This window comes from Crotalus tigris, unplaced genomic scaffold (assembly GCF_016545835.1).
Source record: "Crotalus tigris isolate CLP2741 ecotype Arizona unplaced genomic scaffold, ASM1654583v1 scf7180000019068.10715455, whole genome shotgun sequence".
NCBI lineage: Eukaryota > Metazoa > Chordata > Lepidosauria > Squamata > Viperidae > Crotalus > Crotalus tigris.
In genome coordinates, this window is record NW_024097358.1 from 3,793,301 (window position 1) to 3,936,879 (window position 143,579).

General features: G+C 41.5%; 4 protein-coding genes across 17 annotated transcripts; 2 read left to right on the forward strand and 2 right to left on the reverse strand.

Annotated features, from left to right (window-relative positions):
- The first annotated feature begins 1,597 nt into the window (after positions 1-1,597).
- On the forward strand, positions 1,598-38,832 carry LOC120315266 (cilia- and flagella-associated protein 161-like). 10 transcript variants are annotated; one of them, XM_039359329.1, is made up of 12 exons: positions 1,603-2,021; positions 2,164-3,134; positions 3,455-4,596; positions 29,705-29,777; positions 32,378-32,391; positions 33,261-33,381; positions 34,007-34,096; positions 34,263-34,501; positions 35,716-35,800; positions 36,399-36,557; positions 38,143-38,216; positions 38,409-38,832. In XM_039359329.1, the coding sequence occupies exons 3-12, from the start codon at positions 3,890-3,892 to the stop codon at positions 38,605-38,607; spliced, it is 1,761 nt and encodes a 586-aa protein (XP_039215263.1). In that variant the 5' UTR covers positions 1,603-2,021; positions 2,164-3,134; positions 3,455-3,889; the 3' UTR covers positions 38,608-38,832. The 10 variants fall into 10 exon arrangements, with proteins under 10 accessions (XP_039215262.1, XP_039215260.1, XP_039215261.1 ...); XM_039359328.1 differs by lacking the exons at positions 29,705-29,777; positions 32,378-32,391 and adding an exon at positions 15,355-15,476 and having other exon boundaries at positions 1,598-2,051; positions 33,257-33,381; XM_039359326.1 differs by lacking the exons at positions 29,705-29,777; positions 32,378-32,391 and adding an exon at positions 15,355-15,476 and having other exon boundaries at positions 1,598-2,021; positions 33,257-33,381.
- On the forward strand, positions 38,613-86,184 carry IL16 (interleukin 16). 5 transcript variants are annotated; one of them, XM_039359321.1, is made up of 23 exons: positions 38,613-38,741; positions 41,851-42,182; positions 42,447-42,586; positions 58,236-58,608; positions 59,356-59,492; positions 62,457-62,589; positions 64,969-65,077; positions 66,692-66,831; positions 68,141-68,251; positions 69,106-69,220; positions 69,471-69,544; positions 69,811-70,027; positions 70,945-71,062; positions 72,971-73,103; positions 74,056-74,143; positions 75,007-75,476; positions 77,024-77,162; positions 77,826-78,939; positions 81,543-81,726; positions 82,903-83,004; positions 83,627-83,876; positions 84,749-84,874; positions 85,398-86,184. In XM_039359321.1, the coding sequence occupies exons 4-23, from the start codon at positions 58,306-58,308 to the stop codon at positions 85,592-85,594; spliced, it is 4,260 nt and encodes a 1,419-aa protein (XP_039215255.1). In that variant the 5' UTR covers positions 38,613-38,741; positions 41,851-42,182; positions 42,447-42,586; positions 58,236-58,305; the 3' UTR covers positions 85,595-86,184. The 5 variants fall into 5 exon arrangements, with proteins under 5 accessions (XP_039215255.1, XP_039215254.1, XP_039215258.1 ...); XM_039359320.1 differs by lacking the exon at positions 42,447-42,586; XM_039359324.1 differs by lacking the exon at positions 42,447-42,586 and having other exon boundaries at positions 69,814-70,027.
- Positions 86,185-86,429: 245 nt separating this feature from the next.
- STARD5 (StAR related lipid transfer domain containing 5) lies at positions 86,430-94,687 on the reverse strand. The gene is made up of 6 exons (XM_039359337.1): positions 94,517-94,687; positions 91,438-91,487; positions 90,100-90,232; positions 89,579-89,696; positions 89,221-89,314; positions 86,430-87,438 (listed from the first exon to the last, which is right to left on the reverse strand). The coding sequence occupies exons 1-6, from the start codon at positions 94,604-94,606 to the stop codon at positions 87,291-87,293; spliced, it is 633 nt and encodes a 210-aa protein (XP_039215271.1). The 5' UTR covers positions 94,607-94,687; the 3' UTR covers positions 86,430-87,290.
- Positions 94,688-96,455: 1,768 nt separating this feature from the next.
- TMC3 (transmembrane channel like 3) lies at positions 96,456-111,461 on the reverse strand. Its single transcript, XM_039359325.1, is given in 23 exon segments — positions 96,456-97,383; positions 97,884-98,193; positions 98,665-98,740; positions 98,742-98,801; positions 99,024-99,102; positions 99,496-99,621; positions 100,251-100,361; positions 101,509-101,637; positions 102,001-102,068; positions 102,798-102,926; positions 103,220-103,468; positions 104,272-104,350; positions 104,733-104,842; positions 105,505-105,652; positions 105,805-105,848; positions 106,059-106,206; positions 107,217-107,359; positions 107,478-107,576; positions 107,851-107,957; positions 108,543-108,624; positions 109,504-109,579; positions 110,510-110,684; positions 111,256-111,461. Coding segments are annotated over 23 exon segments (3,492 nt in total). The 5' UTR covers positions 111,338-111,461; the 3' UTR covers positions 96,456-96,521.
- Positions 111,462-143,579: the final 32,118 nt, after the last annotated feature.

The following is a 143,579-nucleotide window of genomic DNA, read 5'->3' on the forward strand; positions in this document are numbered from 1 at the left end:
CTGAATTCTGTTTAACTAGAAGAGATGGGAGTGATATTTAGATCTTGTCTTTATTTTGCTTTCTAGAACTACTCTAGAAACTAGAAGCTACTCTGTGAAAAAGAAAAAGATGAACTTCAGTTGTAGGTATGTTCTGTGAAATGTTTTGCTGTTACATTAATGAATTTATAAAAATATGTCTAAAGTTTTTCATGGCCTGTTTCTGTCAGGCTGTAACCAGCTGCCCTATTTTCCATAGTAATCTCTCTCAATAGTGCAAATTCAAATAATGCCACCATTTCATGCGGTTTGTTATCAACTCTAATTAAGATCTACTTTTATCTACAAAAATGTGGGTAGGTTTCTGAAACCCCCAAAGCCAGAGAATCTCTTAGAGTCTGTAGGCAAAGCCTATTTATTCATTTTGGTGTACAATTCTGATCAGATTTTTAAGAAGAAAAGAAATCATGAGTTTTCTATAATCTGGGATGGGTGGATATAGGTACCAAAAATCATAGCGTGGTTCATTTTGGATGGAGGTGAACCTACCCACCTTTGTGAATTAGTACGCTATGGGGTACCTGAGCCACATAATTTGCAAACCAAAGGTGGGTAGGTTCAGATTACAGTTTATTTACAAAACAAAGATGATCCATGGCTTGTACAATATATGAACAGGAAAAGCAATGGATTTATTTCCACCAGACAAGATTCAGTCATCTGTTAGGGGTGCTTTGATTTTCATTCAGAAAGACTATAGGATTGAATTCAGCGGCTTAACTGTACAATCTTCTGTTTACACAACTTGCTCATGCTTGAAGTAAACACCAGCAAATATAAAACAGTACGGTAGGCTGACACAAGCTAAATCAAAAGGAATGCCCACCATGGCTTGCTGAGACGTGCCAGTCTAGATTGTGAGGAAGGAGAAGAGAGCAAGATTGTCACTGCAGTTAACACAACTTCCTGGGTGTTTGCATGCACAAAAACAATCCATAAATGAAGCCTATACCCTAGGCCAGTGATGGCGAACCTTTTAGAGACCGAGTGCCCAAACTGCAACCCAAAACCCACTTACGCATTGTCGGGTGCCAAGTGGGTGTGGCCCATTGGGTGGGCGTGGCTGCAGTGGTAACGGCAGACTGGGTGGGACTAAGAAGTTCAATCAATTCCAACTTTGCAAGATCTTTTTTTTCCCGTGAGAAGTTGAAATTGATTAACTTTTTTTTTTTTTTTGCACACGGCGGCGGAGGCCTAAAGCGAAAAGATTTTATAAAACCCAGCTGAAGGCCTAGGACTGGGGCGACAGCACGCGTGCCCACAGAGAAGGCTCTGAATGCCACCTTTGGCACCCGTGCCATAGGTTCGCCACCACTGCCCTAGGCAGAATTTGCTCCATACATTGCAGACCAACAAACTACTTGCAGCCAGTCCTTTTATCTTCTGTGTTGCCTCTGAATCCAGCCAATCAGTTGTCAGAAATGCTTTTCCCAAACCAGCTGCAGGATGAAAACCAGCCTGCAGCCTCTCCCGGACCTTGATGCGGTCGCGGAGGTGTTACACACGGGGCACTCATTTTACGACCTATTGTTTTAACGGTTTTAATGCACACTTTCCCCCCTTCTTTTAAACATCGGGAACGGATCCAATAATGAAAGAGAGCTCAGGTCTTTTTTCTTTTTTTTTAAATTGTGCTGTTTCCTAATTGGCCGACAGGAACAAAACCGCGACCCAATCAGCTTGCAAGACCAATGGGCTGACCTCATTAGTTTGCATTGTTATTATTTCTTTCCTCCCTGCGCCCCCCCCCTTATTTTTCCAGCTTGAAGGGGAGGGGGGGAAAATCAAAACAAAACAGCTGGCTTGGGGGAAAACTCCGTTAGCATCGTAGACGTCGCCAAGGTTGCCAGCGTCTCCGTAGATGGCCAGGTCTGCACAGCTAATGGAGTTGGGGATTATTATGACTAATAATGGATGGCCTCGATTTGAAAGCCGCCTCCCAAGAAAGAAAAACGAAACGAAGCGCAGGCCCTCCCAGCCACGTGCGTTATCCTACTTTAAAGTCCTCCAGGGTAGAACTCCCGTTTTAAAGATAGCTGGGGCGGCGGAGGGGGGGGGGTGGAATTGACCTTCCGTTCAGGTTAATGTAGTCATAACTTTTTTCTTTCTTTTTTTTTTTTAAAGGGAAGGACTTCGCCCTGAATGAATGCACAATTTAGATCAAGCTGGACAGGCGCCCGAAGACGACTGTGTGTCAAGGGCGGGTAGTAGCAGAAGCCCAAGGCGAGCTTTGCGCAGACCCGAACCCAACCCGGGAGCGCAGCAGCCGACGCGAAGCTGGAGCCCGGCGGCGCTGCTACCGCCGCCCCGCCTTTCCTCTCCTTTCTTCCACCGGGGAGGAGTTTTCCGTAAGCAGCGGGCGTGGGCATTTAAAAGGAAGGGCGGCGACAAGCCGCACAAAAGATTGCTATAGGCTTAAGGCGAGGTTGCAGCGGAGGCAACGGGAGGGAAAAGGGCGGCGGTGGAAGGAGGGGAGGGAGGGAGGCAAGCAAGCAAGCAGGCGCGTCGGCTAAGGCGCACGGCCGCCCGCCCTTCCCAGCCATGCAGCAGCCAAGCCATCCCGGCCGGGCGGTGGAAGCCACCGCAGAGGCGGGCGCCGCTTAGCAGGCATCCCTCCCCCACTTTTTTTTTTTTTAAAAAAAAGTTGGGAAGTCAGGAGGCGCCCCCCCCCAAAACCCCCCAGCTCCTCCCCGCAGATAGGAAGTGTTGCTTTCCGGCCTCGGAGTCCTCCACCCTTCTGGAAGTCGGGGGAAGAAAAGCTAGCCATGGCCGGAGGAGGGGGCCGAAGCCGGCGAGGATCCCGTCCCCCGGGACTCTCCGAGCAACCCTCCACCTGACCGGGGGACGCGAGGCCGAACTTCTCCGCCCGCCGAGCGGATGCGCCAACGCCTTGAAGGCCGCCGGAGATGCGTCTTCCCGGAAACGGGGGAGCCAAGTGGGTGGCGTGATCGGGGCAAAAGAGGAGAGAAACGGCCCAGAGGATTCCGGGCCGGCGAAGGAAGGAAAGAAGGAAGGGGGCCGCCGAGCAAGAGACGCTGCCTCGCCCGCCCCGCCGGTCCTTCCCCCGGACGCCCGTGTCCTCCTTTGCTCCGGAGGTAAGCGCGTAAAAACGCTTCTTTGACGAGCCCAGCCGGCTCTCCCCTCCCCTCCCTCGCTCTCCGCCCGCTGCCGTTGCTGCTGCTGCTGCTGCTCAAGCTGAGCCGGGCCACACCCTCGCCTGCTCTTCCTGATAGCGGGGAGAGGAAGACCTGTGCCCGCCCGCTTTCCGCCCGCGGAGGGCTTTGACTGCCCCGCGGAGCCAGCTTCCCTTGGAAAGGCGTGAATTCTGTCGGGGGGTCGCCGCCTGGCTGAGACCTGGCCGAATGAAGCCACCCAGCCAGCCGGGAAGTTTTAACGTTGCTCTTTGTATTGGTAGGTCTGCGTCGCAGCGGCGGCTGGATTTTTTCCTGGCCTCTCTCCGAAAGAAAAGTCAGCCAGAGCCGCGAAGATGCCCTCAAAGAACCGAGGGTTTGAGGGTCCCATGAGCCAGTGGCGACCACCGCAGCGTTTTTCATCCCCAGGCTGGGTGTTGTGACCTGTGTCTGGAGTGGCAGCCCTTTCTGGAGAAGGTGGAGGGACACTGGCCGCTGCTGCCCTGCTTGCTTCCGACTTGGTGGTGGGTCCGCCAGCCCCTTTCTCTCCCTCTGGTGCTCCGAGACTCTGGTTTATTTTGTGCAGATTAATGGAATGATGGTGCGGAAAGGGCAGAGCGATCCTGCCGGGCTCAGCGGGGACTCCTCGGGAGGCAGCTGGAAGCGGAGTGGTGGCAGTAGTGGGGTCCCCAGAGGCATGCGTGTGCCCCTCCGGCACCATGGCTAGCGGCAGCTCTGGCAAGTCCACTACTGAGACATCCACCCCCAGCGGCAGCTCTTTGCCAAGGAAGAAGCTCGTGGCCACCTGTGACCTCTGCAAGATCAAGATGCAGCTGGTAGCGGATCTGCTCCTGCTCTCCAGTGACAGCCGGCCCGTCCATACAGAGAGCTTGTCTGTCTTCGGAGAATCCTTTGAAAAGTGCAGGGACACCATCATCGCCAGGACCAAAGGCCTCTCCATTTTGACCCATGACGTCCAGAGCCAACTCAATATGGGCCGTTTCACCGAAGTGGGGGACATCCTGGGGGAGATGGGGGATTTGGTGGTCTCTTTGACAGAGTGCTCGGCCCACGCTGCTTACCTGGCGGCGGTGGAGATGCCAGGGGCTCAGCCGGCTTCACCCGGCTTGGTGGATCGCTACAAGGTGACCCGATGTAAGCACGAGGTGGAGCATGGGTGTGGGATCTTGAAGGCCACCCCTCTCGCTGACCTAAGCCCTCAGCTCCTTTTGGAGGTCTCCCAGAACATGTCCAAGAACTTGAAGTTCCTGACCGACGCCTGCGTCCTGGCCAGCGAGAAGTCCAAGGATAGATTTGCCAAGGAGCAGTTCAAACTTAGCGTCAAATGCATGAGCACCAGCGCCTCTGCTCTCCTGGCCTGCGTCCGGGAGGTCAAGACGTCCCCCAGCGAGCTGACACGCAACCGGTGCGTCTTGTTTAGTGGACCTTTGGTGCAGTCTGTGTGTGCATTGGTGGGCTTTGCCACAGAGCCTCAGTTTTTGGGCAGAGCGGCCACCATCAACCCAGAGGGCAAATCTGTCCAGACGGCCATTTTGGGCGGTGCAATGAGTGTCGTCTCGGCTTGCGTGCTCCTTACTCAATGCCTCAGGGATATAGCCCAACACAACGACAGTAGCGCCAAGATGACTGAATATAGGGAAAGGTTGAGGAACTCGGCGTGTGCGGTCTCCGACGGCTGCAACCTGTTATCTCAGGCCCTAAGGGAACGCTCCTCACCCCGGACCTTACCGCCAGCAAATGCAAATTCTGTGAATTAATCTATTCAGTTTTAGATTGCATGGCCGCCTCTCAACAGAGAATCCCTTTTCTGCCCCAGATTTTTCTTTTCGTATACCAAAGAATTTGTGTAGCGCAGTCCTTTAATTCTTCTTATTATTGCTAAAATAATAGTGTGAGGAGGCAGTGAAACCATGCTTTTTTAGCTTACATGTCATAATCAGCATGGATGTCTGTTATCTGGGGAGGGAACGGGACGCACATCCCCTCCCCTCCAAATCTGTAAATCATCCAAGCAGCCTTACATTTAAGCATGGAACTGTAGGTGGCTTGCAGTGGCCTGAGGCAGGTAGAATTCTGTTCAGGCAAGCGAGCAACTGCATTTCCTTTTGCTTGGTCCAAAATCAAGGTCAGTTCTTGGAGGACAAGGCTCTCCTCTTTTGCAGGCCTTGTGCAAAATGATTTAAATTCTCTGTTCTTCTATTGCTGGCTGCCAGCAGGCTCCTAGGACCTTGCCCAGGCTCGTAACTTTGCAATTATTCCTAAGGCTGCCTCCAAGCTGATTGTGCTTCATTGCTTCTTTCTTTTATTGAAGCCTGTGACCAAGCAGGGCTTACAGCGGTCCTAGGAAAGGTGTGCTGATGGGGGGGTCCAAGCTTTAATCGTGCTGGATGCGATTTTTAAAATGTTAGGAGATGGGAGGGTGGTTCTACCAAAATCTCCTAGATTTTATTTTGTTTAGTTGAGCAGGAAGAAGAAAAATGAAAAAAAAAAGTTACCTCAGTTTTCATACACTCTGGAAGAAAGAAAACTTTTAAGAATGAGTGTAGCTACGACTTTTGTTTTGATTTGTATGGGTTACTTTTGAATCGAGTGATGGGTTAGAAGTGCATTTGCAGGGAAAGCAATGAGGCTGGGTGTCATTTTCCAATGGGGGAGCTACTGTGAGTGTGTTAAAATAGGGATTGGGTAAATTACACTATAACATGAGTGATTTTGGTTTTTAATTATTAATTTTTTTCAGTGTTTTTTTTTTTTAAAATCTTGCATGTACTGGAGTATTTATTTCATCTATTAAAATGTTGTTTCTCAGCCTTCTGTGAATCTCTCAACATTTAAAGAATATCCTCTGTTGTATAAGTGTGACTTCCTCCCCCAAAAGTGGATGATTCGGAAGGAGGTTTAATTTTACTATGAGCTTCTGTAGATTTGAATTCTCTTGACTTTTTAAAAATGACACATTCTTTTGCTTTCTCCTCTCCTTCGCTTGCGTTCACCTGCATTTTTCTTTGCCAAAGTTGGAACTTGAGAAGTTGAATGGTTATTTTCTTTTTCCAGAGTATTCCCAAATGAGCTGTACTGTATCTGATCCAAATGTTCCAAAAAAGCATCCATTAGGACCTTAGATATATTCATTCAGAAACAAGTCTTCATGTTTTCACTTAGGAGCTTCTCCTTGTAACATGTTGAGTTTCTCAGCCTTAACATACAGATTTCTAGATGTGGACATCTCGGGAAGTAAGCCCTGCTCTATGAGGTTTGCTTTGGAGTAGACAAATTGTGTGGCAAGCCTATAGTCCTAGGTGTGTAGGGTCATAACCCAGTGACCATATTACAGGTAATCCTCGACTTACGATTACAATTGAGCCCAACGTTTGTGTTGCTGAGACATTTGTTAAGTGAGTTTTGCTCCCTTTTAAAACCTTGCCACTGTTGTTAAGTGAATCGCTGCAGTTGTTAATAACACAGTTGTTAATGAATCTGGTTTCCCCATTGACTTTGCTCATCAAAAGGTTACAAAAGTGACCCCAGGACGCTGCAACTGTGATAAGAATATGCCAGTTGCCAAGCCTCTGAATGCAATGGTCGTGTGAAAAATGATCAAAAGTCACTTTTTTTCAGTGCTGTTGTAACCTTGAATAGTGACTAAACGAACTGTTGTAAGTCGAGAGTTACCCGTAGAGAGTATTTCGTATGATGTTAATAAAGGAAAATTTGTAATAGTAATATTCCTGTTCAGGGATGCAGCTTACCTTAGCAAATCTTCAAGGTGTCAGGGTGCTAAGATAGGAAAGGATTTGTGCTACCTCTGATGTCCTCAGAGGTAGTGCAGGCAATAATATGTAATGAATAATAATGAACCATACCTACCTAAGCCTTTTTGGACCAGGGATTGCTTCCATCCTTTCAAGTGATAATTTGGAGCGCATGGAGTGATTCCCTTAGTTCAAGAAACGCATCTTGTTTTCTTTAAAGCATGGATATCAGCATTTGTCATGCTTTTGCAAAACCACTTCACCTTTGATATCTGTTGTAGTGGATGATGGCTTGCTTTTAGCTGGCATGTTTCTTCCTGAAAAGAACCCTTTGCAATCGGAGCAAAAGAATTCTCATTAGCAAAGGAAAGGAGTTCCTTTCTTGGCATCTTTAATAAAATGATCAACCAGTAGGATGCACTCATGGGGGTCCCCAAGTTCTTTCATGTTTTTTACAATTTGTTTTAACTCCGTTTATTAGACTTGCTTCACTTATAAATGACAAACAAACAAAAAAATAACAACCAGACAATAAAGGCTAACGTGGATTGGCTGCTATTAATTTGCAGTTAACTTTTATTAGAAAGACTTAATACATTAAAGAAGTAGTAAAAGAGGATTTCTACTGCCAGTGCTTATTTATGTCCTTTGTGGCTAGAGAGCGTTTGTAATCCAGCCATGCCTCTTTGTCTGCAAGAAACTCGGTCGGTACATTAATCCCTAAGTTTATCTGAAGTCAAATTTACTTCTGAATAGATACAGGATTGTGCCATGAAATGAGCCACAACCACTGTAGTCATTGCATTGGTGATCTTATTTGGAATAAACAGAAAGATTGTGCATTCATGTACACACATATGCCTGCCTGTATGATCTGATTATTGATGTATGCATAAGATTTTGAAACATGACTAGGAGATAAAATATTTCCCTTGAAATCCTTTATCACAAAATGGAAGCACTCACTAATGTACAGGACGGGTCCCCGACTTTATGATCACAACTGGGACTAGAACTTGCTAAGCAAAGTGGGTGTTAAAAGTGAGTCCCGTCCAGTTTTATAAGCGGATCACTGCACCTGCTAAGTGAATCCTGTGGTCATTAAGCAAATCAGCTTAAAGTCAATTCCCACATTGACTTTACACCAAATGGCAGGGACCCTGGGATGCTGCAACCGTCGTAAATGCATCCTGGGTTGCCATGCAGCTGAATTTTGATCACATGTCGGCTTGCAAGTGTAAAGGCCAGTTGTAAGTCACTTTTTTCATCACCATTGTAACTTTGAACAGTCACTGAATGAATGATTCAAAGTCAAGAACAATGTGTATAATATCTTTTTATCATCCTGTTTCTCAGGAACTCGAGGCAACCTTCCCTAATTTTATTCTCCTAATAAGAATCGTCTGGCTGAAAGTTACTGAAGAATTTCCATAATATATGCAGGCTGCTGCCTGGGTCTTCCCAATATTACTCCCAACATCCTAATCTCTGTGCTACTCCGGCTGTCTATGGAAAGTAGATTAACGGCTGGATTCATGCATCGTGTTAAGCCATCGTGTAATTTATTTCCTTTCGACATAATGTGATTTGTAGTCATTATGATTTGCAAACCATTATTTATAAAGTCGCGGTTTATCCAAAATCATGACTAAATCAACAATGGCTTAGCAGGGTGTATGAACTTGTCACTAATATATATCAGACTTAATTTCCAGAGAATACTTTAATGCAGGGGTGTCCAACCTTGGCAAAGTTAGGATTTGTGGATTAAAACTCCCAGAATTCCCCAGCCAGCATGATTGGCTTGGGAATTCTGGGAGCTGCTCCACAGATCTTAAAGTTGCCAAGGTTGGACACCCCTGTTTTATTGGGAGTGGACTTAATCATTGCTTAAAACTGCAGGGGTTCTCAACCTTGGCAACTTTAAGACTTGTCTACTTCAACTCGCAGAATACCTCAGCCAGCTTTGCTGGCTGAGGAATTCTGGGAGTTGAAGTCCACAAGTTTTAAAGTTGCCAAGGTTGAGAACCCCTGGAAGACGAAGATCAGTAACTGGCAAAGCCTATTCCTGAACTTCACCTCTCTCCTTGCTCTACCAGTAGAAGATCTACCCAAAGGGCTTTTGCAAATAAAACTGACCAGCCTACCTTTAGAAATATCCTCAACGGCATTAGGCTGGATGTTTGTATCTAATTATTTTTTTCCCTTTCTCAAATTGTTTTAAAAAGTCATGGTTGAACTGGGATCAAGTCAGATTTAGGATTTTCAGCTGCTTCCTAATCATGGCCGTGATCTCAAGCATAAGCAATAATAATAATAATAATAGTTGGAAGGGACCTTGGAGGTCTTCTAGTCCAACCCCCTGCTCAGGCAGGAAACCCTATACCATTTCAGACAAGTGGTTGTCCAGTCTCTTCTTAAAAACCTCCAGTGAAGGAGTTCCCACAACTTCTGGAGGCAAGTTCTACTGGTTAATTGTTCTCACATCCAGGAAATTTCTCATGAGTTCTAGGTTGCTTCTCTTCTTGATTAGTTTCCATCCGTTGCTTCTTCTCCTGCTTTCAGGTGCTTTGGACAATAGCTTGACTCTCTCATCTCACATATATACTTATATACAGTTTAATATTACATGCAGTATTTGCATGATGAAATGTAGATCTGTGATGTCACTTCCACCTGACCCATGGATACCTAACCACATTGATGTTCAATGAATGCTCCTTGTAGTCCTCCAATTTTTTGAGTTTCGTAGACGCTGTTCAGGGGTGGAGCAGGCAGATATCCTTTCTGCACTGCTTCTGCCTCTTATTTCTATTCTATCCCTAATAGAACAATCCATGATGCATTCAAGAGATGCAGTTAATGCAGCTGGAATAAGCTGGAGCAAGAACAGAGACGCAGACATTAGGGGTGAGTGGGGAGGTCCCAAATCCCAGCTATTCCATCTGCCATTTATGTCTATCATTTCTTGGCTCACTGTAGCCCTTGATTCTCCAAAACTGATAATTAAAAAAATACCTGGACAAATCTGTTTTCTTTCTGCTAGATGGGGAAAAATAGAGGTGTTGGTGGATAGGACGAACTGTGGTGGCGCTGTGGTTAGAATGCAGTATTGCAGGCTGACTCTGCCCACCGCCTGGAGTTCAATCCTGACAGGGCTCAAGGTTGACTTGGCCTTCCAACCTTCTGAGGTTGATAAAATGAAGATCCAGGTTGTTGGGGGCAATAGACTGACTCTGTAAACCTCTTAGAGAGGGCTGTAAAGAACTATAGAGTGGTAAATAAGTCTTAAGTGCTGTTGCATTCATTTTGTTCTTGGACCCCTTCCTGAGTATAAGAGGTGAACCCAAATATCATGTGAAGTCATAACATGGTTCATTTAGATTAAATAACCTATATGAATAGAAGTCATGTTTTATTAACTCAGGTTTATTGTGCTGTCATCACCCAACCAGAATGGATTACTGGGGAAGATGGCAGTGACAAATCATTGGTTCTCCCTGATAACTTAGTGATTGGTTGTTCCACTACAACAGAGTGGGAATTGCGAATAAAAAAAATATCGACCATTTGGGCAACAGTGGTCTCAATCTATAACAGTTTCTTTATCATTATACCTATTATATACTCTGGATTAGGCCCAGTGTTTTTGCTTTGGCTTCTTTTCTAACTCTTCCAAACACTCCTAACTTCAGCTGTGATTAAAAAAAAAAAAAATCTCAACAGTAGTTGTAGTTGTCTCTATACTTACGTTTCTTTAAGTGTTTGGAGTTGGAGAAAAGCAACTTGCGTTGGAATATATTGGTTCATCATAAAATATTGATCTGCAGAGGCTTTTTAAAAATATTAGGTGTTCCTGTTTTAAATGTATGTGGGCCAATGGGGAGTCCCCCTGTATCTGGGGAAAAAATAGCATAGGTTATTTGATCTGGAAAGCCTGATTGTTTGCAAAGTTAAGTGAGCTAATGCTTATTAAAACCGAGGGATTTGGATACGCAAAATAGCACATTCCTAGATACTCACTCAGAAGAAATTCCCATTGCAGATGGAACTTAAATAGTCTGAGGTCTTGGGATTAATTTGAAATGAAAAGGGGATAAATCAAGACATGGATATAGTCCATGCTCGTTTGTGCTAAACTGTAATGTTCTTTGTTTAGTTTGGATTAGTGCGTTGCACGAATCCAACCTCCTGTGGTTTAGTCAATCAACTATGGTAAAATAAGAGGCGGTTTAGCATGTTGTGTGAACACAGCCTTCTCTTTAGTAAATTTCTTTGCAATTGTAGCATGCTTTTTTTATGGGGGGGAGTTAAATCCAATTGTATGCGATGATGGTATATATCAGGTGGCAGAATTGTCCATAAATGTGTGTGTGGAAACGTTGCATGGATGCGTAAAAATTGCACTTTTCACTAGTATACTGTAATTCAGTAAGCATTTCTGCTTGTTTCAGCTAGTTCCCTGTTGGTATTCCATTTGATCATGTTCTGCACAGATTAGTATGGGATTGTTCAGGGTTTTCCACCATCCATGAAAATATCTATGATTGCATTTTGCAGCTGGGTTATATTTTTATTCTGCAACCTCATGATTTGGAGAGACAGAATATTTGTTTATTCTTGCCTTGGTTACTTCAAATGGAAGTGAAAGTTACTATTCCCCCCCCCCTTAGGAAAATTGGGGAAATTTACAGACTTAGAAAATGTGCAGTTTCAATTTCTATTTGGAAAGAAATGCAGCATTCTAGATAACTCTCCTCTCATTTTCTTTAAAGTGCTAGTCGGATAAATGTTTCTGTGTTTTTCCCCTCATTCAGTTTGATGAAAGACAATTTGTTTTTGAACTTTTATTTACAAGGAAATTAATTCTTGTGGGTGGAGTTTGGTATGCTTGTGCTTGTAAGGTTGTGAGATGGCAGTGGAGAGTACACAAAAGCCCAATCTGAACAGGAAAGAATAAATGTAGCTCAAGGCTGAACTATGGAGCCCGTGGTGCTCTCTGTTGGGTAATGTTTCATTACCCAACTAGATAACACCATCAGTGCTAGAAGGGAGTGGGCTTTGCATCCTGTTGATATGCACTAGCCTGCCCTGTCAGTGCTGGTAAGGGTGTTTTCGCCTTGGTACTTTCTTGATTAGGCTGTTGCTTATTGCTTGATTGTTTGTCTGAGTTGGTACTTCCTTGATTAGGATATTGTTATAGGTTCAAACCTTGCAGCTGTTAAGTGAACCACATGGTCATTAAGCAAATCCTGCATTGAGTTTGCTTGTCAAAAACTGGCTTGGAAAGTCCCAGGACACTGCAGCCATCGTAAACGCATGCTGATTGCCAAACACCTGGGTTTTGATCATGTGGCCGTGGGGGATGCTATGATGCTCTTAAGGGCAAGTAAGTCACTTTATTCAGTGCTGTTATAACTTTGAAAGGCCACTAAACAAATGGTTGTACGTCAAGGACTACCTGTAATATTCTTGGTACTTTCTACTGAGTTTTTCAATCTGCTTCATGGACTTCCTAGGGCTCAATAGGAGCTTGGTGATGTCCCATAACAAGGGGAAAAAAGTTCACTTGAAGGCAGCCCATTTTTTAATCACTAAAATTTTAACTCTTGGTCAGAAATTTCTTCTTCTTAACAGGTTGTGGAGCCTGAAAAAGTTTGACAATCTCTTCTTTGTACCAACATTTTTTTTAAAAAAGATATTTCTTTCCTCAAGGGTCTTCCAGCGTAATATTTGAGAAAGGAACACAACACAGGGTACTCTGTATTTAAGTCTGCCCTTGGTGATGGAAGCTCACTGGATGACACTTCTTCCTATCTTTTGTCTCTGTCTACTTCACAAGATTGTTGTACACAGGAAGTTGGTGGAGGGAATGCTCAATATGACTGTATTTCAGAAACATGGGTCAGGAACGATTGGTTTTAAATGGAAATAGGATGCTGGTGGAAAACAGCATGGAATGCTTTCCTAAAATAGCGTTAAGTGAAGCTGACTGCCACAAGAGACTCAATTGTCTCATTTTACTGATATCCCACTATTCTATTTTTAGCAGTGCAGAGCAGAAATCTTCATTTTTCTGCCAGTTCTCATTCGATGAAAGGGACTTTGCTTCCAAAATCTCCATCAAAACAGAATTTTGTCTTATGTCTTTCAGTAGTGGCCAAAATTGTGGAAACCTGTTGGGAAAAGTGTATTTTTGAGGTTTGATGGCTAATAACACCACTTTTTTGGGGAGTAGTGCCATAAAATTATATATCAATGGAAAGATAATTTAATCAAGAATGTAACACAACAACGTTTGTTCAATTATCTTCTACTGTATTCTATGAAAAGTTATAGCCAAATAACCAGAAAAAGGAAGCACAACTTGCTTAGGTTGATATCAGGTAGCTTTCCTTCATCTGATTGTAGCCAATGAGCATGAGTGTTTAGAGGTGTCATCTTGTTTTGGCAATGAGCCAATCAGATCACAGTAGGACTCAATGATTGATGTCATGTATTGAAGCTGAGAGGAGGCCATTTGTCAGTGTGTTATGTGATGGCTATCAAGTTGGTTGGGGTTTTTTGTGTTCTTTCATTTAGTGATCTTGTAAAACGTAATAAAATTAAATTAATGGTGCAAAGAGTTGACTGGTTGCCCAGAAAGTGATGTAAAATAGTATTCTTAAGTGAACAAGGCTACAGTTATAAAGAAATTAGAAGAAAAATGGGTGGAAACTTAACCAAAGGTGGCATTTCTACTGTACACTTTTCCCAAAAGATTTCCCCAATTTTGGCCACTACTGTAGGAGCAGGATTCCTGCATTTCCCTTGGTTTGGAGGTGATCAGAGAAGGGAGGGCTTGAGTGAATGACTGTGCCACCTGTTTTGAACATAGAAACATAGAACATCATTGGGCTGGAAGGGACCTCAGAGGTCTTCTAGTCCAACCTCCTGCTCAAGGCAGGAGACCTTATACCATCCTGGTCAAATGGTTGTCCAGTCTCATTTTTACAATCATCTTGGCACCCCGCACTTTGATTCAGAAGAATCAGGAGGAACCCCTGGATAAAGGGTTTTGACTGCATCTCCCAACCTAGCGAGCATCTAGGATTCTATGCCACAGAAAAAGGTGTCCCAGCAAAGCTCCTCAACATAACTCCAACAAACTGCATCATTTCAAAAACGACACAAAGACAAATATTTTAAAAGTTCTCAAAAAGCCCGAGGAGGAGGGGAAAAAAAATAATAAGAGGGGTGGGGAGAAGCCATTTCTAAGCATTTCCAAAGATGAATGGATGCTGATTGGGTTTGACTTTAAATAGACTGACTAATCTGGATAGTTTCATCCCAAAGTGAAAAGTGAAGTATGTATTTTAAAATGAGTGTTCCAAAAATGATCCTTTTTTTTCATTCATAGCATCATCCCTGCAAGCTTGCCTCTTCCTTCTATCCCCACGCAAAAATTTTTTTACAAAGGTTTCATTTCTGCCCCGGCTATCATAATATGTAGCTTGTTCCTTGGCTCTTTAAAATGATGATGATGATGATGATGATGATGATCTGGGTAGTGGATGTGCCTGGAGACAGCAGAATAGAAGAGAAAGAACTGGAGAAGATAACAAAATACAAAGACCTACAAATAGAAATAGAACGACTGTGGCAAAGGCAAGCAAGGGTGGTACCAATAGTAATAGGCGTCTTGGGTGCAATCCCAAAACAACTGGAGCACCACTTGGACACCATTGGCATTGACAAATTCGCCATCAGTCAATTGCAAAAGGTGGCCTTACTAGGAACAGCTTCCATCCTGCGACGAGATCTGTAATACCATCAATTCAAACATCCACATCTGCCTATCCCAGGTCCTTGCAAAAATGCCAAATCCAGTCTGAACATCTGGCTGACTATGCGATGATGATGATGATGATTAATAATAATAATAATAATGATAATAATAATAACAAAAACAAAAACAACAAAAACAACAATGACAATGAAATGAAGCAGTCTCCAAAAATTCAGCATTTTGCCCAGAACTCAAAGAAATCCTTTCCTAGAAGTGTTTTTGCACCCTGTTGAGCCCCACCCTTCCTTTTCCCACTGACTTCCTGCTGAAGTCAGGGTTTGAAGCCTTTTCTCTGTCTTCCTCTCCTTTCTGATGTCTCTGTGTTTGCCCTGATGACGTGTGAGTCACGTTTTGTGTTTTTGTGACACAAAATGCCTGACTTTGATCCTTCTTAATTAAAGAAATTCTTAGGATAAAGTCTATGGACTTAAATCTTTATTCCCCCCCCCCCTCTATTGGCCTCATAAGGTGGAGGTGTTGTTTTATTCAGCTACTGTTAAAATTCTGGCAAATGTTGTTTGGGGATAAGCTGTACTTTAGAGTGCTCTGATCAGATTTATTTTATTTTATTTTTTTCACCCAGGCTGTGGTATGGAAAAGCTTTTGAAGTCCATTTTCCGTGCACTCTGATGTGGCGTGTTCAGCAAGAGAGCAAGTCCATCTGTTGTTTTAAGTCTAGAACTGCTGTCTTCTCTCCCTTAAAACGTTTGTATTTGGGCATTTTGCTGAAGCTAGATAACTGTTTGCTGCTGCCCTTGATTTAAGAACAGGAAGACCTACTTAAAAGAAATGAGTCAAGAGCTTGCAAGGGAATGCAGTCCATGTGTGCAGATAGGGAGAAACGAAGCAGCCAGTTTACAATTAGATACATTTAGAATATTTTTCACTGGTGTAAAGTTCTTGGTCATTGGGCTTTTCTTTTGGTCTGAATTGCTTCAAACTCCCTTTAAAGCTCCCTTTTTACAACCCCGTAATCCCTTAATTTTAAATTGGCTTAGTGGTGAAGATGCTTGCCTCCCACTCGGAAAGTTGATATCTACTGTGAACTCTGGAAGGGTCGGCCAGTAAATGCTCAGCTCCATTCAGTCACCTTGACTCTATCCCAAATTAAGGGACTACAAGGTCATAAAAAAGGGGGTTGAATTGCTTCACGTAAATGCTCTGTGATTTCATTGCCAATTTCCTTTCGGGGTTACAGTTTTGTACCAAATTTATTTGTAATCCTTTGGTCCGAAATAACAACACAGCAGAAACTGTGAAAATAATTGGAAGCCCTTATAGTCATATTTCTTTCTTCCCCCTCACCCAACCCATCAGATGCAATTTTTTTTAAAGTACTTCATGTTAAAGATAGAGAACTGTCTGATATAATTTCTTAGTCATATTTGAAATACTGGGCAGAACAGTCGCTAGGCACAAGTGTTGCGTTCGGAAATAAATCCTGTAGCATTACAAAATACGCCGTTCACTAGCAACAGTGGAAACAATCCAACTGCTTAAAGCAGGGAGAACAGTTTCCAATTCTCGACAGTTGGATATATTATTCCTTGAGAAAATAACTTTAACGGGATAACAACTTGAAGTGTTAAGATTAACTCGCATGCACTAAGCCATAATGTCGTTGGCTTTAGTTCTGTGAATATGATCTCGGTGGCTTCCAATTCATTCTTTACAACATACTAATACCAAGCAAGGAAGAATTGTTCAACAAACGGTGGTTCAGCAGGCCATGCTGAGCATTATATGTTTCAAAATAAACTAAAAATCTGGCCGTTTTCTTGAGCTAGTGGAATGTACAGTGCTAAAATAGGAAACTGATGAAGAACAAATCAGATTGCATCTGAGTATCCTGGTTGATTTTGGCTGATCTTGAAAAGCTAAGAGGATCAGACCTGATTAGCATTTGGATGAAATAACATGGCATAAAGGACATCTCAAGATGGTGGGCTGGTCGGCAAATTAAAACATAATGAGTTTACAACACAACTCTTTTTTGCATTGTTGTAAGGAAAACAATGTGGACACACTATGAAAAGATCTGTGAATTGATATGGACTCAAATGAAACATCACTTTTCCGTTTTCTCTTGTTCTGTCATGTTCATGTCGCTTTCCACAGAACAGCAGTTACCCCTTCACCAGAGAAATTTCCTACAGTCAGAACAATTCACCAGTGGAACAACCTGCCTCCAGAAGCGGTGAATGCTCCAACACTGGACGTTTTTAAGAAGAGACTGGACAGCCATTTGTCTGTTATACAGTTCCCTGAACTTGGTTGCTGAAGCAACATGTGAGGGTGGGGATATTGAATAGATTGAACCATCAGCCTGGACTTAGCATATTGTACCAACCCAGCCCCTCGGCCTTTAACTGACATGGACAGGAGAACATAATTTGAGTCTCCATGTCCTGGGTCAAACTACTCTAAGGCATTGCGTTCCCTGCAAACATACTGGAGAATAATCCCTGTTCAATGCAAACTTATTTCATATCTATGTATTTATATTTATGAGCCCAGTTATAAAGACCATCACAGAAGAGCCTAGCTTTACAAAGTGTACGTTACCAGTGGGTTTCCACATCTAATCTCAGGGCCAGTGATAATCTATCTATGAAGTCCTGTCTTTAGAATGGTAAACTGCCAGACTTCTTGAGTCTCTCCTATATGTCTAATAAATAAAATTTAACTCATCCACTATAGAAATAACATAGGAGGTTGCAAGATAAAAGTTTCATCTTGTGGGAAAGCCCCTTCCCATTTTTTTAGTGTCACTTTAAGATTCATGCCTGGAATCAGGTGCAAAGGGATTTAAACTGCAGACATGCCATTGTACATCCCCCTTCTTGCATGAATCCCAACTAATTCTTTGAATATTAAAAAAAAAAAATCAATCCCACTTCCCCAAATAAAACCTCTTTTTGTTTTAGCAACAAGTTTTAAGAAGAGAGGGAGGGAGGGAAAGAGAGAGAGACTCTGGCTGAAATTGCATATCTGCTAAGCTTTTCTTTGTTTTTTTTTTATGTTTAATCTCTGGAGGCCAGGTTAAGATATCTTATAAACCATAGTTAAAGCACAGTAGCTGGGTTTGTGCATGGTCAAAAAAAAATCATCCACATCATGGCTTAGCCTGATTTGTAAACATGATATTTTGGTTGCTGTTGCTATCTGAGGAGGAACCCCCAACTTCAAAGGCCACCAGAGGAACAATTGTCTATTTGGGAATTAGGAGTAGCTCTGCAGCCTTAAAATAATGAGTAACAGCTGGGCTTGGGTGGGGTTGAGGGAGCTTCCTGAATAAAAGCCCCTCCCTGAGCAGAGACAGATGCTCGGAGTAACTCATCAACAGCCTTCTTCGGAGTGTCCCAGCTTTGCCATTGTTCTCCTAGACCCTTTGCTGGTTGAGTCTTTGAATTTGCTACTTGAGCAGCTCAAATTCTGCTTTTTGACTGTGTCTCTTCTAATGTTATTGTGAGTAAACTGAGATAATTCAACCTTGGAATATGTGCTTAATCTTTACCTTGAGAGGTTTGTTTTGTTTTGTTTTTTTGCTGGAAGCATAATTTGAGATAGTGGAGCAGGGGGGTGAAAGGAAGTGCCCTTGGAGTTCCTATCATTTACTCAAGATAAACAGTAATGACAGGTTGTGACATGTAATGACAAGGCCCTCCCAATCTGTGGCAAAATTTTGACTGCTATGAAGTTAAGAGTGCAAATGGTAGAATCGTGGCTCCATAGAGCTGGCATTCTTCCACAGACTTGCAAAAGGGTTACATCAGTTTGTTTTTTTTCAAACTTGGCAACTTTAAGATGGGGTGGATTTTTAACTCCCAGAATTCCCCTGCCAGCATTTGCGCTCGTTTGAATAACGTTCTTAGCTTCTCTTGTGGGACCACTCTTTATGTCCATAGATCCAGAATCCATGGCAGCACTACTACACAACATACCCAACACAGAGATCAAAATGCCCAGAATCATGGACTTAACTAATCAGTCTCAGGACTCTTAGCAGAGGCCATAATGTAAGGGAACACTAGGCCCATAACTCTTACCGTTCCCATACATACAACCAAAACTATGGATCCGGTGCTGTATGGAGGTGACATCTTTGCCATTAAAAAAAGAGGAACAACTAGAGAAGATGCACGAAAGAATGCTCTTCAAAGGAATAAAATTCACAAGGGGAGAAAGCAACACGCCTACCCTCTTCCTGAATACATTCCCTATGTTGAAGAACTATAGTCCCTTCTGTGAGTCTCCATTATTAAAATAGCAATATTTAATGTCTCCCACACATTGCATTTGCATGCACATAGTCCTTTTCTTCAGTCTGGGTCTCACAGAGCTCATGTGCCCTATTCAATATCAGTCTGGCTGCAGTTGCATGGAGTTTGCAGGCCGTTTAATAGCTCTCTTGCATCCTCAAGCAGGCTCCCAGTCTGCATTTTTCCCGCCTCCCTATATTGGTCCTCAGTTACGCTGGAGAACCCGGTTACTTAGCAAAAGCTATTGGTTTCCTGTTGTTAACAGGATATGTTTCCTCTACAGCAGCAATTTAAAAAACAGCCTGAGAAATTATTTCAGCCTAGACTTCATCCATTTCCTGTAAAAGGAGAAAAAAAAGGCCGGCTGAGCTGTCTTTCCATCTTTTCACTTGGAAAGAGCTTTCCAAGTGAAAGCTATTTCACTGGCAGGTGGGATGAGCTGTGTTTTGAAAAAAGCTCTCTCTCTTTTTTTTTTTTTTTTTTGAAGAGCAAAAGCTCTGTCAACAGGTGTACAACTTGGGAATGAGGCTCCCAAGTGACTTTTTAATCCATGATTTCTAATTAAGCCACCAAACTTAGCGACCCTGTTTGGTGTAGTGGTTAAGGCATCAGGATAGAGACAGGAAACTGGGAGTTCTAGTTCTGTTTTAGCCACGAAGCCAGCTGAGTGACATTGGGTCAGTTAGAGTTAGGGTCTAACTAGGCCTAGGAAGAAGGAGGCAATAGCAAAAACAACAACAACAACAACAACCCTTTGCCAAGAAACTACACGGATAGTCCAGGAAGTCACCAGAAGTCAAAAACTACCGTATATCAAAGGCAGCAAACAGACAGACTTGATACCAACCTAGTGTGATGGATGAGTGCAATTGTCATGGTTTGTTCATGGTTATGGCTTCAGGATGTGAATGCCTTTCCATGGATGCCTGAGCATGTAAATGCAAAGCTGCCATGTCAGATCTACACTGTAGTAAGGAAATCTTTGGGCTCAGACAAAAAATAGCCTTAAGAACAAAAACTGCCCTCTGCTACATCCCACATCTGAAAAACATGAAGAGGACTCTTACAAGAGGCTATTTATGCCCACCCACATGCTCTCATGGTTTATCTTTTGCTTTCTTATTAAACCCTTTTGGGGATGGTTTTCCATAATATGCCTGGATAAATCAGGTTGGACTAGTTTGTCCTTTGCTGTCCTTTGCAAATGCAGCCAAACTGGATTTTGGGATTGCAGCTTACAAACATGTACCTCAGTGTCTAACAGTGTTACCTGTTCAACAGTGTTTCTCAAACTTGCAACTTTAGGACGTGGACTTCAAGTCCCAGAATGGTGACTGGGGAATTCTGGGAATTGAAGTCCACGTTGTCAAGTTGCCAAGCTTTGGGGGAACCCCCCCTCCACCCACACATTAGACTGTAGGTTAACCTTAGATCTGATTTTTTCTGACTTAAAAAGATTCCTTTAGCGTGATCAGGGAATGAGTGAGACCATTTCAGCCCTAATGGCCGATTTAGGCTGGAATAGATCTTCTACAGATCTTGGTAGAGTTTCTCAGCAAGAATGCTCCTAGAAGTAGAGCAGAGTTGCCCAAAATAGAAAGAGGTCAGTACTTAATTGAAAGAAAAGAAAGAAAGAAAAAATCCCATGATAGGTTAGGGCTAGCAATAATTGATGCCATAAAGAGACTACAGTATTTGTGTTCCTCTTAAGCTCCTAAGAGCCAATTAAATGTAATGAGTTTAAACTAATTCTCTTGGGCTATTCATGGAAGGCTCTGTGTGTATATATATATGTGTGTTCACATTTTAATGCTTGTTTTGCTTTCTAATTCTGGTCTTTGCAGGACTTTGTAGTGATTGAATTATAGAGTTGAAAGAGGCTTTTGTGGCCGACAAGGCGCTCAAGCTCTCTGCACTGGGCAAAATCCATAATAAATTAAATAAATTACATCTCCCTGAAGACGTGGGGCAAAAGAAAGGACACCATTGGGTCCGCCATCAAATTCCTCTCCCCATTACGGGATATTTTCCAGTTTTCAACCTGTGCTTCTTTTCTTATAACTGGAGACCATGATTCTGTGTCCTGTGTTTTCTTTTTTTTTCTTTTTCTCTTTGAAAAGGGTAGTTTCAGAAACCCGCCAAGTCGGTTTTAAAGGACAACAGAAAATTCTGTCTGGGGGCAGGATGGGATGCTTGAGTGCTTCCAGACAAGCTTTTTTGATCAGTGTTCTTGAAACTTGGCAACTTGAAAATGCATGGACTTCAACTCCCAGAATTCCTCAGCCACGTTGGCTAGGAAATTCTGAGAGCTGAAGTCTGCGGATCTTCACATTGCCAAGTCTGAAAAGCACTAATTTAGATGAATTGCCGTGCTTTACTTATGGATGTTTCCCTTACATGCAAGGGGGGCGGGATTATTTGAAGTACAGCAGACATATTTTCACTAGTTCTAATCTGGTGCTGGTTCAACCAGCTGTTGATACTCCATGTAGATGTTTAAAGCAGGTAATTTCATACAGAGCTCAGGGCAAATCTCAAATTCTAGACACAGTATCCCAGTAACCAGGGTGTGTGTGTGTGCGTGAGTCAAGAGTCAGGCTGCATCTTTTCCATCTCACAAATTTTATTTAAAAGTACAAGTTTTGGTGAGCTGCAGTTCTCTTCATCAGATGCCTAGAATGGCTAGGCTGATGTAGGATTTAAACTGGGGTGGGAAAAAAGGAACTTATAATAATAATAAAGTTGGAAGGGACCTTGGAGGTCATCTAGTCCAACCCCCTGTTCAGGCAGGAAACCCTTTACCATTTCAGACAAATGGCTGTCCAGTCTTTTCTTAAAAACTTCCAGTGTTGGAGCATTCACCGCTTCTGGAGGCAGGCTGTTCCACTGGTTAATTGTTCTAACTGTCAGGAAATTTCTCCTTAGTTCTAGGTTGCTTCTCTCTTTGATCAGTTTCTACCCGTTGCTTCTTGTCTTCTTCTCTTGAGGAGAAGAGAGGTTGGTTGTGCAGATTGCTAATGCCTTATCCATCAACAATGGTGACGTGTTAAAACCCGTCATGTTTGTTCAGACTCTCTGAGATAGCCTGACACTTTTGATGCAAGTGAGTTCTAGAATGACTCGCTCAGTGGTGCAGTTGAAGGTCTGCTTTTTTCCAAACGGTCATTTCAAGGTCTGCTACGGAATGTCCCAGGAGGCTGAAATTATCTAGTATTACTTTGTCCTTGTTCTGAATCAAGATATCAAATTTATCTCCGTTAATTCTTTTGCACAAAGTTTGGGCTGCTTGTTCTACCTAGAGTCCAGAGGGAGATTGCTGGTAGATGACGGCACATTTCATGTTATAATATTATTATTATTATTATTATTATTATTATTATTATTATTATTATTATTATTATTAATAATAATAATAATAATAATAATAAAGTTGGAAGAGACTTTGGAGGTCATCTAGTCCAACCCCCTGCTCAGACAGGAAACCCTACACCATTTCAGACAAATGGCCATCCAGTCTCTTCTTAAAAACCTCCAGTGTTGGAGCATTCACAGCCTTTGGAGGCAGGATGTTCCACCGATTAATTGTTCTGTCAGAAAATTTCTCCTTAGTTCTAGGTTGTTTGTCTCCTTGATTAGTTTCCATCTGTTGCTTCTTGTCCTGCCTTTAGTTGCTTTGGGGAATAGCTTCACTTCCTCTGCTGTGGGGCAGCCCCTGAGATATTGGAACACAGCTATCCTGTCCCCCCTCGTCCTTCTCTTCATTAAACTAGACATACCCAATTCCAGCAACTGTTCCTTATATGCTTTAGCCTCCAGTCCCCTAATCATCTTTGTTGCTCTTCTCTGTACTCTTTCTAGAGTCTCAACATCTTTTTTACATCGTGGTGACTAAAACTGGATGCAGTATCCCAAGTGTGGCCTTACCAAGGCATTGTAAAGTGGTATTAACACTTCACTTGATCTTACAGGAAAGGAGGGTGTCTCTTAAGGGTCAAACATCTGGATGTTGTGCCTGAGATAAGATTAGAACTCACAATTTTCCAGTTTCTAACCTGGTGCCTTAACCATTAGAGCAGGGGTGTTCAAACCTGGCCCTTTTATAACTTCAACTTCCAGAATTCCTCAGCCAGTTGAAGTCCACAAGTCATAAAAGCCAGCGTGCCTGGCTGAGGAATTCTGGGAGTTGAAGTCCACAAGTCATAAAAGGGCCAAGTTTGAAGACCCTTTGTTTTAAAGCTTGTCTGTTTTTTTGTTTGCCACTTGTCTCAAATGGTATTGATATAGGGCAGTGATTCTCAACCTTTCTAATGCCGTGACCCCATAATACAGTTCCCCATGTTGTGGTGACCCCCAAGTGGGTGTGGCCACCAATAAGAGAGAGTAGGACAGCTAGGGAAAAGGGAAAAAATGGCGGACAGCATGGTTTGGCGACCCCCGTGAAATGGTCGTTTGACCCCAAATGGGGTCCCGACCCACAGGTTGAGAACCACTGATATAGGGTCTGGAAGACCACCAAGGTCCCTTCCAACTCTGTTATTCTGTTTATGGAGAAAAGTCCTATCAGATTACCTCTGACTTTGTGAGAAAGACACTCCCTCTTTTTGCATATTAAGCAATTAATAAATTAAAAACCCGTACACCACACTAGATAATACATCGTGCTATGCAAAGTGCAATGAGTAGGTGCACCTATGCTAAGCCAAAATAAAATTGCATTATACTTGAATATTTTGGGTGAAGTCCAACTGGATTTCATTTTTTCCTTGAAAATATTTTGCTTCTCATCCTAGAAGCTTCTTTTCTGAAGAAAGACGCCTTTAGGACAAGCCTGACCTGGATGATTGAAAATCTCCATAGACATATTGGATGAAGCAGATGTTGCATTCTTTGGTCCACTGTAAGTTCTAACGGCAGCTGTTGATGACTGTGAAATATGAATATGTTTGTGTTCCCTATTAATATATTGGCAAGATTAGTTTTAAGTTCTTAAAAACTCAAATCACCTTTTATTCTCTCTCTGCGTACCATATATATATATGAGCGGAGAGCTTTATTCATCAAATCCTGCCAAAGAGAACTCTAGGAACTGTAAACAACAGCTTGAGTGTTTCATTCATAAATACTAAAATAGCTTTTGATTTCATAACTATTGTTTGATGATTCCAGTTTGATCAAGATAATGTTTAGGCAGTTGAATAGGCTGAAAAACAAAGAGTGTAAAATGACATTATTTTTCCTGCCCCAAATGCATGTGTTCTGCAGAATTCATTCACAATTCTTTAAGGATAAAATAAAAAACTTGGCCAACAGAAAGAGACTTCCTTAAATTCTATATTTCATAATAGTAGATGAGTTTCCTTCATGTAAATCACACAGCGGGTCAGATGGGTTTTTAACAAAACAGGCTGTGGAATGACTAAGAATGTTTTTTTCCCACCCTTCCCTTCTGCTAAAATTTGGACAAAAAGCTTTATCTTGGACCCACCCAACTAGTTGTTGCCAAGTTCAAACATTTAAAAGGTGGGTAATTTCTATATTTTCCTCTTACCCTTTCGCCCTGATTTTAATGACAGCATGTTCACGTGACATTACTGCTCTGGCAGATTGTTGCATGAAAAAGCTTTCTATAAATATCTCCACTATTAAATGAAAAACCGAGTGCGGGGGTGGAGGAAGAGAGAACACAGTTGTGTTGCAACCCAAACGAGAGCTCTGAGTCGAGTGTGCTGTGTGTCACCAGATCGTTCTCGAAACCTGCCTGGTTAGAAAGCCATCCGTGGTACTAGGCTTTCCCGTTTCTTTCAACAATGTTCAAATCAGAAACATGTGCCATCATGGCAAGGGAGTTTATGTCTCATTCCCCCCCCCTCCAAAAGGCAGGGGAGACGTTAGTCTATAGAAGCTGAGAGGCGGATAAAAATGGAAGTTTGAAAGAGTATGAAATCATGATCAATGTCTGATGTCAAGAGCAAAGAATCGGGATTAGGTGTCAAGTTCCAACTAAGCTGATTTATTGCTCGTGCCTATACACAAGAATCTAGTCAACTAATGGTCAGCATTAAATTGTCACTAGATAAGAATCAATGGAATTCAAGAGGAGCTGTACTTGAACTCTTTGTGATCATGTAATGACTCCAGGCTGATTCCTCTCTTGACTCTATGCCCAGGCTCTGCCTGCCCTCCTCCTGCATCAATGTCAGAAACAGCGATATTCCAAAACCAGACTAATAATAATAATGTCACTGACATTATTTGTTATTAAATTTATTTGCTGCCTATCTTGCCGTTAAAGCCATTTTTAAGCAAAGGGGCTTCAGAAAGGAAGCTCCATGTGAAGATAGCTGAATTATAATTAGCCTGCAAACCTTCATAACTCAGGCTGTACTGGAATTCCCAATATGATGAAAAGCCTTAACGTGTTGAACACGTTATTTTGGCTCATTTGTGGCTAACACTAAGCTATAATTGTTCATTGTGCCAATCTAAAAGTGAATGACTTTCATTAAATTTACAGTGTACTACAGATTGTTTTATCATGGTTTTCTCAATCACCTGGATATGTTTTGAAATATGGTTGCATCAACTGAATAAGTTATGAGTCGTGTTTTGCCAACTAATGGTTAAGTTGCTAGACAAGAGCCAAGAAATTTATCCACCCTCAAAAGCTTACAGAATGACTTTGGGCCAGCCATTTTCAACCCAAGTCCACCTTATAGAATTGTTGTCACTGACCGGAGTCATCTTTTAGGGGAAATGGGCACCACGAAAATTAAATAAAATAATTAAAAATGGGGGCATGAAGCACCATATAGTCTACCTGGAGCAGTTCTGCACAAAAGGTGGAATATATATCTTTAAAAAATCAAATACATTTATGCTGTATTTTGTGCACTTTCTGCACAAAAGGTGGAATATACATCTAAAAAAAATCAAATGTGTGCTGTATTTTAGGGAATGTCATCCGTTTCCCTGCTAGTTTATCTGAGAGCGGGCTGTGTGCTTTTCATTTTGTACGGTGGGCGGAGAATGTGATTTTGATGGAGGTTTAGATTATATTGGGAATGATGTTTAAAAAAAAAAACAGCTCTCCTTTCATTCATATTTAATGCATGCATTAAATCCCTGACATGGATGAGAACTTGCCAATGATCCATCCTCTTTGATGGCAGATTTAAATAAATAAAACTGCCAACAACAGTGGAGTGGAAAGCATTTGCCCCAAGCCGACAGCCGGGATGACATCATAGGGCGAGAATGTACACAGTGCTGCAAAATTATCCTGCTGGTTTGTATTAGCATCACTACTCAGCCAGTTCTCTGAAGCTGGAATTAGGAGTGACCAGTTTGGAGGAGAAAGGACAGTGCTAAGTATTGAAGGGAGCAGGAGAAAAACCCAGTCCTTCCACAGTCAACATTCAGACAAGCAGAAATTACTACCAGGCAAAGGGCATGCTCAGATAAGTTAAGATGGTAACTACAATGTGCGATAAAATTACCACTCATTTTTAGGCGTGGGGCATGGGAAGCAGAGAGGCTGCAGGATTTGGGGAGGGAGTAATAAAGTGAAATTCAGGGGTGTTACACACATCTCTTGTGACAATGTGAATTTAGGTGGAATTGCCTTATAGCATCTGTAACTAACTGGTCATTAAGCCATTCCGTCTGTAGGAGGAGGAATGAATTGAAATGTAAACTAGCTGAAATAAGTCTAACATCCAACAATATATCTGCTGCTCTCCTGCAGCAGGTTTCCCCAAATTGGTGTCCTCCGGGGATGCTTTGACCTACAACTCCAAGAATTTCAATACATCTGGAAGGCACCAGATGTATTGAAAACAACCATCTGCGCTGGAGGTCGCAAAATCAGGCTGATTTCAAAACAAAGTAAAGAATTTGCTTCCTATATTCTGCTATCCATTGCAGTGGATTTGGTCTTGCTAAGGCTCCAGAAGATGTCCAAAGTCTCATTATAAAATCAATGCCTGCAACCTTCACATAGTTAATACAAATCAGGGAAACGGACGCATTTCTTTATGGAAAAATCCGTTTCAATTTCTAGTTTTCAATATTCAGCTTCAAGGCACCCCATTTATTGCTTTCCTCATTTCTTCTGTTTCTAATCTGTCAACTTCAATCTGTTGCACTTCCCATTTTTATTTTTTTTTAAGACTCTTTGTACCAAAGTGCGTATTTTTATATACAGTAGATTTCCTCAAAGCATTATATTTTGGTCCGTAATTTTGCTGAAATATACGGCCTTTTTACACTATCTTCCCTGATATGGAAATAATATTCATAGGTGATTTTTGTGGAGATATGTATTTTTTTTTAATTGTTTCAAACCAAAGGGTGGTGTTTTTTTTTTCAAGCTGGCAACTGAATGCAACATTCAGAGAGATAAATTTTGAAAGGCGGTTTCTGCTTATTAGTCTGATAATGTAAAATGAAGATGAAAGAATGTTAAATTCATTTTAAATGAAAAAAATGAATTTTCAGATGAAAATGAATTTTCCCATCTCTACTCTTAATGATATTACCATTAATAAGAGCACTGGTGGAAATTATGCAGAAAGAGTAAAATGGCCAACACTAAACTATATTGGATTTAAAAATAACTCCAAAGAACACACATTAACAATTAATCCCCCGAACCCACTAAGATCTGAAATTATGTAGTTCTAATCCATCCTAATCTGCGGAGATCTTTGCCACGGATATGCAATCATTCTAAATTTTTTAAAAGTACCAGTAACGAATAAAAAGGACGCAATTTTTCCCTCCTCTCTTTCAAACATCCTCTTTCCCCACCCAGCAAAACATTTAACCACTACAAATCACGTGGAACTTTGAATATAATTGCAAGCTCTTCATCATAATTGCTTCCACATGCTCACTGATACACTGACTTGAGAGGGAAGAAAGGAAAGGGAAGGGAAGGGAAAGGAAAGGAAAGGAAAGGAAAGGAGGAAAGGAAAGGAAAGGAAAGGAAAGGACCTCTGATGAAGAAATGTAGGGCTGATTCCTTCTAGTTTCTAATATTAGAAGCAGACAACAATGGCCAAATTAAAGCAAGCTTTCTTAGTTGGTCCCCAGGTGGGCTAAAAAGCACACGAAAAGCCCTGGTGCAGCCGGTCGAACAAATTACAACATTAAAACGAAGGGTCGCAAAGTGGTTTTACCGGACCCCAAATGTAGGTTTTGACTGAGATGAATACAAGTAGTTCTCAGCTTATAATCGTTTGTTTAGTGACCATTCAAAGCGACAGCAGCACTGTAAAAAAAGTGGCTTAGGACCATTTTCACACAACCGTTGCCGCGTCCCCATAGACAGGTGATCAATATTCAGTGCTTGGCAACTGGCATGTATTTATGACGGTTTGCAGCGTCCTGGGATCATGTGATCCCCTTTGGCGACCTTCTGACAAGCAAAGTCAACGGAGAAGCCAAGATTCACTTTACAACCGTGTTACTAACTTAACAACTGCAGTGATTCACTTAACAACCGTGGCAAGAAAAGTTGTAAAATGGGGCAACACTCACTTAACAACAATAATAATAAAGTTGGAAGGGACCTTGGAGGTCATCTAGTCTAACCCCCTGCTCAGGCAGGAAACCCTATATCATTTCAAACAAATGGCTGTCCAGTCTCTTCTTAAAAACTTCCAGTGTTGGAGCATTCATCGCTTCTGGAGGCAAGCTGTTCCACTGGTTAATTGTTCTGACTGTCAGGAAGTTTCTCCTTGGTTCCAGGTTGCTTCTCTCCTTGATTAGTTTCCATCCGTTGCTTCTTGTCCTACCTTCAGGCGCTTGGAGAATAGCTTGACTCCCTCTTCTTTGTGGCAGCCCCTGAGATATTGGAACACTGCTATCATGTCCCCCCTCGTCCTTCTCTTCATTAAACTAGACATACCCAATTCCAGCAACCGTTCCTCATATGTTTTAGCCCCCAGTCCCCTAATCATCTTTGTTGCTCTTCTCTGTACTCTTTCTAGAGTCTCAACATCTTTTTTACATCATGGTGACTATCTTGTTTGGCAACAGAAATTTTGGCCTCAGTTGTGCTCATAAGTTGAGGACTATCTGTATTGGTTTAAGGCTGTAATAAATTGACTGACCTACTAAGCTTTGATTAACTATAAAATAAGCACAAGCTGTATTTTTTTTTCTAATAATGGCCGAGAATGGCCCTGCTGGAAAGGCTAATATTAAGAAGGTAACTTGGACAGGACTTAGATTCCTTAATAACAAAAATCTCTCACATTCCAATCAAGATTGAGGCTCATAATGCCTGCTTTGTTGTTTGCCCGTTTATCCTCTTGTCCAACCCCCCCCCCAAATTCTCCATTCCTTTTAATCCATGGCTTAACAAATGCTGAACATCTGCAGGTGTCCCAAAAGAATGGAGCATTCGCTACAATCCTTGTGTCCCATATTTCTCGCAAGGGCACTTTTCCCAGGAATTATATCACTGGGTGGGAACTCAGAAAAGACGCCAAGTTAGACGATTTAAAAAGAAAAAGGAAACGCCGAACTCTGGATCAGCTCTCCCTCTCCAGGGCTGTCCTGCAACTGAGAGATACACGCACACCAAAAACCTAAAATGGAGTGACGATTTATACAGGGCATCTACCCAAAATGTGATGATTGAAAACCTGGTCTTGCTATTCACAGAGGGGTCAATGGATCTCTGTTGGGAGACAACCAGTTCGGAAAGCAAAGGACATCTTGGGACCACGTTGGCCAGGTAGGAATCACAACCCACAATCATCATTACAGCAGCAACAACAAAAACCAGAACTTGAGTCTACACACACACACACACACACACACACACACACGTTTTCTCTCCTATAAATTTCCTGCCATGGTCCATTACCCAGTCATTTTTGCAGAGTTTTGAGTCTAAGGATAAGTAAACAATGTGGCCCTACAAAACAGCTAGCTGTTTGTTGTCATGTTCCAATAGTCAAAATCTCTGGTCTAAAGCAATCGCCTTATTTTACCTAATTTCAGAGTCGCCCTGCCTTTATTAATGATAACCTTCTTTGTGTGTACTTTCAAACTGGACCTGACTTCTGGAAGAGTCCCTGCAGTTTTGTTCCTAACTTTTGGGAGGTGGTGAGCCCCTGCCCCCTCTTTCCTAGGGCTGAGAGGGAAGGGTTGGCTCACAGCCACCCAGCTAGATTTGTACCTTAAAGTGGGACTAGAACTCCTGGTCGCCTAGTTGCTAATCCAGTGCTTTTCACCCCTACATCAAACTGGCTGTAAATGTTTGCATTCTTCTGCTCTCTTTATGAACATAGAAGGGAGGAGAAACTGAAAAAAAAAAGTAATTATGGGTAAAATTAGTGGTAAAAGGAGTCAAGGACAGTCCTCAGTGTCCACGGTACTTTTGTGAAGTTTTTCTTCCCAGCTGTGAAGAGAAGAATGACTTGCATATAGGAAGGAGGCTCAGCCTGGGTGTGTCCTTCCCAACAGCTATGAATAGGTGGAAAACTTAAAAAATAAAAATCCCCTTGATGGGGGACTTCCTGCCAAAAAGGAAATGAGTGGCCGAAATGGGTGTTCAAAGATGCACTTAACTGACATGCTTCTCCCAAATGGCAAAACAACCTCTCTCTCTCTCTCTCTCTCTCATCTGATCATGCTGATTAAAAATAGAATTGATCCAATTCCAACTCTGGATAAAGGCAAATTCAAAGTCCATTTCATGATTTAGGATTTGGAAAACAGGCTTTCAATCTTTTCTATGAGAAAGCAAAATAAATAAAATGGGTCACTAGCCATTGATGTATAGATGATGATTAATATGACATACGGGAAGCGATTTATTTATTTAAAACAATTGCCTCCTTTTCTCTACCTTTCTGTAATATGTTTGTATCATACAGTTATGTTTGTAGTTCGCTCAGCTGTGTCTCAAATTAATTCCTTTTTGGGGCCTCGTGTGATACACCGACTCATAAACTAACCACAGTGGCCGAGTTTACACAGTTCTTTAGACTAAAATACAGTTATGCATTTAATGTGTCTTGATATCCAGCTAAAGCGGCTTAATAGAATGTCCTGATAATCACAGGAAAGCATTCTGAAAGTAGCAGCAATTAGAAATCTCTTTTGTTTATTATTAAAACAACTGTAGAAGATTTGATACTTAGCACTTTTGCAAAAGAAAAAAATGTTTCACTAAGCTTTGCTTGAATTGCAGAAGAAATGGGATAACAATTACCCAGAAATTAAATTCTGTATAGCTAATATGCGATGTCCGGGACAACCCAATTCTATTTGAAAACAAGCCCCTTTGATTTTAATAAGACCTATTCCCAGAGACAGAGAGAAAGATCTTCAAGATAAACATGTATAAAATTGCAAACTTGTTTCAGCTTCCCTTTAAAGATGGCTTGTATACATCTTCTGTACAGATATTCAGAGATTAACCAGCCAACCTAATTAAAACTGTTTTTTAAAAAAACAAGTTTGAATTCAAAAACAGCCTGCTTATGATGCTAGACATTTTAACCAGATTATTATAAATGGGGCAATCTCTACACTCTCTACAAGTTGGTTCCAAACTCTTAATTGGGAATTCTAAATAAACTTGAGCAACAACACATGTTTATCCACTCTCTTTATGTAAGTATCCAGCAGGAGAGTTTTGTAATCCAGGGATCAGATTTAAAATAAATCTAGTCACCTTGTGTATTGTCTCACATATTCCAGAAGATGGAGCTGCTGTATAGTCCTTAATAATCCTGCTGCTGCAAAGCTGAGAACTTTTAAATAGGTTGTCCTATTAAATATAAAAATGATGTTTTAGTACTGCGTATGATCTGCAGTGTGTCAGATATCCTAAAAATATGCAATGCCAGTGATGTACATTGTATATGTCTCTAATAAGTGACCAAAATAAATAGGAATTTGTAGTATATTAGTCTTTACCAACAGCACACTAAATGTTTATTTGGCAACGACTTCTCACTCTTTAGAATGCCACACGACCCTTTGTTCTGTTTTTATACTTAGAAGTTGTTTGTTTTAAAGTTGGATATAGTAAAAGCAAGCTTGTTTGAAACAGAGTTCTTGATGAGAATATCAAGCTATTTGTGATTTGAATTATGAGAATTCATATATTCATTGCCCCTTTGTTATGTTATGACAGTGTAAATACTGTGAAATCACAATCTTTGTTTTCCAACTTGGATGTCCCCACTTTCCTTCCTCACAACTGGTATTCTATTTATGTAAAATTTCCATACGTAGCATTTTGTCTATTTTGGTGTGAACCCCAACAACTTGGTAAATATGGAATGTTTCTTTTTTATTGCATCTCTCAAAATGTGGAAGTCCTCCACAGAAAGGTCAGGATGAATTTATTCTTGTTTGTTTGGCAGGTGAAAACATTTGTGGTCAAGTTAAGACTTTGAGTTTTAAACTGTTATGGTTGAGTTGAATGGATGTTGTTTTTTTAAGCCAATACATTATCAACCATACCTTTGTTCTGAATTTAATTGTGTGTTTCTTACATCATAACAATAACAATTATTAATTTGGGGTATTATTATTAATTCAGGGTAGAGTCGATAGCTTTGACTCCACCCCAATTAAGGGATTACAGGATTATAAAAAGGGAGGTTTTTTTCCCCTTACATATCAATAGATACCTTAAATACTATAAAAAGGAAAAACAAACCATTTGAGAAACAAGCACTTGGCTTATCCCTTTCTTCCCCAGCTTTAACTACCACTTTCACTTCCTTGATTTTCTTCTTGTGCACGTTATCTTGTTTATTTATCATTTATTTATTTTTTTTAAAAAAAACATTGCCTCCATCGAAAACAGGATATCATTCCCTGTAAAGCTGTGAGAAAGAACGGTTCACTTATTTTTAATCTGGAATATCCATATGTGTGTTTGTCTCTCAAAGAAGCTTGTCAAGTTGTACTTTCTCATGCTTTCTCTTTTTGCTTTACAAAAAGAGTCTTTGCTTTACAAAAAGAGTCTCCTTTGTGGCTGTCTCCAGTCCCGCTGTGGAATTAAAAGGATGCAGATAACGTCTCACACCTTCCCTCATCCGTTCTAGTCAGATCGATTCTGATTGGCTAATAACCCTGTCCCACTAGACCAATCCTGGCCAATCCTGGTCCCCATAGCAACCTGTAAACCCAACATTGATCAGTTATTTTGCTGATTGCAGACTTGTTGAAAGTGTCGTTTTCTTTAAGCCAGCTTGGATGCCTTCACTTCTAGTCCTCTCCAGATGATCAATGTTCGGACAAGTAAAAGTGGCCGGGTATACAGTCCTGGTGTGCTTCTTGGAAACTGGTTTGAAGACGTGTGCCTAGAAGAGGTAAATAAAAACTCTCCACCCTTTACATTGTTCCATTCGTGTTTTGCTGTTTGTGCAAATCTCAAAAGCAACTTTGTTGAGCACAATATGAAAGGGAGATGTGATAGCAATAACTCTAGATTTTGCTGACAATCTAGTTGACTGTTATAGCAGCAGTCTTTCTTTCTTTCTTTACAACTGGATACTTGCCTTGTTTTGTTAAACCCAAATTCCATCTCATTCTGTGTTATTTTGTGAGTTATTTGGCATATTCCAGAAATAGGGATTTAATCCTGCATGCTAAATGTGCGTTCTCTCTCTCTCTCTTTTTAAAATGTATTTCTATGGATCTGTTGCATTGGTTCAACAAATTATTTTATACAAGAATTTATAACAACTATATTCCTCAAGCATCCTCACTGTGCATGTCTACAAAATATTGTTGTCTTCACACATTTACTCTGTCATCATAAGTGGGAAAACCTCTTCATAGTTCTTTTATGCCTTTGTTTTCATTCTTTATATGGGATTTAGCCATTTGGCTGAATTTCCTAAGGTGGCAGACATTATGCACCTGATCATGTTGCAGTAATATACAGGATACATATTAAATTCTAACTTAAGCTTTTTTTTCTTTTAAAAATAGGAATCGTTGAAAGATTTTTTATATAAAAGAGAAAATGGAGAACTAATAATCCAGAAATCCCGAAGACTGAAAGATGCTCTTTACAAGAAGGTATTACATCACAAAACATTTTGAGGGTTCTCCTAATTCTCCAGAACACTTGCATTTTGTTCCCTACTCGTTTGCTCCAGCCACCAAACTCAATGGCCGTGCATTGTGGAAAAGGCAAAGGGGAACTGTGCACACTTACCATCTTCCTCTCTCTTCTCACAAACAGGAGCAGCTTTCCATTTCAAAAGATGGATTTATTCATTTTGGAGACACAGTTCTATTCATGAACCTAGATGTCACTAGACTTCCGGAGGAAAAAGCTTTTATTATGGGTGGAAATTTGTCCCTGGCTGTGAATCCGGATATATCGACTCTGTATACGGGCGATAATTTGTCAGCTCCATGTGACTTGAGTGCAATCAGTCATGTGAACCCCGTGGGGCGGAATGCATTTCGGATTTTAAGGTGGGACACTCTCGCAAAAAGATTTAGCAGTAAGATGGGCGAAGGACCAAGTCTAGTGAATATTGAGAGGGAAAGGGATGGAACAATGGATATCATTGTGGGAGGAGCCATGTTGATGATGTCACACCGAGTGCAGCTGGTAGGATGTACAGGGCCAAAAGGGAGAGTTAAATAAAACCAAAAATGAATGGGGACACTTATTCTCTCTCTACACACACAGACACACATATCTTTTCCAAAGACCTCTTTATCCATGGTCCCTGCTGAACTTTGACCTAACGTGTTTGCAGTTGGCTTGAGAACCACATGGAATTAGTCTGAAGGTCACATATGGCCTTAAAACAATAAGTCAGAGATGGGCAACGTGATTCTCCAAGACCTGCAAGAATAGTTTCCTCGTCTGGTTACAATTGCTGAAAATTGAGAGTACCACTTCCCACTTGAGATGGGAAACACAGACTGAATATAGTAGGACTCCTAAAATAGACACATCAGAGCTAGAAGACACAGTATTTCCCATTCTTCCTCCAAATCTACCCTGCATATTATATGGCCCCATTTATTAGATGGACAGTCCTTCTGTTCATTCCTGCTCTAAGTGTATTATGTAACTGTAGGGCAATGAAGAGATGATGAATCACCTCCTTGCCATCCCTGATTGGCAGCTTTTTTCCAAGTTTCCAGATCAGAATGTTTTTCCACCCTGCCTGGAATTGTCTTTTTTTTTTTTTTTTTTGGTTAGAAATGAAACCTTTATCGCTGACTGCAGATTTGACTCCAGATCTTTTTTTTTTTTTGCTCCTTGATGAGTGTTTAGCAGTACTCTGTAATTTTATCATTTTCAATGGATGTTCCCGTTTAAAAGTGATCACACGCGTACACCACCCACACACGCCCACATTCTCTGCTGGTTTATAATGGCTGCTTCACAGCCTTTTATTGCTGTGTATGTTGAAAATAAATTTGTAAAGAATGCCATCAAGTTTGTGGACTGAAATATCTTGTAAGTCCTCTACCTTTCCCTCCCAAAAGTTCTCTTTCTCCCCATGAAAAGTTGAACTGGAAACTTTTAGGAACCAAATGGCTCCTTTTTTCCCCTTTTGCTTAGACTCCCAGGAAAAAACATTTTCTGTATATAGAATTAAAAGAGTTGCTTTAAAGTAAACGATTGTATTGCGTTGTGTTGCACTGATATTTTTCTCCTTATATTAAAGCCTTGAAGGAGAAGCCATGGGGGAACCTGTTAGATTTGGACAGAATTTTGGCCTTGGAACAGCTGGTGGATTTCAGGATAAAATGGTGAGTGATAAATAACATCATTTTAATAAGTCCAATGTTTCATAAAGAAATCCATTTTGGGAGGAGTTAATAGAAAATGCATTTGTCAGGAGAATTGAAGTCTAGTTAGACAAGCCTGAGTTAAAAATAATCTGATACAGGATGAAACCACCTAAGAAACACTGTCCAATATTTATATAGTCCCTAATCCAGTTCAGAGTTTTAATCCTAGATGCATTGGTGCATCTTGACCTTTTTTTTTTCCTTAACTCCACTTCCCTGGAGATGCCCGTGAGTGGATCCTATTGTTCCATTTCAAAATTTCATCTGTATCCCAAGCACAACTTTTAGATCAGTGTAATTTTAGTCAAGGTACCAGCTTCTGATTCAATACACAGTAGCTGTATTTCTGTATCTTCTCCCATTCTGTGAAACTGTACAGAACCCTCCATATATTTAGCTTCAGATTTGCAAATGGGAGAAGGCAAACTCTGATCATCTTAGATCATAGAGAGCAGTAAATATACTGGTAATTCCCCCCCCCCTTTGGTTTCTGTCAATCTTCAACAATGGTGATCTAATTTCCGGGCAAATCACTTCCTTATGTTTTCATTTTCAGCTGTTTTTGGCCAGCGACTCTAGATCATTTCATAATATGGCCAAGAAATCTTCTCTCCAGCCTGTCTTCATGACGGATGAACTTTCATACCTGTGTGCCTGGCAAGTTACCTTTCTGGATCCACAGTTACGCCTGGAATATGAAGGTTTGCCCATCCCTGTAAGGAAACATCTGTATTTGTAAAGAGAGAATGTGAGTGTGTGGGAGAGAACTTAAAGGAGAACCATGCTGAATTTCCCAAAAGTGCTTTTTCAAGAGGCAACTCTTCATTTTTCCTTGAAGACTTTTCACTTCTCATCCAAGAAGCTTCTGGAACTGAACTGAAGAAGCTTCTTGGATGAGAAGTGAAACATCTTCAAGGAAAAGTAAAGGAAGTTCAGTTGCCTCTTGAAAAAAAGATCTTGGAGACAACCGTGAGCTGGATGATTGAGAATCTCATAGACATTCTGAATTTCATTCTTAGCTTTGTTCGTGGGTCTGTCTTAAATGTCCTCTTCAACTTTACCAGCCTCATCCAACACTTCTCCAGTTTACACAACAGCCCTTTTCCTACAGCTTTTGAAATAAGCTAATATTCTACTTCTCCATCTATTATTTCTGCTTCTGAGTTTTTGTTCTTCAGGACAACATCGGCCTGGTTCATGTGTACATATTTTATGTCTCTCACTTTGGGTGACATCAGCATTCAGATCTTTCTTAGCCAGTAGCTAAACTCTGTGCTATACTTTGTACTCTACAAGAGGAACAGGGAAACATTAGCATTAGCCCCAAAATATACAATCAATATTAGCAGGGTTTAAAAGAGATGTGAAGATACAGGTAGTCTTCAACCATAATTGAGCCCCATAATTATGATTGTTAAGTCGTAACAGTCACAAAGCAGGTCATCAGATAACAGATCCAATTTTACCACCTTTTTTTACAGAAGTCATTAAATGAAAGCCGTAGTTGTAAAGCAGAGGTCTTCAAACTTGGCCCTTTTATGACTCATGGACTTCCAACTCCCAGAATTCCTCAGCCAGCGTGCCTGGCTGAGGAATTTTGGGAGTTGGAAGTCCATGAGTCATAAAAGGGCCAAGTTTGAAGACCCCTGTTGTAAAGCAAGCACTGTGATTCTAAGCAGAGGTAAACATTGTTTTCCCACAAAGTGTCATAAATCATAATTGTGTGATTGTGGGGTGCCGCCAACAGCCATAAATGCAGGGTGGTTGCCAACTGCCCAAATGCAGTCACATGACTCTGGGATGGGCAGACGTAACTTCAGAAATGGGTGGTAAGTAGTTTTTTTTTGGGGAGGGGGCTCCATTGTAACTTCAAACACTTGCTAAGTGATCAGTTTTATGTCAAGGATTACGTATACTTGTATGCCAAACATGTTTAATAGGAAATATGTTTTATATTCTATGCTTGAAAATTCTGAGCCGCTATAACTGACTGAAGTAAGCAATTAAAACAAGCAAAATGGTAGATTGCAGGGGTGACACTGAAATATAATTTTATCGTATTTTATCTATATCTTAAATTATTGTATCCTATTCCAATTTCATTTTAGACTGTACTTTATTCCAATTTCATTTTATTTTATTCCAGTTTCATTTTAAATTATATTTTATCCAATTCAATATCAAATTTTAGTAATAATTTGTTTCTGGAACTTTGCACGTTGATATGGCCCAAGGGCTAATCAATCAATCAATAAAAATATGGAAATTTAAAGCTTCCCCATTCTTGTTCCTTTTTCCAGGCTAATACAAAAGTTGTCATTGTCCATAGCCACACAAATCAGGCCCTCGCAGTTCCTAGGACCTTCTGGATAAGGTGAGCCCCAGGCATCTCCAGATTTACAACCTACCTTTAAACTAGCTTTAATTCTTTCTCATGATCAGGAGACCTGGAAGAGATCTCGGAGATCTTTCAGTCCAGCCCCTTGCCCAAAGCCAGCTTTGAAAAGGCTGTTTTGGGGTTTCTGTTTAGGTTTTTTTGTGCGGTTGTTTTGCTTTTTTTTTCAAGGACGTACTTTGGAAAAGAGTGCGAAGTCAACTGCCACACCTACCTAGATTCCCATAAAGCTGAAGAGAGCAAGAACCACTGGGTAATAGTCACGGGGAATCCTAGCGACGAGTCGACAACAATGTTGGACAGACCAAAGCCTCCCTCGGAGGAGACGAGAGCACAAAACGGAGAACTTGGTGCAAATTCCTCAGAATGAAAAGTTAAAGTCCCTGCCTTGTGAGCGCTTTCACGAAAGAAAAATAGGACCGGGGGGGCGGGGCGGAGGGAAAAAGCATGATGTTGATGATGATGAAGAAGAGGAAGAGGAGGAGAACAAAGAAGAAATTCAAGGTACATCGAAACATCTTTTAGGTGGCAGTGTAAACTGAACAATTTTCAAAATTAACGATTGAATCTTGAATAAAATGTTGATTAAAAACAATTCTCTAACTTTTGACCTTCTTTCTTTTTGACCACAGGATGGCAGCTTGACTCTTTAAGAAGCATCCTGTCCCCCCCTCTCCCTCCCTCCCTCCCTCCCTCCCTCTCTCTCAAAAAAATGCTTATTTTACTCTAATGACTGTAAGAACATAAAGCTACAGCAGGCTTTCTCTATTGGGCAACTTCCAGATGTGTTGATGCTAAAGCTCCCACAATTCACCATCAGAAATCTGAGTGGAAATTCTGGGAATGGTAGTCCAACCATATCTAGAGAATGATCCATTGGAGAAGGCCCACGAAACCTCAGAATAGTGTTTCTCTGCCCCACCCCTGGGCTGCCAGCCATTTTGGCACGGAGAAGGGAGGACGGTGGAAATATTTTTAGGAATGAATGAGCAATGGAGAGGATGCTTGCTGTATATCCTCGTTTTTCTTCATCACAGGAAAACAAAGTTTAGAAAGACAAGTGTTCGGAGGAATTTTGCAGGACAGAATTCATGGAAACAAGAGGAATCCTACCCCCCCCTTTTACCCAAGCCAGTCATCTGCCTTGCTGTCAAAAATAAACACACAAAAAAGGAAAGCATGTGGAACTCCCCGCCTCAGGAAAGCAGCTGAACAATTCTCTAATTACTTTCTTAAGAAGGCTTTCGTTCCTCAGCAAGGGTCTCCATACTTGGCAACTTTTAAGCCTTACGGACTTCAATTTCCAGAACTCTTCCATGCTGGCTGAAGAATTCTGGGAGTTGAAGTCCACAAGTCTTTAAAGTTGCCATGTTTGGAGAGCCCTGTTCTGCAGGCAAAGGCCATTGTGACGGTGTGTGACCTGCTCCAGCCACAATCTTCTTTCCTGCAATGTTTTTACTTTGTCTTCCTTTTAATCACTGGAATCTTTTGAGCTCTCCTGGATGGTTGCGTCGTAAGCCCTGGAAGTACCGGATAGAAAGTTTTGGGTAAAAAATACATAAATATGCCTCAAGGAACATACCTGAGCGGAGTCTGGGGCTCATTTTTGCTCTCTGTCTCTCCGTCTCTGAGATCTTCTATCTAAAGCCAACATTTCCGCGTTGGACTGAAAATCCCACAAGTGGCCAGGGAGTCTGGAGTGGGGGAAGCGGGAAGCTATTGCAGGAAGCTTCTCCCAAGCTTTTGTGAACTTGGAGCCTCTTCCGTAATGATTCATTCAAAAATAAAAAGCTGGAAAGCATTTACTTTCTGGCATGGCTGTTGAAGGATGAGCTTATATTTTTTTGGAGGGTGAATTTATGCAGACAAATTCCTGCTTTGTGTTTTGCAGAAAGTACCAGGGATCTGGGAGGGGGAGTTGTCCTGCTGACTTATGTCAAGATACCCCCTGCCACATATGGAAACTTGGAAGAAAATGGAACAAAGCGGGACCACCCAGATCAAGGATCTATGTAGCTTATCAGGATTCCTACAGGAGGGACTGCTCCGTTTGTTCCCTCTGAATGTGCAACAGGGGCTAAAATAATCTCTTCCCCAAAGGCAGCACGGTGCTGAAAAAAAAAAAGATGGAACCCCCAGCCCCTTTTCCCAATTGGCTGGAAGATGGCCTGTGCAGTAGCAAAATGCAGAGGTTTTATGAAAAGCAGAGGGTTATATTTTACTATTTAAATTGTAACTGTTTGATTTAAAGGACTAGGGGTGAGATGAGAGCAGTGTTCCAGGATTTGAGGAATTGCCAAAAAGAAGAGGAGGGGGCAAGGGGTCAACCTATTTTCCAAAGCACCAGAAGGGAAGACAAGAAGCAATGGATGGAAACTAATCAAGGAGAGAAGCAACCTAGAACTGAGGAGAAACTTCCTGACAGCGAGAACAATTAACCAGTGGAATGGCTCGCCTCCAGAAGTTGTAGCTGTAGTTGGAGGCTTTTAAGAAGAGATTGGACAGCCACTTGTTTGAAATAGTATAGGGTCTCCTACGTTCAACATAGGAATCCAACCTAAAACTTTTTCAGCAGTGGGCTGTCCTGTCTAATGCCTATATGTATTTACTCATGCAGTATGCCTGTAGTATCATTATCCTTCTTATTCTCTTCTTTAATACCCCCTCTTATTGGGATGATGACAATGATTTTATTGCTTTGCATGTACACGGAGAGCTTTTGTACCAGAGACAAATTCCTTGTATATCTAATCACACTTGGCCAAATAAAATATTCTCTATTTTATTCTAACTCAAGCATCCCTTGAAATGGATCATTATATGTTGCCCAAACATAAGACTGGCACAAGGAAAAGAGGTTTTTGTAGCGTAGAGTTACAATTACATTTGCACAGTACATCATCGTGTGTGTGTGTGTGTGTGTGTGTGTGTGTGTGTGTGAGAGAGAGAGAGAGAGAGAGAGAGAGAGAGAGAGAGAGAGAGAGGGAGGGAGAGGAGAGAGAGGGAGGGAGGGATATATATTATATATATTATATATATATATATATATAATATATATATATATATATATAGAGAGAGAGAGAGAGAGAGAGAGAGAGAGAGAGAGAGAGAGAGAGAGAGAGAGCGCAAACAAGCATGCTCAGTCTACTCCTGCAAGTAATTATTTCTTTTTTCTGAACAAAGAATTCATTCATCATGCATACACATGTACATTCAAACATCAGGAAGCTTCCCCCCCCTCTCCCTAAAGTCCAACTCGAGTCAGCAACATTGATTTATGCCGAATATTATGCCTCTTGCACAACCAAGGCAAGCTGTTTCGTTTCAAGAACTTACCCATTATATAAAGACACAAATTGGACTGAAAACTGTTCTTGTTCAGCAACAGGCAATGAGCCCGTTCAGGGTATGGTGGGTGCTATTGTTTTTGGCCTCCCCCTTTTTGCAATAAAACAAGGACTTGGAATGCTAATTCAGCACCAGAGGCACAAATAAAGGCCACACACACACACACACACACACACACACAAATCCCACTTTTAAAAAGAGTAAAATGCTATTTATGCACCACCAGATTTACTTCTGGCTCTAACTTGGTGTTTCTTTTCACAAGCTATGGAGGCTACTGGAGTTCCTGTTCCTTTTGAACCTGCAATACGAAGTCACACATGACCTTCCCTCCTCCTCCTGCCTCATAGTCTACAGGAGGATCCCATCAGCTGACGTGGAGACACTTGGGTGTTGAATGTTCATGTGGACGTTCTCAGGTTAAGTGGCAAAATGTGGAATGTGCTTCAAACTCACCAAGCAATAGGGACACCTATTCTATGAAAGGTGAGAAGATCACGACGGCACTCTTAGCCTCTTCTCATTAGCTATCGGCAATCCTCAAGAAACCCGAAGGACAGTCTATCTTCCTTGAAGACCTGATCACAGTATTTCCAGGTAAGTGGTTTATTTCTGTGTGCTACAGCTTGCAAACGTTTCTCCAATATTGGAATAAGGGAGAGATGTTATTGCTCAATATCTAAACCAGCATTTCAACGTGACGTGAGATTCACAGATTCAGTTCCCAGCTCAGTAGAGGTGTGTTTGCTTAACTGGGCTTGCTGTGAGAAATGTAATAATTTACGCCGTCAGCTATACAGAAACGCTTCAGGAGTTGGCTACCCTGATTCTTCGGGTCTCTATGTGTGTTCTCACATGCAGATGGCTTACGAAGCAGGATTTCAAGTGTGCTGCAGCAATTTTACATAGTTTGAGGTCCTGCACCCTTTGAATCTCTCACACTTGGACAACTGCAGCAGAACTTGAAAGTCTGCATTGATTTCAATGAATTTTCAATACAGGTAAGTCCTCAACTTACGATCACAATTGTGCCCAAAATGTATGTTGTATATTATATATATATTAAATGAATCATAATATATATATATATATATATATATATATATATATATATATATATATATATATATATATATATGAGAGAGAGAGAGAGAGAGAGAGATTTATCAGCCCCAAGGATGTGCTCAGGGTATGATAAAAAAAATCAAGATGGAAGTCATGACCAAAGACTCCACCTTTTTTATATGCATGATGTATATTTTCTCTGGATGCTGTTAAATAGCTTGTAATGTCATAAAGTTTGTTTCTAAGATTCAGTCAGAGCACCCTTCTGTGTTGTATACTATGGAACAAAATTTACTGAATATTTGTTTTAAATAACAGCAAAACCCAGTACATTTACATTATATGCAGATTTCCTTCCTTCCTTCCTTCCTTCCTTCCTTCCTTCCTTCCTTCCTTCCTTCCTTCCTTCCTTCCTTCTTTCCTTTCTTTTCCTCTTTGCTTCTCTCTCTCTCTCTCTCTCTCTCTCTCTTTTCTTTCTTTCTTTCCAGAATTGAAGGTATGTCTTTAACCTAAAAGCTTACAACACAGCTATTTAGCAGTGTTATAATATACCCTTTTCTTCCCAGTCTGGTTTCTAATGTGGACCTAATGTTTTGTTTTTAATTTGTTTTCCTACTTTTTTTTTCCTTTCTGACCACTGCTGTGTGTTGAGCAGAAGTTTCCACTGAGCAGTACACAGTAATGCCTAAGGTTTTTTTCCCCCTTTGAGTGGTTAATTTAGAAATTAGATTCTATGCATGTCTGCATGTCCTTTCAAAGTTTATTACCTCAGGCTCACCTACATTATATCTCAATTGCTTTCTATTAACTTTGGGTAGAGTTGAAACTGTGCTGAAATTTATCTTTTGGATTTCCCCAAACTATCTATATATTTCTGTTCTTCTACCTTGTTCTCAAGCTTCCAAACAGTTGGTTTTTCAGTTTCTTCTGGTATTGTTTTTCAAACTTCCTTTCTTGCTGGAAGGGAAAGAAGTTTCTAGTCCCTGTGTCCTTGCTTTCTAGGAATCATATTTCATCCTTCCACAGTTTCCCTGGGTGTCTCCACTTTTTCCACCTGAAAAAGTCTCAAGAAAAAAAAATCCCTTCCTAATTTCCATCCCTGGGTCGAAGAGAAGGATGGGAAACCAGGAAGATTGTGTAGTCAAGGCAGGACATTCCTACACATTTCTTGTCACGAATGATGCACGGATGATGCTACCTAGTTGGGTAATGAAACGTCCGCAAGAAAACCACCCAGCTCAGAGAGCACACCAAGGACCTCACAGTTCAACTACAAATATTCCCTTCCATCGGTTCTTGTCACTCACTAAGTAATATAAGAATCCCACCTCTTCTTGGTTGCTTCCCAATTTTTCCTGGTAATCTTTTCCACTTGTTTCCTTGATACTCATTTCCGTTTCTTAGCCAAGGGAGCCAGCATTGTTCGAAGGCACTTCCGCGGTCACGTGGCCAGCACGGCTATACCGTAAGGTGCACAGAATGCTGTTATCTTCCCACCGAAGTGGTGCCTATTTGCACATTTTCAAACTGCTAGGTGGGCAGGATCTGGAGCCAATAACAGGAACTCATGTGGCCAGCAGGACTATTATACTCTAAGGTGCACAGAACACTACTATCTTCCCACTGAAGTGGTACCTATTTACCTACTCACATTTGCACACTTTCAGACTGCTAAGTGGGCAGGAGCTGGAGCAGGTAACGGGAACTCAGTCCTTTGTCTAGCGCTCGGGTCTCCAACCTGGGCTGCCAGTTGACAAGTTCAACATCTTTCATCTTTGAGCTCCTGTAATTCATGAACACGTCACCAAAATAATTTAACTGAAACAATTGAGATTAATTTGGAAGCTTTCCCATTTCCCTTGCCCCTGGATTCATCTTTTAATCCAAGCAGCAAGTAAATGAGGTAGATGGTTTCGCTGCTGGGTTGACTATTTTCCCTCTGAATTGGTAAAGGACAGCTATGAATCTGGCAGGCTAGCTATCTGATGGCGCCTCGTTTCTCTAACCAGTTGTGAATTCCAGGTTGAAACCTTGCCCCCTTAGACCAGCTCCTTGGTCGATGGCCATCCATCTCCTCAGTGACTTCATGGATACATTCTTTCCACAAATAGCCGCCGCATTTGCCAACCTTGCGTTGTTTAGTCTGAGTTTAAGTGAAATTGATCAGCGTAGCCTGAAGAGGGTGTGGTTAGAAGCTGTTTTCTTTTGGAGGATCTGTGTTTTGGAGAATCCAGCCCACAGACGCCTGGAGGCTATCATGAAGCCATTTTTGCTATGGAAAACTATGGGATCAGGAGAGGGGGAAAAAATGTACCAAGGTTACATTTCTAGGATTGGTAAAATATACTTAGGGCTCTCGTAAAAACCAAAACTGTCTGAAGGGTTTAACTTTTCCCAGGTTGAAAAAGTCTCCCCCTCTTCCAAAGGTTTTCTGCTTGTTAGACTTTTGGCTGAGGTTTGCCTTTGTGGTAGACGTTTTAGACATCTTGGCAGGTTTTTTTTCTTTGAAACAGCGACAACCCAAACCCCCAAATAAAATAAACCTCTCTTTCATGATAGCAGTGTTCCAATATCTCAGGGGCTGCGCGAAAGAAGAGGCAGTCAAGCTATTTTCCAAAGCACCTGAAGGCAGGACAAGAAGCAACGGGTGGAAACTAATCAAGGAGAGAAGCAACCTAGAACTAAGGAGAAACTTCCTGACAGTGAGGACAATTAACCTGTGGAACAACCTGCCTCCAGAAGCGGTGAATGCTCCAACACTGGAAATTTTTAAGAAGAGACTGGACAGCCATTTGTCTGAAATGGTGTAGGGTTTCCTGCCTGAGCAGGGCGTTGGACTAGAATACCTCCAAGGGTCCCCTTCCAACTCTTTTATTCTGTTATTATTTTTTTAATGATACTTAAAGATGTAATTGACAAAAAACAGAATGCTTCTTCTTAAATCTGCTATTCTGAGCAACTGGTTTGATCCAGACCAAATGTCTCCTAACTCTCCATTTGCTCAACAGAAGATTACTCCAATATTTTTTTTTTGAAATGTAAATACAAGAAATGACAGACAAAAGGTATTGTTGTACTATTTATTGTCTCTTTTGCTTTTTCGGTATTCTTCAGACACAATGCAGCTATCTCCCAGATTATCAAATTACAAGATAATATTAACATCATCCGACATTAAAGATTTGTTACTACTCTGCCCATGTGCTAAAAACAGTCCTACCATTGGACAGAACGAAGAACCAAATATTGCCAATCAAAAGACAGTAGCTAGCAAAATAAGGCGCAGAAGCCATCATATAATAGCTGATGGCACATCATATACAATTTGCTCAATAGAGAGGCACTTTACAAACATTAACAACATTCTGGGTAATATGTGGACACCATTCCTCAACTATATTGAAATGAAATCAAATTCAGTTCTTTTTACGCATGGAATGGGAGCAACATAAGCCAATTTTATCTTGACTGTTATCCTAGGCAGCAAAATGGCTCCATAGTCAACCCTGGGCATCTCCCGGCATAAACGCAAACAGCAATATACAGTCCAGATAAAATAAACAGTAAAGAAGATGGTGAACACAGCAACAACAGCAACTTACCTTATTTTCCGGTGTATAAGACGACTAGGCGTATAAGACGATCCCCCCGACTTTGGAGAAGATTTGCATGATTTAGAACAGTGGTTCTCAACCTTTTTAATGCCGCGACCCCCCAACCGGTCGTAAGTCGAGGACCACTCAACCGGTCGTAAGTCAAGGACTACTCAACTGGTGCAGCACCATTTGTAGAATGGGACTTTTGGCGGGCTCAGCAGGGCAGAGACAGCCTGGACAATTCCTATTGGCTTTTGAAAGCCAATAGAATTAGACTCTGTTCAAGAGAGTCTGTTCTATTGGCTTTCAAAAGCCAGTAGAATAAAAGGGAGTAGCACAGCTAAGGAAAATGGGGGAAAAAATGGCAGACTGCGTTGTTTGGTGACCCCCGTGAAATGGTTGTTCGACCCCAAATGGGGTCCTGACCCACAGGTTGAGAACCACTGGTTTAGAAAGTCATCTTATACGCCGGAAAATACGGTATATAGATCTTACAAGGAGGTCCAAGCATCCAGCCTAAGCTCTGGGAAAGGAACCAAGTCTTGGACAGCCTTTAGAACACAATCAGGAATTATCCTGATCTCAAGGAGGACCTCATTCCAAAAGGCGGATGCCACGACAAAGAAGGGATGCTTCCAGATTTTCAGTAGATGTCCAATTAAAGGTAACCAAAATGTCCCAAGCTTGCTGGATCGAACAGGCTGGGCTAATACTACAAAAGATAAGGTCTCTCTCAATTAACCAGGCTAAGTACTAATATGGAACCACAATCTGAATAAAAAACACTGCAGAAATCCTGTAAGGAATGTAAGGAGGGTTCGTTTTTACTAGTCTTCATTATGTGCTATTATGATGATGTATTTTTATATTGCCCTTCCTTAGGAGGTAACCTAGAGTGGACTACAAGAAAATAAAACAGAAACCAAGGGATTAAAGATTCTCAGATTATTATTTTTTTTCAAAAAATATATCAATAAATCTATCTTTCATCATTCAAGGTAATAAAAACAATATTAATGCAATAATGAAAGGAAGAAGAAAAGAGAAGGGAGAAAGGAGAAGCTTTCACGGCCCCAATATATGTCATTTGTTGGATTAACAGAAGCACAAGATTCCAAATGGCTGAATTTATGTGTCGTGAGGATCAAGGAGAATTTAGCAAAGACAAAGCACACAAGTGCCTCCTAAAACTTTATCTCTCCAGTGCTGCCACAATAGGATTGATCCAAAGAAAATCTTGTTTTTTTCTGGCTGGCATCTCCTTTGCCCCTTTCCCTTCCACTGGTCCCTACACAGATTTCATTCACCAGCGATCTCCCACCCGGACACTGATGAATTTCACATACCCATGAACGGGGACTTCACAGAGGCTAAAGCAAACAACCATGTGCTGGCTCCCCTCGCCCCACCCTTCTTTGCAAAAATAGTAATAAATGAATCATTTCATTTCAAACTTGAGCAAGGGCTTAAGGTGTTAGATTGGAAGTGATCCGTGCAATTAGATAAACATAGGAGCAGCCAGTTCGCCTATGAATGGGAAGGCATGGGTACTAAGAGATTGTCTAAACAATTGAACGCATTTTCCATGTGTGCCAGGAAAAAAAAAAAGTTGGAATAGTTTGGCTGAATTCCCCTATCTTTCCTTTTCTTTCTCTAGAAACAAGTCAGTAAAACTCCGAAGGAAAGCGTCTTATTTTCAGTTTCTTCTTCTGCTATAAGAAATAAGCTAACAACAGCCTCAGTAGCAGAATGGGTCAAATAATACTTGCTTTATCAACAATATCCAAGTCCTCAGAAAGATGGGTGTTACTCAGGAAAGTTCCATAGAACATAGAATTGTAAAGTTGGAAGAGACCTTAGAGGTCTCTGTTCAAGGCAGGAAGACTTATACCATGCCAGTTAAATGGTTGTCCAGTCTCTTCTTGAAAACCTCCAGTGATGGAGCACACACAACTTCTGAAACCAAGCCATTCTACTGATTAATTGTTCAAGGAATTCTAGAAAAGTCTTGGCCTGACCCAGGAAAGCAACATTTGTATTCAATCCAAACTGATATTATTAAGATTCCTTTGTTGGTGGTGTTGGTGTTGTTGAGAATGAAGCAGCTTAGAACAGTGGTCTTCAAACTTGGCCACTTTAAGACTGATGGACTTCAACTCCCAGAATTCCTCAGCCAACTCCAATTCTGGGAGTTGAAGTCCACATGTCTTAAAGTGGCCAAGTTTCAAGACCCCTGGCTTAGAACATAGAACATAAAAAAATGGATCTTGGAGGTCTTCTAGTCCAATCCACTGCACAAGTGGGAGAGCCTAAATAGTTGCCCAATCTCTTCTTGAATGCCTCCAGTGATGGAGCACCCACAACTTCTGGAGGCAAGTCATTCCACTTCTCATTGACAGGAATTTTCTCCTTAACTCTAGGTTGGTTCTCTCTTTTGTAATCTTCCATCCGTTCCTTCTTGTCCTGCCCTCAGATGCTTTGGAGAATATGTCAACACTGTCTTAATTTTTTTTTATTAGTATTGTGCTTATTACTCTCCAGCTGTTCTCCAAAGAAATATAGCAGTCTTAAGCTCTATCACAGTTGCACTTGCTTATTTTTTAAGACAAAAATAATAGCATGAGTTAAGTCGAGTATTGGGCACTCTTTCGAGACTTTGATCAACAAAGAAATTGATGCATCACGAATTTGGCACCTGCTGTCAAGGAAGATAGTAGGTATAATGTGTCCACACGAACGTAATACTTTTCTGCCCTTCAAACTTGGGCTTTTCTTGTCAAGGGGGATCCAGAACCATGAGCAGGCAATAGCTTTACTATAAGTCCATTTTTGAAGAAATACAAGAGAATGGTCTTGCTATTTCCTCAGCAGGAAGGCAAATTGCATTTGAAATTTTATCCACTCCAAATCCAGTTAAAAATCAGAAGAGCTGGGGGCATGGTTGCTAGCCCACATTTAGCATCTGGACACCAGACTGGTAGGACAAATGGCTGACATAGCCAGTTTCCCCCACTCGGGTAGATATGCTGAACTTGTACATGAATTATAATTATATTTGTAATTTTCTTCCTGTAAGTGCAAATATGCAACGCCATCTCTCTTTCTCCAGTGATGCATTGTTTGTTTGGGGTTTTTTTTTTCCCCTTTTGGTTTTTCGAACAATGAATAAGTAGGTGTTTTAGTGCAGAGTGTCGTACAGCAGAAAATAAATAGCATTGATTTGGCGTGCGTGAAAACATTTGGGGATTTTCAATGCTTTGCTGTGGAATTTGTTGAATCTGCTCCATAGGCTTGCTTTCGTACAGCCGTAATGATTGGTCTGCTCGCAAATATACACAAAATTTACAGTGTTCCAGGGATCTCTCTCCTCCAAAAAAAAAAATAAAATTCCTTTATGGATGCTGTGATATTCCTATCCTTTGGAAAAGGGGGAGATGGAAACATGCTTACATACGAAGCAAGCAAAACTTTAGCTTGCAAATTTTCAGCGTAAGAAAACATCCACTCGATTCCTATGCTTGCAAGCTTGGTGTGGTTTCCCAAGGCTGTCTGTGACTTCTAAAATAAATGAGAAAATGACTATGAAAAAGAGCTCCAGAGGAATTAATCAGGGCTGTTAGATTGGAGAAATGGGAGATGGGATGAATTCCTTTCCTCCAACTGGACTGATTTTCCTTGTTAGAAGAAGTATGTCCCTGTAACCAGGATTAGACTAACATTCTGGTGGAGCAGCCACAGCTGCAACACTCTTGTTGAAAGCTAGGTCACTGTAGTACAGTGGTTCTCAACCTTTTTAATGCCGCGACCCCCAACCGGTCGTAAGTCGAAGACTACTCAACTGGTGCAGCACCGTTTGCAGACTGGGACTTTTGGTGGGCTCAGCAGGGCAGAGACAGCCTGGACAATTCCTATTGGCTTTTGAAAGCCAATAGAATTAGACTCTATTCAAGAGAGTCTATTCTATTGGCTTTCGAAAGCTAATAGAATAAAAGGGAGTAGCACAGCTAAGGAAAAGGGGGAAAAATGGCGGACTGTGTTGTTTGGTGACCCCCGTGAAATGGTCATTCGACCCCAAATGGGGTCCCGACCCACAGGTGGAGAACCACTGCTGTAGTAGTTTAAGATTGCATTCAGACCCAGCTCTCCGAATCTACTGGATTATAGTAAAAGCTTTGTGTCACATCATTAATGTATGCCGTGTCTAAATCATATCAGTTAACTGTATTAGAAGCCATCTGCCTGACTTTCCAAGTTGAACAATGACAGCTTCTGACAGCAATATTGAGATATTGTAGAAACTGAACTGCAGCAAGAAATTCCAAATAAGAAATAACAGAACAGAATAACAGAGTTGGAAGGGATCTTGGAGGTCCTTTAGTCCAACCCCCTGCTCAAGCAGTGGACTGTATACCAATCCAGACAACTGGCTGTCCACCAGTCTCTTCTTAAAAGCCTCCAGTGGTGGAGCATCCACAACTTCTGGAGGCAAATCGTTCCACTGGTTGATTGTCCTCACAGTCAAGAAGTTTCTCCTTAGTTCCAGGTTGCTTCTCTCCTTGATTAGTTTCCATCCCTTGTTTCTTGTCCTGCCTTCTGGTGCTTTGGAAAATAAGTTGACCCCCTCCTCTTTGTGGCAGCCCGTCAAATATTGGAGCATTGCATAGATGCCCGATATAAACCACAGTGATATCACATGTATTATGATGCCATTGTGCAAATGGTGCTATGGTTATCCCATCATTTGCACGATGATGTCATGAAACACGTCACGGCTTTTGCATCATTGCCCCATCTGTTAAAAATCTGTTAAAATCTGTCTCCAAAATAAGGAATGCTGTTTTGGATGAACGCAGGTTACATGGGACAGAATTAAACAATTGCTTACAGCTAAAACTCTGCAGCTGAAATAACAGTAGCTCTCAAAGACGCTATAAATTCTTCTGATTTAGCCCCAGACGGAGGCCATTATAGCTTCTCCTAATGCAGAAGGAGAACCCCCACCCCACCCCCTTCTCTCTGTGATGGCAGAGTTAAACCTTGGAAAAAATTTTGGAAACAAAAAAGTGAGCTAAATTTAGCCTAGGCTGCTTTCACATAAGGCTCTTTATGCTTTGATTTTTCACAAGAGAAGAAAAATGTTGAATGCTCCAGATGCTCTTTCTTAACCGTGGTTTCTAAGGGAAATTTTCAGTTTGGGACAATAATTTTGGATTGCCAGCTTAGTCAGTGGATACAGTGGACTGGATCCAAAGAAATTGTTCCTGCTGAAAACAAGTTGAACCATTTAATCATGGATAGCAATTTCCAATTCCGAAAGGCTTACTTTAAGTGTTTTTTCCACATTTATTCATTGGATAACTGGTGATAACAGTGCAAATCACCAGAGTTTAAAAGTTGAAGGATTTGACACATCTTTTCCTGCTTTCATTTCGGGGAGAATATAGGATCTTTACACCAACTAGGTAAGGTATACCTCCTAGACCACAGATTTTAAAAAAAAAAACAAAACCCTTCCAGATGTTGCTAAGTCACAATTCCCAGCAGACCCGGTTGGTGTATCCAGTAGCAAGGATGCTGAAAGGTGTATTTCACCAACAACTGCTGAGCCCTTTATTGCGTTCGCCTACTTTAAATATGAAAGATTGGGATATTGAAATGTATATCATTTGGTAGTTGAAGTGGTAAGGCTACCCTATGGGGCTTTGAGATTGCCAGAATGGGGTTTCAGAGCAGATGTAGCTTAGAGGCTACTTTCCTCCATCTTAAGATTGGCTATTCATTGCTTGCATCCACCTAAAATGGGATTATTTTATATCAGGTACAGCTTGAGTATTTGTACCTGCCAAGTTTGACAGAGAAAGGATCTAAAGTGAATCCCTCAGCGCTTCAGCAAAATATTGCTGGAAGACATAGCAGAAAGTAATCGCTCATGCCTGAGCTGAGTTCAAATTGAGCCCTGCAAGTGCCGTAATGACTGTGCTAGTTGAGAATTCTGAGATTGGGGGTACCAATAGAAGCAAACACTGTAGCTCAGGGTTAAACTGTGGGGTCCTTGGCAGTGGGGTCTTTGAGTTTGGTTGTTTTCCTGCAGGCATTTCATTACCCAACTGGGTAACATCATCAGTGCTAGGAGGAATGGGGTTTCGCTCTCTGTTTATATACAGTAGCTTGCTCGGTCTCTATTGTTGGGAGAGTTGTTTTCTTCTTGTTAGTTCCTTGATGAGGCTGTTATTTACTGTTTGATTGATTGTTTGAATTGGGGGTCCCAATACAGATCAACTCTGAAAAGGATGAGCCAGGATTTTGTACTTATCTCATCCGCTGAACAGAAAGCGGTTCGGCTTATCCTCTCTTCATCTTTGGATTTTACCTTCTCATTTCTCCTGAAGTTGTAGTTTCAGGAAAAAATATTTATTTGCTTAACGGAAAAATGTTAGACGATTTATAAAATTTGTTGCAGCCATTAATGTCGAACCATAACAGCAAAACGTGAATCTCCCTTTACAAAGACAAGGTTTAAACTTATACCCGAAGACAAGGTTAAACTGTGGGGGTCCTTGGTGCTGAGTTTGGCTGTTTTCCTGCAGGCATTTCATTACCCAACTGGGTAACATCATCAGTGTTGGAAGGAATGTGGTTTTGCTCTCTGTTTGTGGATTGTCTGTCTTTCGAAACGTAAGATGGATGGACCTTGATGAGTCTGGTCCAGCCAGGCAGATTTTAAAAGACGTTTAAACTCCCCTTCTATCCTCCCACAGATATTCTCCAAATGCATAGCCGCTTTGTCCAATCTTTATTAAAATGTAGCATTCCTATCGTAGTGGGAATGCCACATTGTGTTTGCATGGAAAGAATGGTTGCACTTTGTTGTTGTTGTTGTGTGGTCGTTACTGCTTAACAATCCCGTATTGATCTTTCCTATTCGTCACATGGTGTATCCAGCCTCCCTTAAAAAAAAAAAAAAAAACCTTGCCATATTTCACCTACACATAAAATGAACCCCCAGCTGCCAAAGACATTGGCTGGTTCATCTGGGAGTGATGAGCTTTTTCGTGCCTAATTCCTGCTAGAAACAGTCACTGCATCAGACAATAAACATTTTCTGCTCCATAAATCTGATGGTGGGCTGTATGTGTGTGTGTGTGTGTGTGTGTGTAAGTGATAGATCAACAAACATGCCAACCCCCTCCTTCCACAAAACACTGTCGGTTTATGGGCAGCATTTGCAATATTCTTGGAATCCTAAATGGAAAGGGGAGAATCCCCAAAAGGGCTATAAACTTAGAGAGTGTTTGTTTGGCCCTCGATTTAAGCTAGAGCATTCGGAGAGCAGATGATCTAATAGACCATCTCTTCTTCCCAGAGCTCAGTTGAGGGTTGAGCTGATGATGTGCTTAATCATGGTTCATGGAATAAATACAATTACCTGGGTTCACACAGCAGATTCGAACCCAAAATGTTTGTAGGTAGCCATACGGAAAGTAATGGTGGGTACATGGATGTAGAGAACAAGTAAGTAAGTGAAAAAAATAAATTTTGGGGAACACGTGAAGTTTTTCCCACTGAAGAGGTAGATTTTGGGGTCCAAAGAGGAACAGAAATGTCACTAGTTTGCAAGAACTGTGGTGGTGCAGTGCTTAGAACACAGTATTGCAGGCTAACTCTGCCCACAGCCTGGAGTTCAATCCTAACCGGCTCAAGGTTGACTCAGCCGTCCATCCTTCCGAGGTCAGTAAAATGATGACCCTGATTGTTGGGGGCAAATATGCTGACTCTGTAAACCACTTAGAGAGGGCTGTGAAGCACTCTGAAGCGGTATATAAGTCTAAGTTCTATTGCTATTGCAGGCTAACTCTGCCCACAGCCTGGAGTTTGATCCTGACTGGCTCAAGGTTGACTCAGCCTTCCATTCTTCCAAAGATAGTAAAATGAGGACCCAGTTTGTTGGGGGCAATAGGCTGACTCTGTAAACCGCTTAGAGCGGGCCGTGAGGCACTGTGTAGTGCTATATAAGTCTAAGTGCTATTGCTCTTGTTAGTTCATAGTCACCATTTCAGAGATTAATAAAGAAAATCTTCCTTGTTGCTTATCATCTTGACTGCAAACCTCTGCCTTGAAGGACAGCCTTTTATAACTGGGGTGGCTAACCAGAGGCCCGCTGCCCAATTTTAAAAGCCCACTGCAGTTGAGCAGGGAGGCCCTTGAAGTAAAAACTCTCTGTTCTTTCCAAGGCAGCCAGCTACTTAGGAGAAGGAGAAATTGATGCCAAGGTGAAAAAGAAAAGGGAAGTCGAAAAAGAGTCACTAGGAAGAGAGAGTATCATAGAAGTGATAACCAGCCAATTTTGACTTCTGCTCTTCTAGCTTCTCCCTACCTCTCTGGTAAACACTCCCTCCTTAAATGATGAAGAATTGTTCTTTATCTGAAAGCAGGACAAGAAGCAACGGATGGAAACTAATCAAGGAGAGAAGCAACCTGGAATTAAGGAGAAACTTCCTGACAGTAAGAACAATTAACCAGTGGAACAACCTGCCTCCAGAAGTTGTGGGTTCTCCATCACTGGAAGTTTTTAAGAAGAGACTGGACAACCATTTGTCTGAAATGGTATAGGGCTTCCTGCTTGAGCTAGACTAGAAGATCTCCAAGGTCCCTTCCCTTATTCTCTTCTTCTGTTAATTCCCCAATTAGGGTTGCACCTAATTGGGGAATAGATGTAGCGGTTTGCTTGGGAATCAGGACTGTCTGTGCAGCAACACACCTAAAAAAACCGGGCCAAGTTTCAAACACACACACTCCATGCCATTATCCTGACTTTTTTGACCACACCTTGCAGACACCCCTGATGTGAATGAAGAAAGAAGAAAATAACGATGGCCAAACAAGAAACGTGCAACCGACGTGTCACAACTTGGGCACTGTGCCCGCCTCGGAGGCTACATCTAAATGGAAAAAAAAAACAACAAAAACAGCAGACCATACAGCCCTGGTTGGCTCCATCTCGGTTCAGCCCCGGCTGAGGACGTGGTGGGAAACCAGCACAGTCACTCCCTTTCGTTCCTAGTCACTTGCTGAAAACTGGCAGCCAGCAGAAGCGGTCTTGGGGAAGGAAGGACTGTCTCCGCGGGCAATCTGTGCGCCCTTGATTTATAATCAAGAAATATGCAGCCGATCACTCCCGGCAAGGGGGGGGGAATAGCATCTGGAGGGGATACCTTGAAGAGCCCGCATTGCTCAGAGCCAGGCTTATTATGATGACTGCTTCTTTTGCAGTCCAGAAACAATAGCTGGGCTCTCGAGGAGTCTATATACCCTGTAGAGAATTACTGAAATAAAGTCATGTGACGGTCGGAGGGTGTGTTTCCAATTATTGCACTTGAGTCTTCCTGCCAGGCCGGCGAAGACAAACAGCCTTCTGAAGGAGTCTGTGATTTTTTTTTTTGTTTGTTTCCAGCTTTGTTGTAAGTCCTTTTTAAACGCTTTCATTTTGAGAAGGAAAAAAAAAGGGGGTGGGTGGTTGGGTTATGGATGCTTTTCCTACCCCATAGCACGGTTGCAACCTCTCTCTGGAAGACAACGGTTGAGGGGGATTGGGGAAGGAACCTATCGACTGGGTGCTTTTAAGACGCATCTGATGCTTTCCGATGAATTGAGGGAGGGAAGGGATCGAGGCGCAGAGAGGGTGCCAAGCCCACTTGGAACGAGATGCGAAGGGCTTGCATTGCACCGCTTCGAGCCAATCGGCAGAAAAACCTCGTGTTGGGCCGAGGGAAGATCTGAGGCTTCCCGCAGCTCCGTTAACTCTTTCGGTCTTTGCAAAAAGGGTTCCGTTTCGGTCCCTCCAAATGGGAACCAAATGGGGTCTTTTCCTGGCACGTCGTTTATTTTATTGACGTACCGAACAAAAACAGGTTGGGGTGATTTTAGCACAAAAGCGAGAGGGGAGGAGGGGGGGAGGAAGAGGAGGAGGAGGAGGAGGAGGAGGAAGAGCCAAGTGGGGGAAGAGAGAAATCAGCCAACCAGTTAACATTTGGTTTGGATTACCAAAACAAGGCGAGAGAGCTTTGTTCCTGGCAGGCCAGGGGGACAGGGAAAGAGAGAACAAAATGCAATGACTGGGGACACGCTGTGCTGGTCCTAGGGTCCAAACGTTGATTATGGACCAGGTGGACCGCACTTTCTTGGAAGGATAAGCATCATCCGCTTTATTGCAACTGGACTCTTTGCTTCGGTGGGCCTCATGGTATGTGCATGTTTGCAGATTTGTGAAAGGGGGGGGGGGTGTAATAACATGAGATGGATTTTTTTCACAAGTTCCCTGCCTGCTTAAGAATCTAGATTTTCCCCATCCCGTGTAGCAACCCAGTGAAATGTTTTAATTTTGTGCTTGACCAGCCCAAAGGATGGTTTTGGGTTTTTTTTTTTTCCAACCCCACCTCAACCTGTCAGATACAGAAGTTTCCAAGCCAAGATTAGGAGTAAAAGGACTTTATTCGGTCTAAATATGCTTTCTAGCTTTCTACTCTCATCCTGCATCCCTCTTGTCTTCTAATCGAGAGCATTTGCTCTTCATCTTTTCTCTTTCCCGCCAAGCCCACTGGTCTTCTTCTTTTTTCTTCTTCAATTACTTCCATCACCTGTTAAGATCTTCCTGGAAAGAGGGAGTGAACACAATTGAAGAAAATGGCTGGGGGAGGGGGGGGGGCTTCAATACAATACAATACAAGGTTATGTATATATATTTTGTCCTAAATATTCCTCTTGTAGATGATTCTGTATCTTTCATTTACGATCAGAGGGACTTGATTTATTATTTGAGGTGTGATTTTTATAAGTCACTTATTTTATGCATCATGACTTTCTTTTTTATTTTGATTTGGTTTGTTGATCCGACGGATTTGATTTGACATGATTTATGATCAGAGGGATTCGTTTCTATTTGCAATATGGTACCTTTTAGAAAGACAGGATGATTATGTAGGATTTAGAGATGATCTGTATATTTAGCCAAGATTGCAGATGGTAAGAGATCCAATTTTACTACATGAGACTGTCTTCTGTTGATCTGGTTCCTTCAGAGTTACACAGAACTCTTTTATAATATGAGGAGCCCACCTCACATATGTTGTGATTCTCCAAATCTAAGAAAAATTCCTAAAGGCAAGTTTTAATTTATATTTTACTTTGTAAAGAACAGTAAAAGAGAAAGCTCCTTTTTTTTTTTACGTATTAAGTTGGATCTTGAAGTTTATTCAAACTTCTCATCCAGAAATCCTGCAATTATAGCATTTTTGACAGATGGCCATCCAGTCTCTGTTTATATTTCTCCAGTGACTATGGGCACACGACTTCCCCATCTGTTTCAGCGCTGAACACTGGACTTGGAAACCAATTCACACAACACATTAAGCTCACCAAGACAATTAATATGAATGTGTGTACTTTCAGTCTTACATCCGCCCAAAACTCATATGGCTTTTAAATCGTACTCTATACATATTTCTAAGGCTAAACATCTCATCTGAACCTGGAAAGACCAACATTTACAGCTACTCCATCAGGAATTTGAAGCCAAAGAAAAATGTAGTTTTCAAGTTCTGGTCTGTATGAGCTGGAAAAGGCTGGTTAGCTTCTGGTTGAATGTATTGTAGGAACCCAGAAAATAGCTTAATCCTGCAATAAAGCAAAACAAGTTGCCTGAATAGGGTTTTGATTCTTTCAGACAGTTTGGGTAGAAAAAAATAACAACCAGAGAGATGAATGAGAAATATGTCTAACTTTAAAAAAAAAAAAAAAGAATACACAGAGCTACTATCAATGTGATGCCTCGTGACTTGCTCCTTCAGAACTAAGAGCCTCTTGTCTTTTATGAAATCTAGAGGTGGGTGGTTTAGAAAGATGAAACATTTTGCTGATGAGTTTCTTTTTCTCATTCCCCCCCCCCACCTCCCCCTCTCCTTCCCCTGCATTTCTCTTCCATCTGGATCTTCAGCTGCAGACACTGGAGGAAGTGAAATTAACCGGCATGACCAATTGACCACCGATTCCTGGGTCTCCCAACGATGGAACGGCACAATAGCACCAAAGGGCGGAAATCCAAAACGTTGCGCTCCATTTCCCGGTCGCTCATCCTCTGCAATGGTAGGACCAGCGATGATGGCTCAAGCCCGGATGACAAATATGCCAACCCCTTTGAGAGCCAAGGCAGCTGGAGTCACAAAGAACCATGCCCTCCACTTCAGCTGGCGTGCTCCTCGCCTAGCCAGGACGCCACGTCCGATCCTCTTACGATTGCCAGCATGGTGCAGCTGAGGACCAATGCCAGCGACAGCTGTAAGAATATGAAGAGGAAGTTCTTTATCAAGGTAGGAAGACAATCCGTGCCTCTGTTTGTCTGGCATTTGCAATGCTTGGATAAGGAGGTTCTCTTCCTTCTCCCCCCTTCTATCACACGTGAACTGCCTTCCAAACATCGCCTAGAACAGGGGTAGGCAACCTTGGCTCTTTTATGACTCGTGGACTTCAATACCCAGAATTCCTGTACCAGCCATGCTGGCTCAGGAATTCTGGGAGTTGAAGTCCACGAGTCATAAAAGAGCCAAGGTTGCCTACCCCTGGCCTAGGGAATCTGGTGGTGGGGATTCCATTTAAACCAGCAGCACAGATTATGCACCCAAGACAGGGGTGGAATTCAGCCAGTTTGCACCAGTTCGGCAGAACCGGTAGCTAATTTTTTGTTGCCCAGGCCCAGAACGGACTTCCGGAAGTGGTATCCATGCAGAGAACTGGTTGTTCACATATTTGAATCCTACCGCTGCCCCAGGATGTTGCATCCCTATCGGGTTCCTGGCTGTTTTATCTTGGAAAGGAACAAAGATAGTGGCTGTGATGAAAAGCTGTTGCAATAGCACACACAACAAGAAGTAGCTGGGGGTCTGCGCAAAGAGCGTCTCGGTCTACACCAGCTCTGTGGTAAATGGCCTTGTCCACAGCATTAATGGGTCATCAGAGCTCAGGATGTTGGGAGCTGTAGCCCAACCTAGCTAGGAGGTAACAAAGTAATGGAAGCTGGATTGACAGGCTTTCAAGTGTCTTCCTGTCTTCCCAACCAGGACAGCTGCATCTGGAAGCTCTGCATTGCCACTGGGAACGAGGGGCTGGGAATCCAAGTCTGCAGGACTTCCAGTGGCTCTGCTTTTGGTAAAGAGTTCATGGTCAGCCACGTGATTGACGGGGGAGCTGCTCAGAGGTATGTTACAAAATCCCATTAGGAAACCACATAATCATGCATATTTAACTTAGGTGGCGACGGTGGCAGTGGTAACGATGACGATATTGAAAGACCCTATACCCTATCTTCCTACTTACCTAAGCACTGAAAATGACTTAATTCAGGAGGGAGATAATAACAGACTTCAAATTTTGGAAGAACTGTTTCCTGGATGATAAAGGAAAATGGTGCTATTTTAACCCCTGGGAGCAGGACAAGAAGCAACAGATGGAAATTAATCAAGGAGAGACCCAACCTAGAACTAAGGAGAAACTTCCTGACAGTGAGAACAATTAATCAATGGAAAGGCTTGCCTCCAGAAGTTGTGGGTGCTCCAAAACTGGAGATTTTTAAGACGAGAGTAGACAGCAATTGGTCTGAAAAGGCATAGGATGTCCTCCTTGAGCAGGGGTTGGACTAGAAGACCTTCAAGGTCCCTTCCAACTATGCTATTCTGCTATTCTCCGAATGCTGTGTAGAAAGCGTTGCAGGGAAGATGTCAGGAGAAACTTCTCAAGAAACAACCCTGTGGTCTCCTCTTTGCTGGAGGAGTTTGAAAAGAGGTTGAAAGAGGTTACCTGTCCAGGAGGCTGCAGTTTTACACCTAGTCCTATAGATCCTGCACTGAGTAGGAAGGTAGACTATATAGCCACTTTCTGTAGAAATTGTGCGGCAAACCAGACAGTGACGGGAACTCTACAAGCAGGATATGAGAAGAGTAGCATTTTCTTACGCACATTGTTCAGCAGAGATATTAAGATATGGTGTAATTATATAAATAGTTTGCATTTCTCCCATTCTGCAGTTAACCTTGCAAGCGTGTATATTTCTCATTTGAGTGAACAGATTGAGGAGGTCTCTATCAAAGGTGGTCTTCCTCCCCCATTCAAGCTGTCAGCCAAGAAAGGAAATTGATATTGCAATTTGCTTTCACCATGGAAGCCCTCTTTCATAGAGCTCTACTACACCAACAGAGAAATCAGAATATTTGTAAACATTATCTGGCATCTCAGCGACTTAAGCCAAGGGTATATATAGCAAAAGAGAAATAAATATGTGCAGTGCTTCTCTATCCCATGTTACTTCTTATGACTTCAGGCTGATTAAAAAAAAAATCAAAATCATTGGTGATTTCTTTTTCATTTTTGTAAAATGTTTATTATTATTTTTCCATACAATTCAATAGTACTTATTCAACAACGTGTTGTCCGAGTTTATCATTCACTATTACAAATTTAATTCCTAATTCTTTATTCTTTTCTCCAGCCATTGGTAAAACAAGTCCCAAGTCTGATAGTGTTCTGTTTCTTCTTTTTCTTTCAACCTCATTTCCGCACATTCTAGTATTTTTTAAAAATTATTTCTTCCTCTGATGGTATTTCTTCCTTTTTCCAATATTGTGCAAATATGATTCTTGCCGCTGTTATCACATGTAAAATCAAATATATACTTTGTTTATCAATCAATCAATTGATTTTCTGGCATAATACCTAATTAAAAAAAAGATCAGGTTTAAAATCTACCTGTTTTCCCAACATCTTTTCCAGACAAGTATCTATTTCTTTCCAGTATCTCATTGTTTTAACACATGTCCACCAGACATGATAATAAGTACCTGACTTATGTTTACATTTTCAACATCTATCTGACATATTTTTAAACATTTTCCCTATCTTGCTAGTGGCAAGTGCCATCTATTTTATATACATTTTCTTTATAAAAAGCTGCCATTGTCAGTTTATAATTTGTGATTTTTTTTTCCTTATTGGATGTGTATAAGAGGTCTGTTAAAGTCTTGAAGCATTTTATGAGAAGTGACTTTAAAAAAAAAAGACAAATTCTGTTTACTGGATATATCAGAGAGGTCTGTTAAAGTTTGAAAGATGTTGGGGTAAAGAAGAAGATGAACATGAAAAAAGCTCCAGGACCATATTTAGAGGGGTCAAAAAGTAAACTGATAAAAGTTCGGAGAAAGAATGCTTATTTGACCAGGGTTATAATAAAAATTAGTTATATCTGGTTTCCCTTATTGAATTTTTGATGATAAAGAACAAATGATGAGACTTTTGGATTTTTAGTTAACAGATGAGTTATGGGGTAAAGAGAGAAATGCTATAAAATTGTTTTTATTTGCTGGAATGAAGGGGGAAATTAATTCCTTCCTTCCTTCCTTCCTTCCTTCCTTCCTTCCTCATTGATCTTGGTCCAGACATGGCTTTCTAGCTTGCTTGCTTTCCTTCCTTCCTTCCTTCCTTCCTTCCTTCCTCATTGATCTTGGTCCAGACATGGCTCTCTAGCTTGCTTGCTTTTCTTCCTTCCTTCCTTCCTCATTGATCTTGGTCCAGACATGGCTATCTAGCTTGCTTGCCTTCCTTCCTTCCTTCCTTCCTTCCTTCCTTCCTTCCTTCCTTCCTTCCTTCCTTCCTTCCTTCCTCATTGATCTTGGTCCAGACATGGCTCTCTAGCTTGCTTGCTTTCCTTCCTTCCTTCCTACCTTCCTTCCTTCCTTTCTTCCTTCTTTCCTTCCTTCCTTCCTTCCTTCCTCATTGATCTTGGTCCAGACATGGCTCTCTAGCTTGCTTGCTTCCCTCCCTCCTTCCTTCCTTCCTTCCTTCCTTCCTTCCTTCCTTCCTTCCTTCCTTCCTCACTGATCTTGGTCCAGATATAGCTCTTTTGCTTGCTTGCCTGCCTGCCTGCCTCCCTCCCTCCTCCTTTCCTTCCTTCCTTCCGTAGTTTATATTAGTTTTTATTCTTTCTATTTGTCTTAATAAAAATTAGAAGAAGCTGGTTTGTTAGCCTCCCCTAATCTGAGACTCTTGTGATTGGCAAATGTAAACATGACCCGAACAGAATCACCAGCAGCTCAAAAAAAAGCAGGGATTCCCTTTGAAGAAAGAACTGATGACACTATTGCTGTGTGTTCTTTTTTCTTTTCTTTCCAAGGGATGGTCGTTTAAGCCCTGGTGATGAGCTCTTAACAGTCAATGGGCAACCTCTTAAAGAGCTTTGCAGCAAAGAGGCCGAATCGCTCATCCAGTCTGCCAGAGGCTTGGTTAATTTAGTGATTGCTAATAAGGTAAGTGGAAGAGTTGAGACCGCTCTGTTCCAACGAAGGAGAATATTGGTAGCTCAGGGCTGAAATGAGGGGTCTTTGGTGCTCTCTGAGCTTGTTTTCTTGCAGGCGTTTCATTACCCAAAGTAGTAGGAAACGTCATCAGTGCTAGACGGTGGTGGTGGTGGAGGAGGAAGAGGAGGAGGAGAGCTGTGGGGTCCTTGGTGCTCTCTGAGCTTGCTTGTTTTCTTGCAGACGTTTCATTACCCAACTAGGTAACATCATCAGTGCTATCGCTACTTCTCTGTTCCACTTAGAGCTGGCTGTAGCTTTCCAGAATAAGATCTCTTTTCACTTTCCCCATTTGCCCATTGTTTCTGCTACCCAAAAGGGCAGGATAGGTCAAGGGTTTTTTCTTCTCTCTAGAAAAAAAGAAAAGAAAAAAAAAACCAGGTTCAAGAATGGCAAGACCAAAGAGTTCTGATATTTAGGAGCACCCCTAACCTTCTTAAGATATTTAGGAGCACCCCTAACCTCTTTGGCAGGTGCCAGGAGCGCTGATTCTTACAGAACGCAAAGCTGTAAGGAATGTAACTAAATTCAGGTCGAAAAATGCAAAGCTTTTCCATTCCCCCCCCCCCCTTTGGCTGGCACACACCTATGCTTTTAGTTGACAAACAACTGATAGGATTACAAAAGGCACAACTTTCCTCCCAGCTACATCAACCTGGGGGGGGGGGTGTGTGGCTTCACCAGTTTAAATTCTACCTGCCCTGCAGCAGAGGAGCAGTGCCAGAAGAAAAACAGTAAAAGTATTAATTCAGTCATCATGGAAGATTAACGGCAAGGTTCAGCTGCCTTCACCAAGACGCCATCTGCTGCAGGAGAAAGGAACTCAAGTCTTTACGAAGAATGCTCTATGTCAAGAACGCACCTCCAAGTTTTTTGGGGAGGTTTCCCCCTGATGTTACAGTTTTTATTAATTTATAATTTATTAATTTATAATTTAAAATCTCCATTACTGGAGATTTTTAAGAAGAGGCTAGACAGCCACTTGTCTGAGATGGTATAGGTTCTCCTGCTTAAGCGGGAGGCTGGACTAGAAGACCTCCAAGGTCCCTTCCAGCTCTATTCTATTCTATTCTATTCTATTCTATTCTATTCTATTCTATTCTATTCTATTCTATTCTATTCTATTCCCTAATTATAATTCTTATTCTATTCTATTCTATTCTATTCTATTCTATTCTATTCTATTCTATTCTATTCTATTCTATTCTATTCCCTATTTCTATTCCCTAATTATAATTCTTATTCTATTGTATTCTATTCTATTCCCTATTTCTATTCTATTCCCTATTTCTATTCCCTAATTCTTATTCTTATTCTTATTCTTATTCTATTCTATTCTATTCTATTCTATTCCCTATTTCTATTCTATTCCCTATTTCTATTCCCTAATTCTTATTCTATTCTGTTCTGTTCTGTTCTAAAGAACTAACCCTAAGTGCCCTTCACCGTCATGAGTAACATTTGTTCTCCTCTCTGATATTCCTACAAATGACTGGGGAAAGACTGGACTGCAGCAACCTCTGCTCCTTCTCACTACTATTGACACCCATTTATTTACTCATCCCTGCCAAGGTTGCCTGCACAAAACAATGGCCACAGCTTAAAGCACATACAATTATGCCTATTCCATTTTTGGCTATAGAGTATTTAAGTAGCATGGATTAGATCGGATGATGCTAACTAGTTTGGGTAATGAAATGTCTGCAAGAAAACAAGCAACCTCAGAAAGCACCAAGTATATTAGTGTTCAGTGTATTTAACTAATTGGGCCTCTTCCTTATCAGCGTTTCCTGTTACTGATTTTAAATCTGCAATATCCCACAAGGCATGCACATCGCAGTGACAGGCCTAGAGTTTTGTAATGTGTCTGCACCATCTTGCTCATAACCTTCCAATTTGTCAAGAGACCTTTTGTGAAATTTCCGTTTATGTAAGGTGCAACTGATGCAGAAATTCATGCAGTTTGTGTCTGCAGTGGGCTCCGAACTAAAGGCTCAGTGTTAGAGTTTGCCCAAAGGATTAAGGAATCCTTGCCTGGATGTGACTGAGAAGTGGGGAAGAGTTCCATCTTTTCTCCCATTACCATTTAGGTCAGTATTTTTCCCCAGTGCTGGCTGGAGAATTCTGGGAGTTGAAGTCCACCCATCTTCAAGTTGCTAAGTTTGAAAAAAAAACTTGATTTAGTTTAAAAGGGATTGTTCACATTTTAGGCTAATGCCAGAGTGGGCTCTCCTTGTTTACCTAGGGGTGAATTTTGACACCAACACACAGCCTACTTTTAAATCATTGCACATACTTAAGATGTTGTGCCTTTCCCCCCAATTCTCCCAGGAATCGTCCGGTGGCCCTCATAAGGAGCAGCCAACTAAACATGACCTGCCAAATGGATCCATTCTGCAGACGAAAGCCAAATGCCAGCGGACGCGCAGCAATTCAGCCAGTAAGTTTCTGCAGTTTAGGCTACGTACAGTTGCACGCAGATGTGCATAATGCACACTTGACATTGATTCGGCCTTGCTGCACCAAGATCTGTACAAAGTGTAGCAATCTAATGATTCCCATTCTGGAGATGACGATAAGAAAGGGGAGGAGATGCCTGCAGATGCCTATTAAAAATGGTGAAGTAGGAATGTTCTGGAAAGAAAGGCAGTCAAGTTGTTTATCTCTACCATGCTTAAAACTGTAGAGATGAGAGTGGACTTTAGGAGGAGATTTATATCCCATCACCTCTTCCTAGGATTAAAAGCACGATATCAGCACTGGAATCTTGCAAGTTTGGGGATTCTGTAATCTCCCAGGACTTGAGATGGACGCCTAACATTAAAACCATCATTAAAAAGACCCAAGAAAGAATGTCTTCCTGCATAGTTCAAACTATGCCAGGAGCTGCTGATACAGTTTGACAGAAGAATTATTGAGTCTATCATTTGTAATAATAACAACAACAACAACTGCTTCCATCCTGCAACGATATCTGTGATACCATCAAATATCCACATCTGCCTATCCCAGGTCCTTGGGAAGGACTCAATAGGTAGACAAAAATGCCAAATCCAGTCTGAACATCTGGCTGACTGTGCGATGATCAATAATAATAAATAACGTTGGAAGGGACCTTGGAGGTCATCTAGTCTAACCCCCTACCCTAGCAGGAAACCCTATAGCATTTCATACAAATGGCTGTCCAGTCTCTTCTTAAAAACTCCCAGTGTTGGAGCATTCACCGCTTCTGGAGACAGGTTGTTCCACTGGTTAATTGTTTTAACTGTCAGGAAGTTTCTCCTTAGTTCTAGGTTGCTTCTCTCCTTGATGAGTTTCCATCTGTTGCTTCTTGTCCTGCCTTCAGGCGCTTTGGAGAATAGCTTGACTCCCTCTTCTTTGGGTCAGCCCCTGAGATACTGGAACCCTCCTATCTGCTATAGAAGAACACTGCTGGACTTCTATAACTATCTGGTTTGGTACAGCAACCAAACAGGGCAGGTACAGATTCCAACGGATAGTTAGGACTGCAGACCAGGACAACTGCAATCACCGTGCCTTCCACGGAAGACCTACTGCATGGGTCAGAAAGAGGGCTGAGAAAATATCTGCAGGCCCATGACACCCTGGACATAAACCGTTTCAACTCTTCTCCTCAAGATGGCGCTAGAGGGCACTGCAAGCCAAAACAACTAGAGACACAGGGACAGGTTTTTCTTTCCTGTCATCACTCTGCTGAACACCTAATTCCCACAATATTGTCTAGTATCTATCTATCTATCTATCTATCTATCTATCTATCTATCTATCTATCTATCTATCTATATCTATCTATCTATCTATCTATCTATCTATCTATCTATCTCTATCTATCTATCTATCTATCTATCTATCTATCTATCTATCTATCCGTGTAGTATGGCTGCAGTATTATTTTTATCCTTCTCATTATCTTCTTTACTACTTCCCCTAATGATGATGATGATGATGATTTGTGAGACAAACATCTTGCGTGTCTAACATCACTTGGCCAAATAAAGTATTCAGTTCAGTCTACTTTTTCCCCCCTCTTAAGGTGCTAGTCCATACTGGATAGGAGACGTTGATTGTTCTGTGGTCAAGAAGTCAGCCTCTCGGTACAGACAGTCCCTTTATAGCAACCGAAAGTCATTCTCTCAACAGCTGGAGAATGCAGCAGAAAAAGCAGCTGTCAAGGTAAGCGGAAAAGGAAGCCCACCGGACTTTAGCGCTCCATCTGTGGAACGGTCAAGAAATGACAATGCTGATGGAAATGCAGCTTTCGGGCCAAACACTTCCTTCCTGGTTTGGCTGCCCTACAGCAAAGCAGCCTGTTTTCCAGAAGTCCTTGACCTCAGAAGAATGAGGTCACTTCTATGGACCAAGGAGAACATCACCTGCATCTCTTTACCTTCAGTGTCCCTGAAGGACTGTAAATCCTCAGTGAAATGCATATTGCTACTCTGTTTGCAGAATCGGTTAGAATCCTTTAGTTGCTGGATGAGCAAGTTAGAATTGAAATAAGGTTTTGGTCTTCAGGAATTCTCCACCTCAAAACTTGGGAGGGTCCTTTTTCCTGAATTTATCCAGGGAAAGGAGAAATTCTCCAGCAGTTTTTCAAGAGCTGGGCTATGCCTCTCTCTGCCTAGGAGACTGATAGAGAGCAAGGATTGTTCAATTAAAGATAATTTGTTATGTGTGTGGTGTTTTTGCACTTATATAATTAGGAAGTGGCCATTAATACACATCCCTGGTGACTTCCTAATTAAATAAATGCAAGAACAGAACCCTCCAGCTAGGAGAGTTTCACTCCAAGGAAACTCTCCTTCTCTGAAAAAGATTTCCCAAAGCAAATTTTGAATGATAAAGACAGGAAAAAGAAGCAGGATTCCAGTCTCTGCATGGCACCAACAGAAACCTTGAGGAGATGTGGATGCAATAGAGCCATTTGGAGCCTGATTGTATGTTACAACTACAATCCTCACTGGTTATGAAGAATGATGAAAGATAGGTCACCAGCATGTAATTCACAACTCTGTTGTAGGCAAAAAATTGTGATACTTTAAATCAATGGTTCTCAACCTGTGGGTCGGGACCCCATTTGGGGTCGAATGACCATTTCACGGGGGTCGCCAAACAACGCAGTCCGCCATTTTTTCCCCCCTTTTCCTTAGCTGTGCTACTCCCTTTTATTCTATTGGCTTTTGAAAGCCAATAGAATAGACTCTCTTGAATAGAGTCTAATTCTATTGGCTTTCAAAAGCCAATAGGAATTGTCCAGGCTGTCTCTGCCCTGCTGAGCCCGCCAAAAGTCCCATTCTGCAAACGGTGCTGCACCAGTTGAGTAGTCCTCGACTTAGGACCGGTTGAGCAGTCCTTGACTTACGACCGGTTGGGGGTCGCGGCATTAAAAAGTTTGAGAACCACTGCTTTAAATAAAAATATAATTTAAAAAAATTCCTCCAGTATTATACTAACCTTTCCTTGCTGTTTCTTTCAACTGTAGCCTCTCTCCAGATCATCTCGCTCACTAAGTACCGCCCACCTCATGTCCACATCTTCAGGTTTACAGGCCTCTATGATATCCAACATTGTTCTAATGAAAGGGCAAGGGAAGGTGAGGTCTCTGCTTTGTTATATGTCTTTCTTGGATAATACATAGGAACACTGGGACCAAAATGGTTTTCTGGAGTCCATTTTTAAAAACTCCAGTCTTCCTTTAAGGGAGAGATTGGTCTACAGCAATGTTTCTCAACCTTGGCTACTTGAAGACCTGTAGACTTCAGCTCCCAGAATTCCCCAGCCATGTAACTGGGAGTCAAAAGTCCACACGTCTTCAAGTTGTCACGGTTGAGAAACACTGATCTGGAGATACTGGCAGATTTCGTTTCTGTTTAAAATTTCAAGATTGCTCTTTCATCCTAACAAATCAGGGGCTCAGTGCAATAATATACTGTTATCCTTATTGTTCTTGAAAAGGCATAAAAAATAACTATCCAAAAATGACCTGCTCTGTGCAGGCTTCTGCAACTGGCTACTAATTCTGTGATGAATTAAACCACTCCTTCATTCCAATAGTAAAAGCCCGTTCTAAGGAGGAAGCAAGAAATTGATGTTTTTCCCCATAAATTTTAAATGTTATTGGAATGTGCGGGATTTGAATGGTACAGATCTATAAATGCATGCAAGGAAAACCATCCTGAACCAACAGGAGGATTGATGCATCCATGGCTACTTAAGAATAAATTCCCACCGCCTTTTGGAGTTGAGGATAGGATAGGATCTAGTTTTACAATTAGGGCATGTATATCTGTATCGCAACTTGACTGCTCAGAGTTGAAGGCCAATAAAAACATTTTTTCCTCCAGGAACTTTTCACAAACAAAAGTGTTTTCATTGCTTGTTTAAGCAGTTAGTAAAAGGAGCAGGTGATTAATCATGTAAAATGCCCCCTTTGTTCCCTGCCATTAGGGATTGGGTTTCAGCATTGTGGGTGGCCAAGACAGCATTTATGGCCCCATTGGCATCTATGTGAAGACAATCTTTCCTGGCGGAGCAGCTGCTGCTGATGGCCGGTTGCAGGAAGGTAGGATAACATTGTCCCGGTGTTTGAATGAATTGGAACTGGACAGCTTGGTTTACAGGAGGGTTCTGTAAACATTTGAAGGTCTATCCTAAAAAAAAAATACGAGTGGGTTTGGTGAGTTTGATCTTATGTACAGCTATCCAATGGGGAAAATGTGTGTGTAATGGTTAATGAATCTTAGTTGGTGAGAAGCTGATGAAATGCAGGTGCCAAAACCTAGCTAATAAGATTGTTTATTTTGATGCAACAGGAGATGAAATCCTGGAATTGAATGGAGAATCAATGCATGGACTCACACACCATGAAGCTTTGCAGAAATTTAAGGTGATGGCTTTGTACAATGTTTTTTCTCCTACATGAATTCTCCTCTTCCTTTTCTTTCTCCCCCCCCCACTCTTGCCCTTCCCCTTTTCTTTCATGTATTCCTCCTCCTCCTCCTCCCTTCTAGCAATGACCATGTTAGCTAGTTGGGTCATGAAATGTTTGCAAGAAAACAACCAAGCTCAGAAAGCACCAAGGACCCCACAATCCTCCTCCTCCTCCTCTATGTTCTTCTCGTCCTTCTTCTCACAAGGCTTCCTTATTTCTAGCAGGCCAAGAAGGGTCTCCTCACACTCACCGTTCGAACAAGCTTCAGCACTCCATCTTCGGCCACCAGCTATTTATCGTCTCATCTTTGTCGTTCTCTAAGTACCAGCATGTGCATCACCAAGGAGAACAGCTCCTTTGGGCCAGAAAGCCCAGCGTTTCCTCTGAGTACCATGAACCCGGATGACAGGATCATGATGGAAGTTTCCTTAAATAAAGGTGAGCAGTAAATATAGCAAGCCCCCCCCCCAAAAAAAACCCAAGTGTTTCCAGAATAGACTTGGCTCAAATATACTGTCCCTCTGAGCCCTTTTCCCCCCTTATTTTTGGGTGATGCTGTGCCAAAAGTATCTTCTGGTTTGGCAGGAGTTGAGAGAGTAATCTTTCTAATATAATGACTGGATTCATAAAAAAAAAACTTGTTTGGCTAGCCTAGCACAGTGGTGGCGAACCTATGGCACGGGTGCCAGAAGCGGCACTCAGAGCCCTCTCTTTGGGCACGCGTGCCGTCGCTCCAGTCCTAGGCCTTCAGCTGGGTTTTATAAAACCTTTTCGCTTTAGGCCTCTGCCGCCATGTACAAAAAAAAAAAGGTTCAATCAATCAGTCAATTTCAACTTCTCGCGGGAAAAAAAAGATCTTGCAAAGTTGGAATTGATTGATTGAATTTTTTAGTCCCACCCAGTCTGCTGTTACCACCGCAGCCACCCCCACCCAATGGGCCACGCCCACCCAATGGGCCACACCCCCAATTGGCCACACCCAGCCAATGGGCCACACCCACCCGGCACTCGACGATGCATAAGTGGGTTTTGGGTTGCAGTTTGGGCACTCGGTCTCTAAAAGGTTCGCCATCACTGGCCTAGCACATCTACTTGGCTGTGATGGCTTGCGGACCAGTTTTAATGTCTTAATATGTGTGTACTATTCTGGCTTGTGAAATTGTGATAAAACAAGTCACAGCTTCACACTCTACCAGGTACCCATGCAGAAATCCTGAATGGTTGAGGACAGGGGCAAGCCTAATGCTCAGTATTGACATAGAGTGCCTGTAGAGGGAAGTGGCACAATTCCTTAATCATTTGGATAGCTCACTTCCTCTTTGCCTCTCCTTCTCTTTTTAATATATTTTCCACAGAGGCTGGTGTGGGCCTCGGCATTGGCTTGTGCAGCATCCCTTACTCCCGGTACATTTCAGGGATATTCATCCACACTCTTTCGCCTGGGTCTGTGGCTCACATGGATGGGAGGCTCAGGTATGTCAAGACTGAATAATTTCCAAAGCTTTCTGACATTCACTTCCCACTTTTTCAAAAGGCGAGAGGTTACAGTGCCAAGTTTGTTTTTCTAAGCCAATCTAATTTTTCTCCTGGAAAAAAAGGGCATACCTTACAATCATTATGGGCAAACTCAATTCATCCACATGCATTGCAAAATTTTCTTTCTTTCTTTCTTTCTTTCTTTCTTTCTTTCTTTCTTTCTTTCTTTCTTTCTTTCCTTCTTCCTTCCTTCCTTCTCCCTCCCTCTTTCTTTCTTTCTTTCTTTCTTTCTTTTTTCCTTCCTTCTTTCTCCCTCTTTCTTTCTTCCTTCCTTCCTTCTCCCTCTTTCTCCCTTCCTTCCTTCCTTCCTTCCTTTCTTCCTTCCTTCCTTCCTTCCTCCTCCCTCTTCCTCCCTCCCTCCCTCTCTTTCTTGATTTCCTTGAAATATCTCAATATTGAAATTCCCCTGCAAAGTGAAAGACCAGGCTGCAACAACAACAAAGAAAGAAACTGTAAGCACAACATAGCTGCTAAATTCTGTGCCAAGGCGCTGCTTCTTGCGAAGCAGAGCATCCAGAGAAAGTTTAGAGAAGTAAGAGTGAGATGAAACCAAAAACAGGAGCCTGCGTCTTCTTTCTCTGTGCCATGAGTCAATCTTTGTCGAACCCTTTCTGTTCAGCTGGGCCTCCATCTGTTCTGCACGTTAGTGAAACAGGGGCAAGAGATAACAACCATTGACTTTCTTCACATAACACGCTTAAATGCAGTGGGAGGTGGATTAGCATTTCCTAGGAGGACCCAGATTGTTGGGGGCAATATGCTGACATTGTAAACTGCCATTGTAAAATGCTGTTAAGCAGTGGTCCCTAAGCTTTGCGCCTTGGGTTTCTCTAAGTGCTATTGCTATATTAACAGTGACCCAACCAACTAACTTAGAAGGAGTCAGTGTTTTTCAAGTAGTATATTATTTCCTTTTCTCCTTCTTCTTCTTCCTCTTCTTCTTCTTCTTCTTCTTCTTCTTCTTCTTCTTCTTCTTCTTCTTCTTCTTCTTCTTCTTCTTCTTCTTCTTCTTCTTCTTCTTCGGTTTTAAGATATAAGAAATGTAAAACAGTTGGGAAGGCTTGTATGAGGAAAAAGACTTAAATATTTAAGTGTACTTAACACTAAAAAAATCTTAACGGGTAAAATGTTTTTGAACATTGTGGGGAAAATAAATTGAAATAAGAACTTTAAGGACAGGATCTATGATAAAGGGATGGAGATGATTAATTAGAAAAGAAGCTTCATAGGGATGTGGCTGTTACTTGTAGAAATACTAGAAAAATCTTTGTATTCCATTGCTATCTACTAAAATACTAAGAAATGTATTAATTTAAGGTTGATAAAAGAGAATATTATTGGAAGAAGAGAAGATCAAGGAAAGCTACAATGTGGAGCATGGAATCATAGAAACTGATTGTTATTATTTGTAAATATAAACCAAATATTAATGGCGATTATGTTAAAAAAAATAATAAAATATATTTTAAAAAGGAGTGAATTTTTATGAGGGGGGATTCTCAAATAAATAAGATATCTAACAGCTGTTTCCAAATCAATCAACAAGGTAATCAACATGGTTGGACCTCACCTTCACAAAAGAGACATGTCCCCTTTATATCAAAAAGAGTGTGAGAGGAAGAACGTAAAACCTGTTGCCTTAATTGGCCTATATATGGATTACTCATTTGACAGTAGAAGACAAGCTAAAATTCTTTGGGCTTCAGGCTCCGTGTTTGGAATCCTAAAGTAGCAAAGAGAAACCACATTGGTAATGTTTCAGGTCTGCAAAAAATATACGATGTTGACAATGCTAGGGTTAACACTTGGTGTTTGTTATTGTTTTTAATGTCAATCTTCTCAAAGAGGTGGAGATGAAATAGTGGAAATCAACGAGGCATCAGTTCAAACAATGACCCTTAGCGAAGTTCATGCTGTCCTAAGCCACTGCAATCCTGGCATTGTGCAAATTATCATTAGCAGGCATCCTGAACCACAGGTAAGGTGGAAAATGAAAGAAATGTATATATTTTAATGATCTCCAAGCACTGGGACAACTGCCAAAGTAGCCCCCCCCCCAAAGCCACACAAGTACCAAGAACACTTGTTGGCAAAGTCTTTCTATTGTGGAGAACCTAAACCCAGTCTGAGTTTCATCAGGCCTCTAGCCTTGCAAAGGTGTTGACCATCCTTCTTTGGAATCTTTTGGCCATTCTCTTTCTTTCATTTTTGTTGTCCCTTAACAGCAACCATGTATTTTAATTCTTATTGCTTAAACTTAATGTTGTGTAGCACTTCAAAAATGAAGGGGAAAGATGCTACAGAATGCATAAGACACACATATAGCAACTCTGTGAAACTCCTTAAAGCAGCTCCATCTCTTTTTTGGGGGGAAAAAGATGCAGTAGTTTTAAAAAGCTGCAGACAGTCCTAATATTGTGTTCTCTAAAGCAGAGCTCTTCAAACTTGGCAACGTTAAGACTTGTGGACTTCAACTCCCAGAATTCTTCAGCCAGCCAGGGCTGTCTGAGGAATTCTGGGAGTTGAAGTCCACAAGTCTTAAAGTTGCCAACTTTGAAGCCCTTTGCTCTAAAGTATGTTGCTGTTTTTGGATCCAAAGTGCTGCAAAAAACTATATATAAAATCAGATTAAAATGGTTAATTTTCATTAGATCAACGAAGACCCCAAAGTTGAGTTGTTCACAAGTCTTGGCATGAAGTATCGTTCTGCATTGAGTAACCCCCTTTAAATATCTTCACTAAAAACTTCGGCAAAAGGCTGAACTTCAGAATTTAATAGAATGTAATAGTGAAACCCACCCATAGTTCTAGGGGAGACTTCAAACTGGTAGTTAGGTGATTACAAAGTATTGCGGAAATGGAAATTAAAGCAGACTCTTGCCAAGCTTTAAAATTTTCAGCATGGTTTGATGGCCTGTGGCCTCTTGCAGGTTTCTGAACAGCAGCTAAAGGATGCTGTTTCCAATGCTATGGAAAGCAACAAGTTTGAAAGAGACAGATTCCACTGGAATGCAGAAGGTAAGGATTTCCCCTTAATTTAGATACAAATAATTTGCCATGTTGTTGAAGTATCCAACCAGGCCAGAACAGCTTAGAGACTTTTGTAGTCCATTAACCTGTTACTACAGCTGGTACCCAGATATCACAGAGAGAAAACCAGATCTTCCGGGACAAAATGGCGAAGAATACTGAACTACAGTTTTAAAAATACAATCCATCAATTTCTTCGATCTGAACCTAAACTGACTTAATGGGGTTTTTTCTTTGTTTTCCTAAGATGTAAAAAAGCGTTAGAACGTTCTGGATATAACATCCCTATTGTAACATACAGCCCTCTCCAGTTCATCCAAAGCCAGAAAAATTGGGTTGAAATGCATCTTCTTTGATATCATTACTCCAAGACTTTCAAACCATAAAATAAGAAATAACTCCTTTCCTAATAGGAATCATCAGCTTCACCGTCACCAAGAAAACCTTAATTGTTCTTTGAGCAATTGTAATAGAAATAAAAAAAATAACGTGGCCGTTGTTTTTGTATTAGTAAAGCAGGCATTAATTTTAGTGGACCACAAGGTAAAATCAATTCCATATTGGACAGTTATCAATAACGAGAAGGAATTTAGATTAGTTCCTTGGCACACAGTGATCCAGTGGAGATTTTTAAACTCTGAACTGCAGCTTCCCAGGTGATAACATAGACCTTTTGCAACCTTCATGTTTTGCCACGCAAGTAAGCTGTGTTAGAAAGGGAAATCCTCAAACAAAATCCCAGGTCCTTTGGGATGCACAGAACCATTTGGGAAGGACTTTGGATTCTAGCCATTACCTTGTATCTCTTCCCTGCAGTGTTTGACTGTGTCCGTGTTCTACTTTTAATGTAGGGGGCAGCTGGCTTAAGAAAGCTCCCTGTGAAAAATACTTGGAGAAGAATGATGCCCACCTCAACCATCCTTCTCAAAAGCCAATGATCCGTTCCAGCAGTGATAGCAGTTACAACCCCAGGTCCTCTTGTGGAAATGGCCTGCTTTATCAGTTGACCAACGGCCACGGAAAAGACCATCATCTGGATGTAGCGATTACACAGCCACCAGGCTCCCGACATTCGTTTTGTGAAATGAGTTTACGAAATGAGTCTTCCCGGTCAGGATCTCAAGATGTCAACCCCCTTTCACCCCATGCTGCTAAAAAATGCACCGAGATCCTGGTTAGAAAACCCCGGTCCATCAAACCCAAACCCCCACCAAGGAAGTATTTCAAACAGGATTGCCCTGATAATGAGCAAATGATCAGAGAGATGAAAGACAGGCCCACTCTGCCTGAGAGTGAAGTCCCACCATCTTCAAACACTCAGGTAAGACAAGATATCTATTATTCATTGTTTTTTTTTCCTTTAAGCACATGAACCCTGACGTTATGCTGTTTGCTAAATATTGAAAATGTTATTTGTAAAAACCCTAACCCCAACCCTAACCCTAACACAAATTCCAACCCCAACCCTGATCCCACCCTATTCCTATTCTTCTTCTGGTGCCATATCCGTTATCGGACGTTGGCCACCATGTTGGCGATCCTGTTTTTATCAGCAGCCACACAAAAAAGTGCAGCTGAGTTTTGTCCAAACCAGGCCCTTAGATTTTGAAGCCACGATGTTCTTCTTCTGCCTGGACCTTGTTTGCCTTCCATCTTTCCCTGGAGGATTAAATGGAGTATGCCGTATTTTTCTGGGTGTTGCATCACATGTCCGAAATATTCTAATTTTCGTTTTTTAATTGTTTTGATGATTTCCCTTGGCTTTCCCAGGTGGCTTATTATCCTATTCCTATAAAAAGTAATAATATAAAGGGGACATGTCTCTTTTGTGAAGGTGGGGTCCAACCTTGTTGATTACCTTGTTGATTGATTTGGAAACAGTTGTTAGATATCTTACTTATTTGAGAATCCCCCCTCATAAAAATTCATAATATATTTTATTATTTTTTTAACATAATCACCATTAATATTTGGTAAACAGTGTGTTATCCGGGTTTATATTTACAAACAATCAATAACAATTATTTTCTATAATTCCATACTCCACATCGTAGCTTTCCTTGATTTTCTCTTCTTCCAATAATATTCTCTTTTATCAACCTTAAATTAGTACATTTCTTAGTATAACAAACATTAACCCAGACAACACGATGTTTACCAAATATCAAGGTGTACGTTAAAAATCAATAAAAAATATTAAAAGAAAAAAAGAAAAGAAAACCACACTTTGCCCAAGAATGTTTCACCAACATTCTCTTCCTCTTTCAAATGCAAATGCAAATCAAATCAAATGGGAACTGGGGGGGGGGAGAATATTTAAGCCTCTGAAAGCATCATTTTCATTTTACCAGAAACGGAAATGCATATGTAAATCAAGTTCCTATTTTGATTTTTTTTTTAAAAAAAGTTTAGGAATGGACTGCAAAGAATGTTTAAAAAGTGGCAAAAAAAAAAAATGATGGTTAAAAAAAAGAGAAAAGAAATCCCTGTTATTTTAACCCAGTGTTCAGATAAATCAGTATTCAACCAAATCCTAACTGAGTGTGATTGACTACAGAATCTAACGGCATAAAGCTGAACTAACAACAGCATTTGTCAGACTTGAAAGCCCAAAGGTGATTCTGTGCTGAGTTCTAGATCTTTTATGTTCCTCTAGATCAGGGGTCCTCAAACTTGGCCCCTTTAAGTCTTGTGGACTTCAACTCCCAGAATTCCTCAGCCAGCCATGTTGGGAGTTGAAGCCCACAAATCTTAAAGTGGCCAAGTTTGAGGACCCCTGATCTAGTTGGAACAGCTCTAAAGGTACCAGAGAATGCAGTTTGATGCAACTAAGTGTTGTCAGCTATGTGCTTCCTGTTTTGTCGACAGGAAGTTGGGGACCTGCTGTGGCTGAGAAATAAGACGGTTGTAACGCACGGCGCATTTGCAAGTTCTTTAGCTCCACGAGCTGCAGAACAGCTGAAGGTGTCCTTGGGAGCTGCAGATCAGGAAAAGAAAAACAACAAAGGTAAGATTCGGTTTTCTGCAATGGAAAGTCAGTGTTCATGGAGGACTCTCCTTTGAAATGGGAAACAGGAATTATTTTGCAAATCCCAGCTTTGCAATCCTGGGCAAGTGATGGTTATTATGACCAAGACTGCAGATTGGCATGTAATTTTCTGCAAACATCTGAAGAAATCTGCCTGGGATTGCACTCAAAATTAATATAATGAAGTGGGATTACCTAACTGCACAACTATGTAGGTTAGTAACTGTGTCTACTTGGAAGTTTCTCAGCTGGTGGCACACCTGAACTTTTTCTAGGCTCAGAAGTTAAGGAGTTGGGATTTGTTAGCCCTTGTATTGGAGACCACCAGGAATTCCCATGATTACATTTGATTTTTAAAAAAAAAAAATAGAAGAAGATAATGACTCTGCTCCTCTGTTGCTACCATAAAAACTGCCTGGACAGCTAGCTCCATCTGAAAGAGATTTTCTCAGTTTTTTGCTTACTTAGAAATAAATTTCACTCATAGGGATAGGGTAAAATTGAGTTTGGTGGACCTTGCTGACAAGCGTGCAGGAACTGTAATCCTACAGGGCAACTTTGAATTCAGAACGGTCCCCCTTGGTGAGAGCTGACATTTTTTTTTAATCATATGATGCATCTTAATGTTTTTCTGCCACTCAGGGAAGACAGACTCATCTACAAGGCCTGCCCTCAGAAGACAAGCCAGGGTGGATTATAGCCTGGAGACGACAACCGAAGATCCTGGGGTGAGAATTTCCGACTGCATCAAAAGCTTGTTTAACCCCAGCATGGCTGAAGGAAGGTGCAGCTTAAACATGCCTCATGGCATCGAGAGCAAAGATGGTGAGCCAGCCTTGCATCGCTCAGGAGAAGCCCTGAAGCCATCAGACACCGAGGAGAGTGATCCCAAAGCCTCTTTCATGTCAGAGGAAGGTGACTTTGTGAAGAAAGGTCCACCTGTAGCGCCCAAACCAGCTTGGTTCCGCCAGAGCCTTAAAGGACTCAAGAAAGGAAGTTCAGATGCAAAACCTCTCCGAAGCAGCAGCACTGAGCATCAGAGCCTATCTGACAATGAGCTGGGCTGCGTTACCAAGATCATCCGGACATCCCCTAGACCTAGAGGATCGTCAATAAAGCAGAGAATAAGCTCTTTTGAAAATCTGGGCACTCCTCAGTCTCCTGATAAGGGAACTCGGAAGTTGAGTCCAAAGCTGCTCACTCCAAAAGAGCAAGCTTCGAGTGGGCAGGCTTGCAAATCTGCTACATTTGATCCTCAGCCAGCATCCACCAGTAACACTGACCACCGAGGCGCTGAGAGCAGTTCCTTGCCCTCCTCTCTAGAAGAAAGTCAGACCAACGTGTCTTCTTCTTCCTCTGTGGATCACGGTGCTTCGCTTTCAAAGATGAACGACAGCACCCCTCTTGACTCATTTCTGAATCTTCCAGCCTCACAAAATGCGGAACTTGACCCGCCAGTCACAAAAGCACCCAGCCAACGAGCGCACAGCTTTCCACTCACTTCAGCTCAGAGCTATGAGATGTTGAAAACCAGCGCCGAGGGGGAAAAATGCAGCAAAATCTATTCCATTAGCAACCACTTCTCGTCAGCTTTGATGAAATCGTTAGACGGCTTTCCTTCTCAGTCTCCTCGCTGTAGTAGGAAGAGCCCTGGAGCCGCCAACGGAGGGGTTTCCGAATCTTGCGCGGAAGAAGACAAGATTGCTTCCCCTCAAGGAAGAGAAGTTCAGTCTCTGGACACTGGCTATTCTCTTAAGTAAGGTCTTTCTGTTTGTAACTTTGAAGGTGTGTTTCTTTCTATTTAAACAAACAAACAAAAAATCCCTTGGGTTTAGTATTTGCTTGGCAGTTTAAGTCTGCTTTTATACAAATGCACATATAATACTAAGCTATCATGTGATTTTGGCTCTAGCTTAGAGTTATGCTCCCGCTTACGCATGTTGGCTTAGTCTTATTGATAAACTAGACCAGGGGTAGGCAACCTTGGCTCTTTTATGACTTGTGGACTTCAACTCCCAGAATTCCTGAGCCAGCCATGCTGAGGGGAAAGGGAGAGGTTTCCAAGCTGAGCCATGCTGGCTGAGGAATTCTGGGATTGCCTCTTGAAAAAACACCTTTGGGACACTCTGTAGCTATGATCAACAAATCATGGTTTAAAAAACACTGGTTTAGCATGGTGCACCTTTTGAATTTTTATCCACACTTTCCTTCAGAAACGAAGGACAAAAGTATTGTTCAGGCCAAGCATCTTAACAGGCAATGGGAGATCTAAGATCTTCCCTGAAAACAAAGAATAATTGGAGAGATGTTAACATTGGAAGAAGGCTTTTAAGTGCTCTCCACCAATGGCATTTGCCTTACTGATGTCTCCAATGTTGATAGAGCTACGAAGGGAGCATTTTGTAAACATCTCAGGAATAAAAAAAGGCCCCGGATCTTGCATATTCTTCTGATTCTGCCTGAAATTGAAGATTATCCTTCTTCTCTTCATTCAACTCTACTAGCGCAGTCCCCACAGCAGTTTTAGATAAGGCTGTTTCTTTTGTCTTCAGATCCCCATTCTTGTAATAATGAATGCAGTATTAAAATCTGTTGTGCTTATTTATTTATTGTTGGAAGTGGCAGGTGTTGTTTTTAAGAAAGCCAGGTGGATTGGAGAACTGGTCAAAAAAAAAAAAAGGAGCAACTGCATTTTTAAGCACCCTTCTCAGATTCTGATCCCTGACAACTAGTGTAGAAACACCACCTCTGGAATTCTCTTGGTTTGTAAAATACATTTATGAAGCAGGGTCTCTCTTAATCAGTCGGAATGGGCCTTGTCCCTAGAAGAGTAGCTGTGGGTTGTCCGTGGGAATTCTGAAGAGGACCGTTTCTGCTCAGGAATGGTGGCAGTTTGAAAGATAATCCAGGTTGTTGTTTTTTTTCATTGACATATTTCAATACATTTTGGGGAGAAACCCCTGCAGTTGGTATAGCAAGAGTTGGGTCATTCTCAACCTAACTAATTTTTTTAATTTTATTTTGACTGATGAAGTTGCTTGGATGAGTAACAAAACATCTCAGATTAACAAACTTCGGTCCATTTGCCATGAGACACGAGGTCTCAAAGAACAGTTTCGCTATTATTATTTAGGACATTGCTTTTTGATTTCCTCTGAATGAATTATTCAACAGCAATCCAATGAAAGAGACATGTGAAACTTCCAAGTTTTCTCAAAATAGGTTTCTGTAGAAAAATGTGGTCATAAAAACCCACAACTTGAAATAGGGATTTTTCCTAATCTGGGTTTGAATGTTCAGATATAGTAATTGCTTGGAAAACTTTTTCTTTTGACACCAACTTCTGTGTTGCAATTCAGGCCCTCTGCTCTTCCATCACACGTGCTTATTTGAGGAAATTACAGCATATTCTTCTCCCCTTGACCCCCGGGCCTATACTTTCATTTCTTCTGCTTTTAAATCTCAACATGCTGAGTCTCCCTTTATTTCTGAAGCAGTTTCTGAGAAAAAGCTTTCCTGCAAATGGGAGAACATGTGCCTTTCAGGAATCTAAGTGTGATGAATATAGACCCCCAGTGGATGCAAGAGGCTGAGTTTCAGAGGATATTCAGTATTTCCTGAAATATAGAATGGCTGGCTTCAGTCTTTATGAGCTCTTCTACTTTGCAAATTCTGAGTCTCCCTGAAAACAACTGTGAAATATCACCAGGTTGGCTGTATTTGAGAGCTGAGATGATTTATTTCTGACTCAGTTGTGGGATATTTGAAACCACAATAAATGATTCTTTAAACTGCAGCAGCTTTGGGATGTTTGTGGGTAGTCTGTGTTCCAATTTGCAATTCCCTTTTGAAGAGAGTGAAAATAAGGGGCAGCAGCTAAAAGAAGGACTATAATTTTTGCCCTCCAAACATCCTGACATTGGCATATTGGAAGACAATCATAAATGATTTTGAAACTCTTTGGAGGAATTGAAAGTGACGCTGGCGTGCCCTGTTAAGCCATTGCTGGCTTGCTGAAAAGGTCCCAATTTCTGAATTCAAATACTTTGCTACGGGCAGGTAAGAAGACGGTAACACCGTAAGAAGAACCTATAGAATCCAGATTTTGATCACGAAGATCCATTCTCTATTCTTGTCAGATTTTTCTGACATTTCCATTTGCACTAAAAAGTGAATTAAACAAAACAAAAAGGGAATCTCTGAAAAACACAGGTGAATTGGTGGTGGTCATAGGAGCCTAGAAAGTGGCTTGACCATGATGAGGAGAAGGAATAGACAAATTAAAAAGAAGAAGTTTCAAAATTGAAGCCAACTGCTTCTTATTCAGCATTTCTTATTTCCTCTTCCCAAACTGTCTAGTCTTTCTGAGTTGAGAGACTATAGAGCAAATCAGCCGGACAGAGAGAAGAGAGAAGATAAGAAGAAATCCTGTCCATCTCCAACCCTGGGCACCTCCGGGCAAGCTGTCATCTCTCTCCTTACTCCTGAAGAACTGGAGAAGCTTCTGGAGGAGGTGAAAGCTTTGGATGAAGCAACGCTAAAGGCAAGTCCCTGATATCTTCAACTTTTCCAATAGCTTCTCCTAACCAGAAATCTGTGAGTGTTTCATACAACAATCTTTATCACTCTCAACCAGCTGAGCCAATAGTATCAGCATGATGGAATACTCTGTCCATCCATCTATCCATTCCCCAGCACTGATTCATTTATCCAGGGAGGGGCTCCATTTTCACTTTCCAAGCAGAAGCTGAAAATGAATATTTCAGGAATGCTTTAATACTTGCAGTATTCAGAATCTTCTTTTTCTCACCCCACCCTCATCATCATCATCATCATCATTATTATTATTATTATTATTATTATCTTTTATTCATTAAACAAGAACCTCAGTCAACTGAACATTCAAATTGGCTGGCGCTGATGGTTGACACGGGTTGCTACCAGCATCCTAGGTATCAACCAGATACCTCCTTAAAATAGAAGATGTTCCGAGTAGTGCAGTTTTTTGTAACGTTGCTGGAGCTATTGCAGGAAGCTGCAGTTTCTTGATGTATTATTATTATTATTATTATTATTATTATTATTATTATTATTGATTATCACACAGTCAGCCAGATGTTCAGACTGGATTTGGCATTTTTGTCTACCTATCGAGTCCTTACCAAGGACCTGGGATAGGCAGATGTGGATGCTTGATGGTAATATAGATCTCGTCGCAGGATGGAAGCAGTTCCTAGTAAGGCCGCCTTTTGCAATTGACTAATGGCAAATTTGTCAATGCCAAGGGTGTTCAAGTGGTACTCCAGTTGTTTTGGGATTGCACCCAAGGCGCCTACTACTACTACTACTACTACTACTACTATTATTGATCGTTGCACAGTCAGCCAGATGTTCAGACTGGATTTGGCATTTTGTCTACCTATCGAGTCCTTATCCAGGACCTGGGATAGGCAGATGTGGATTTTTGATGGTATTACAGATATCGTCGCAGGATGGAAGCAGTTCCTAATAAGGCCGCCTTTTGCAACTGACTAATAGCGAATTTGTCAATGCCAATTGTGTTCAAGTGGTGCTGCAGTTGTTTTGGGATTGCACCCAAGGAGCCTATGACTATTGGTACTACCCTTGCTTGCTTTTGCCACAGTCTATATTACTATTATTATTATTATTATTATTATTATTATTATTATTATTATTATTATTATTTTGCTTTACACAGCAACTCAGTGACATTCATGTGACGATTCTCCATAAAGAAGAAGGGATTGGCCTTGGGTTTAGCTTGGCTGGTGGAATAGACCTTGAAAACAAAACTGTTGTCGTAAGTAATCTGCTAGGTGGGTTATTTTATGGAGGTGCTTCTTGATAGATCAAAAACCCTTTGTGAGAATAGCTTCAGTTCCCATCTCATATGGATTCTTTCATAATCAAAAGAAGGCTGGAAGCCCAGTCTCTCCATTCCTAGTTCAGCACTCCCACTACTATACTACACTAGGTCTTCATCTTGTTGCACATAATGAAATTTAAACCAGAGAAAGTAAATTCACATTCTGTATTATCATATTAGTCTGCCTCCCTTCTTTTTTCTTCCTTTCTTCCTGTTTACATTCTCCTTTACAGTAGAACAATTTTCCCGCTTATTTGCCACCACGTAGACAAATTCAAAAACTTTTCTGTTTCTAGGATCCTGTCTGTCTTTTAAAAGGAAAGAAATTCCCACAATATTATTTTATTAGCGCTGACAAGAACATTATAAATTAATCCTCTTTTTAAATGGAACTAAAGCTTAATTTCTTGGGTGAATTTCTCCACTTCTCAAACTCTGTAGTGCAATTAAAAAAAAAAAAATCTCATCCACCTTATACTTCTCAAGATGCAAACGAAAGACGGATAAGGAAACTTCCTTACGATGTGTCTTTCCGTCTTTCGGAAATTTGTAACAGGTTCACAAAGTCTTTCCCAGTGGTCTAGCAACTCAGGAAGGAACCATCCAAAAAGGGGATGAAGTCTTGTCGATCAACGGGAAATCTCTTAAGGGTGCCACTCACACCGAAGCCCTGGAGATCTTGCGAAAAGCACGGCACCTCGGGCTGGCAGTGATTGTCACCCGAAAACCCAAAGAGAGACAATGGAGCACCAGTGGGCCCCTTCAGTCCTCAGCATCGACAGGACGCGAAATGTCCATGGATTCCAGTGAGTCCGAGTATTGACGGTGGGAAAGCCATAAGCATTGGGGGTGTAGAAGGGCATTCATGATGAAATCTATGCACAGAAGGTACCTTGATTCAGTTTTGTGGTCTTCAGTAGAAAATATTTCAGAATAATATTTTGGTGGTCTTCAGTAGAAAATATTTCAGAATAATCTAGGGAAAGAAGGTGGTGGAGGAAGAAATATTTGTGTAGACTTAGGCGAGGGGGGGAGTGGGAACAGACTGGGCATTTGAGAGAGAGAGAGAGAAAGAGAGAGAGAACAGTGATACAGAGAAAATATTTTTCAGAAAAAACAAGAATCGTAAGTAAGTCTTTCCACTGGACATTGGCTAGGAGGGTTCAGGTAATTCTATACATTTTGCATGATTCTTCCAGGGCACAGTGGGCAAATAGTCTCTAAGACCTTTTGGACGGTTAAAGTTTCCAGTGAACAGCGCAATGATTGAGAAGGGTTAGGATTTGAGAAGGGAGGAAGACCCCAAGATTTTAGGAGAGAAACTTCAAAATGTTCTCCCTTTCAGAACTGAGTTATGCCCGTTTGTGGACTTCCCTTAAACTTTTCAAGTTTCCCATCTCTAAATGACCTGAAATTTTGCTCCCTAGATTTCAGCAATTTAGTTCTAGGCTGGGCCACTAACAGGATCTCAGAAAGGTAGTTTAGGGCAGGGGTCTTCAAACTTGGCCCTTTTATGACTTGTGGACCCCTGCTCTAAACTAACTTTCTGAGATCCTATTAGTGGCCCAGCATAGAACTACCTGTACTAAACTGATGGTTTTCCATAGCACCATGCCATGTTATAGATTTTTTACTAACAAGACTCATCCCTCTCTGATGACGTTCTGCTTTGACCCAGCACCAGAAGATTTGATCTTCACAGTTACCCTGGAGAAGACATCTGCAAGTTTAGGTTTCAGTCTGGAAGGAGGAAAAGGCTCCATTCATGGAGATAAACCAATCACCATCAGTCGGCTTTTTAAAGGTATGGTGGATTGGGGGCGGTGAAGCTTTTGCGTGAGTTGAGAGTCGGTGCTGTCGCTGGTTGGCTGTGTGGTTGATTTGAATTCTGAGGGGTTCGTAGGCTGGTTGTGGGTCAATGTGTTGATGGAATTGCTTGTGGAGTGCCAGGCTGTGATAAACTTGCGAGTGTGGCAGGTGGCAGCATGGTTTATTATTTTTGTGTTGCTCCAGTCGAACTGTACTGCTGTACTACCGTATATGCCGGCGTAGAAGGCGACCGGGCGTATAAGACGACCCCCGTCTTTGTCGCCGGGCTGCATTCCTAGAACGTCGTCTTATACGCCGGAAATTACCAGTATTTCTGGCGTATAAGATGACCCCCGTCTTTGGCGCTGATTTTAGTGCTTGCGGAAGTCGCCTTATACGCCGGCATATGCGGTACTTTCCTTCTCTGGATATCCACGAATGACAAATGTGTATTTTGATCTTTCTCTCACGCCCCTACCCTCCCATACCTCGCTAACACCACACTTTGCATCTTCCAGGCGTGACACCCCAACACAACCCCCCTATTCAGCCTGGAGATGAGTTGCTGCAGGTGCACACCCATCTGATGCAAGGACTCACTCGCTTTGAAGCTTGGAATATCATCCGGACCTTGCCAGATGGATTTATTACTGCCACCATCCGGAGGAAGAATTCAGTGGCTGGAACAGCTTCCTCTCTCCATGGAGAGGAATAGTGACCATCACAGTGACGGTCACAGTGCTCAAAGAGATCTGGAACTGCTGTGACCCAAACTAGAGACTCATGCCTTGCCTGTATCACTTACTCTGCAGCTGATTCAACTGCCTGTGTTCTTTGCTTGCCAAGGGAATGCCAGGAAAGGCAGAGACAAAGAGGCCAACGTAAACAGCTCGCTTGTTTGTGTTTGCAGTGTTATTAAAAGTTCCCGTGGTGAGCTGTGCCCGAATTAATCAAGGATTTTCCCAAAGCAAAAGGGCAGAACCCTGAAAGAAGATTTGATGGCAAAGGAGATAGCGAGTTTAATTAACTGGGCCTTGATTGCCTAACAAGCATTAAAGCGGATGCAGGAGCTCAGCCCGTGGAGATCCACTGCAGGACCTGCAGCTTCCTTTGATGCAACATGGAGGGTGTATCTTGACCATTCCTGGAATACAGTGTGTAAAAGTGTGTGTGTGTACATTTCCATCCCTGGGAAAGCACCTCTCTCTCACTTTGGACTGGCTGTAGATTGTCCATTGCTGGATCAGGAAAGCCTGATTTAGCTACATTTTTACCTGTTCCTCTAATAAAGTATTGTTCTTTTAATCATGTTACATTTACTTACAATTATCTCTCTCCCCCAGCTAAGAACTTGGTTCAGAAATAGCTGCTGCAAGCTTCGCTCCAAGCAGAGACAAGAACAACAATGACATTATAGCACCTTTTTTTTTTAATCTCTAATGTATAAAAGCACATGAGAACAACCCATTATGGTTTAGAAAATATTATTGCCTAAGATCAGTGGTCATCTGGAGCAGGTATGGAGAGTTTGTGAAGGCAGAAATATGGAACAGACATGCTTCAGAGGTCTTTCTCTCTAAACAGGATCTACAGCGCAAAACTGGCTGATGTTTATCTTAGTTTCTTGTTAAATCATCGTCTCTGACAACCTGCTGTTCTATAATCAACCAAAATTTACCATAACCACATTTTCCCCTCATGTTTAAGAGTTTCATACGCTTGAATGTTTCTGTGCATAAACATCTCTCTTCCTACAGAAGGCTTATAAGTCAGGATTTTTTCCCCCTGCTATGCAGGCTAAAATGCAGGCAGATATTTGTTATTTCTATGGTATGGGAGGAGAACATATGAAAAACAAATGTGGTTTCTTCAGAGTCTTTTTTTCACTTTAGCAGGAAAAGCCTCATTGGCTCAAAGCAGCTAGACCACATGAAAGGAACTCTTGAAAGGCACCTGGGTGGAGATTTAAACTCAGGAGCTCTGAGTGATGCTGTCATCATTGTGAAAGATAAAGCAAGGCATGGAATTTGGCAAAGACACAGCATCAGATCTTCTTACTTGCTTTTCTGATTTACAGTGAATTACTGTCCAACTGTTTCCTGTTGAGGTGTCACTATCTTTGAAAGCCTTTCTTGCAAACCAAAACCTGGAGAGATTCATTTCTTTTCAGAGTCCTTAGCAAGGTCAGACCAGAGCAGTGTGAATAAAATGCTATTTAATTCTAGACCTGGGCTCACAAGCTCTCCATCTAAATGAAGGAGAAATTCATGTGCATCCTTTTGAACAGATCACAGTTCAGCCCCGGGAACTACACGTGCCTTTGCAAAGTGCAGCCTCAGTATTATTAATATACAGCCCAGCTATGTTTTCCATTTGTGAAAGGGTAGGTGGGGGGGGAACAGGGGACAAACCTAAGCCACTAATGTGACAGCTGCATTAGCCAAATTCCCATAAAACGCTGTTATGCTCCTTGGAAAGAAAGCTTCAACGATTTTCTGTGGGAGGTTCCCACTCAGATCAGTCTGAAAGAAACTGAGGAGGCGGGTCTTGTTTGGATCCCTGCAGAGAAAACAAGAACAACAACAACAAAAAAGAAGAGAAAGCAATTGGGTAAAAATGGCATATATCTCCAATGAGAACCAGTTTGATACAGGTGCAGAAGAAAGCGTGTGGAAAACCTAATTGTTAATCCTCCTTTAGGCATGAATCCCAGGAAGAAGGTCTTGTGAAACCACTTCCAAAAATGTTGCCTAGAAAACCAGCATCAACTGCCCAAGTAGTCTCCAGGAATCAGGGGTGACTGGGAAGACCATAACAGCAATATATCTCAGCCAACAGGCAGCGAAAACCAAAATCTTATTGGAATGGAATCATCTTGCAAATCTTTATGGCCCAAACTGGATGCTTTTACAAAGCTTCCACCGTAAAGAAGGAGATGGACGAAACATCTCTACATAAAGGACACTTTGCTGTTTTCACACAGTGCAGGTTTTTTTTTTTTTAGATGAAAAACAGCTAGCAATGGATCGTTCCACAAATTGTGGCAGTCTGCCTCTCTGCTGTTTGTCTTTATTTTCCTTTCGTCTGATTCTTTGCCCTTTTCAGCACTGATTTTAGTTTACTTTGAAAGGAAACGGTAAGATGTAAGTGAAACAGTGATGTAAGTTGACCAAGTTGCATCTTATTTATTTTTTATTTATGAGGCTTATATACCGCTTTAAGTGCAAGCACTCTCTAAGCGGTGTACACCAGTAAGCAATGTATATATATATTTACATTGCCCCCAACAATCTGGGTCCTCATTTTACCTACCCCGGAAGGATGGAAGGCTGAGTCAACCTTGAGCCGGTGAGATTTGAACCGCTGACCTGCTGAACACAGTCAGCTAAAGTGGCCTGCAGGACTGCACTCTAACTGCTGCGCCACCTCGGCGCAGTTTTTCCATTACTGCCCTATTACAAATGGGCAATCATCACCATGACAGCTGTTTTATGAATGAACAGCCTTCCTCATCATGACAGCACCCCAATGTACTCCCCAAATTCTGAAAATGTCCTCTCCTGATCTTAAGGAAACAGTTAAATGCTTAAGCAGGCCATATTTCTTTTCCCAATGCCTCCTTTTCATATTTTATCTATTTCTACAACTTCCACATGCCAAGGACCACGCCTATTAGCCTAAGTTATTTTATTCCATAATTGACATGATAATGAGATATGCCTCATGCTGTCCTCATACCAATGGCACGAGTTGAGATATTGCATCAGATGTGCTTACTATTTTGTAATTGTAATTGTGGGATTGCATGCATGATGGTATTATCTCATATGCAGATGGGAGGCATCATCAAGAAATGTTATGCATGGTTCCTTTTCCTCCTCAATATATTTCTTTTGTTTTCATCTATTAGCTGGCATGCTTCTGCACTATTAGAAGGAAACAGAAGCTGTATCTTTGAGGAAGAGGCATCCATAATTCATTTCCAAACTACATCAATCTCAGCAACGTGAGTTTCTAATTAACTCACGTATGAACCAGTTGTCCAATTGGCTTTTAATGCTAAGAACAAAGCCTACACCTTCCTTTCTTATTTATTTGCCAAATTTATCTAGATCAGATTGTGACTCTTGATGGCACACGACAAAACAAACAACACCCATCTTAAATAACTATTAAATTTACATAAAGCTGGCCACTTCCTGTAGAAAAAAACAGCTCCCTCAAACTGTAGGATGTTGCTTAAACTGTAATTTGGCAGCAGCAACAGCAAAAGGTGTGTTAAACCTTAAAGCATTCTTGGCCTAACAGGGTGTGGCCATCAAATATTTCCACACATCTTACCCTGGAACAGGATTGACAAAACAGCCGCAGGGAAAATTCAGGCCTCTGACGTAATTGGGCTGAGGAGGACTAAGGCGATGCTCCACATTGGTTGCTATGAGGGAGGAACATTAAAAATAAAAATTGAGATTCTTATCAACTGGGGTTTCCCTAGTAGCAGGGGAGGCATTTATAAGTATTGGGCACTCACAACATTACAGCAATGTGTGAGTGTGTGGAAGGGTGTCTTAGGGCACCTGCTAAGGATTGCCCTTCTTATTTTATTTATTCAGTTTATATGCTGCCCATCTCACTATGAATTGACTTCAGGGAACTCGCTGAAAGAAAACCAGTGCCCCCAAAGTTTGAACCAGCTTACCAGCAGTCATTTTTGAACCGTCCTCGTTCTGTTGGATCAGGACCACATCTAAGAACTCTCTTGGGGAGATCAAATTCATAAAAGCCGAATGCGTGGTTGTTCTCAGGACACAAATATTCTGAAATTGCACACAAGACCACATCCTTCACCTTTCTCCACTCTCCTCTTTCTTTCTTTCTTTCTTTCTTTCTTTCTTTCTTTCTTTCTTTCTTTCTTTCTTTCTTTCTTTCTTTCTTTCTTTCTTTCCTTCCTTTCCTTTCCTTTCCTTTCCTTTCTTTCTTCAGTAATTAAGCATACCCAACCAGTGTGTTTGCAGTCTCAATGTCTGTAGATAGCCAGTCAGCCACCACAGTTTTAGCACCATACAAAGAGACATCAATGCTTCCACCATTCCCTACATCCCAAAACATAATGGGAATTCCTTTTCTTTCCAGTTACCCTACAATAACCAGGGCTGGCTCCCAAGAGTACCTTACTTTCCTAGCTGTCTCTGGCTATAAATAAAGATGTGTTATACTTGCATCGTTTATGGATTCAACAACTAGTATTTTGTTCACGTTGTCATCCCATTTTTCTCTAAGTCCATCAGTCTCTGGCTTGATACATTTAAACACGTCCTCTGGCTTTGCCGCTAAAACTCCTTCCGCTCTGTATCTTTTGAGAGAGGGAGGAAGAATGGGAGAAATTCTTAGTGAACGAAGTAGAAGGGTACTATTCCAATCAAATTGCATTTTGAGTGTTCTTAATAAATGGAGCCAGTTAAGGTGTTGGCTTAGAAACCAGGAGACTGGGAATTCTAGTGCCACCATGGGCAAGAAAGCTACTGGCTGATTTGGGCCATGCATTTTCTCTCAGCCCAACTTACTTCACAGAGTGGTTAATGTGGGGAAAACAGGAGGACGAAGGAAGAGTAGCTATGTTCACTGCCTAGAATAGTGGTGGTGAACCTATGGCAAGTGTGCCAGAAGGAGCATTCTGAGCCCTCTCTGTGGGCACGTGGGCCATTGCCCCAGCCCAGGCACAGCCCGCGTGGAGCAGCACAGCCAAGGACATGGCAGCCGGGCAACAGGGATAGGTCTCTGCCCTCGTGCCCCATCATGCTCAGGGATGCGGGCGGAGGGCGTGGCTGCCACGGCGCTGCTGCAACGGGCCATGGAGGTGGTGGGTGGCCCTGTGGGCAGGCAGGGCGGGTTTGGGGCAGTCGGTCTCTAAGAGGTTCGCCATCCCTGGCCTAGAATTACATACGAAGTAATAAAGGTGCGATAAAAATCAAACAGAATGTACCTCTGCATGTAATACACCAGCATTCCAACAATTTGCCTGCTTTTTAAATTGCAAGAAAATGTGTTTGTTTTATACAGAACACGGAGGAAAGTAGCACCACACCGAAGCAAAATGCTCAGTTACTTAAATAAATACACCCTATACTTCTGTATTTCATCATATTTAAGCTTTCTTGGGACTGGTGCATTTCTATATCTTTGGGACAAGTCATGTTTTCTAAGATCAGCTATTTATAACTGTATGATGCAGCCAAGCAGTTTGCATCATACCTTACATTACATAATATTCTTCTTTATGATGGTTGGGAACTTTCTTCTCCAAAGAAAAAAATTAAACAACAAAACCTATGATCGGTATGTTGGACATTTACTTGGTTAGAAGTCTCTTTTCTTCTCTTCCATTACTGGAACTTTTACCTTTTTGTGCTTCATCTACCAGCTGTTGACTATGTTGTTTACATTTTAAACATAGAACTTAAATTAGCAATAAACAAGACAGAAGTGGCATCTCAGAGATCAATTTATGCCCCTAGAACTTTACCCAAATGTTGTTTTTGCTTCTGCAATTTTACTTACAGGTTTCCAGAAAATACAGTTGAAGGTCTCCAAGATATTGTAACATTATTCTAGAAAGACATTTAAAAAACAATAATCAGATACAATCAGCTGCATTATTTCTGCACACTGAAATGGAATGAGGTTTTATTCAACCTTAATGTTTATTTTTTTAATATGTTCAGAATACATTTTAGGGAAGTAAGAGACTAACAACAACAAATACCCATAAGGCTGTCTCATGTCAACTAAAAAAAATAAATTTGCCTAAAGCAAGTAGATTTTTCATTAGCCATAATAACTAACTTTCCCCATTGCTTTCAATGGACCTTCTTTAAACATGAGTAATTCTGGAATTAGTTCAACTGTTTCTGTTGAAACTGAAAGTTATTTAGTAAGCCGGTTCTGAAGAGAATCCAGCTTCCTATTGACCTGGTCAGAAGGTCGCCAAAGTTGATCACATGACCCCAAGTCACTGCGACCGTCATAAATCCGAGTTTTGATCACGTGAACGGCGGGGATGCTGTGATAGTCATAAGTGTGAAAAACGGTCAGAAGTTAGTTTTTTCAGCGCCGTTGTAAACTTCAAGCGGCCACTGAAGGTGTGTTAAGTCTTGGACTACTCGTATCCTTTTGCAATATTTGTGGACATTAATCCCAAATAATGACACAGTGTGGGCCAGTCTGCATTCTCAGCCCAAGACAACTCGGAGGATTATTGTTGTGTGGGAAATAGGAGGAGGAGGAAGGAGTTTTAGGTGTGTTTGCCAGATTCAATTACTTCAAAAGATGGGATAAAAATCTAATAATAACTAGGAGACCTCAAATTCTAGTTCGGCCTTAGGCACAAAACCAGCTGGGTGACTTTGGGCCAGTCCCTCTATCACAGTGGTTCTCAACCTATGGGTCGCGACCCCATTTGGGGTCGATCGACCATTTCACGGGGGTCGCCAAGCAAGGCTGTCCGCCATTTTTTCCCCTTTTCCGGCGGGTGCCTTACCTCCCCTGGGCTGGGCCAGCTGGTGGCCCAGCCGGTGGTCGGCCTGCTCCGTCTCTGCTGCTTGCCAGCTACGCCTCGGCCGGTGCAGGGGGCGGCATCACGCATGCGTGGCGCTCCCGGGCAGGGAAAGTCCTCGACTTATGACCGGTTGGGTAGTCCTCGACTTACGACTGGTTTAGTCCTCGACTTACGACCGGTTGGGGTCGCGGCATTAAAAAGGTTGAGAACCACTGCTCTATCAGCTCTAGAAAGGAAGTAACGGCAAGCTACCTCGGTGGTGGTGGTGGGGGGGGGGAAACCTTGCCAAAAAAACCTGCAAGGACTAGTCCAGGCAGTTTCCAGGCACAAAGGAAATTAAAAAAAAAAATAAACAATAACTTACAAATTTTAATGGCATTGGGATGCTTATCGTAGACATAAAAAGCAAGAAAAGAGCTCCACGTTATAGTCCAATTCTGACTATCCCTAGAAAATCCTAGCATTGAAATGGTGCTTTTGGGGAGTGATCTTATCAGAAATAACATTATATTTTTTTTCCTTTGGAAAGTCTCTCTCTCTCTCTCTCTCTCTCTCTCTCTCTCTCTCTCTCTCCCTCCCTCCCCCCCAACAATCAGTACTGTGTTTTGATAAGTCCTCACATGCATCCATAACAGCCTGGGGGTAACTTTCATCATCTCTTCTTCTCTTCCAAGCTACTGGGATGGGAAGAAACAACTTGGCAAAAAGGAAGGCTGGAAGGAAATGGGTCCTTTTCCAAAGCCTTACAGATGGAAAATAAAGACAGCTCCTTGAGGGGCTTTCCTCCTCACCATTCCTATGTCCCAAATTCTGCTTAAAACCCCTTCTCTAGATGTCACATATTGGATGGAGCAATGCTGTGGCAGTCTCTTTCTGGAAACAGTCTGTGTTTTTTTTCCCTAACATAACCCCTGAATCTTCCCTTTGTTTTTACAAAATATCCATTTGCATATAGACAAGTTGTTGTTGTTGTTGTTGTTGTTGTTGTTGTTGTTTTGAGACTTGCTTGACTCTTGCTAACTTCCTGAACATATCCCTCTGGCTTCCAGGGCAAATAAAATAAAATAAAATAAATCCCCAGCTTTTAATTTTTGCACCAAGTGCTAGAGAAAAAAAGAAAGAAGCATCTATATGCATTGTGTAAAATAAAGTATGCATCTATCTTCTGCCTAGAGCAGAGGTCCGCAACCTTTTGGGCACCAGGGACCGGTACCATGGAAAGAAGTGCATGGTTTTGTGTGCTGCCTGCATCCCATGGACGGGGCTTTGCTTGTTTGTGTGGACCGGTTGCTGGCATGCTGTGGCCTGGTAGTAGTCCAAGGACAGGGGGAAGGGTTGGGGACCCCTGGTCTAGAGATTCAGTTCTGCAATCTAGCAAAGGCTGATCAAATTCAGGCTGTTGGTTCATCCAGCTTAGTATACTGACAGTTGCTGTATTGAGAGATGATGGAAAAATAAATCTTTTTATCGAATACCTGCGTGTCTGCCCCCTCCCCCTCCAGATCATCACGGGAATCCTTAGCAGTAAAAAGATCCTAGTGTCTTTCTTTTCTGTCCGGCAAACCCTCCCCCAGACTCCCAAAACGGGACAGCTATTAAACAGCAGTCTAGATTCTCTAAAAAGCGAATGGCACTCCAGCTGTCCAGATTTCACCTTTTCAAATCCGGCGAGGATTTGAAAGGAGATATAGGCGGAAGCAAGTGGGGAACCGCGGAATCGCTTTAGATCCCAGGGGAGTGAAAACAGGTTTTCCCCTGCCAATTAAAGAAAAGAAGAAAAAAAATCTAGCAAAACCAGCAGGGGAAGAGCGGCAGCTACTTTTCCAGCTTCCAGTGCGGCTGGCAAAACTGCTTTGACAAGCGTGTAAAAGCAATAGTATTTAATAATCGATGCACAAGTTATGATCTTATGAGGTTGGAGCGCCCTCCGCCGCGTTGTGTCCTGCTTGCGGTCCAGAGCGATGTGGCCAGCTCCGGGTGTCCCCCTTCCTCTTAAGGAGAAAGGGGCGCCTTGCCTCGGCCCCTCAAGGGGAAAATCGGTGGTCGAGGGTCCCCCCTCCCCTCCTCCCCTCCCCCGCTTACCGCTCGCTTGAAGCCGCTCCAGCCGCTGGGGTCTTTCCGGTAGCTCTCCAAGTGCTGCGCTGCCCATTCAGCAGCCTGCTGGTACTCCATGGCGAGAGACGGCGATGCGCTCCCGGCTGGCGTGGGAATGGCTGGCACGGCGGTGGAGGAGGAGAAGGAGGAGGAAGAGACGGGAGAGCAACTTGCTAAGACCGGCCCAGAAAAAGGGCCAGCCTCCCTTTGGAGCCCAGCCATCCTCGCCCGCAGGAATCAGCGCGGCGCCGCCTCCTCCTCTCGCTTCTCCCAACCCGCGTGCACGCGAAGGATCGTGAGAATGGAGGATTCGGGTTGGGAACGGCGAAAGACGAGAACCACTGCCTATTAGTTGCGCTGGTGGGAAGCAGATGCTGTTTTACACCCGCTGTAGACTTGGTGCCGTGGACGGTAGGGGCTATGGATGGATGGATGGATGGATGGATGGAGGAGGAGGAGGAGGAAACACGTGTCTTTTCCTCAGATTTTGTCTGCAGATGCCTTCCAAGCAAACAGGTGCTTCAGGGCAAAAAGCGGCTTTAACCATCTTTTCACCTTTAACAGGTGATTCGTTTTTCTCTTGTGAGAATAGGGCAGAAGGTAAAAACCCTCGCGACAATCAGATTTGGGGGAAACTCAAATCTTTTTTTGTTGTTAATACAATTGTTAAATTAATTGCTTAATGGTTAAGGTGCTGGCCAAGAAACCAGGAGACAGGGAATGCTAGTTCTGACTTAGCCATGAAAGCTGGCTGGAGTGACTTTAGGCCAGCCTTTCTCTTTCAGCCCAGCCCACCTCACAGGGTTCTTGTGGAGAAAATGGGAAGGCGTATTGGGCATGTTCACTTGCCTTGAGTGACTTGTAAAATAAGAAAGGTGAGATAAAAACCTAATCAATCAATCAATTCCAGTTGCTTATTTAACCATATGCAAACTGTTGCTAGTTAATATTTTATTTAATGTCTGGAGTGAGCAGAGTAATGTAGCTGAACAACAGAGAAAGCAGCCCCTGTTCTGGGAAACTGGCCTGCCAATGCCAGAATCCATTATTTAAATCAGGGGTCTTCAAACTTGGCCCTTTTATGACTTGTGGACTTCAACATGTGCCTGGCTGAGGAATTCTGGGAGTTGAAATCCACAAGTCATAAAAGGGCCAAGTTTGAAGACCCTTGACTTAAATGCACTGAGATTCAATGGGTGGGATCAGTGTCTTCTAATGATTTTGAATGCCCCTTACTACAGTCCAGTTTTAGAGTAAAGATACTTTAGCCAAGAATAAGCAAGTAGAGAAAATGTCACAGGAATGGAACTACTCAACATTCATCCTCAAGTGGAATGTAACAACGCTTAAGCAAAGTCAAAACATTTAGGATTGTGGGGTACCCGGCAGAGCTCTGAGTGTACCTCAGTTCACAGTTCCCAAATATTGCAATTTTTTTCTTCCTATTGTGGGAAGTCAGCCCCCCCCAGAAGGAAATATTAAAAGGGCAGAATGTTATATTTCCTCAAAGAATGTTAAAGAGGCAGAAAAGCATACCCAGTTTTTCTTAATAGCCCCAAGTCTCCCTCCCCTAAACAGAAACCAGCTCTGTAGAAATGCTGATGTAATAATCCATTCAGGAAGGTTGGAGCTCTCCAGCTAGAAGCTTAGGAAGACAAAGACACCTAAAATCTACATACCCCACCCAAACTCTAGGACAGGACATAATAGGATTAACCCACAGATGCCAAAGGGGCACACACAAACTCAGGTCAAAATACATGATGCAGGAAATACAAAGCCTCAAACAGGAACAGGAAACAACTCCAAACAAAAGCCCAAGAGGGTCTAAAAACCCACTCCCTACATGTGCTCTCTCTCTTTTCTTCCAGAGCCATCTTTCTGTCTGGCTCTCCTCTTCAATAAACTGCAACCTTCTTTCTAAAGCAGTCACCATGTTGTTTATTCCCGGCTTTGATTGAACCCTGATGAAGACTTTTCCTTCAGTATTATTTTAGACATTGGAACATATCAGGTCATTCATTTCAGCCAGGTTCAACTCCACACCAGACTTTGTCTTTTGAGGAGTTCCTTTCGCTCCTGATTTCAGATATTTCTCTTTGCTGGGGAGGACTTGGATGTACTGATCGTTGCCACTGGTGAGCTGATCACTGCTCGATTCAGGAGAGATGGAATCAGACTCCGTGGGAGATGGAGACGGCTTGGCCTTGGCTTTGCCAGGGTGTTCCGGATATTGCTGCTCAAATTCAATATTCTTCAAGTGTATCTTTCGGTGGGGGTGCGGGCCTCTACCGTAAGTCAAACCGAAACCATCTTCCCAAGACTTGTAGTGCATTTTTGCTAGGGACCTGCTTGGCAGAACCTGGTTGTCGGTCCACTCCCCAATGTAGAGGCGGGGGAGGGCTCGGAGATCCGACAGGGACCGCGGGCGGTGATGAGTCTGCTTAGTGACGCCTCTTCTGTACCCTTCTTCTTCCTCTTCCTCCTCAGTGTAATGAGGGGAGTAGGCCCTGCGGGGTGTTCGAACCACATACCTTCGGATGTGACGTGGATACAACTCCACAAAGTCCCCTGCCTCATCCATCCGGACATTCCTTGGCAGCCGGGTTGTGGCACGGAGGATTTTTTTGCGGGGCTGATGCTCGTTGACAATGTAGTACTTGGCCGTGTGAGCTCTGCGGCCCACAAAAGGGGGACCCCCGGGGGCCCCATGAGACTCCGGCTTCATTTGTGGGGGGCATTTCCTGAACAAGGGTTCTGAATGAGCATCTTCCATGCGCTTCTTCACCTTTACAGGAGTATAGACTTTGGCTTTGCAGAGTTCACTAGCACTCCCATGGATGGGGTTGGGGTATCTGAGAAAGAAGAGAGAGTCGGGATGGCTAAGAGGTTTGGTCTAGTGGTTAAGACACCAGACTAGAAAGCAAGAGGCCGCAGGTTCTAGTCCCACCTTAGTCATGAAAGCCAGCTGGATGACTATGGGCCAATCACTAGGAGACAGTGAGTTCTAGTTCCACCTTAGTCATGAAAGCTGGCTGGATGACTATGGGCCAATCATTAGGAGATGGTGAGTTCTAGTCCCACCTTAGGCATGAAAGCCGGCTAGGAGACTATGGGCCAATCACTAGGAGACAGTGAGTTCTAGTTCCACCTTAGTCATGAAAGCCGGCTAGGTGACTATGGGCCAATCACTAGGAGACCGTGAGTTCTAGTCCCACCTTAGGCATGAAAGCTGGCTAGGTGACTATGGGCCAATCACTAGGAGATGGTGAGTTCTAGTTCCACATGAAAGCCAACTGGGTAACTTTCGCCAGTCACTCTCTCTGGTTTCTCTAGTTTCTGGGAAGGGTCTTACCTGTTGATTGAAGGTTCTGTTCTAGGCTTCACCATCTCTGGAATAGGAGGTGTTGGAGTGACAGGTATCGGTGCTACAGGTGTTGGAACACCTGGATTATCTTTTGCTGGGGATGGGCCCACTGCTTTCAGAATCTCAGGGGGTGGAACTGATTGAGATATTGTCTGTATTTGGCTGGGTTTGGGAGACTCAAAGTTCACTACACTGCCATTTTTCCTAGGGGTTGAGGAGCGAGCTGAAGACTCCTGACTGATGACGTCAGTCTCCTGTTCAGGCCTCTTGCCATTTCCTTCTACGTTTTGGATTCTAGCTAAAAAATAAAAGTTTAGGAAAAAAAATCAGTCATTGCTTCCCGTCATCAGCTGGAACTGATCAATGGCGTAGCACATATTTGATCCAAAGCACAACCTTAGTAACTCAACCAGCATCCTCCAGTTGAATTTGCCCATCATGTTAAAATGTGACATGCTTTATTCCTGGCTTGTTAAACAAGAATCAGAAGCTGGATTCACACATCATCCTAAACCATAAACCATGACATCCCAGCATTACAAGCTATAACCAAAGTAAAACAAACTATGGTTTAGGGCACTGTTAAATTCAAAGCTCAGTGAGAACAGGTTGCCCAAAATTCTTGAATTCTAATTGGAGCTCCATCTTGGGAGTTTCAAAAGCTGATTCTCTAATTAATGCGTCGGTCTGAAATTTGTCACAATCTTCTTCTGGTTCTTTCTGCAGCAGATAAACATGGCTAGGCTAGTCTCCCTATGTTTCATTTGACAGCTTTTGCTTTCAATTATTATTGCATTTTGTGAAAAAGATGACCGAACATACAGTCCAATAATGCCAAGCACCTTAAGGAAGTTTTTGCTCACCTGCTGCCATTTTGACCACTTTTTTCTTGTCTTCAGTTCTTTCCTACAACAGATATCAAATTAACTGGTTAAAACTTCAGCCTTATATAATACGTCTGTTGAAAAACAAAACAAAACATTGCGCTCAAACATCAGATAAAGTTTGTGGGTATAAAAGTTATCTGCACTGCTAACCACTCGTTGATTCATTCTTCTCTCTGGTAAGAATTAATTTTATTTTTTTAAATTACCAAAAACATGGTATGAACATTTAGTCAGCACTTACTGTTTGGATCTGCATCCTTAGTTGGTTGTTGGTGAATTTTAATGACCTCGCAATGCTCTGCAGGTAATATATTAGCATGCTGGGGGGGGGGGTGGAGAGAAATATGAGGAGGAAAAAAATATCAGTAGGGATGTCTTTGATTTACATCGCATTAAATTAAAAGAACTGAATAAACATAACTACAATAATTTGTTTCTATAATAAGGAGATTTCTTCTCAGCAACTGGCAATACAAGGCCACCTTGTTTGGATTTAGAAGCTAAGGCAGGGCAGACCTGATTAATATTTAGAAGGCACTAGTCATACACCCAACATATTAGCTATCTAAATGCAGATCTCTCAGCCTCTTCCATTTGCTGGCTAAAATGGAAGTTCTCCCAGGATAACGACATGGCCAAGTTCTCCTGGACACAGAGCTTGGAGTCCGCTTGAAATACTGACCATCAAATCAAACAAAAGTGTTTAGACTTACAAGAGTAATAATAGAGCTGGAAGGACCACCACGGGACTACTCATATAAGCCATCACAGAGTTAAACCAAGGAGGAAAGTCGTTTCGAATAGTTTCGGACACAATGTCATAGATTTTTTCTTGCCCGCTAGATGGAAAACATTCAGTTGTTGTCTCAGAAAATCTGCAGCGTTTAAAACATTTCCGAATAATTTTCTGTTCACAGCCAAGCTCTGAACTAGATACGTTAGGAAGAATGGGGGGAAATGACTACCAGTTGAACAAGGTAGAGGGATAAAGTCCATACATGGATAGTTTCCTCTTAAACAACTTGGGATTAAAACCTTTTCAAGCGGAACTCAAGGCTTCTTATCTACCTCCACTTTGAGGAAAGGTGACCTGTGATCCTCCACCTGTTGCTGAACCTCAACTCTCAGAAGACCATGTCAATAAAGTCAATGGAGAGACATTGATCAGCAGCCTATCCCAATTCAACCCAGTTCTTTACTGCACTCAAACTTTCCAATATTGTTTATTTTTATGGCATATGTTCCTCATTTTATGACAATGATGCATAAAAGACACGTGGAGCTATCTAATTATGAAAAATCAGGATGCCATGACTACAGTATCTATCTTCCAATAGCATTATTTGTGGAATGAGCTCTGATTTTGTAGATGTTTTCCTGTTGTTGTTTTTTAAAATTAACACAAAGTAGGTCTGTTAGCAGAATATTGCTTAGCATGTTAAATGAAGCAACGCCACTATCCACTTACCTAAATGGGCCACAGTTTAGAGATGGCTTGTAGCGAGCAATTGCAAAAATAGTTGGGAGCATACACAGAAAGAGCATAAATAGCAGCATAGCTAAGTAGAAGTTGTTAGATCTGAAAAGAAAGATCTCATTGTTACATAAAGCATTACATACCCCTGCTTCTCTAGTAATCCAAGGCCGTTCAAATCCCAACTATAAGGCCAAGTACCAGCATTTGTTGGTAGTATTATTAATATTATTATCAGTAGCAAACATTTTTATAGTGTGTAATACCTTAGTAGACTTATGCAGTGTTTCCCAAACTTGACAATTTTAAGGCATGAGGACTTCAACTCCCAGAATTCCACAGCCAGCGTTGAAGTCCTCATACCTTAAAATTGTCAAGTTTGGGAAACACTGACTTATAGATATAAGGATACGTTATTACAGATAAAATATAGATGTATTTTCTATTTACTTAACCCTGTTTGAACGCAAGGGTTCACATTTTAGCCCTGGCTTTCTAAAAGCATCACACAAACATTCAATTGCTAGAACCACAACAACAACAACAACAACAACAAAAGGTGGAGAAATAACTTCAACACTGCAATGTGGTGAAGTTCCATATTTTATCTTCCAGTCACTGTTTTAAGATGCTGGCAAAGCTTTCTGCAGTAATTTGGAGGAGAGAAATTAACAAGAGGAGCTAGGTATATTTAGCCTATCAAAGGGAAGGGTTGGGGGACATGACAACTGTCTTCCAGGAGTGGAGGAGCTGTCACAGAGAAAAAGAGGATTGACTTATTCTCCAAAGCGCCAGAGGGCAGGACAAGACTGCAATGGGTGGAAGCATGTGAAGGAGAGATCCAGCTTAGAAATAAGGAGAAATTTTCTGACAGTGAGAACATTTAATTGGGACAGCTTGCTTCCCAGAGTTTGTGGGTGCTCTTATCACTGGAGGTTTTGAAAAATAGAATGGACAATTATTTGATCAGGATGAGATAAGGTCTCCTGCCTCAAACAGGGGGTTGGACTAGCAGACCACTGAGGTTCCTTCTAGCCTTATGATTCTACATTCTATCAGTACACTCAGTAAGTTTAATTATTAGGTTTAAAAAGCCAAGTCAAATTAAACCAAACTCATATATCTAATCTATTCGATTTTTTTTGATCCTTAGATGTTTCTGTTTTGTTTTTATGTTCACAAACAATTGTGAAAACCATGACCAGAGCTTGTGTTTTGCTGTTTCTGTCTGGATACATGTGAAGTAACCAACCTTGAAGCTCGGAAGACTTGCTGATGAGGGACATTGCAGGTCAAGACTGCCCAGCTTCTGAGGTACATCAGCCCAATCAGCTTTAGGACGTTGAATGCAGGAAGGCAAGGAGAAAAGAAGGCTCCCATCCTAGGAATGGGAACAACCAGGGCCCACTCATCAATAATGTTTTTTAATTTGGGAAGTAGACTATTAATGAACAAGCTTCTCCTTGCTTCACTCGGAATGGGTTTGGTTATTTATGAGTTTGGCCAACAGGAAGAAATGAATTTGGCCATCACCCATATGAGCAGAGATTAACAGCAAGATGAACACTAGACCAATCATCAAGTAAGTATTGCCCCGGTGAAGGAACTACTAATGCAGACAAGCTAACAGTGTACAACTCTTTTTTGGAATGCAGTTATTGGTCTGCGGTTCAAAGGCAATATGATGTAAGTTCCTCGAAAATTAGCTATCACTAAGATAAACAGAACAAAGTTAATTTGTTACCAGATCATCCCTTGATTGTAGACCAAATGCAGGACATTTTCTGCTATTTTAAATTCCCCATATTCTGGCTGCAAAGTAACGCACAACAACAATGAAAAAGATTTAGTAGCAAATTATTATATATATTTTTAAAAGATACATCGGGGGCAATGTTTCTTACATTTTTTTCCCTCTCTGCTCTCTTTGCCACTTTTAAAAATTATGCAGGACGAAAGAGCTTCTGTGTGCATGGGTTATATTTATCAATATTTACTGTATTACAAATTCTGATGTCTTCGCCGCTACTATCGCTTCTCATGATTGTTTGAAGGGATTTAAATGTTTTATTATTTTTCAACATAGGCTGGCAAATAATTTTATTTTTGCAGGCCCCCTGAGAGGGTCTCAGGGGGATTTCAGAGGTCCTCTGTCCAGACTTTTAAGAAATACTGATTTAAATTTTAAAGCATTAAAGATCTGCTCTCTAGTCATTGGTTCAGATCACACTGCCCTCTCTTGGTTGAAAGTATTATGGATCGATCCTTGCACTACTCACCGAAAGCAATGGAGGAGGAAAATTTTAAAAAGAGTCCTACCTCCATGGACAGAGAATGAGATGGCTGGATGGAGTCACTGAAGCAGTAGGTGTGAATTTAAATGGACTCCAGAAGATGGTAGAGGACAGGAAGACCTGGAGGAACGTTGTCCATGGAGTCGCGACGGGTCGGACACGACTTCGCAATTAACAACAACAACAACCTCCATGGAACATGCTCCAGTTTATACTTTTTTTATTATTTGTTTGAACCTATACTCACAAAATTGCTTTCCAGATCCCAGCACCAGCAGTCACTTAAGTACCGGACAAAAAGACCACGGAAAAAATCAATCAGGAGGATGCTAGCCACAGTGAACAGCATATCGATAATGGACAATTTCAACATCTCCTGAAACAAAACATAATGCAATGACCAACAGTAACACTTTAAAAATACACACACACACACACACACCAAAATGTGTATTACTACCTAGGCATTTAACACTGAAATGCATAACATATTTGTAAGTGGAGTATTTATAAAAAAAATAAGCAGCGTGCTTGCTACTTTAGAAACAGCAGAGGCAATAATAGTAAGGATGGGAAGACAGGTCTCCGTTGATCTTCCTGCCAAACATTTCTTCAGTTTTGGTGCCATAAGTGGAAGAAGAAAATAGCTTGGGAAAGGATGAGACCTACTTGACCAACATAGGTCTCCCAGCATTGGTGTTGGTGACTTTCGCTGTTGGCGTCGTAAGGTGCTGTACTGTTGAGTTCAACCAGGTGAGCGTAGCTTTGGGTGTGATTCTCAGATAGAAAGAAAGTGCCATTCTTAATCATTTGCACATTTGGAATTGGGGTTGAAAAGCTGTGCTCTAGGAGGGTTTTTGCTGCTAAGAAGGTGGTGGTACCCACGGCGTTGCTTCCATTTTTATGAACCTCAGCCTCCTGCAATCATATAGGGAAATGGAAACTCAGAGAGTGGGTCTTTCCACTTCCCCAATCCTGTTTAAAGCTTTTAAGTCACAGTCGGCAGCCTCAAGAATACTTGGACTTTGCCAAAAACTAGGTAATAGAGCAGGGGTGTCAAACCCGTGTCACAACTTTTTTTCCATTGCCGGCAATGGGGTGGGCGCAGTTTCGGCATGATGCATCTGGCCTGCGGGCCGGCAGTTTGACACCCCTGTAATACAGCCTGGAGTCTCCTTCCTGCTCCACAATTGCTGCTTAATTATAATTGCCCGTGTGTCAAGAGGAACGAAAATATTTAAAACATTTAAATTAAACTTGCTTTGGTTTAATTTAACTTTGTCTTTCCAATGTCACTTTTTTGGAATGTAATCACAACAGCCCAAACATCCCTGGTTAGGGGATGGAGACAATTAATCGAAGATTGTATTATTCTTATATATTACTTCTTCTTTTTTCCCTACAGCAATGCAGCTTATGCTTTTATGTCAAGTTTATGAATTGTGTGGATTGAATTTCTGTTATATTCCAACCCACATGAGATAATATTTTGAGGTAACATTTTTATAGCTATTACAAGTAAAAGGGGAAGGCAAAAAAATGAGAGCGTTGACACTTTATCGTTTTTACAACGAAATACTGAAGAGGTACAGATGTGTAATTCTGCCTCAACTGTGTGCTGAAGTTTTTCAGTTCACCAAAATCCCTACTGTTCTCAAGGGGATTACTGCAAAGCACCAAGATCATCTTGCTACCCAGAATGATAAAGACTTGCAACTTACAACAATGCTCATGCTATCCACTTTATCCAGAAGTGCAATGATCAAGCTGTAGAGATTTCCCAAATATAAGACCAACACTCTGGAAAAAAAAAACAACCAAGAAGCAAAAAATGGCAAATGTTTCTTCACTGCAAGTCCACCCCATTCCATCTGTCACTTCAGGTGGAAATGATTGAGGCCATTTTTATTCTGCTAAGTCAGGGGTCTTCAAACCTGCCACTTTTAGGACTTGTGGACTTCAACTCCCAGAATTCCTCAGCCAGGTACGCTGGCTGAGGAATTCTGGGAGTTGAAGTCCACAAGTCATAAAAGGGCCAAGTTTGAAGACCTCTGCTTGTGGACTTCAACTCCCAGAATTCCTCAGCCAGGCACGCTGGCTGAGGAATTCTTGGAGTTGAAGTCCACAAGTCATAAAAGGGCCATGTTTGAAGACCCCTGTGCTAAGTGGATGTGATGCACACCTGGCGAGCTGGAAGCGGAGAGTAGTTCTGGGATGATACATCTCCAGGGCAGCTATCAGTTCAAAGGCAGATGGTGCAAGCATGGTAATCAGGGAAACAACTACGCTCACCTGGAAACAAAGAAAAGAATGTCTGATTTTCAAGGGGAAAAAGCGCTTGATTTTTATGCAATTATTAAACCATCACGTATATCCGAATAGAGCTCTTTACTAGAACTTCATCCTTGACAGATTATGTGACACAACTCAAAAATGCACCAAGGCACAAACACTTGCCATAAAAGCATTTCGAGAGAGCGATATCTGTTTTTTGTATGGGTATTTCTACTCGCACCCGTTTTCTTGAAAGTCATTTTATCAAGAGATTTTCCACGATAGAATGCATGTAGTTAATATTTTCAGCCAGTTATGCATTTGGGGACTTGCATTTTCTTAACGTATTCTTACATGATGTCTTAAAAGTGAGAGCGCAAACATTCTGAACACCATACAGTCCAAGTTTTGGTTTATTCATTGGCTTGAAAGTCTAACACAAAGTAAGTTGGTATCAAAATGCAAATGGAATGACGTTTCTGCCATGGCCCTTCCAGAAAAGCTGGAGAATAAGCATCTGAAAACACAGGCACATAGAGTATGTGTCCAGTATGATATCGTCATCTCGTCATTATAATGGCTCATAAACAGCCATTATGTGTAGCTCACTTAAAGAGGAAAAGGATCAAGATTATCTCATTTTGGACAAGGAGTCTGAAGCTAAGAAAATGTGCTCTCACTTCATTTTTTTCCCACAAGGTCAGCTCTTTCTTCATCCTTTCCAACTTCTGGGATCGATCCACGACAAAATAAATGATGTAAATACTTCCAGCCAGTGAGAGAAGGACCAAGATATTTGCAATGATTCTTAAGCTTATTGTCACCGCTCTGAATATGGAGAAGAGCACACAGGAAGCAGAAAAGCGACTCAGATCATTTCAGTAGTTTATATAACAGCTTAAGAGACAGAGCTGGCTTCTGTCTGTCCGTGATCAGTCATACTGTATATCAGTAGAGGGAAAAATTATATGCATACGTACAGATTTGTGCTCTTTTTCTTTTCCTGCTCTTCCAATATAGCTTCCTTAAAAGAAACAAAGACAAAATAGCCTATAAATAAATAATATAAATATAAATAAACAGGCCCTAAAGTTGTCCACTCCAACAAAGGTTTTGTGTGACTTACGTTCAATATCCTTCTAATGACTCCACACAATACAACTTTATAGTATTTTTGTTTGTCTACTGTATCCTAGGCACCGGTTCTTTTCCACTTGAATGTTGGTTAGCTTACCCTGATGCTGTTCACTATGGCAGCGGATTTGCTCTCTGCAGCCTCAGGGTTGCCAATTAAATAGTCCCAAGCACAAAACACTCGCCAGCAAAAGGTGTAGTTTTCATCAGAAGCACTAGCAAGGCTCATTCTGGAATTTTTGGCCATTCTGGAAAATAACAATCAAATGACCCATACATTATTATCCTTCAAACTAGGGATGATGATTGATGATGATGATGATGATGATAATTATAATAATAAAACAACAACAACGTTGGAAGGGTCCTTGGAGGTCATCTAGTCCAACTCCCTGCTCAGGCAGGAAACGCTATACTATTTCAGACAAATGGCTGTACAGTCTCTCTTAAAACCTCCAGTGTTGGAGCATTCACAGCTTCTGGAGGCAGATTGTTCCACTGATTAATTCCACTGTCAAGAAATTTTTCCTTAGTTCTAGGTTGCTTCTCTCTTTGGTTAGTTTCCATCCATTGCTTCTTGTCCTGCCTTTAGTTGCTTTGGGGAATAGCTTCACTCCCTCTTCTTTGTGGCAGCCCCTGAGATATTTTAACGCAGCTATCATGTCCCCCCTCATCCTTCTCTTCATTAAACTAGACATACCCAATTCCAGCAGCCGTTCCTTATATGCTTTAGCCTCCAGTCCCCTAATCATCTTTGTTACTCTTCTCTGTACTCTTTCTAGAGTCTCAACATCTTTTTTTTCATCGTGATGATCAAAACTGGATGCAGTATCCCAAGTGTGGCCTTACCAAGGCATTGTAAAGTGGTATTAACACTTCATGTGATCTTGAGTCTATCCATCTGTTAATGCAGCCTAGCACTGTGTTGGCTTGAAGGACTTGGATTGAGGTATCTCAACCTACTAATTCTAGTTAATATCATAACTGCAATCTCATCGGTACACACTTCCATTATTTTTAGCCCATTTCTATTCGGTTTTGTTTGCTATCTTGCCTAACGAAGAGAACTGAAGAACTTAAAATTGCTGTAGGTCATTTAATGACTGAGTTCATAAAGGCATTACATTTTGGTTTAGGCACGCTCCTTAGTTTTTCAGTTTGTTTGCTTCCAGTTCCTAGTGAACAAACTGGATAAAGTCGAATAATTTATTTATTTTTTAAAAAAAATAAGTAGTTGCCATGAAAAGTGCCACCTTACTTTTTCAACAGAATGATAAAACTGTAGGCAAACACCGCCATTCCGACAAGGAAGTAGGCAAGGGGCAGCCGGTAACCAGCACTCCCAATTTTCCTTGTCTGTCCATAGTATCCATAGAACAAAACGGAATACTGAAGGTAACCCTACAGAAATAGAAATAACATAGTTATCCGTAGCACTTCTATCTAAGAAGTGTGTGTGTGTGTGTGTGTGTGTGTGTGTGTGTGTGTGTGTGTCTACTAGGGAAGATTTTCTGCTTGCCCCCAAAGACCAGATGGTATCCAGATCCTGTGCAGAATGAAGTTGATCACTGGGGATCTGCTTGTTGGGAGTACTTCCAAAAGCATCTCCAGCCAAGATCTGTAAGAAAAACCAAGTCTGGAAATTAGGTGGGGAGATGGACAGGTAGATTTTACAGTACTTTTACACCACCCAGGTCATATAGAAAACAGTTTATTGAATTAGTCTCCAGACCATTTCAAGTATCCAGCTCATATGACACCCTGTACGATGTCCTCAAGTCCCTTCAAGATACTTTTGAGACATTTCAGGGTCTTCAGTCAAGGTCAAATGGTCCGCTCTTGGTCTAAAACAAGTGTTGGTTTCCATATGGAAATCTAAAAGAATCACTTACTTCTGGCAAAACCACAAAGGCTCCTGTCATTATGGTGAGAACAATGTTGATGCCAAACAGCCATCGCAAAAAGATAAAGTAAGAGGCAACCCCTGAGCCAAAGTGACCTAAACACAAAGAAACACATCCTATCAGGCCCCCAAAGTCGTCAAGAAAAGATGTTTTCAGCTTCTGCCAGTAGGCAGACAGTGCTGGAGACAAAGGAATTTTCAACAGGATGTCATTTCTCTCACTGAAAAGCAACCCTTCCAAGCTTCAGTCCATCTGTTCTCCAGAAATGGGGGACAGCCAGCTGCTACTTTTCCTGACATGACCGATGTAGTCATGTCAACTCTAGCGAGGAGATGCAGTCCTGCAAGTAACTCAGAGCCAAAGACAATCATGATGTTGAGACCACGCTTACTAGTAAACAATCAGTATTTCATCTCATCCTACATAGACAATCATCAATGGTTTCTACCTCAGCCCTTTACATGCTTATTGAATGTACGTCTCACTGATTTGGATGGAATTTACTCTGATAAAGCATGCGTAGGATCGTAGCTCCAACACTGAAATAGATTTGTCTTAAAATCTGACATATGACAAAGTTATGGAAACTGGATTTGAATTAGCCCAGCAAAAACCTCCCAATTCCTAGCATTTTCTTTTTAATTCAATGTTTTGAATTTTTCCAAGACATGTATACTTACTTTCAATTTTCTTGATTCTCATTTCCCAAGGAATAAAGATGACCATGAAGTTATATGCAAGCCTAATAAATTTTCTCCATAGCTGGAAAAGCAAAATAGCCACACTCACTTAGAACACACATACAGTCTATGATGCATTGCCTCGCTGATTTTCTGTTATTTTCTTCCTCTAATTCACCATCATTTTACTTAATATATTTGCTTTAGTAATTATGTTCTTGAAATATTTTTATCTTGCATATCAGTAATATCAGTAATATTTTAATTCTGTAATTTTCACAGAATTTTAATACTGAAATATAAAACAAGATATATAGTAGCTACAATAATTAACTTTGCCATTCAGTTGAGTCTATATAATATTGTATTTCTGAACCAAAACACAAGCAGAAAAATCACTTTTCCTTTTAATGTGTGTTTCTCCAACTTTTCCAGGTAGTTCACAAATTCCATTGATTAATATCAACACATTGGCATTCAAATGTTGGTGAATGTGTTCTAAACCAACTCAATACATCAATAATCTATTCTGCAATCAAGGCTAATGAATTTTATAATGCTTGCCCAGCTGTATAGCTGCTGTTGGAAGTATTTTAATTAAAGAAAAAATGGTCCAAAGGCTCAAATTTCAGAAAGCCTTCTGACTAAAAACCAATAACGCAACCACTTCAGCAAGCCAAATGAAACAGCTCAGCCTTGCAAAGGCTTTGGATGATAGATAGTTGGTGTTCAATTGCTAAATAATATTCACAATAGATGAACTTTCCCCAATGAATCTTTCTCTGATAGAACCATTAAAGGTAGAAAGCCTTGCCAGGAAAGGAGATCTGTAAACAGCATTTCTCAATTTCACTGCGATGACAATGATATCATTGGAAATATTTCTCTCTTGTAAATAGAATTGCTAGGCTCATTTTCATGAAAAGTGAGCTCTGGAGCTTTTAATGAAAACCAGACCAACCTCTGCTCCAGCAGCTTGATAGCCTCTTGTCCGAGTCAGCCGACCTTCGTACTTCAATACAATCTCTTTAGCTTGTCTGCCAAGGGAAGAAAGCGGTGGGTTTTTTGATGACCCAAATCTCATTATAGGGTCTGGTTCCGGCCATTCCCTTTTCGTAAACAACATTAAACAAATGGCACCAAGGAGTGGGACTTTCTGCAGCCAAAGGCACTTTGCCCTTGTTATTTTTATAACAAATGGGAGACTCTTAATGTTCCTTCCTTTAGAAAAATCAGAGGGAAAGGGAAGGTTACCCATCAGCAGTTACAGATGCTTTATTGTTTGTTATGGAGCTACCAACCCTTACAACTGTGGACCAGAGAAGAGAGCAAGGGGGGGGAAATAAAATTTAAGGAGCCAGGGGTCCACCACCCAGTCTCCAGACTTTCAGGAAAATCACAAGGACAGAGCTGAGCTCTGTGAGCTGATCATTTATTTCATCTACATTTTTATAGGACCACCCAGTTCACAATGGATGCAGAGTGGCTAACTTGCTGTGACCGTGAAAGCAAATTAAAAGAAGACTGCACCACACAGCACAGGTATTGAACTAGAACATAAGGGACGCAGCTTCAAGTCCCCACTCAGCCCAAGAACGTCCCTTGGTGACTATGGGCCAAACCTTCCTGTCAGCCCAACAGCCAGGGTGGTACAAGGGTGAAGCTATTGGAGAAGGGGACCCAAGTTCTAATCCCCCTTCAGCCATAGAACTGCCTGGAGGACTTAAGGCCAACCACTTTATTTCATCTTCATTGTTGGTGAAGGAAAGAATAGACAAAAAAGAGTACAATATAGGCTACCTTTCATTTTTGGAGAAAGGGTTGGCTATAAATCCGAGAGATACGTAGCCTGCGGCTCAGATGCCTTTTTCTCCAAGGAGATGCAATCACTGAACATGATTGCATTGGCTTTGCAATCTTAAAACAATTGTTTCACACCAGTCATTCTCCACAAGTCACCCCGTTACCTCAATGCTCGGAGTTTTTGCCTCATGGGCCATGGCCGGCAACAAATGTTGGCCATAATTTCTTTCTGAAATTGTATGTTCTGGAAGATCTGTTCCGGATCATTGCTGTCGACCTTCTCATCCCCATTATCTTCATCTGAGTTGCTAAAAATAGCCCGACCCCACAAGAAACACACATAAGGGAAACCATGATCAATGCTTCTCTCAGAAACGGTCACAAAAACACAGATTTGCTTATTGCCTAGCTTACCATTTCAGTGCCAAAGCTAGTCCATGTATTTTAGTCCAAACTGCCACTGGCTTAGGAGGAAGGCTTACATAGTTATTATTTGCACCCCCCCCCAAAAAAAAAGTCTGGTTTTCCTTCTCTTACCTATGTGTGAATCTATGCCAAGCAAATCATGAACGTGGGTGACATTGCTCCATTAAACAAACCCAAATACTTGGTTTAACTCTGCTTTGAATTTCAAAGCTGAGAAATTTCATACGGCTAAAGTCCAGTATCAGCACGGACTTGCTGTATGTATGTATGCTTTCTTCCTACCCATCTGAACGGCATTATCAGATTTTGGCTATTGAGAGCTGTCCATCAATAGTTGTGCTGAAGTGGGAATTCTGACAGGTGGTATTTGCCTTGCCAAGGCAATAGAAAAACAGCACCCGAAGAATTCCATGTTTCAGCGGTTTGATTGAATAGAACAGAAAATCAATTCCTCACCTGTGGGGTGGTTCTGGATAGGTGTAGATGCTGGCATGTCGCTTCACAGTTTTCGATCTCTTGCAGGTTCTTGTGTTTTTCGCAGCTGAACTGCTACCTCCAAATGACATCTTAGAACTTTCTGATTTTTTTTTAAAAGAGTAGTCAAGTTGCAGGAAGCTGGGGAAAGATGATTAGAAACCAGATATAAAGAGAGTTATAAACTGATAGATGTTGAAGTGGAGTCTGTTTCCATCCCAGTCTGCATCAGACACTCCAAGATCTGAGAAATATCAGAAAGCTCAGAATACGTACATAGTCTTAAAGGCACAGCACATCAAAAGCTGTAGCATTGTAGCATGCCTCTCCCACATATCCAAGGGGGGGGGGGGAATAGAATCTGTTTTGGTATAGTTAGCTGCAATCCTAAATTATTGTAGCAGAAATCAGCTGATCATAGCCTACTTTATGATATGCATTTAACTCTAATCAAATAATGGAGATAGTCCTAGTGCATGAAACTATCAATTCTGATCATGATTAATGTTTCGGAACAGAAAGATTACACCAGTATAGCTTTACTGGATTACATCAGGATTTTGTAAACTGGACAGCTCATTATGGAAATGGATCAAAATAACCAACTGGATTTGATTTCTTTGTAACCTGCAAGGATTCTTTAATGCACATAGAAAAAGTTGTTAAAAATCTAGAGGAAGGATAATAAATAAGCACATAATGGAAGACCCTCCAATAAAGCTGGTGAGCTACAAGCAAACTCTATGCAGATGTTCAACTGTCTTGGAAAACATAGTAATGCACAATGTTGGTTTCCTCAACCTGATGTTTATTTTTATAATGTTGAGTTTATTTGCTGTTCAGGTAGGTGAGTTGCTGAAATAGATACTTTTTTTTTTAAAAAAAAGCATACAGTATAGAATTGTAGGTGAGCAGAAGAAAAGAAGGATCTCATATATATCTCCCCCCCACCTCTGAGCCAGCATTTCAGTTACTCTATGCACTACTGGCTGTGAGATTTCAGCCACATAAATCAAGGGTTCATGCCCTTTGTGGTGTTTTATTTCCTCCTCTTGAAGGCAGAACATTAAGTACTCACCACTAGATTTGCTGCCAAGTGCTGGTTGTTTCCATTCACACTCCCAGCTTATCTACCATATTATTATGAACTGAGAAATCTTTCCCTTCCAATGGCCAGTTAATTCTATATGATTTAATCAACTCAAATGGAAAGTATTGAGCAGGTTTGTTTCCTCACCTTCTTTATAATCCTCAGCCTGCTCTGTTATTCTTTTTACAGCCAAATTCAGACTTTTAGAGAACACCGATTAAGTACAGTAGCATCAATGCTTTTAAAAATGCTTAAATTTACAGAGTTTGTTTCACACGTAATGAGCCATAGCTTGAGGAATCAATCAGTTGACTGGCTTTGCACAACATAAACTAAGCCATAGACTCATAGAGCATAGAATATAAACATGCTAAACCACAAACATGTAAATCATATCATAGTTTAGATTGTTGGGTAAATCCACTCAAAGTTTTACCATGGATTGAATGGGGAAAATCTCTCAAAATGGCAGTTGACAACTCCTGTCATTTTTATATAAATATATGAAATAATTATTATTTGTATTTGTTTGCTTTATTGTTTATTGCTGGCACTTCTTGAGTGACTTGTTGAGATGAGTGGCTTTACAAATCATTTAAATAATAAATTTAAATGTAAAGCTGTTATTTAGATAATAACAGCTAGTATTTTAAATCTGACAAGACTTCTTTGACTTCCACAGAAGACCCGTATCTTAAACCTCCAGGACTGAAATCCACAGAGGTACAGATCTGTGACTCTTTCCTTAAAGATATAAACAAGCAAAGCACACTCTCCTTCAACAAAATGAATTGAAGCCCTGTGCACACCTGCAATCTTGTGCTCTTGCATTTACAGTGTTTCTCAACCTTGACAATTTTAAGGCATGTGGACTTCAACTCCCAGAATTCCACAGCCAGCAATTGCTGAGATAATTATAGTTTTGGAAGTATTCGTTTGCTGTTTTCGCCTGTTCTTCAACTTCCATCCTCTTTTGTTTTTGGATAGCCCTCCCCACCCCACCCCCAAAAAAAAGAAAAAAAGAAAGAGAGGTGGGTGCTGGTATTAGGGTTTCCTGCCTGAGCAGGGGGTTGGACTAGATGACCTCCAAGGTCCCTTCCAACTTTATTATTATTATAATTATTATTAGACGGTCAAATTATTTTCCAAAGCACCTGAAGGCAACACAAGGGATAACGGATAGAAACTGATCAAGGAGAGATTCAACCTAGAAATAAGGAGAAATTTTCTGACAGTGAGGACAATCAACCAGATTGTCTTTCAGAACTTGTGGGAGCTTCATCACTGGAAGCTTTCAAAAAGAGTCTGGACTGCCACCTGTCAGAAATGATGTATGGTCTCTTGCTTGGCTGGGGTTGGACTAGATGACCTACAAGGTCCCTTCCATTCAGGGAGGGAGGGAGGGAGCGCGCGCTCATTCGAAGCTCCGCCCACTGCGCCTCAGCTGCCGAGAACAAAAAAAAAAAGGGCAGCAATTGTGGAGAGGGCTCTCATTGGCTACGGCTAAAGATGAAGGCGCTCTCTGATTGGTGGGCCCGCCTGGCGCGAAATATAAGAACAGCACCTCTTTTCCAGCTGAAGTTTAAAGAGCCGCAAGAGCGGCTCGCGTTGCATGCCTCCTCGCGTTTCTCCGAGGGGGCGTGCTTCTGTTGGGCAGCCAGCGAGCGCAAGCCCTGGCCCCAACCCAGCAACGAAGGAGCATTGCGGGCGTTTGGTTCCAAAAAGTAAGTTGACGTCTGTTTTTGAACGAAAATTAGCCGTAGTTCATATTTATAAGGGGTTTTTTTTAATGCCAAATGCGGGGGGCTTTGGTTGAATGCTGGCTAGTGCCTGTTTCCAGAGAGTTGAACCGCAGGTTAAAGTAAAATTAGCCATGGTTCATATTTGTACCAAAAAAAAAAAAAGCTGAGGGGTCTGGGTCATACTGGAGGTGGGTAACGGATTAAAGCAGATTCTGCCTCCACCTGGTGTGTACCTGGCTCTCTCCCTCACGAGCATTATTAATTTCACTGTTAATATTGTACCTTTGAAATGTTTTCTGTTTGGATGCTGGCTAGAGTTGCCTCTTGGAGAGAAGGGAGGTATATAAATACAATGAGTAGTTTAAGGTTTAGCCATTTGCTATAGAGATTTTGGGGCATTTGGAGCTGAGTTAAGTTTAGCCTAGGTGCATTTAATGGGAAAAGGGACAAAAGGGGGGCAAATTTGTGTATTTTGTTCTATGGTTAACCAAACCACTTGCAACAGAGATTTTGGGCATTTGGAACTAAGGTAAATTTAGCACAGGTGCAATTAATGAGAAAGGGGACAAAAATGGAGGAAAATTTGTGTAGTTTGGTCTATGGTTAACCAAGCCATTTGCTATAGAGATTTTTGGGCATTTGGAGTTGTGGTAAATTTAGCTAAGGTGCAATTAATGAGAAAAAGCACAAAAAATGAGGCAAATTTGTGTAGTTTGGTCTATGGTTAACCAAACCACTTGCAATAGAGATTTTGGGCATTTGGAACTAAGGTAAATTTAGCTAAGGTGCAGTTAATGAGAAAAGAGACAAAAATGAGGCAAATTTGTGCAGTTTGGTCTATGGTTAACCAAGCCATTTGCTATAGAGATTTTTGGGCATTTGGAGCTGTGGTAAATTTAGCCCAGGTGCATTTAATGAGAAAGGGAATAAAAAGGGGGCAAATTTGTGTAGTTTGGTCAATGGTTAACCAAGCCATTTGCTATAGAGATTTTTGAGCATTTGGAGCTGTGGTAAATTTAGCTAAGGTGCAATTAATGAGAAAAAGCACAAAAATGGAGGAAAATTTGTGTAGTTTGGTCTATGGTTAACCAAGCCATTTGCTATAGAGATTTTGGGCATTTGGGACTAAGGTAAATTTAGCTAAGGTGCAATTAATGAGAAAAAGCACAAAAATGAGGCAAATTTGTATAGTTTGGTCAGTGGTTAACCAAGCCATTTGCTATAGAGATTTTGGGCATTTGGAACTAAGGTAAATTTAGCCCAGGTGCAATTAATGAGAAAAAGCACAAAAATGAGGCAAATTTGTATAGTTTGGTCAATGGTTAACCAAGCCATTTGCTATAGAGATTTTTGGGCAGTTGGAGCTGTGGTAAATTTAGCCCAGGTGCATTTAATGGGAAAAGGGACAAAAAGGGGGCAAATTTGTGTAGTTTGGTCTATGGTTAACCAAGTCACTTACAATAGAGAGTTTGGGCATTTGGAACTAAGGTAAATTTAACCCAGGTGCATTTAATGAGAAAAGGGACAAAATGGAGGAAAATTTGTGTAGTCTGGTCTATGGTTAACCAAGCCATTTGCTATAGAGATTTTTGGGCATTTGGAGCTAAGGTAAATTTAGCTAAGGTGCATTTAATGAGAAAAAGCACAAAAATGAGGCAAATTTGTGTAGTTTGGTTTATGGTTAACCAAGCCATTTGCTATAGAGATTTTTGGGCATTTGGAGCTGTGGTAAATTTAGCTAAGGTGCAATTAATGAGAAAAAGCACAAAAATGAGGCAAATTTGTGTAGTTTGGTCTATGGTTAACCAAGCCATTTGCTATAGAGATTTGGGGGCATTTAGAACTAAGGTAAATTTAGCTAAGGTGCAATTAATGAGAAAAAGCACAAAAATGAGGCAAATTTGTGTAGTTTGGTCTATGGTTAACCAAGTCACTTACAATAGAGAGTTTGGGCATTTGGAACTAAGGTAAATTTAGCCCAGGTGCGTTTAATGAGAAAGGGAATAAAAAGGGGGCAAATTTGTGTAGTTTGGTCTATGGTTAACCAAGCCATTTGCTATAGAGATTTTGGGCATTTGGGACTAAGGTAAATTTAGCTAAGGTGCAATTAATGAGAAAAAGCACAAAAATGAGGCAAATTTGTGTAGTTTGGTCTATGGTTAACCAAGCCATTTGCTATAGAGATTTTGGGCATTTGGGACTAAGGTAAATTTAGCTAAGGTGCAATTAATGAGAAAAAGCACAAAAATGAGGCAAATTTGTGTAGTTTGGTCAATGGTTAACCAAGCCATTTCCTATAGAGATTTTGGGCATTTGGAACTAAGGTAAATTTAGCTAAGGTGCAATTAATGAGAAAAAGCACAAAAATGAGACAAATTTGTGTAGTTTGGTCTATGGTTAACCAAGCCATTTGCTATAGAGATTTTGGGCATTTGGAGCTAAGGTAAATTTAGCCCAGGTGCATTTAATGGGAAAAGGGACAAAAATGAGACAAATTTGTGTAGTTTGGTCTATGGTTAACCAAGTCACTTACAATAGAGAGTTTGGGCATTTGGAACTAAGGTAAATTTAGCCCAGGTGCGTTTAATGAGAAAAGGGACAAAATGGAGGAAAATTTGTGTAGTTTGGTCTATGGTTAACCAAGCCATTTGCTATGGAGATTTGGGGGCATTTGGAGCTGTGGTAAATTTAGCTAAGGTGCAATTAATGAGAAAAAGCACAAAAATGAGGCAAATTTGTGTAGTTTGGTCTATGGTTAACCAAACCACTTGCAATACAGATTTTGAGCATTTAGAGCTGAGGTAAATTTAGCCCAGGTGCATTTAATGAGAAAAGGGACAAAAAGGGTGCAAATTTGTGTAGTTTGGTCTATGGTTAACCAAGCCATTTGCTATAGAGATTTGGGGGCATTTGGAGCTGTGGTAAATTTAGCTAAGGTGCATTTAATGAGAAAAAGCACAAAAATGAGGCAAATTTGTGTAGTTTGGTTTATGGTTAACCAAGCCATTTGCTATAGAGATTTTTGGGCATTTGGAGCTGTGGTAAATTTAGCCCAGGTGCAATTAATGAGAAAAAGCACAAAAATGAGGCAAATTTGTGTAGTTTGGTCTATGGTTAACCAAGCCATTTGCTATAGAGATTTGGGGGCATTTAGAACTAAGGTAAATTTAGCTAAGGTGCAATTAATGAGAAGAAGCACAAAAATGAGGCAAATTTGTGTAGTTTGGTTTATGGTTAACCAAGCCGTTTGCTATAGAGATTTTTGGGCATTTGGCCCAGGTGCATTTAATGAGAAAAGGGACAAAATGGAGGCAAATTTGTGTAGTTTGTTCTATGGTTAACCAAGCCATTTGCTATAGAGATTTTTGGGCATTTGGAGCTGTGGTAAATTTAGCCCAGGTGCATTTAATGGGAAAAGGGACAAAAAGGGGGCAAATTTGTGTAGTTTGGTCTATGGTTAACCAAGTCACTTACAATAGAGAGTTTGGGCATTTGGAACTAAGGTAAATTTAACCCAGGTGCATTTAATGAGAAAAGGGACAAAATAGAGGAAAATTTGTGTAGTCTGGTCTATGGTTAACCAAGCCATTTGCTATAGAGATTTTTGGGCATTTGGAGCTAAGGTAAATTTAGCTAAGGTGCATTTAATGAGAAAAAGCACAAAAATGAGGCAAATTTGTGTAGTTTGGTTTATGGTTAACCAAGCCATTTGCTATAGAGATTTTTGGGCATTTGAAGCTGTGGTAAATTTAGCTAAGGTGCAATTAATGAGAAAAAGCACAAAAATGAGGCAAATTTGTATAGTTTGGTCAATGGTTAACCAAGCCATTTGCTATAGAGATTTTGGGCATTTGGAGCTAAGGTAAATTTAGCTAAGGTGCAATTAATGAGAAAAAGCACAAAAATGAGGCAAATTTGTGTAGTTTGGTTTATGGTTAACCAAGCCATTTGCTATAGAGATTTTTGGGCATTTGGAGCTGTGGTAAATTTAGCTAAGGTGCATTAATGGGAAAAAGGCACAAAAATGAGGCAAATTTGTGTAGTTTGGTCTATGGTTAACCAAGCCATTTGCTATAGAGATTTGGGGGCATTTAGAACTAAGGTAAATTTAGCTAAGGTGCAATTAATGAGAAAAAGCACAAAAATGAGGCAAATTTGTGTAGTTTGGTCTATGGTTAACCAAGTCACTTACAATAGAGAGTTTGGGCATTTGGAACTAAGGTAAATTTAGCCCAGGTGCGTTTAATGAGAAAGGGAATAAAAAGGGGGCAAATTTGTGTAGTTTGGTCTATGGTTAACCAAGCCATTTGCTATAGAGATTTTGGGCATTTGGGACTAAGGTAAATTTAGCTAAGGTGCAATTAATGAGAAAAAGCACAAAAATGAGGCAAATTTGTGTAGTTTGGTCTATGGTTAACCAAGCCATTTGCTATAGAGATTTTGGGCATTTGGGACTAAGGTAAATTTAGCTAAGGTGCAATTAATGAGAAAAAGCACAAAAATGAGGCAAATTTGTGTAGTTTGGTCTATGGTTAACCAAGCCATTTGCTATAGAGATTTTGGGCATTTGGAGCTAAGGTAAATTTAGCCCAGGTGCATTTAATGGGAAAAGGGACAAAAATGAGACAAATTTGTGTAGTTTGGTCTATGGTTAACCAAGTCACTTACAATAGAGAGTTTGGGCATTTGGAACTAAGGTAAATTTAGCCCAGGTGCGTTTAATGAGAAAAGGGACAAAATGGAGGAAAATTTGTGTAGTTTGGTCTATGGTTAACCAAGCCATTTGCTATGGAGATTTGGGGGCATTTGGAGCTGTGGTAAATTTAGCTAAGGTGCAATTAATGAGAAAAAGCACAAAAATGAGGCAAATTTGTGTAGTTTGGTCTATGGTTAACCAAACCACTTGCAATACAGATTTTGAGCATTTAGAGCTGAGGTAAATTTAGCCCAGGTGCATTTAATGAGAAAAGGGACAAAAAGGGTGCAAATTTGTGTAGTTTGGTCTATGGTTAACCAAGCCATTTGCTATAGAGATTTGGGGGCATTTGGAGCTGTGGTAAATTTAGCTAAGGTGCATTTAATGAGAAAAAGCACAAAAATGAGGCAAATTTGTGTAGTTTGGTTTATGGTTAACCAAGCCATTTGCTATAGAGATTTTTGGGCATTTGGAGCTGTGGTAAATTTAGCCCAGGTGCAATTAATGAGAAAAAGCACAAAAATGAGGCAAATTTGTGTAGTTTGGTCTATGGTTAACCAAGCCATTTGCTATAGAGATTTGGGGGCATTTAGAACTAAGGTAAATTTAGCTAAGGTGCAATTAATGAGAAGAAGCACAAAAATGAGGCAAATTTGTGTAGTTTGGTTTATGGTTAACCAAGCCGTTTGCTATAGAGATTTTTGGGCATTCGGCCCAGGTGCATTTAATGAGAAAAGGGACAAAATGGAGGCAAATTTGTGTAGTTTGTTCTATGGTTAACCAAGCCATTTGCTATAGAAATTTTGGGCATTTGGAGCTAAGGTAAATTTAGCTAAGGTGCAATTAATGAGAAAAAGCACAAAAATGAGGCAAATTTGTGTAGTTTGGTCTATGGTTAACCAAGCCATTTGCTATAGAGATTTTGGGACGTTTATGATCATTTATTTCCAGAGAATAAATTTTTGCAGTGCAGTCTAGTTCTTTATATGTCCCATGTCCTTCTGAGTAAAAAAAAAAAAAAAAAACTGGGCAAATTTTGATAAGTGTCTGTTAATTACATTTTCTTAAAGATGTTTTAAATATCCCAATGACATTTTTTTTAGCTATAATAAGTTGTAGAAAGTTCATAGTAATATTGCTACAGAACGTTTTTCCTAACATTTTTATCTTTTAATTTCACAGGAATCAAATGCCACGGATTCTGCTGACCACACATCAGTCAACAGTTCATCAATAGTAAGTCAGATGGTTTTATTACTATATTTCCTTGGCCAAATGTAATGTTTCATTTGTTGATAAAATGTTTCAACCCTGAATACAGGGTTGCAAACAGGTTAAACTCAGTACAGCAGGTGGTGGCTTAATGTGTAAAGTTTCATTTGCTCATGTTGCGCATGCGAACCCGTCGTTGCTGCCACCTGTCTGTTGCTGTAGTACAATACCTGTTCATACAAGCTGTATAGCTTTGTATGTGAGACTCATACTGGGAAGGAGATTCCATGACTGAACTGGGTCTCTCTTCCAGTCCCTGAGAAATCACTGAATGGGACTGAACGGGGCACATGAGGTGTTTCTCCTTCCTGACCCTTTAGTATTAATAAAGAATATTTATAAGCAGGGTTAAAATTAGAGGTCCTTGGTATTCTCTGAGCTTGGTGGTTTTTGTGCAGATTTTTATTACCCAGACTAGATAACATCAACACTAGTGACCAGTGGGGTTTATTGTCAGTTTATATTCTAGTTTCTTGCCCCTGTCAGTGTTGGTGGGAGTGATCATAGACATTTTTTGGTTGGGCTGTTTACTGTTGGCTTCTTTGGCAATTTCTTGACTGGGGCATTACTTACTGGATTGTTGATGTTATAATATTGAAGTTAATCTATGATCATCTGGGTGCTGATTGCAGGCAGAGAGATGTTTAAGTCTTTTGGTGCCCTTTTGGACTAGTTGATTGGATTAGTCTATAGGTCAGTGGTGGCAAACCTATGGCATGCATGCCAGAAGCAGCATGCAGAGTCTTCTCTGTGGGCATGCATGCCATCGCCCCAGCCCTGCCTCCCACCACAGCCCCCTCACCAAGAGCCCTCCAAAAGGTAAGTTGTCCCCGGGCTTGGCCCACACAGAGCAGCACAGCCAGGCATGGCAGCCGGGCAACAGGGACAAGAGTCCGCCCTTGCACCCCGTCACTCGCAGTTGATGCTGGGGGGGACGGGCAGAGAGCATGGTTGCCATGGCACTGCAGGGCCACCTAGGTGAACTGCTGTGATGGGCTGTGGAGGCAGTAGATTGACCTCTGGGTAGGCAGAGCTGGGGCGGGGTGTGGGATGTTTTGGGGGCATTTGGTGTCTAAAACGTTTGCCATCATTGCAATAGATATTGATGTTTTTTCTATTGATGGCTAATTTGTCAGAGTGCCAGGCTTCTAGAAATTACATTGTGTTTTAGGACTTGACTAGGTCTAGGATGGTCATGTTTTCCCAATTGAAACTATGATTAAATGTCTCCATATATTGTAAAAATTAAAATGTTTTCATTGTGTCTTCAGATTGTTAGTTGGTGTTCATGGATGCATTCTGGCAGTCTTCTACCAGTTTGTCCTACATAATAGTTGTTGTAGATGACCCCAGTTTTTTCTGTCTGGGGTTTCTGGATCTTTTGGTTTGGTTAGGATGTTCAGCAGCGCTTTAAAAGCAGACTGCATAGGCTGAGCTGGTTCTTGCTTCCAGTCCATCAGAAATCATGGACTGGGGGAGACAGGTATTTCATATAGGTGCCCCATTCAGTCCCTGAGCTTCCACCACTGGGATTCATAACAGAAAAAAACATTCCAGTGGGCGCTTTAATTTCTTTAGCTGTGGCTTCCAATCTTTTATTCCACGAACCAGTTTGATTGGCCTGGCTCTTTAGAAGAATCAGCACACCAATTGTAATGTTCTTGGCCAGTACTTGGTACCAGATTGGGAAGCCTTCATGGCCTCGCCAATTTATTGCCACAGCTTCTAATTTCACCAAGAGCCAAACTGGTTCCTGGGGCTTGGCCTTAAGGTGCCACAGTCCCTCTTTAAATATATAGAAATATATTGGTGTGTGCTTTAATTTCTTTAGCTGTGGCTTCCAATCTTTTATTCCACGAACCAGTTTGATTGGCCTGGCTCTTTAGAAGAATCAGCACACCAATTGTAATGTTCTTGGCCAGTACTTGGTACCAGATTGGGAAGCCTTCATGGCCTCACCAATTTATTGCCACAGCTTCTAATTTCACCAAGAGCCAAACTGGTTCTTGGGGCTTGGCCTTAGGGTGCCACAGCCCCTCTTTAAATATATAGAAATATATTGGTGTGCGCTTTAATTTCTTTAGCTGTGGCTTCCAACCTCTTATTCGCGAACCAGTTTGATTGGCCTGGCTCTTTAGAAGAATCAGCACACCAATTGTAATGTTCTTGGCCAGTACTTGGTACCAGATTGGGAAGCCTTCATGGCCTCGCCAATTTATTGCCACAGCTTCTAATTTCACCAAGAGCCAAACTGGTTCCTGGGGCTTGGCCTTAGGGTGCCACAGTCCCTCTTTAAATATATAGAAATATATTGGTGTGTGCTTTAATTTCTTTAGCTGTGGCTTCCAACCTCTTATTCGCGAACCAGTTTGATTGGCCTGGCTCTTTAGAAGAATCAGCACACCAATTGTAATGTTCTTGGCCAGATTGGGAAGCCTTCATGGCCTCGCCAATTTATTGCCACAGCTCATAATTTCACCAAGAGCCAAACTGGTTCCTGGGGCTTGGCCTTAGGGTGCCACAGTCCCTCTTTAAATATATAGAAATATATTGGTGTGCGCTTTAATTTCTTTAGCTGTGGCTTCCAACCTCTCATTCGTGAACCAGTTTGATTGGCCTGGCTCTTTAGAAGAATCAGCACACCAATTGTAATGTTCTTTGCCAGTACTTGGTACCAGATTGGGAAGCCTTCATGGTCAATCACCAATTAGGCCACAGCTTCTAATTTCACGAAGAGCCAACCTGGTTCCTGGGGCTTGGCCTTAGGGTGCCACAGCCCCTCTTTAAATATATAGAAATATATTGGTGTGCACTTTAATTTCTTTAGCTGTGGCTTCCAACCTCTTATTGCACGAACCAGTTTGATTGGCTTGGCTCTTTAGAAGAATCAGCACACCAATTGTAATGTTCTTGGCCAGTACTTGGTACCAGATTGGGAAGCCTTCATGGCCTCGCCAATTTATTGCCACAGCTTCTAATTTCACGAAGAGCCAAACTGGTTCCTGGGGCTTGGCCTTAGGGTGCCACAGTCCCTCTTTAAATATATAGAAATATATTGGTGTGCGCTTTAATTTCTTTAGCTGTGGCTTCCAACCTCTTATTCGCGAACCAGTTTGATTGGCCTGGCTCTTTAGAAGAATCAGCACACCAATTGTAATGTTCTTGGCCAGTACTTGGTACCAGATTGGGAAGCCTTCAAGGCCTCGCCAATTTATTGCCACAGCTCATAATTTCACCAAGAGCCAAACTGGTTCCTGGGGCTTGGCCTTAGGGTGCCACAGTCCCTCTTTAAATATATAGAAATATATTGGTGTGCGCTTTAATTTCTTTAGCTGTGGCTTCCAACCTCTCATTCGTGAACCAGTTTGATTGGCCTGGCTCTTTAGAAGAATCAGCACACCAATTGTAATGTTCTTGGCCAGTACTTGGTACCAGATTGGGAAGCCTTCATGGCCTCACCAATTTATTGCCACAGCTTCTAATTTCACCAAGAGCCAAACTGGTTCTTGGGGCTTGGCCTTAGGGTGCCACAGCCCCTCTTTAAATATATAGAAATATATTGGTGTGCGCTTTAATTTCTTTAGCTGTGGCTTCCAACCTCTTTCGCGAACCAGTTTGATTGGCCTGGCTCTTTAGAAGAATCAGCACACCAATTGTAATGTTCTTGGCCAGTATTTGGTACCAGATTGGGAAGCCTTCATGGCCTCGCCAATTTATTGCCACAGCTTCTAATTTCACCAAGAGCAAAACTGGTTCCTGGGGCTTGGCCTTAGGGTGCCACAGCCCCTCTTTAAATATATAGAAATATATTGGTGTGCACTTTAATTTCTTTAGCTGTGGCTTCCAATCTCTTATTGCACGAACCAGTTTGATTGGCTTGGCTCTTTAGAAGAATCAGCACACCAATTGTAATGTTCTTGGCCAGTACTTGGTACCAGATTGGGAAGCCTTCATGGCCTCGCCAATTTATTGCCACAGCTTCTAATTTCACAAAGAGCCAAACTGGTTCTTGGGGCTTGGCCTTAGGGTGCCACAGCCCCTCTTTAAATATATAGAAATATATTGGTGTGCGCTTTAATTTCTTTAGCTGTGGCTTCCAACCTCTTATTGCACGAACCAGTTTGATGGTTGGCTCTTTAGAAGAATACAGCACACCAATGTATGTTCCTTGTGCCAGTACTTGGTACCCAGATGGGAAGGCTTCCATGGCATCGCCAATTTATGCCACAGCTTCTAATTTCACGAAAGCCAAAACTGGTTCCTGGGGCTTGGCCCTTAGGGTGCCACAGCCCCTCTTTAAATATATGCAATATATGGTGTGCGCTTTATTAATTTCTTTAGCTTGGCTTCCAACTCTTATTGCACGAACCAGTTTGATGGCTGGCTCTTTGAAGGGGGGAAAAAAAAAATCAGCACACCAATTGTAATGTTCTTGGCCAGTACTTGGTACCAGATTGGGAAGCCTTCATGGCCTCGCCAATTTATTGCCACAGCTAATAATTTCACCAAGAGCCAAACTGGTTCCTGGGGCTTGGCCTTAGGGTGCCACAGCCCCTCTTTAAATATATAGAAATATATTGGTGTGCGCTTTAATTTCTTTAGCTGTGGCTTCCAACCTCTTAGTGCACGAACCAGTTTGATTGGCTTGGCTCTTTAGAAGAATCAGCACACCAATTGTAATGTTCTTGGCCAGTACTTGGTACCAGATTGGGAAGCCTTCATGGCCTCGCCAATTTATTGCCACAGCTTCTAATTTCACGAAGAGCCAAACTGGTTCCTGGGGCTTGGCCTTAGGGTGCCACAGCCCCTCTTTAAATATATAGAAATATATTGGTGTGCACTTTAATTTCTTTAGCTGTGGCTTCCAACCTCTTATTCGCGAACCAGTTTGATTGGCCTGGCTCTTTAGAAGAATCAGCACACCAATTGTAATGTTCTTGGCCAGTACTTGGTACCAGATTGGGAAGCCTTCATGGCCTCGCCAATTTATTGCCACAGCTTCTAATTTCACGAAGAGCCAAACTGGTTCCTGGGGCTTGGCCTTAGGGTGCCACAGTCCCTCTTTAAATATATAGAAATATATTGGTGTGCGCTTTAATTTCTTTAGCTGTGGCTTCCAACCTCTCATTCGTGAACCAGTTTGATTGGCCTGGCTCTTTAGAAGAATCAGCACACCAATTGTAATGTTCTTGGCCAGTACTTGGTACCAGATTGGGAAGCCTTCATGGCCTCACCAATTTATTGCCACAGCTTCTAATTTCACCAAGAGCCAAACTGGTTCTTGGGGCTTGGCCTTAGGGTGCCACAGCCCCTCTTTAAATATATAGAAATATATTGTTGTGCGCTTTAATTTCTTTAGCTGTGGCTTCCAACCTCTTATTCGCGAACCAGTTTGATTGGCCTGGCTCTTTAGAAGAATCAGCACACCAATTGTAATGTTCTTGGCCAGTACTTGGTACCAGATTGGGAAGCCTTCATGGCCTCGCCCGCGAACCAGTTTGATTGGCCTGGCTCTTTAGAAGAATCAGCACACCAATTGTAATGTTCTTGGCCAGTATTTGGTACCAGATTGGGAAGCCTTCATGGCCTCGCCAATTTATTGCCACAGCTTCTAATTTCACCAAGAGCAAAACTGGTTCCTGGGGCTTGGCCTTAGGGTGCCACAGCCCCTCTTTAAATATATAGAAATATATTGGTGTGCACTTTAATTTCTTTAGCTGTGGCTTCCAATCTCTTATTGCACGAACCAGTTTGATTGGCTTGGCTCTTTAGAAGAATCAGCACACCAATTGTAATGTTCTTGGCCAGTACTTGGTACCAGATTGGGAAGCCTTCATGGCCTCGCCAATTTATTGCCACAGCTTCTAATTTCACGAAGAGCCAAACTGGTTCCTGGGGCTTGGCCTTAGGGTGCCACAGCCCCTCTTTAAATATATAGAAATATATTGGTGTGCGCTTTAATTTCTTTAGCTGTGGCTTCCAATCTTTTATTCCACGAACCAGTTTGATTGGCCTGGCTCTTTAGAAGAATCAGCACACCAATTGTAATGTTCTTGGCCAGTATTTGGTACCAGATTGGGAAGCCTTCATGGTCTCGCCAATTTATTGCCACAGCTTCTAATTTCACCAAGAGCAAAACTGGTTCCTGGGGCTTGGCCTTAGGGTGCCACAGCCCCTCTTTAAATATATAGAAATATATTGGTGTGCGCTTTAATTTCTTTAGCTGTGGCTTCCAATCTCTTATTGCACGAACCAGTTTGATTGGCCTGGCTCTTTAGAAGAATCAGCACACCAATTGTAAATGTTCTTAGCCAGTACCTGGTACCAGATTGGGAAGCCTTCATGGCCTCGCCATTATTGCACAGCTCATAATTTCACCAAGAGCCAAACTGGCTTCCTGGGGCTGGCCTTAGGGGCACAGCCCCTCTTAAATATATAGACATATATTGGTGTGCGCTTTAATTTCTTAGCTGTCGGCTTCCAACCTCTTATTCGAAAACCAGTTTGATTGGCCGGCTCTTTAGACGAATCAGCACACCAATGTAAATGTTTGGCCAGTATTGGTACCAGATTGGGAAGCCTTCATGGCCTTGCCAATTATTGCCACAGCTTCTCAATTTCACCAAGAGCCAAACTGGTTCCTGGGGCTTGGCCTTAGGGTGCCACAGCCCCTCTTTAAATATATAGAAATATATTGGTGTGCACTTTAATTTCTTTAGCTGTGGCTTCCAATCTCTTATTGCACGAACCAGTTTGATTGGCTTGGCTCTTTAGAAGAATCAGCACACCAATTGTAATGTTCTTGGCCAGTACTTGGTACCAGATTGGGAAGCCTTCATGGCCTCACGAATTTATTGCCACAGCTTCTAATTTCACCAAGAGCCCAACTGGTTCCTGGGGCTTGGCCTTAAGGTGCCACAGCCCTGTTCCAAAATGTTGAAAAAAAATATTTTTAGCTTAATACTGATTGTTCTTTTCTTTTACAGGTGTTGGCTGTTGAATAGGTGTGTTTTAAGGAAAAAAATGACTGTTGATGCTTTTTTGATTTATTTGTGCATTGTTTGTGGTATAAGTATAATCTTGTCTGGTGTTAATATCTCCTGGTTTGTTTTTGTGGTATTTGTTTTGCTTTTTTAGGATGGTTTGGTTCTGATTCTTGGTAGATATATTTGCTGCATGGTTTGCTTTTTTCTGATAGGGTGTTCTAAGTTATGGCTATGCGTTCCATCAGGTCTTCCTTCGTTTACCATCTTGAGTCCACTACTGCTTCAGTGACTCCATCCAGCCACCTCATTCTCTGTCGTCCCCTTCTTCTCTTGCGCTCGATCTTTCTCAGCATCAGGCTCTTCTCCAATGAGTCCTTCCTTCTCATCTGGTGGCTAAAGTACTTGAGTTTCCACTTCAGGATCTGGCCTTCTAAAGAGCACTCAGGGTTGATCTCTTTTACGACTGATCGGTTTGATTGCCTTGCAGTCCAGGGGACTTGAGATATAGATAACTTCTTTTAAAATTGTGGATTTCTGCACTTTGTCATTTTCTTCCTCATAACACACCTATTAACAATGTCCAAAAAAGCTGAAACTGGTGCCAGATGAACAGGAACTATCAAGGTAAATAACAATGTTTCATTTAAGCTGAAATAGGGGAAGAAATTTGAAACCTTCCATAAATGAACCATGGCCATGGTTTGTAGGAAATAAACACAATTAAGAAATAAACACAAATATTCTCAAGTGTTTGGCTTCTTAAAGGCAATTTTCTTCTAAATTTTATACTAATCTTTAGGCCCCCATCAAATTCTAACTAACAGCGCTTACTCTTATATTTTAACTGGTTTTGGAGGATTTTGTAACCCTTATTATTCTCCATCTTGTAAAAGTAGAATATAATGCTCAGAATTTAAATAATTTTTACTGTGGCTGTCATTTTTTAACAACTAGTTTCTGGAGCTTGCTGTATTTGTAGAATTAAAAAAAAACTTGCGTAGGGATTGTGGGAGATGTCATCATCTTCTCCACAGCACATCATCGATGGAAACTCCTATTCATTGGTTTTAATTTTAAACCTATATTTTCTCTTCTCCCAACAGAAGTGTTCCAGTGGAAAGTCCGATAGACAACAAAAGTTCTTCAGCTGATTGTCCATTCTGCCTGCGGTGACATCATTTAAGAATAGCGACGTGTTACATCTTCGTCCTTCATCATTTAATTCAATTGTTTTAGTGCTGTTGTGTTTTACTGTTTTGTAACTATGTAATTATTGTTTCTTTGTTTTACAGTTTTTGTAATATTGTTGATTGGGTTTTGTGTTGTAAATCACTGAAGGAGGGTTATGTTAGAAGCGTGAAATATAAAAAATATGTGAAATAAAGTCTTGCTATTAGAAATAAACTGCTATGTCTCCTTGACGATGATAGTGAAGATATAGCAAAGAGCTTGGATCTGTCCTGTTGCCATTGGCTATTGTGAATACCTGCCTTCCAGTGATTTTGGCTTTTCCTGTGTTCGGAAATATGCCAGCTGATAATAGGCCATTGAGGAACATAAATGGCACAGGTGGAACCAAAGTGAGCTCTCTGTGTTATTTACCTCACACTGTCCGCTGCTCTACCAGTGTGTCAGCCAAATTATCTTTAAAGATGAAAATAGGTTTCCAGAAGACTACTGGACCTGTGTCCAGAAATAGCCTGAAGGACAATTGATCAGCATGAAGCAAATCCACACCAATAATCTTGTCACTTGAGAGCAGTTTTAAAGGTTGCTTCAGCTTTCTTCCCAAGCACCCACCATCCAACCATTAAAAATACTTGGCTTATTTCTTGTTGGTAGGTAATCCTAGGTGGGAGGGAAATCCAGCCAAAGAATTCACAAAGTGTTGCCTTTAAGTTGTCCTACATTAAAATATGGAGGACACCACAATAACTAATCTCCTTGCTGATGCAGAATACGGTTTGGGGTGGTGCAAATTAGATTGATAGACATTTCTGGTAACTCAGGCACTGAAGGAATATGCATTTATACAGCTGGGAAGAAGCACAATAGTTCTCACCACTGTCCCCATGCCCAATATTACTTGGGCTCTTTTTTGCCTAAGTTTTTGACTTATGCATGAGCAACATTCACAAACTTGCACATGTGCACGGCTGTATGTATGCTTTGTTCTCAGCAGCAAATCAAAATACCAGGTGTCCAGAGAATGCAACATACCTGTCTTCCATTGACAAGTAGCTTTTCTAGGCATTCGTGGACCTGCCAACAATTCAAGAAATGGTTTGGAATGTAGGGATCATCTACAGCCAATCGCTCAGTGCCATTATCTCCTCTTACAACTCCCACACAATTTACTATTGCCTATATCAGTGATGGCAAACCTTTTAGAGACCGAGTGCACACACTGCAACCCAAAACCTACTTATTTATCGCAAAGTGTCAGGACTGCATTGTGGTGCCCTCGGGGATGGGTGTGGACACGGCAGACTGAGTGGGCATGGCCAGGGTGGGCATGGCCACCTTGATGTTGCTCAGGGGAACACCTGTGGGGGCTGGGCAGGAATGGGGGAGATCCAGGGGGGTCTCTGGTGGGTGGGGCTGTGGGCAGGAGGCTCATCCTGTGGGGTGTGGGAGGGGGTAGGGCGGGGGTGCCAGTGCTGCAAGGCAAGGCGAGGCAGGGGTGGCTGCTGTCTGACACCATCAGCCCCGCACACAGGCCAGCGAGTGCATGGGGGGTGCGCTTAACCACCTCTACCTAAGCTTGCTAGCCAGCTGCTTCACCTCCTTTGTGTTGAGTGGGACTGCCACTCCAGGCACCAGCAGTGGCCTAATAGACCTGTGCAAGCTGGCGGCGGTGGCTGCAGGTGTGCCCACAGAGGGCTCTGAGTGCCGCCTCTGGCCCACGTGCCATAGGTTCGCCATCACTGGCCTATATAGAAGATCCTGCAAACAATGAGGCTCTTCATTCTATGGAGACAACAGACACTGCAAACTTGAAATTTCAGCAGTCAGTTTACACACTTCAGTATCAATCAGTTTGTTCAATTTGCACAAAGATTGAAAGTGTGTATATGAATGTAGGGAGTGTGCCACCAACTAAACCAAAAGTAGAGCTAGAAGGTCAGATTTGGTAACCCTACTACCAAAACAGTATATTTCATTGCTTTTTCTTTTGGTGGGGGTAGAGCTGGAGACTCTGGGAGACTCTGGGTCAGGAATGTACCACCTCCAAATTTTCAGGGATTGTATATTAAGTGGTTCCTAAATAGTTAATATATCCATGACTTTACCCAGTTAACTCATTTTACATCATTCTGCAATAAACAACCGCAAAGCAGGTTCACACAATATCCTTAAAAATAAGGGTTGTTCAAAAAGTGGTTTTTTTTTTTTTCAAAAGGCAACTGGACAGACATGGCCCTTTCCATATCAGTTGTTAAGCTAAGTAACCAAGGAGAGAAAATACAGCAAATACAGATGGATCTCAACATACAACAGTTCATTTAGTAACCCTTTGAAGTTACAACGTCACTGAAAAAGTACTGCTTGTTTTTCATGACCAACTTCAGTGCTAATAGATTCATAGCACGTGGGTATGCTTAGGAGGGCTCTGACATTTCAAGACTGCCTTATCCACCTTTGCTGCTAAAATACATGGGAAAATCCCATTGGGGTGCAAATCCACATTGAATGGATGCAGACTCAGTGTGCAAATAGTGTCCATTGAGATGCATTGCTTTTAAGAAAGTTGTGATCGTTATCTCTATCAATGAGTGCTAAGCAAAGATTTTCCTGAATTATCTTAGGGTTAGGGTTAAGTCCCCATGAATTTGGAGAGAAAAAGACATCCCCAATAGAATGATAGCATGTGGGTATGCTTAGGAGGGCTCTGTCTTATCCACCTTTCCTTGCAAAATACATGGAAAGATCCTATTGGGGTGCAAATCCACTTAGTTAGGGTTAGGTCCCCATGAACTCAGAGAGCAAAACAGACATTGCGAATAGATTTGTATCACATAGGCATGCTTCGAAAAGCACTTTCTCACTTTTCCCGTATGTCCATATGTTGTGAAAAAAAAGAGCCAGGAGTCAAGGTAGAAAATAAGAAAACGAAACACAAACTTAAGAGATTGTAGCAGCATTTGATCTTCTTTTACATAATTCCTCTTGATTATTAGGGGAGGACAGGGCAGCTATGTTTGAAACATCAATTTCATTTCACGTTTTAGTGGTTTGCTCTCTTTTAAATTTGAAGGTCTGTTGCTCAATTATTTTAGAGCTATCCTGAATTGCTACCAACCAGATACAGGATGCTTTCATCAGACTGAATGAGAATTGAGTATTGGGGACGGGGGAAGAGAAAGAATTCAGATAAACTCTTTGCTTACCACTCGTTGCATTATTGATAGAGATGACGATCACAACTTTCTTAAAAGCTCAAGTGCAATGCCTCTCAATGGACACTATTTGCACACACTGAGTTTCCATCCATTAAATGTGGAGAAATGTTATCATATGTACACGAAGAAGCTCTTAGCAGTGCTGGGATTTTAAGTGCCATCTGGCAAAACGGGCACAGATTATCAATTATAAAAGATAACAATTTGCTTATATCCCATATGGGAGACTTTGGAAAAAGGAAGTTGGGTGTGTTATGGCCATAATAGATATTTGCCAGTCTTGTGAGTCTTGCCAATTTCATCACTCTTTGGGATTCTATCACTATCCTCATGCAAGCTATCAAGCACACAACACAGGCTCGCATGCTGAAAATCACAAGATGCTGATCTATCTACTCGTGCCTATATGGCAAGTCACTAAATGGAAACTGACAGCTTTTCGGTAAAGTATTTCCAGGCTGGCCATTCACTCTTCCTGAACAAATTGCAGTATAAAGATGTTCTGTTCCAACTGAGCCATGTTTTGAGTCACAGGAATTTCCTGAGCACTAGTGTATGCTCTACTATCCATAGCTAGTTATAGAATATAGACTAAGAGAGTTGAAAGAGAAATTGTAGGTCTTGTAGACCAACCTCCAGTGATGGAGCACCCACAACTTCCAAAGGTAAGCTGCTCCACTGATTAATTATTCTCACTGTCAGTTAATTTCTCCTTAATGCTAGGTTGGCTCTCTCTCTCTCTAATGATCTTCCACTCATTGCTTCTTCCTCCTTCAGGTGCTTTGGAGAATAGGTTGATCCCCTCTTCTCTGTGAAAGTCCCTCAAGTACTGGAACACTGCTATCATATCACCCCTAGGCCTTCTCTTCATTAGACTAGACCAGGGGTCTTCAAACTTGGCCCTTTTATGACTTGTGGACTTCAACTCCCAGAATTCCTCAACCAGGCTGTCTGAGGAATTCTGGGAGTTGAAGTCCACAAGTCATAAAAGGGCCAAGTTTGAAGACCCCTGGACCAAACAAACCAGTTCCCTCAGTTCTGTTTACCCACCCTAATTTACCCACTGGTTGTGATGTGTCCCAGTCTTTCTGTCCCTGTTACCTATGGCTCAACCCTGATGCATATGTAATTTCTGATACTTTTTATTGGAAACAGATTAGAAAGGCGATGCTGGACTGGATGGCAGAGTTGAATTGGTAGGCCAATGAACTTAGTACAAGATAGTTTAATATGTTCTTGCTCATCCCACTGTAGCCTCTGTGTATATTCTGCAACTCCATAAGCCACCCCATCATAAACAGGAGAAAAGCAAAGTATATTACCAATGTCTTACAGCAGTGAAATGCTCCCACTTAAACATAAGCCATCTGTTTCAGTCACCAAATCAGTTCAGCAAAAAAAGAAAAAAAAAGTCTGCTAAATCTAAGAGTGATGATGTTAATGATGATCCAGGTTAATTCAGCCAAGAAGATTAGCTCTGCTTTACAATATTTAATCAGGAAGGAGAATGTTATGGGGCTTAGCAACAAATATATGCAGAAGATATTTCACGATGAAGCACCGTGTTGATTGACGTCCATGATGCTAAAAAAAAGTGAAAGCAGAAGCAGAACATGTTTATAAGCCACATCTCCTGCATGGAAAATGAAAACTTAGATGATAAATATAGTTGATTCTTTTCTTAACAGTGAAAGCTGCCTTTCCACTGTAGCCTATGCTGTAACTTTACCCACCCAACATGTAACCTGGTTTATCTGTAAACCATCCAGAATTACTTAATGAGATGGGTGGTGGCTAAGATAGGTGAGAGGGAGGGAGGGAGGAACGGAGGTGGATGAATTGAGATAGATAGGTCGATGGATAGATGGATAGATGGATAGATGGATAGATAGATAGATAGATAGATAGATAGATAGATAGATAGATAGATAGATAGATAGATATGGATAGACAGATGAATAAACACACACACACACACACAAAGAGATCTTATTCAGATCACATTCTGTTCTGGCAAACTCAATATGGAAGAAAGGAAGTCATCCTAAAATTTTAACCGACATCATTTGGTCCACAATGAGAAAACAACTTTCTTCATGTCTGCTTTGGCAGTCTACAGCACATAGACTTGCCTTCTCCAATCAAACCTCTCCAGATATGTAGACCAACTCCTACAATTTCTTTGATGAGAATTCTGAATTATTTTGAAGTCCACAATGTTTGAGGGTACCCAGGTGTGGGAAGACCGATCCAGATTTTTGTACTGGTGAAGAGTTAGAAATCTGCACTTGAAGGGGTGGGGGGATAAATCACTACAGCCCAGACTGTAGTAATGTCACTCTTTCCACCATCCCACAGAGACTCCCTAATCCATTCCTCTCCATAAAATAGTAATGACAGAGGACTACTCCAGTATAAAACCTTTAGCAGGGAGGAAGCTCGTGGTAATAAATACTTCCAAAGGAATAATAGAATAATTATTATCCATTCTCCTTCTAAAATAAAAAACAACCTGAATAAGAATGACAGATAATCAACGGGGTTTTGCCAGCCAGTGAAATATTAATGGCAGTTGAAAATCAAAACCTCTGCACAGCAGTCATTTTACCCAGTGGGTGATCTTGGCACTGGAGTCATGGGCATTTGTTGCCTTCCATTTCTAATGCCAATCCTAAATTATTTTCTCAGTATTTGTATATACTTTCTACTTCTCCACTATGGAAACAACTCCATACCCCCACATCCTGCCTCCAATCTATTGTACAGGAAATGGAACAGAGATATATTCATAGAGCTGAACACATTGACACCAACGAGAAGCAGCATAAGCCCCAAGAATGCAAAGAGAGCCAGGTTTTTAATCAGTGTCACTCCACTTGGCACCATAGGTGTCAGTGTCAAAACCCCCACTGCTATTTTCAAGCAGCTCTAAATTAGATAATTAGCCAGGCATGGGAACTCAGGAGCTGAACAGCCACAGCAGCTGTCAACCCGCTGCTAAAACAGAAAGGGACAAGTTTAGCAACAGAGGTAGAGAACAGCTTTGAAAGGCAGAATCAAGAGAGAAAACAATGACTCTGATGCAACTCTGATTTTTTTTTTTTTTCTGTTTTGCAGTCTGGAGCATGATCTCGTGTGAAACCTCTGTATCAATTAGATTAACAGCATTCGTCCCGCAGGTAAGAGAGCAGATCTAACACAGCAGACATGACAGTACGTATCAAATCAATCTCAAGAATATGATGTAAGTGTTCCAAACAGGCTGAAACTGAGATTACTTCACCACAGCAGCATAATTTATGATAGCAATAGCACTTATATATTGCTTCGTAGTGCTTTACAGCCTTCTCTAAGCGGTTTACAGAGTCAGCATCTTGCCCCCAACAATCTGGGTCCTCATTTTACCAACCTCGGAAGGATGGAAGGCTGAGTCGACCTTGAGCTGGTCAGGATCAAACTTCTGGCTGTGGGCAGAATTAACCTGCAATACTGCATTCTAACCACTGCGCCACATGGCTCTTTAATTTACAATTATCTTTGCTACCCAGGAGAGCTGGGAAACAGCCATGTCTCGCTGTCTTATGTACTCTCCACTGGTTTTGAATATTGTTACTAAGGTGTGAAATTATAAATGTGGATGCAGCAGCCACATTATAAAAATAACACTGACTTTGGTTTCAAACTGTGTTTCTAAAAGAGCTAGGCATACTTAAAGAAACCGCCAGCCTGGTGACATCTATAAATATTAGACTGTAATCCTAATCCACCAACAATCATGATTAATTAGGCAGCACAGAGATGTTCTGGCTAACATTTCTCGGAGGATCCAGTGAAGAAACGCCCTCAAGAATCATGGTTATCTTCTAGAATGACACAATATGAGCTTGACAGTGATGTGGAAGTGAAGTGAAGCATCCAACAGCTTCAGATGCCTGACATAATATTTTTATTTTAGTTTTCCCCATAATATATCTCAGTAAAGTCTGTTGTTGGTCTACCAACTTTTAGGATAAATACCTACTAATCTGCTATATTCTAACCACATTCTTTGATTAGAATATGGAAATATTAATTCCCCTTTCTCGCTGGTTCTCACATTTTAGTGTTTTACAAGCCAGGTCAATATTATCTCAGTCATGGTCTAGATAAAAATAAGCATTTCCACCATTTAAAGCAGGGCACAGACAGGTGGAAGGAAGATTTATGTGTGTTTTTATTTTGGTGATTAACAAATCCCAACACGTTAAGTTGTTATAAGTTCATTCTTCTCTTCTATATGCATTGCTCACAAGATGGCAGTAGAGACTGCCTCATTGGAAGATGGGTCTGACAATTAGCATGAGTTAATTTAATAGTAACAGAAAAAGACAGTTTTGGCCTGTTTTACAATTGGTTAATGAAGTTTACTGGATCACCAAAACAATTTCCATCTCAGACATGGCAGAAAAGGTCTAAATCTAAATGCTTTCAACCCAGGCCTTGATAAAGCTAGGCTTACTCAGTTTTAGCCATCATCTCATGACTGTTCTTCAGAGCAGCCTCTCCAGTCTTGGGAGATCTCCAGATACACGGAAAGCAATTCAGAATTTTCAGTTGCAGCCCTTCTGGCTGTGAAAATGGACACACCCGGCCTTGGGAAGGCAGACACAAGTTGGGATCTTTATTTGAACTCCAGAAAGACCATTGGCTTCCTTTCCCATTTGCTACTGAAATCATTTTTTCTGCTATTATTTCCCGTCCTTTCTTCTCCCCATTCTTCATGCACCGTCTACTTTATTTATTTTTATTGCCTGCTGCTTTGGGGCATTCCATGAACGAACCAACGGGGCAATCTAATAAAGGCGAATCGCCACATTTCCCAAAAAGCTACTTTTACCAGCCACCATTCCATGGGGTCATAAGGAATAAAGAGCTTATGTGCTCTGCAATGTGCTTTGGTGGCAAGCCATGCTCGAGCACGTTGCTCGCGAGAGCCGTCGGTGCAGATGGACCCATCGGACAAAGGAACCTGTGTGCGCTTGGCAAACTGGATTTAGCATTCAGATCGCCAACTCCAGCGGGGAGGAGGCGGGGGGGGGGAAGAGAAAGAATTTGCATGGGACTTCTATTAAATTAACACAGAGCGCGTCAATGGCAACCCTTACACAACACACAGCTGACTAGGTTCATTCCAGGATATTAAAAGCTGCCTATCTCTGGGGCAGGATCCGATCTGTTGCGACATTTTTATTTAGCACCTTTATCCACCTACAGGATGCTGCAACAGTTTCACAGTAAGTGTGAAAACAGTCCCAAGTCACTTTTTTGGGTGCCACTGTAACTTTGAACCCTCCCTAAATGACGGTTGTAAGTTGATCTGTACTGTGCTGATCAATCTGTTTCAATCTGATGCTTTCCCCTGTGTAATGTGAGCTGTTGATTCTGTCACCTCCAAATACTCTCCTCTGTGCCCAAATTCTAGCTACTCTGTTTATATTGGAAATCATTGCTATGATTGGTGGCAGCAGTATCTAGTTTCCATAGCGTCTGCAAATGGGAAGGAATCTAGATCATTTCCCTACTGTGGATTTATGGCATCTTCATTGCATCATTCGGCCGCTGAAGTGATATTAAAAATCTGTCTTCAGCACTACTGGGCACTACTGTAATTGGATGTAGCTAGGAGATGCTATAAGCTTCAAGCATCACCAACAGGCGCTTGCCAGCCTCTGCCTGGACATACCCTATAAAGAGAACTCACAACCCATCTGAAGAACTACTTTCATTATCAAATTAATCTAACCTTTAGGAAGTCACTGGAACCTGGTTTTCTTAAGACTTTTATTCTAGCTCCTGTGCTCTAAGATAACAGAGAACAAGTCTTCGTGGATTTAAGGGGTGGGGGGAAATTAAGCATGTTCATAAAACAGACAAATTTATCAACAGGTGCAGAATATTCATGCAACACCTTCAACCATTTGGTGGAAAGTCCCAGCCACTTGGCAGGGTTTTTTTTTGGGTTAATCTTTGTTAAATATATTCCCAAGTATTTTAAAACTTCTCACACTCACCTCACACTCACCCCACGGGGATATATATATATATATATATATATATATATATATATATATATATATACACACACACATATATACACACAACTAAAACAACTTAAAGCAACTAGAACAATATATATATATATATATATATATATATATATATATATATATGTAGGTCTTTGGTTGTTCGGGTTTTTCTCCCACGTAAAATTGAAAAACCCAGCCTGAAGATGACGAATGGGACTTCGTCGAAACGTCGCCAAGACACTTCCAATTTTACGTGGGAGAAAACCCGAACAACCAAAGACCTACATACAAATACCCGCGAAGTGTCTTGCCGACGTTTCGACGAAGTCCCATTCGTCATCTTCAGGCTGGTGCTTTCAGCTTCGTGCTTTGAGCAGCAATTGCTGCTCAAGCCCATATATAGGCTTTTCAGAGAGTTAATCTTTATTACTGCTGAATCCTGGGATGAAGCTGTCTCCGTACAAGAAACATGTCATAGATTAAATGGGGACAGTCTCATTTACTGTCTCATAAATGACAGTTGCTTCTCCGTCAGACATTGTTGAAGATCTTTCTGTGCTGCATTTATTTACTCAGATAATTCTGTGCTAAGCTAAGGATGAAGAAGAGGGTTGTTCTATTGATTAAACCAGTGTCTTGGTGCTCATAACTCTGCCTTGGGGGGGGGGGGCTCTGCTAGTCATACAGGATGCATTCACTATTTCCAGAAACTCAAGCAATGTGATCGACACGCAGAGAAAACCACACTTGCAATCAAACCTAAGAGCCTGGGATTCAGTTTGATAGCCTTGCGCCCAAAACGTTTTCCAGCATTTTTGCCTTCATCGTTCTCCATTCTTTTCTTTTCTTTTTCTTTTACGACTAACAAAAAAACGAGTTAAGGATTTCTTTTGAAAACTTGTTACAACCATAAGAGAATACTTAAACACAGAATGTTGTGTGTGTGTGGGGGGGGGGTTTCTGGATGAATTTTCTAGAAGAGGGGTGCTCATCCATAGCACATGGGTCTCCCATGTTTCTCCCACAGCCCAGAAGAAAGGAGAAAATGTTTCTGCCTGCTATTTTGTGTGATAGCACTGAATTACTTTTGCACCCTTACTTGGCCCTTCCTTCATCCAGCCAGTTTGGTCTAGGGCAGGGGTAGGCAACCTTGGCTCTTTTATGACTTGTGGACCAACACCCAGAATTCCTGAACCAGCCGTGCTGACTGGTTTAGCACCAGGCTAAAAACCAGGAGACTATGAATTCTAGTCCCACTTTAGGCATGAACACCAGCTGGGTGACCTTTGGCCAATTACCAGGAGACCGTGAGTTCTAGTCTCACCTTATGGTTGAAAGACAGAAAAACTACTTTGAGCTGATCACTCTCTCTCTCTCTCTCTCTCTCTCTCAGCCCAACTGACCTCCTAGGATTGTTACCATAGGGAAAATAGGAGAAGGATTGGGTATGTTCACTGCCTTAAGTTATAAAAATAAGAAAGGCAGGATATGAGTAAAATAATAAAATTAAATCCAGTTCAGGTTTCCCTATTGCGTACTCTATCCAGAGTTCCCCAATCAGTATGACCACTTTACAAATTCCAGGAGTTGAAGACTATGCATCTGGAGGATGGGTGGGTTTGTGAAAGTCTATTCTAGTTTTATAAGCGCCTAATTAAATGATTTGACCACCACTTTGGCTTCAGAAGGAGAAGAAAGAGGAGGGTGAATATAGGAAAGAAAAGTAGCAGAAAGGTTGGATACTGGACAACTATGACGCAATGAAATTTGCTGCTGCTCAAGTTTGGCCTTCAGGATCAAATTCCAGAGCTCTTAGCCATGGGGAAAATGGTCAATTTGAGCGCATTATTTGCTAGGACATTGTCACACCCTTCAATAAGCAATATGTGAGGGCAACAGTACATTAGTTCAACTGAAAGCATGCTATAAGCACGGATACACCAGTAAGATTCAAGCTAATCAGTACTACATTCTTTCTTGGGTTTTATTTTTAAGCACTGCTAAAAATATATTTTTAAAAGTTAGAGGTTGGCAGGCTGGCCAAAGACATGATTACAGATGATTATGTTATATATTCTTCTTCTTCTAAAAATATGTTTCTCTTTCCTGCTAAAGAAACATATCCTTAGATTCAAGGAGTACAGCGTTAATTTCCAGATTACTTTTATGATTCCTAACAGAGCAGGGGGAAGAAGCATGACCATCTCTGCTGCATATATTGTAGCTGAGAACTGACAATGGAAAGGGACTAACAATTGGACTTGGAGCTTTTCCAATTCTCTGGGATCATTTAGTGATTCAAAGTCGCCGGCCTAATTTGGAGGATTCTTCTGTACAGGAGAAGAACAATGCAGAGAATGTAAACAAGTGTCTGCCATCTACAGATGGGCTACAGGATATCCAAGAGGTTCAAAGAAGTGCAGAGAAACTCGTACTGCAGGAAAGTGCAATAGGTTTGAGATCCTACTGACTGGATTCTGAACTACCACTCCTGCATGTCACTTCTCTGTTACCCTTATTTTATTTATTTTATTTTTATTTTATTTATGAGACTTATATACCGCTTTAAGTGCAAGCACTCTCTAAGCAGTGTACACCAGTTAGCAATGTATATATATATATATATATTTACATTGCCCCCAACAATCTGGGTCCTCATTTTACCTACCCCGGAAGGATGGAAGGCTGAGTCAACCTTAAGCCGGTGAGATTTGAACCACTGACCTGCTGAACACAGTCAGCTAAAGTGGCCTGTAGTACTGCACTCTAACTGCTGCACCACCTCGGCTCGGCGCCCCTTCTCTGGAATGCGATGTGAATTGCATATGCAGCATATATACTCATTTATGGAGAGAGATATATCTACATGCACGCACGCACAGTTACTAGATGGGACCCCGAGATCAAATGCATCTAGTTGACCAATACTTGACATGTAGGGTTCTTATGTTCTTAAGGTTAATTATGTTCATTAAGTTCTCTTTATATAAACTTATTACACTCTTTATTGCTGCTTTAGGATGGGGTGGATCAGTTGATTGTACTCTCTACTTTCTCCCTCAAGTTAACTTTAGGTAAGTGGGCAGCCTATAAATTTTATAAATAAATAAATAAGTTTATCCTGCACAAATTAATACTTGGGATAGTTTTTTCTTTTTTAAAAAAAAACTTCATACCTTGATAACCACAGCAACACACGACAGATTGTATTATCCACTGAGACTTCTGCAATTAGTTACAGGAGGAATGCAGACCAAGGCAGAGGTACCACCTCCATCGTAATTAATACCATAGTCTGTATTTTCCCCTCAATACACATGCCATTTCATCCTTTCCTCAAAATCAGTAGCCCTCTTGGAAACTTCTTATTTTTTTTCTTTTATCTCCTTAAAAGAAATGCCAAAAAGCCTATTTTGGGGCGGGGAGGGGATTTTTAATCAGTTTTATGACATGGTGGACTTTTTTTTTTTTAATTTTGTAAGGTGACGCCAGGAATCACCCATGTGCGAGTTGGGTGGCTACATAAATTGGTTTAATAAAAAAAATAAGCTTTCTGCTTTTCCCAAGATCTATATCCCTTGAAATGTCAACATATTTTTTTTAGATTGCCCCCCCACCCCCAGATTTATTCTGGGAAGAGGGAGGGAGCCTTTTTGCAAGCCGCCTCGAAAAAGGGCTTCTGTTTTCAGCTGCTTATAGACATTCTCCATTAGGTATTTTAGGGCATTTTGGGAAAATTCAAATAGTTATTAGCTCCTCAGCCAGGGGACTATATAGCTGTAATAGTTCAAGCCAATCCTTTAAAAAGTTCTTGGGTCCCAAGAATTGCTCAATGATTTGGTGCCTAAAGGAAGAGAAGAATGTTCATCAACAATAATCAGATACAATGTGAAATGTTTAGGGTTGATTTTCCTACTCAATCAAATTTTTATCTGTTTAGCAGAAGCCTTTATTAACTGAAGCCTTCAGGACAGCTTGCAATTATAATATGAAACTGACTCAGGATGCATTCCACGTTGCTATTAAATCATGCTCACAGCAGCATGTGTTTTCTTCCCCAAATTAAAGTTACATGCTGCTTCATTAGCTTCTATCAGAACTGCCTTTCTGCTGTGTGTCACTGGCATCTTGGATTCATTTAATCCAATCTTTTAGAGGTTGCTTTTGTTCCAGAGCCCTCCGTTGTCTCTTGCAGAATGTTGATTAACCTCCATCATTCAGCTTTTCTTAACCTTGCCACTGCAATGAGATCCCTGTCTGTTCTTATTGCCTCTTCCAAAAGCCCAGGGCAAGGTCTGCCTTTCAGAAATGCCATGTAACAGTTGAGCCTCACGATGGCAGCAGCAGCAAACCAAGATGGCACAAAGGCGCCGCGTGACCTCTTCGTGGCCTGATCCTGGGTGAGAAATCTCACAGCCCTGAGATGCTAAAGTAGGACAACGAAATGTCTGTACATGTTTCTCTGTATCTCAGCAATTGCAGTCTAAACCAGTGGTTCTCAACCTGTGGGTCGGGACCCCATTTGGGGTCGAACAACCATTTCACAGGGGTCGCCAAACAATGCAGTCCGCCATTTTTTTCCCCTTTTCCTTAGCTGTGCTACTCCCTTTTATTCTATTGGCTTTTGAAAGCCAATAGAATAGACTCTCTTGAATAGAGTCTAATTCTATTGGCTTTCAAAAGCCAATAGGAATTGTCCAGGCTGTCTCTGCCCTGCTGAGCCCGCCAAAAGTCCCATTCTGCAAATGGTGCTGCACCAGTTGAGTAGTCCTCGACTTACGACCGGTTGGGGGTCGTGGCATTAAAACGGTTGAGAACCACTGGTCTAAACCATTCATTCATTCATTCATTCATTCATTCATTCATTCATTCATTCATTCATTCAATCAATCAATTTAGATAGCTGCCCATCTAAATGACTCTTCCTCCATAGTTCCAAAAATATACTACCACTTTTTAAATTGGTCCACGAGTCATAAAAAAGAGCCGAGGTTGCCTACCCCTGGTATAGACCTACACCCTTATATATAAGTAAGATATATACTGCTCAAAAAAAAAATAAAGGGAACACATTCTATAGGATTTCTTATAGGATGTGTTCCCTTTATTTTCTGAGCAGCATATATATTATTCACTGTCCATATTGAATATATAATGGAAGGAGGAAGTTTTAGCGTTCACAAGGTTAATACTGTATGGAACAAAACTATGACTGAATCTGGGTGTTCTGCTTCGGATATCACGGAGCCCCCTCCTCCCAGAAGGGAACAAGGAAAACAGTTCGTGAAGAGGATGTGTCGTGTCCCAGACAGATAGTAGCTAAATGACTATTGCAAACCTTCATCCAGCAGAGTCATCTGTTTGGCATCCTCGAAGTACTGGATCCAATCTTGTTTTTCTCATTAATGCCTTTAAACAAACTTCTTTTTCTCATCCTCATCCTCTACCAGCAATATGACTCATTATTACGTGCCTCACATTTCCAAGGCAAGAAATATTCAAGCTGGAAGAAAACAGTTTACAATCTGAAAAGCCTTTTCTATTTCATGCATCTGGTCTGCCAGCCATGACAATTTAATAGCCTCCAGCCCAACCTCTGAATCTGGGAAAGATATGCTGGGAAGGGACGCTGTGCCAATTAAATGTCCCAGGTGAGTTAGAAAGACTTCCTAAAAATAAACTCCATTAATTCAGTCAAAGAGAGTATCTTATTAAAATATTCCTTATTCTGTTGTGTTTGCACCCTTAAAATCCAAAGGAATGTTGTTGCCAAGGGCACTTTCATCTGCCATGCAGAAACCTTATATGGTCCGTCATGTCAATATATAATAATCCACTCCATTTTGAAGGGAAAGCAGGACATGAAGATAATTAAATGACTGCATGATGATTTAGGTCACTCCTTGGTGACAAGCAACTGTATTAGCACAGGGTTAACTGAGGAGCATCAACACAAGAACATTGGGCAATGAAATCATAAAAACCAACGCAAACATTGTCCCAAAGCTGCTTTTCAAAAGGCAAGTGGACTTTCTTGAGTTTTTTTTTCCCTTGAAAACGTTTCACTTCTCGCCCCAGAA

Bases quoted from the DNA above. Each gene is read 5' to 3' on its own strand.
- LOC120315266 (XM_039359328.1), top strand. From the start codon at position 3,890: ATGGCTAGCGGCAGCTCTGGCAAGTCCACTACTGAGACATCCACCCCC. The intron at 33,382-34,006 runs GTAAATAAAAAC...TTTTAAAAATAG, and splicing joins AAGACGTGTGCCTAGAAGAG to GAATCGTTGAAAGATTTTTT. The intron at 34,097-34,262 runs GTATTACATCAC...TCTCACAAACAG, and splicing joins AAGATGCTCTTTACAAGAAG to GAGCAGCTTTCCATTTCAAA.
- STARD5 (XM_039359337.1), bottom strand. From the start codon at position 94,606: ATGGAGTACCAGCAGGCTGCTGAATGGGCAGCGCAGCACTTGGAGAGC. The intron at 90,233-91,437 runs GTAAGTAAAATT...CTCTCTCAAAAG, and splicing joins ACTGTATTTTCTGGAAACCT to ATACAGAGCGGAAGGAGTTT. The intron at 89,315-89,578 runs GTAAGCTGGTTC...CCTCCCTCATAG, and splicing joins CGGTTCAAAAATGACTGCTG to CAACCAATGTGGAGCATCGC.
- IL16 (XM_039359321.1), top strand. From the start codon at position 58,306: ATGGAACGGCACAATAGCACCAAAGGGCGGAAATCCAAAACGTTGCGC. The intron at 59,493-62,456 runs GTATGTTACAAA...TTTCTTTCCAAG, and splicing joins GACGGGGGAGCTGCTCAGAG to GGATGGTCGTTTAAGCCCTG. The intron at 66,832-68,140 runs GTAAGCGGAAAA...TTTCAACTGTAG, and splicing joins CAGAAAAAGCAGCTGTCAAG to CCTCTCTCCAGATCATCTCG.